The following is a 133,029-nucleotide window of genomic DNA, read 5'->3' as shown; positions in this document are numbered from 1 at the left end:
ATTAAGGCATTTAGGTAGCTTGTTCCAGAGGAAAGTGCTAGTGGTGAAAGCTACTTCTGACACTTTCAGCAGTCTGAGAGCCAAAATGTTCCAAGGAAAGTGACTGGAGGCTGAGTTGCATTTCCTGGAGGAGGTCTTCAGTGACCTTGGAAGGCCACAGCACTATGCAGTCACACCTCAGGAGACCCAGCATGGCCATCCCTCAGGCTGCTGGGAGAGCAGGACTTGACAATAGCTTATATACTTCCCCCTGGACGGAATTAAACTTGCGGGTTTGTAGTATCTGTAAATTTTATGGGAAACTAGCCCAGCTCTTGTAGTTCTGACACATGCTGGATTTTATATGGTTTCAAGAGACGTACATCCACGGTTATTATTTTTATATCTTAAACTACAGTCCCTACCTGAAAGGCTTCTGTATAATGGATGTAATTGTATGTGTATGAAAATGCAGGAACTATAGAGGCTACACAACTTTTTTTTTTTTTTCAAATGTTTCTCAATAATATACAGATGACAACACTTTTTCTGATGTTGATTTTTCACTGCAGACTCCATTGTAATGCTGAATTTTGGAGATTATAAACAGGATGCTCTGTATTTCTAAAACCTTGGAGTACAGAAGCAGGGGATACCCAGAACATGGCTTTTGATCAGTAAGTGTACAGCATCTGAAAGGGAGAGGTGCAAAGAGTGAGCAATGAAGTGTACAATATAGAAGATCTTACTCTCTCCGTACTATCATCTGGCATACGGTAGAGGCATTTAAATGGTGTGGTTAAAGACTAGGTGGGGAAGAATCACAGTGGTGTGCAGACGCCTGCAGCTCCATCTGGTTTATCTGAATGGAGCTCATTCAATTAGCTCAGCAAGTCTCTAATCAGCAAAAATGATTTTAGTTTAACCACTACCTGTGTCACCACTGTAGAAGGGTATCGCTCCCAAACTGAGCTGCCCTCTTATCTGACCATGTGAACACATAGCTATGTGTCAGTCTTTTTGATCTAAATGTTAACACACCTAAATTAAAGGGTGTCAAGTGTCAGATGAGTTGTGTCTGAGAAGCCTTCTAAGCTTAGCCAGACACTGTCTTCTGGATACCTGCCCAGAAATGGTTCTCAGAGTTTACTTAAGCCCAGGTGGCCTCTGCAGCAGCTCTGCGCTGTGCTGTGATCCCCAACCAATGGCGATACGAGACAGAGCTGCAGCAGCAGTGAGACCTTCAAAACTTCCTTTACACATTGCAGGAAGACAGCATTAGGAACAGAGTACTTGGCACACTGTCACACATGCAGCACTTCTCATAGTGGGAGAAATCAGAATCAGGACTCTTGCGATTAAAGCTGTTCTGCCTGTGCCATAGATTTTTGATTTTGCTGTTTTGCATTAGAAACAATGAGAGTATTTTTGCATTTTCATAAATAACATTCTTGGTCAAAATTGGTTTACCAAGAAAGCTCAGCTGAACAGCTTTTTTTATTCTTAATTCTTCTAAATCCACTGCAAAATACATCAGTTCTCTGGAAAACAATTGTTCAGACAAACCACAACATTTTTCCTCCCATCCAGTGCTCTCTCCCTACAGTTACAGCAACCCCGGAGTGCATTTGCCAGTTTTGGAGGTGTTTGCTCTTTGCTGACTAGTGGCAATGGCATCAGGCCCTAGAGCATCTCACTGACAATCACTTATTTCTCCTTTATTTTCCCCATTTTATTTACTTCAACTGCACTGAAATAATTGTCAATGTAAATGTTAATGAATGATAGGCTCATTAAATGGACCTAGGTTGGCCTCCAAGTTTTAGCTGATCTCTCAGCCTTGTGAGGAGTGTACTGCGAAAATGCTTGGAAAGCAAAAGCTTCGATTTCAGAGGGCAGTGGTGGGAAGCTGATTATTATTTTGTAAAGTTCTCAGGGCATGAGTTTTGGAGGCAAAAATGGGGAAAAAAAGAGCAAAATATGTTCCCCACATTTTTGTCAGGATGCTAACAACTACTCATCCTAAACAGAGGGTCTCACCTCACATCTTCAAATATTAGGCTACACACAGTAATGTTAAAATACTTCACATGCACTAGTGTTTAAGGTACTGCTGCAAAAGGTGCAGCTGCATTTATAGAGCAGATTGTCCTCTCTAATGTACATTAAACCTAAAGGTGTGCCATGACACTGACATTATGTATTGCACTGTAAATACAGAGATGTATGTTCAACCATTGCTCAGAGCTCATGTAGGCTTTGCTGTGTTGATTCTAGTTGACTGTGGCCACTGGGGTGAGGAGTCAAAGGTGGCAAGGCATAACAGGAATCACTTTGAATTTTTGATGATGGAGACTGGCTGGTTTTATTCATACTAACACATTGCTCCAGCTTGGCTCAGGTATGTCTCAATTTCAAAATCTTCTCAAGTATAGACTGAAATGTTTGCCATCACTGAACACCACATACTCAGATGTAGATACTCTCCACCCTGCTCCCAACTTTACTTCATTCTCGAAGAGGTGCTTGCAAACACAAACTTTAAAAGGGCAGTTAAAAGGGCAGTCAGGAGCTCTGTGGGACAGGTAAAAATATACAATAAATCTCTTCTCTCAGAACTGCATCTCAGCTCTTGCTGCCTGTGTTTTGAGCCCAGATTTGAATGTCTGAACTTTTCCCCGAGTGGCACATGACAGAGTGAGTTTGTGCCAGGTTCCAAAACCGGCTCCCAGAGACCTCTCCTGACCACAAACAGGAGCCAGTGCAAACAGCATGACCTTACCATGGGGTCACTCTGCACCAGCGTATTAAAAAATAAGTATTTTGCTTTTGGCTTTACACTTCTGTAATTGCATTAGTGGATTCATGTCTGAGTTACTGCAAGCACTACAAAGAGAAAAAAAATACAACACTTATAAAATAAATGTGTGATCACAAAAAACTAGGAAAGGTAGTGCAAATTAAAGCTGTTTATATATTTGTGGAAAATGCGTAAGATCCTGTGGCAAATGCATCATGACTTTTGGTAATATAGTGCTGTATTTTATATCAACTGTAAATTAATCAGAAACATTTGTTAACATAAACCCTGTCTACGGAATACAAATTTACTATGCCTTAATACATTCAAGACATTCAACATATTCATTAATAACAGTGGCAATAATTATGATGCATCAGCTAAAATATTATGCCAACTGTGTTCAAACACGGTAATAATTCAGATCATCCTCTTTCTTAGTTTAAAAATGCTCACTTCCTCGCAGAGCAAGCACTGAAAAACAAGTGGGAAATCATAAAAGAATTGTACACAAAATTTTGCAAATCTTCATTGTTCGGCTTCATTCCCTGCTACTATATACTAGTAATATAAGAATTTGTGTATGAACTGTGTCAAAATAAAGCCATGGCGATGCTTGCCAGAGCATGTAAAATAAAACATTGTATTGTGAATCACAGCTCTTGCCTTGCAAACTACATCATTAAAAATTGTAACAACTACAGTCATTTTAATATTACTACTGTATCACACCCCAGACAAAACCTGAACCTATACACTCAACAGTCTTTACCTCTCAGATTTCTACTGGAGATTTGCATTGAAAGACTAAAGTTAACCGATCACCAGTACATTCTCCATGAGTTATATATTCAAGTCCATGCATACAGTATATGCAGTCTGTAGCTTTCATATTTTTCATATTAAAAATTATTTATTAGCTAACAGCAGTTAAAACTGTATATGTGTTAATTTTTTGATTCTTTGAGATAGATATATGGATGATAACAGTATTGTTGAATTATTGGGGGGATAGCACAAATCTGTCTTTCTCCCCTTTGCACCTCCTGGTAAATTCATAGCTCTTCCTGGTTACGGTTTTTAAGCTAGTGGGTCCTTCATATTAACGGTGTAAAGCGGCAAGTAAAGGACTTCAAAATTCTGAACACGGCTGAAATCGCACTGATAGTTAAAAGAGGCTGGAGCAGTGCCTGCTGCTGTTCACCTCTCTGCACCTGGGCTCGAGCAAGGGCCTGCAATTCTTACATGCTTAGTAATACTCACCCTTCTTCCTTGAGGCTTTAAAATGATCTCATCTCATATTCTGTGCTGCTGAGCCATTAGTGATGAGTCTCTGGGGTACTTCTGTGTGGTCAGAGTTACTGCCCACAGGCACATGTTATGAATAAAGGGACTGAAACCCAAAGATGGAAGCCCAAATTCAGTGTCAAGAACAAGACCTGAGCATCACAGGAAGCTCTGACCTCCTCTGAGAATTAGAAGAAAATTACTTTGATTTCTAAATGCAGATTTACCAGCTTAGACCTGAACACCCTAGAAAGCGGCACTGCTCCAGCAGGGCTGGGATGTGGGACTTCCCAGCTGTCAGTCCAAAACTCAGCCCTTTTTCATACTTCTCTTTCAGGGTTAACATTTTGTGAGACCAAATGCCACACTGAAAACAAACTGTGCAGCTCTCTGAAGACCACACTCCTACATCAGCACCACTGAAATATTTTATCATGGCAGGATCTCAGGTTCTTGCTGTCTTTCTTCAATATCCATGATCTCCATAGTTTTGTTTCCCTGCTTATGGAAAAATGTAATAATTTGTCACAACTGCATTAAATCAAAAGAGAAGGTATTAATGAATAAACACATTTGGTTGGTATAGCTACCAACTGTTACAGTTGTTTTCAGGAATAGAGAATACCAGCAAAAATCAAGGAAATTATGAAGAAGAATCTTCATGGCCCTTCATTTTCAGTGGGTCACAACAATCACAAGATCCAGCCTTTGTGTTTGCACTTTTCATGTGAAATCCTCAAACAAAAAAAAAAAAAAAGAATTGCTAGTAAAAATCACAGCACCGAGCCTCTGTCTGCCTAGGTGAGACTCCAATTAGTACAGAGACGCTACACCTACAAGTGATCAGGTCGTTCCTCTGGCAAAGCTGGCCCTCAGGGAAGCAGCTTGCTTTCAGTCAGGATTGCATGTGGAAACCCGAACGGTGCCTTTTGTGTTCAGCAGCAGCAGAACAGTTCAATGAACCAATGGAGGATTTGCTTTTTTTACTGACTGTATTTCGTATATGAAGCCTGTGATTGTGGACTTTGGATAAAAGCCAAGTCTTTACATAGCACTAGCTGCCAGCGGAGACATCCAAAGCAGTAGATGATAAACTCAGATTAATAGGAAGAAAGAAAAACTGTCCCCATCTCCATGGCATCACTCAAGCGCCTGGCTGGGGCTCGCCCCCTTTGCCTTGCCACAGAGGAGTTTGAAAGCAGAGGCCAATTTCCATCCTGCTCCTCAGGGGCTGACGACGGCTCTGGCAGCACCAGCACACCGTACCCTGCGTGCTCTCGCCGTGCATCTGCAACGCCCACTGTAACCAAAACCAACTCCTCAGCTTCCCGCTCGGATGTTCAGCATAAAACCATTTGTGAATGGTGAGGAAATGCACCAAAAAGACAAGCAGAATAATTTACATACATTTGATATTCAGCAGAGCGCATCCGTTGCACGGTTTCCATATTCATGCTGTTCTCAGTGGAAAATCGTTTGCTTTGTGCTATAAGACCATACGCCCCCGAGCCTCCTCCTTTTCTCCACGTTCACTCGCTCCTGTATATATTAATTATTTAAATGGGATTTCTTCCTGGTTTCCTATCCCCATAGAGTAATCATGATTTGTTCTATCAACCCTCACAGCAGGTGATAAGCACGACTAGCCTCATTCCATGCATGGAGAATCTGAGACAGGAGGGTTATGTACGGACTGCCGTTGCAGAGAAGAGTGGCTGTAAACACTAGTTTTGGCACACAGGAATTTCTTTGTTGCCTCCCAGGTGCGTACTGTACTCCTGCCCGTGCCATGGAAGCTTTTCAAAATTGAAAGACAGCATAACCTTCTAGGAAAAAAAGAACAAACTCAAACCTAACAGGCACTGTGTGCATTGTGGCCACGGTGGTTTTTCATTTACAGAGGAAAAATATGTATACCCAACTTTGGATGTGCATAGATGTCTTTTCTACCCCCCAGCACAATTTGCTTGCTTGCAGATGTGTAAATGTTTGCGGGTTGAGGTGTGCACGTATGTCAGGATGTCCCAGATGGGAAATCTGCTGCCATTTAATGCTTGGTGAGCCACAGGTAGAGGAATATAGGGTTAGACAACATTACAGAGCAACTCAAAACCAAGACAGACGGAGGGGGCCTGCGGCTGCCCAAACGACTGCGGAGGATGGATGGGATTTCTTGGCATGGCTGAAACAAAGCAGCCTGACCCCGCAGCACCTCTGTAATCCTTCGCTTACCCAGGGATATCCAACACTGCCTTGGCTGGGCACTTGGGCACGATCATTAAACAGTAAGGAAGCTGATGGCAGCTAAACCGCCTGACACATGTGAGGGTTTTACTTGCTCTTTCAAATGTCAAAACCAGGTCAGAGCTATGAGACAGCAAAATCAGACCAGGAAAAATCCTCAGGGTGGCAGCTAATGCAATTAGCATAGCTGGGAGCTGGTGAGGCAGAGAGGGCAGCGGTCCTCCCTCACCTCAGCATGGCCCCACAGGGTTATTCCAGGTCAGAGAAACAGCCAGAGATGATTCCCTAACCTCCTCGCCACCTTCTTGCTCCCTCTTCCTTCCTAGAAATGTCCCTCCCTGAGACCACACATGACTGGTAAGTTAATAAAGGGGATTCAAGGAAACAGGAAATTTCTTCCAAACCCTTTATGCCGCAAAACCTACAGATCTATGCAGAGGAAGGTGTGTTGTTAGCCTCATGTGTGACTGCTATGACTGCAGCAGCTGCTCTTTGCAGCTTATTTACGCAGTGGTAGCATTTACAAGGATTCTGGCAGACCATAATTCAGTGGTCTCTGTAGGCTCCACTCCCTACTGTACAAGGAACAGCCATCCTGGATGGGACCAAACGTTCATCTTAATGCAGTCTCCTGCCTCAGACAGTGTCCTACAGCAGACACATAAAGGAAAAAAAAAAAAAAAAATAGAATATGGCAATCATATAGCAACATTTCAGTGCTAAATCCCCTGGCCTCCAGGAGTCCTTGGCTGAAGGGCTTTTCCCTGAGCCAGAAGTGCTTAATAGCCCTTTCTGCATTTTTTCCATGACTCTTTCTAATTGCTTTTGTGATAATCTAAAGTTTTGGCATCCACAACATCCTGGAGCCGTAAGTTCCACAGTATAACTACACCCAGGGTATTAAAAGGAGGCTTCTTTTTGTCTCTTCTGAACCTGTCACCTCATCATTTTCTTGATGTTCCCATAGCTTCTGTATGCTGACGGGCAGTGAATAATTGACCTATTTTACTTTCTCAATGCCAGTGTTAATTTCAAAGACCGCCATCATACCCACTACCCTGGATATCTCTTTTTAAAGCTGGTGTGTTCTATTCCAGTTTATTATTTTGCTCCTTGCCTCTCTTTTCAGTACTGTTACTACTTTTATCGTACCCTTTTGACATAGGGAGGCCAGAACTGCAGATGGCATTTGACATTTGGGCATACAACAGTTATATAAAAAATGTGTATGTATATATAGATATTTAGTCTCTGTGTGTGTGTGTGTACAGACATATATATGGCAGGGATGTTTCTGGTTTTAATCTCTACTTCTTTCTTAAAATTTAGTTAAGTCTTCTGATCAGCACTGAGAACTGCTCTTATGTTTTCACAGAAGTATCTATTATTACTTCGAGCAACTCTGCCCTCAATGGTATTCATTACCTAAACTGCTTTTTGTATGTAAAGCTTCTTGGTAAAAATACACGAGATGGGCTGGTTCCTCCCTTTCTCCTCTCTACCTACAGTATGACGGCCTTGCAGGTAGACTTCTATGTGCCCATTGGCCCAGGGAAGAAACAAACAGTGAGGAACATCGTGGTTCATCCCGTGTGAAAGCACTGACAACTAATACAGTGATTTTTCAGATAAATATGGAAACTGTGCAGCCAGGTGTCCATGTAGAATGAGGCAGGCTGAGCACCATTAGAATCTGAACATCAGACAGACCCCTAAATCTACTTTAATACAGGTTATGATCCATTCTATATATACAACACTCACAGGGGATGGGAGGACACAGCACCCAGCCCCTTTTTCAGTAAATGTTTGTTCTGCAGAGGAAGATGGAAATCTCCATCATCAGGAGATCTGAAAAACAAAGTAGACAAACATGTCCCCAGAGTGGTGCATGTCTAACTAATCCCCCTGATGCAAGAAGATTGGCTAGTTGACCTCTCAAGGTCCTTTCCTATTCCAATCTTAAAGTGCCTAAGACTATCAGCCATCTCACAGATAGATAAACAGATCAGCCCTTATTTTCTCAGAGCACATTTGTGGGGGGCAATTTGCAAAGAGCTTCTTCTACCATCCTTCCGTTAAAATTCTGCATTTCATAATGGCTCCTACAGTACTGCCAGACCTTTCTAAAACAATATAAACCAGACCAGTTCAAAATCATACAGAAGCTCGATGGTATCTCCTAACCCTCTGACACATCCTTTGTCACTCAGGTCCCTTTTTGATTTTCACAGAAAGGGGGAATACAGTAGACACAAAATCCTTATCAGAAAATAATAAATGGCAAACCTGTCTTGGGATCTTTGAAAATAACAGCAGGTTTGTATTTGCAGCTGACAAGTGTTATGAACTCAAGTTACTGGATTGCTGTTTAGAAAGCTGTTTTCCAAACTGCAGTCTTTTAGTCCTGTTGTCTGCTTTCCCCTACAGTATTTTAAAGTGATGCTTTGTACAACTGGGAGACCAAAAGGTTGATCTACCCATTTCCCTACAATGCCACCTTTATTCCTGCCATTTTCCTGGACCATCTGCAGCAAGGTTTGCTTTCTAAATGTAACTGAGTGTGTTCCTTATTTATTACCTGCTGGCAAATCCAGTGCCAGAATTTTAGGAATAAAATTAACACATTGTGTTCTCTGATGATTATTTCTCTGTTGACAAGATCGAGAGCTCACACCGCATAACAATGAACTAAAAAGCACGCAGCGATGGATTAAAATGGCAGAACTTAATTTCAGGCTTCAAAACATTTATGAAGCAAATGCCATTTTGAAAAATGGCAACTGAGTGAGTTTAGCACGGCAGGATTAGTCCCTCTAATGGTTAAAAACTCAGTAGACCCTAGCTCATCACATGGGGATGGTAATTATCTGGAGAGAATGGTATTTGTATGCAGCATCCAACTGGCCAGAAGCCCAGAGAGCTCAGTTACAAGTCCAAGATTGAATTTTTCTTTTGCTGGTCCTGGGGCATTCCAGGTGATATGGGAATGACATCAACACCAGTGGAAAAATCTCTGGCCCCCTGCTAAGGTGAGTAGAGCTCTGCTTGCCACCCACCGGCTCCTGTCCTGCCATCTAGTGGAGTGTCTCCGTATGTCACAGGCACCCGAATGAGCAGAAAGCCTTATATCTGGAGGGTGAACACAGAGATACAGCGAGGGGAAAGTCTTCTTTGAGTCTTCTCTATGGGGATCTCTAAGTTAACTGAGGATACATTTCAGCTCAATGTCTTTGCGGAGAAAAATTAGTCAAAGAGGTTAGTTGGCCTTAGAAAAAAGCTGTTCGACGTTAGAGAGGTGTCTGTGATAGAAGTTGTAACCTTGCCTCAAGTTGCAGTAAAACCAGCCACGGTGTGGGACAGAGCCATGAGCAGCCTTGCTGGGATCCTCTTCCCCCAGGGCTCAGCAGCTGCATTTGTGCTCAGGCCCTTCCCTCACTCCCCGCCTGCGTTAGGCTGCAGCCATGGGTGGGCCTGGCCCCGTATCATAGAATCATAGAATGGTTTGGGTTGGAAGGGACCTCAAAGATCATCTAGCTCCAACCCCCCTGCCATGGACAGGGACACCCTCCACCAGACCAGGTTGCCCAAAGCCCCATCCAACCTGGCCTTGAACACTTCCAAGGAGGGGGAAGCCACAACCTCCCTGGGCAACCTGTTCCAATGTCTTACCACCCTCACAGTAAAGAATTTTTTCCTTATATCTAATCTAAAACTACCCTCCTTCAGCTTAAGGTCATTACCCCTTGTCCTATCACTCCATGCCCTTGTAAACAATCCCTCTCCAGCTTTCCTGTAGGCCCCTTCAGGTACTGGAAGGCTGCTGTAAGGTCTCCCCAGAGCCTTCTCTTCCCCAGGCTGAACAACTCCAACTCTCTCAGCCTGTCCTCATAGGAGAGGTGCTCCAGCCCTCTGATCAGCTTCGTGGCCCTCCTCTGGACTCTCTCCAACAGCTCCATGTCCCTCTTATGTTGGGGGCCTCAGAGCTGGACGCAGTACTCCAGGTGGGGTCTCGCGAGAGCGGAGTAGAATATCTGGTGCATCCCAGCCCCAGCTTGACTTCGGACCTTGGTCCCACTCCCCTGGCCACGCTGGGGCACTGTGGGACTGCACCCTTGCTGGGGAGCACACTGCCCCTGCCTGCCTCCCACCCTCCTGGCTCCTCTTTCCTTATGTAGCAGGCCCTGCTGCTCCATGAGACGTCAGAGTCAGCTCACTTAACAAAGGGATCTAGTGGTGAGCCATGTCTACTGTGGAGCTTAAATAGGATGAATTCCACCCTCATTCTTTGCAAAGCAATTGAACCAGGCAGGCATGCACTGATTTTTTTTATTTTTTTTTACTTCTTTTTTTGTGGATGAATTTATAAATCTTCCACTCTGCTGTAAGAGCAGATCTCTCTGCAGAGAGATCCAGGCTCACTGCCTGCGGATTAAGCACAGTCAGATCATGGCAAGCAGAAGCAGTTAAAATGCTGCTCACCTTTCCCTGAGGTTTGGCATGGGAGGGGCCCTTTCTGCAGTGTATCTAATCTGAATCAAAGGACTGTACCACATTGCATTTAAATAGGAGGGAATTAGGGACTCATACCACGATTAAAGCTCTGGGCACTGCAGAACCTGACTGCTTCTCCCTCTGCGCACATGTGATTTCCATGCAGACCCATCTTGCCATGCAGAACAACAAACACATTCCTCTCTGGCAACATTCCTTTTCCCTCTGACAACATGACTTTTCCAAACCCTCTTGTCCATTCTGAATAGGGATAGGAGCATATTATTTTTATCCCAGTTTGTGTAACCAGTCTAAATTGGTGTAAGTGACAGCACATAGTTCATCTAAGAATCGAGTGACCCAGAACAGGGCTCGAAAGGACCTGAGGCAGTCTGTCCCTCTGTTGTGGGGCAGGATCAGCTATTATCTGTCTCATTCATGGTGAATCTAACCTGCTTTCTCATCTCACTGGAGCAGGTTTCTAGTCCATTCTCAAAAGCCCACAGCGGCAGAGAACTTGGTAGACAGCCTATTCCTTGCTTCCCTATTGACAGTACTGGAAAGCATTTCCAATGCCTAATCTAAAATTCCCTTGCAGCAAAATAAAACAACTCACGTTCCATCTACTCATTCGCACTGCTCTTCTGAACCTTTGCTGATTAGTCCACACCTTTTTCAAAGTGCGTCGCTAAAGCTGGAGCCAGTGCTCCAGAAGGTATTAGCAGCACTGAACAGAGCTCAGCCCTTCACATCTTTAAGACAGCAGAAGTTTCTTACACATAACGTCACCACTTATGTGTTCCAGTATGATGTGGACTTTTCTTAAAACAGGTAAGACATGATTATAGGGAAAATTTCTTCACTAAAAGGGTTGTCAATCATTGGAACAGGCTGCCCAGGGAAGTGGTTGAGTCACCATCCCTGGAGGTATTTAAAAGACTCGTAGATGTGGTGCTTAGGGACATGGTTTAGTGGTAGATTTGGCAGTGCTGGGTTAATGTTTGGACTTGATGATCTTAAAGGTCTTTTCCAGCCTAAACGATCCTGTGACACTATGATTCTGGTTCAGCTTTGGATCTGCCAATTCCCCAGATCTTTTCTGCAGAACTGCTGCCCTGTTCTCTGTCCCTGGTCTGTAGCTGATCATTTCTGCTCTGCACTCAAGAGCATGACATCAGAGCAGCCATACGGCGTGTAGCATCATCTCGGCGTCCCCTGGCATTTGCCAGCAACAGAAGCCCAGGGAAGAGGACCAGGGCCAGTATCAGGCAGCACTTCCCCCATACTCCCTCTCAGCTTCTAGCAGTGTATGGCTCAGAGCTTGCTTGAACCTCATGTTGCATCTTTGCGTGTAAAAGCCTTCGATAGATTTTCCTTTACTAAATTTGTTTGACTGCTCATTGACCCGCTGGCCTTGTCCAAGTGCCTTCTAATGATTGAGGTCATTTGTCCAATGTCTCAAGATCATTTTTTAATGCTAATCTCAATCTCCAATACGCTTGTGGTCCTTCCCAACCTAATGTTGTCTGCACCTTTAACGAATGCACTCTTTATTCCTGCATCGGGCACACCAGTGAAACATTGAATGGTAGCAGACCCAAGACAGGAGCAGGCCTTTCTGCGGTAGTTCTTTTAGTCACATGGATGTTTATAAGGTTACTAAGTGTAAAATGTGGCTGCAGCTGGGTGCAGCACCTTGCTTCAAAGCTCTCATCTTGGCAATTCTGGTTCTGTTTTTCCTGAAAACGCAGGAGTTGCAGTGCAGCCTGACATCCTCACACATCCCCCCCCCCCCTTCCTCCCTCCCCCTGCAGGGTTTTAGGGGAGCTGCACTGGTGCATGTAATGTCACAGATAAAAAGGCTTTTTGTTGCTGTGCAGTGACCTCTCTGTCTCTTTGAAGAAGTGCAGCCAGCCATCAAGCAAAGCAGAGAGCTGGGGGTGTACAGCCAAGGGAGGTGCAGAGGATTTTCAGGGACCCAGCTGCAACAGGAAGAATTGTAAATACTGCAAACATCAGGGTGACAACACCTACATTTCTTCTGAGTGCAGGATGGGTTGTTGCTGAGCTGAAGACCGTTCTTGTATTCTAAAAAGTGATGCCTTTGTCTGGGATATCTTCATGTATCCAATCCAGTCTAACGTATTCTATTATTTGTGAATACGTCAGACCTGATAAGCTACACTGATGACCAAAGCTCAACTGTTTCAAGTGCCAATCTTGGGATCTGGGATTCTGGCTTAGTACACTGCCAACGGAGATCTAAATTACAAATTTTGGCTCGAGATCCAAAAGGCTGTGAGGATTGCCAGGGACTGAAAGGCTGGCTATATTACGTAACCTAAGCACATCTGAAAGAGTCAAACTGATGGATGGCCTGGTTTTCTGCAGTCAATTCCCAAATAATGAGAAGGTTTAGCACCTAGAGATCAAATCTTTATTGCTCTGAAACTCCCACGGGAAAGAACTTGAATAAAACCAGAGCTACAGTTGCCATCTGGGTGGATAGAATGAGGAGCTACAAAGTCGCAGCTCCTGTTTCAGGCCTAAATTCCAGCGCCATTTGTGAAGACACAAGCTGATCTTGCATCACGGGCTTGTCATGCACCCTCTCTCCCAGCGCAAGAGCCTTCGTGCCAGGAGACATGCTGGGGAAGGAGGCACTAGGCACAGACTGCCCTGCCAGGCCTCTCTCCACTGCCTGGTGCTGCTCAGTTGTTTAGTCTTCAATTTTTCACTTTCTCTCTACCAGGTTATATACATATACATATGCCTACATATATATATATATTTAAGACCCTCTCTCCCACATCCAGTAAATGATGTAAAATATCATCACTACTACGTGACTTTCACAGTCTCCTTAAAGGTTAGAACACACTGATCCCATCCCTTACTTCACAGCCCAGCTTCACCTCTGTCCTCCAGCCTCACCTCTCACTTATTTCCATACACTGCACCTGGCACGAGACTTAGCTGCAGGCAGGATCTCCTCTCTTTTCATACAGCTCAACAGGAGTTGCCACAAAGGGCTGAAAACTGTACTGTTTAATTAGAAGAAGAACAGTGAGGAATCAGCTGTCGTCTGCCATTTTAATCCAAGACACAATTAGCTGAGCACAGTCATATCCAGGTGCTAATATTTGATGGAAGTGAGTAACACTGCAATAATTCATGACTGGCTGAGATGTGTCTTCCATGAGAAAGGCTTCTTGGGAGGCTTTGCAGACACCTGCCTGGAAAATCCTCCTCAAATGATATTAAAAGCCTCATCTATAAAAACACAGGACTTCGACCAGTCCTTGGGAATTTATACATCTCCAAAGACGAGGTGCACCATCAGGAAACCTTGTCACATCATTGTAGATGTCAGTCGGCATCTAAAAAGACCCTGCTGTGAAGGGACCACCTTTTTAACCTACCACTCTGGACTGTATTAACCCTGGCTGGATGCGAGAGGTGCTTGAAGGGGCTGCCTGCACAGAAAGCAGGTGAAGAACACAAAAGTTTTCTTCAAACAATGCCTTTTTTTTTTTGGGGGGGGGGAGGGGGCAGGGAACAACCAACCCTAAAAATAGTGCATTTTCTAATCTAGTTCAGCACACGACATAATTATCTGTTTACATGGCATCACAGGAAATTTTCAGCACTGCTACCTCGGTGAAGTGCTTCTCACAAAGCCTACACCAATTAAAATACCACTAACTTAGTCCTGGGATTTCTTCAGTGTTATCTGAGTTTAAATTAGTTTTAAAAGCAACTCAAGTTAAAAGGATGCAAAACCTTGTCATATCAGCACTCCTAGTATCATTTAAAGCTTTTTCAACTTGATATTGATTTAGCTTAACTCCACATCAAACTGGTGTTCACACAGGAGCCTTGACCTATTTAACCAACACATTTTTAAGTAATATCTCCCATTTCACAGCTGCAACTCTGAGTATAGCAAAGCAACCCGAAGGTCCATCTACCTTAGCAGTTGTGCCAAAGGGTTTCTACCCTGACTCCAGTAAACTGAGTCAACTGCTGAATTTGTAAGAGGTTTCAATACTACTACAGAAATACTCATTTTTCTAGAACAATCTCTTAAAAATAAAACCAAATTGAACACCTACTAACTGGATGTTTTTAGCTGCATATTACACTATGGAGAAGGAGCCAAATGTTCCCCTGTCACTCAACCCACTGCTAAAGATGTAAGTTGCTCTTATTCCACTGTGCTTTGTAAAAAGAGGGGCTATCTTTTATCAGGCCAGCTGCCTCTTAGAAAAAAAACAGATAAGCTTTTGGGCAGGCACCCCTTTTTCAGGTCCGAAAGAGCAGCAGCAGACCTGAAAGTGAAAAACAGCAGAAAATTACTTATAAATTAAATTAGATTATGTAAGCAGCTAGACAATCTGGAAAAAAAAAAAAAAAGGGTGCTGATATCTGGAGCAAAGGAAGGGATAGCAGGGGAGGAGGAGATAAAACCCGAGCTCCTCTGGCACACACAAAGAAAGCAATGAGTAATTTACTGCCTGAGGAGGGTGAGGGACAGGGAATTGTGTTCTGCGCCCTGGTGTCTCTGCCAAGTGCGGGATGGTTGGCAGCATTAAGCATTGTAGGTCCCATGATGTCTTTTGAAGGTATTTTGTCGATGTCTTCTAAGAACCAGGGTTCAAGGGAGGTCTACATTTATTTTAACTGTGACAGGCTGCTGCAGAAACATATGTGCAAGGGGGAAAAAAGAGGCCCAGGTATTACTGTCCTTCTGCCTTTCATATCGACCCTGACTGCTGGACTCAATCTCACTGACCTGTGGAAAAAAAAGAAAAATATACCTGCCCAAACCAGTCCTTTTGCAAGCGCAAGAAGTGGTGTCTCTGAACATACCCAACTCGATTTATCTGAGGGAGTAATAACAGGAAGAGTCTAACAGCTGCTTAATTATTTGTTCATTAAAAAAACCATAATTTATTTGGAGAAGGCACAGCACACGTGAATGTGTCACGGCCCTTGCATGGTGTCAGGAGCTCCTCGGCAGCGAGCGAGCGCAGCCCTGGCCGCAGTAGTCATTACAGATGATGGAGACCATAGCGAGACACCCTGCAGATGAGATGGCAGCAGCCGGAGGGGGTCAGGGCGGCAGATACACGCCTTATCAGGCTGTTAACAGAGTGAGCACAGCAAGTGACGCGGTGGCACCCCTGACCGCGGTGGGAGACGGGCAGCAGCGTGTCCTCGAGATGCCCGGGAGCGTTTCTCCTTGAAAACTGAGCTTGTGCCCGGGCTGAAGGGTACGATTAACGCCCAGGCCAGTGAAAGAGTAAGGAAGAGGAAGAAGGCAACAGCCGCTGGGCACACCTGCCAGTCAAAGCACAGCGAAGCCCACCACAGCGACAGACCGCGCTCACCCCCTGCCCTCGGCTGAGGGCAAGGAGGGCCGGCCTTCCACCGCACTTCCTCCGCCTCACCGCAGGCATGCCGCCGCCCCCCCCGCCGGCACGGCTCTCCTGGCGTGTGCGGGGAGGCGGTTTGTGACACCCATCCACCCACCCCCCCAAGGCAGCCCTAACGGCCCCCGCCAACCGCCGCCAACAGACAGACAGTCTGACAGTCTGACTGACTGACTGACCGACCGACGGCCGCGCGGGGGCGCCGGGCGGGGCGCGGGCGGGGGGGAGGAGGAGGAGGAGGGAGGGAGGGAGGAGGGCGCGCGTGCGCGATGACGCGCCGGGACGTGCCCGCTATATGAGCTCCGGCAGGCGCTGACTCGGCCCTTTCCGCCTCGCTCCCGCCCGCTCTCGGGTCGCTGCGCAGAGACCCGCGCCGCCGCCCCCCGCCGCCACCATGATCATCTACCGGGACTGCATCAGCCGTAAGGGTGGTGGCGCCGCACGGGGGAGGGGGCCGGGGCCGGGAGGAACAGGCGGGCGATCGGTTGCTCGGTCGGGGGAAGCGGCTGCCCGCGGCCTGGGCCCGGCCGCTGGGCCTGGCGGTGCTGCGCATGTGCGGGAGGCCGCGGCGGGGGGGGGGGGGGGGGGGCACGGACCGCCTGGGCCGAGGCCGCGGGGCCCGGGCTGGAGCGGCGGGGGGGGTGGGGGGGTGGAGTTGGGCTTGAGGGCAACGGGAAGCTGGAGCGGAGCGCGGCCTGGAAGGGCGGTGAGGAGAAGGTGGCTGCGGGCCGGCCCGGGTGCGGAGAGGCGGAGGGCGGAGGCTGACGCGGCGGCGCCCGTCTGTGTGTGTCTGTCCCCCCGCAGAGGACGAGATGTTCTCCGACATCTACAAAATCCGGGAGGTGGCGAACGGCCTGTGCCTGGAAGTGGAGGGGAAGGTGAGTGGCCCGCCCGCCCCGAGGAAGGGTGGGGGGAGGCAGGCAGGCCTCGCTGCCGTGGCTCAGGGCCCGGCCGCTGCGTGGAGCCGGGCCGGTGGTGGAGGTTTGGGGAGAGGGGGCTGGCTTCCCTGCGAGGGGGGGGAGACCCCCCACGGCCCGGTGCCTGTGGCCGGGGTAGGGCCGGCTGCTGCCACAAGTGGTGCGTGAGAGGGCCCGGGGCAGCCAAGCTGGACTGCAGCGCCGGCGATGTAATGAAGCTTTGGTCAGGCACCAAAGGGGAGAGGAGCCCGGCTTAAGAAATCTGTGATGGGGCTGCAGTCAGGTTCCTTGCACTTAACTGTGGCTCTGAAGTCATGCCCTGCTGTCAGGTCATAGATGTGTAAGAGCAGTAGCATTAAGATTTTTGCAGAGCCGTTAAGTTTTTTGATGTCTCTAAATCTAGATGGTCACCAGGACAGAGGGTCAAATTGATGACTCTCTAATTGGTGGCAATGCCTCTGCTGAAGGTCCTGAGGGAGATGGAACAGAAGCCACGGTCATAACTGGTGTTGATATAGTAATAAACCACCACCTTCAGGAAACCAGCTTTACAAAAGAATCCTACAAGAAGTACATCAAGGACTACATGAAAGCGTGAGTATGGGAAGGCTTTTTCTTTAAATGGGATTGCGAAATTTTTAGGTTGCTGAGATTTTTAAAAGCAATGTTGAACTTTATTCTTAGTAGGTGTTAGTTCTGATACAGGTTCCCATACCGGCTGTGAGCTTCAGTAGTGTCTTAATACTTGGTAAAACTTGGGCTGTAAAGATTTGATACCGGAATATCAAGTTTATCTTGGCTGAGGTAGAAGACCTGATCATGTGCTTTGGATATTATTTGTAACCTTGCTGTTTACTTTTGGATTCCTCTATGCCAAATGTGCATGTGGACGGGGGTGAAGTGGTGAAGAAGAGCTTCAGGAAGCTTTTTTTAACTTGACAGTTTAAATGTCCAAAAATAATATGTGTGAATGGAATGTTTTGCTAATTCAAGGTATAATTTCTGTTGCTCACTGTTCAGTGGGTTAGTATTAAAGGTGACAATGCTTTGTGATACTGATAGATTGTGCTCTTGGTGCTGTGGAAATGGCTTGCTACCATTTTTGTCTACTGCTAGCTTAGAAGTAAAATGAGCTTGATATGAGTGTTGGGCACTGTTCTGCTAATTCACTGCCAAAGTTAAGTTACAATTTGGGGTCTTTGAGAGGGAAAGGCAGCAAAATCAAACAGTCTGACTGCTGTTATGATGTGATGCTGCACAGTGAAGTTTTTAGTCTAGAACATGTTTTCAGAGCTTTTTTCCTCTTCCAGAATCAAAGCCAGACTTGAGGAACACAAGCCAGAGAGAGTAAAGCCTTTCATGACAGGGGCTGCAGAACAAATCAAACACATCCTTGCTAACTTCAAAAACTACCAGGTAATTAAACTTGTATCACTGCAGTACTGCTGTAAGGAGATGTAAGCTGCAATTGGTTCATCTGCTGAACTAGCTTGTGGAGAGTTTTGAGGGCTCTGTTCTGCAGATGTCTGACTTGCCCTTCTCTGAGAGTATTAGGTGCTCAGAGGGAGGAGAGATAGTGAAAGAGTCTTAAGTATTTGGGGATCTCATTTTGGCTTGCAACACTTGTTGTTAACTACACTTGTAGTTACAACCATTTAGGAGCAGTGGAGTTAAAGACTTAAAAGATGGGTCACTTTGGCCTCTGCTGTGTCTTACTCTGCTGTTCATAGGAGTGTCGTAAAGCTATGTGGTACTAAAATGGACACACTGCAGAAAGCAAAATCCCTGCAGCTGGTCGGGAAGACTTCTAAACTGAACTAGGAGATGTTACAACTTTCTTGTCTAAAAAGGCACTTTTTCCTGGTAATAGCTCATTAAATGTCTCAGTGACACATTTCTCTGAAGTTCTTTGTAGGAGAGAACATGAATCCAGATGGTATGGTGGCTCTCCTGGACTTCCGTGAGGATGGTGTGACCCCATATATGATTTTCTTTAAGGACGGCTTGGAGATTGAGAAATGTGTAAGTACTGACCTGAATTGGGTGGATGTGCCTAACTATGTGATTAGCTCTCAGTGCATCACTTGTTCTGTTGTATCCTTGTTAAAGTTGAACAGTAGCTGCCAGCTTAAAAAATTAAAAGTCCATCTAAGTGTAGCCTAATTGCTGCTTGTATTATACAAAGTGGCTGAAAGTTCCCTTGTATACTATTCAATTACACTAAAAGGGGACATCATTTCACGGCAATGATTCATGGTGACTTAATAGCTAAGAAATGCAGAAAGAAGTGTGTAACTGGTAATGGTTTTAAACTATTACAGACAGTGTCCTCTGAAATGGAGTACTTCTACTTTGGATCCCTCTAGGGGGGTTAATTCTGAAGTACATTACATGTTCATGTTCTGTCTTTAACTTAATCTGATGCCCTTATTTTGTTATGCAAGAACTGTCTGTTTAAATATTGCCCTAAATTTGGGAACATGGTGGTACTTGACCAAGTACTTAACCTTATTCTCTCTGAATCTCCAGCTGCCTGAGCTCAGGCAGCTCCTGTGGTCTGCTTTATCTTTACTCTGTGTTGGAATGTGATTGCAGCAAAACAGTCTTTGGATCCCAACACTTGGATGGTTTGGGTTATTTGGAGAGCTAGGGAATTCACTGCAGACTGGTGGTGTGGGATCACCAATTGCTTTGCCCAGTCATTGCAGACTGATGAAGCCTGTTTATAGCCAGCTAAATTTATCTACTAAAGCCTCTTACAGGCTTTCTGGTATGCAACTCATGTAAAGATGATCCAAGTTGTAGTGTGGGGCAGTAGCCCCACTAAAGGAACTCTGGCCCAGACACCACCTCCTGCAGCTTGACTGGAGGAGGCAACGTCTGTCCTGGACCCTGGAACAGGCAGTCACCTGGAAGGTACCTCCTCTAAGCAGAAGCTCCTGTGCACCTCCCCTACTTGGGCAGACCTTCTGGATCTGTCATTCAGATAACCCCATCTACTTCGAGGTGGGGTAAAAGAATAGTAGTGAGGTGTTCCAGTGGGCAAAAAAAAAAACCCAACCCTGTTCTAGCTTCTTGGTACAGCTCTTGTAAGAGACAGCACATACATTGTAAGTTTAGTACTTGTTTAGGATGTGCCTCTGTTTGAGAAGGAAATGTGAAACTTGGTGTGCCAAAACGGCTGTGAGGATCTTGTCTGGCTTGCTCAGCAACTGATGGCAGTTGCTCTGCACGATGGTAGAAATGCTCAGCATCCTCTGATAGACCATGAGCACTTGTCCTGTTGCTCTCTGGTTTGCACTAAGATGCAATAACAACTTCCTTGCGCTTTCTGTCTGCCTGACTGTGGCAGCTCAGATTGAATTAGGGAATACACAAATAAATTACAGAAACTTCTCCTGACTGTCATGACCTTGAACTAACACTTGATACTCTTGTTTCAGTAACAAATCAAACAGTATGGTTTTGGATCACCTGTCTTCATAGCTGGCTGCTGTTTCTTCTTCATCGGCACAACACCAGGAATTGGCAATGTCTAACAACTGGACTGATGTCATCTTGAGCTTTATTCACTTATTTTGACCCTGATTTGGAGTGGAGGCATTGTTTTAAAAAAAGGAAAAAAACAAACATCTGTCATGTAGGTTGTCTAAAATAAAACTCATTTAAATCCATTCTAGGTGATGCCTTTTGGTCTAGTGTGTTTCTTAGGGTGACTTGCAGGAGAGGTTGCAGCAATCCTGTTTGTTGAAGGATTTGGTACTATAAGTAGTATAGCCTGGTCCTAGTGTGCTATGACTTGACTGTCTCCAGACAGACCTCACACGGTTTCTACCTGTGGCACTGGAGTCCAGGAGCAGGCTGAGGGGAATACGGCAAAGGTCAAGAAATGTCATTGTAGCAGAGTTGGACCTTCATCTTTCATGATTGCACAGAGACTTCTATGTCTGGAAGATACCAAAGTTAATTAAAAAACCCCACAGAATGGAATATGTGCTACTCAAGCTGAGTGCTGGCTGAACTGCTTTGTCAGACGAGGAGTCTCCTCAGCTGTAGTGTCACTCCAAGTTGAAGGTAGGAGGATGGAGGGATGGAGCAGTAAACACCAGCACTCTGAGCCCAGGGAGTGAGAACATTGGAGTGGGGGGTGAAATTACTACATTTTCCAACGCAGCCTGGCTGTGGTACTACCTCTGTATTTGACAGCTATTCAGGAGCAGATTAATTAGAACTAAGTTGAAGGATTTCAGGTTTTTCTGTACTTGCCTTCTTGGGGAGAGAAGTGTTGGAATGGGCTGGTTCCATCCTAAAGCAGGTGCATGTCTTGGCTTGAGACTTACCTGAGTATTCTCTTCTGTTCCTGCTGTGTTCCTTGTTAGGGAGTGCATCCGTTTGACAGACCTGGAGCAAACAGCTATTGCTTCTCTGGTTCTTGCTGAGATGCAACAGCAACAGGTTCCTTGCGCTTTCTACCTGTCTGACCTCGTGGCAGTCTGGATTGAATGAAGGAACACAAACACTGTGCGCTGCTGCTGACAACATGGCCGTGTGCCTGACCCAGGGATGTTGCCTTGGACTGAAGTCACTAGTGGCTCTAGGTACAGGAGGTTAAGGTCCCTGGGAGGGGAGGGCATCGCCCACTTGCTAGCTGTTGATCTGTAAAGCCTCAGGCCTCGGCTTCTGCAGAGTTTTGGCATCCTCCCAGTCTTGTGTTGGGGTTTTGCCCCTGGTGCCGGAGGGCTGAGGTGGAGGAAGGCTTCTGCAGGGCTGAGATAGGTGCAGCGGGCTGGGAGGAGTGAGATGCTGTCTGTGGAGGTGGGAGTGGAGTGTGCCCCAGTTATCTTGGAGGCTCTTGTCTGGTTTAAACACCCTATTTTAGTTCTGTGGGAACTTCATGTGCATGTTTTCTTTAGTGTTCCCAAGGAAGTCTTGAGTCAGCTGTGCTTCTGGCTGAGGTACAGCTTTGGTGTAATCTAAGCAATGTAAATTAATGCTCCTCTGCCTTCACCCAACGGCTCAGGGAGGCAGGTTCAAAGCCTAAATAAAATCACTGTGGGGCAGTTCTCACTCTCCTTGAAGTGGATTTGTTTAACGGGCAGGGTGAGGATGTTACCTTGCCCTTCCCCTTGCATCTTTGTTAAACTGGGAGCTGTAAAGGAAGGGGGGAGTAAGCACTTCCTTAGTTTGAGCCTTTTGCTTCTCAGTGGAGTAAGTTCAGCATGGGCAGGGCAGTGCTTGCATGGCCATGCAGCCCCTAATTCCCCCAGCTCCTGCTTCCAGGGAGTCACAAGTGTTTAAAACTGAGTGGAGCTGGGATGTGGGAGTGGAAACAGTTCTTCCCCCTGCCTGGCTGCTCAGCTAATCATGCTGAGGCTGGGAGCCCTGGGCACAAGCCTGGAGCTGCTGTGTGGCAGCTGCTGTGCATGTGACAAGGTGCTGCTTTGAAAAGCAGCATCTTAAAAGCATGGTGAGCACAGCCTGGCTCTTGTGTTGGATGGCTTAAGGAAATTGTGTGCCATCCTGTCTGTACTCCAGGCTAACTGGGATATTTAATTGGTGTGTGCAAACATGCCTCACTAGTTGGTTACATCTTTCTATCAATCTCTTCTGCTTTTCTGCATGGCGGAGCGTCTTGATGAGAAGTCTGCCTTCAGCCTGTTGTAGGAAAGTGTCAGTTCAAAGATGCAGGATTTTGTTCTGTTCGTATCTCCAGCGAGCTCCGAGGGAAGTGGTTTTGTTCCTGGCCATACTGCCAAAAATACATTGCTGCCTTCAGTTTCTCAGGAAAAGGGCAAGTCTTGTAGCTCTGTGATGTCAAGCCTGCAAGGGAGGAGAGGTCAAACTGGCGCGATGGCAGGGAAGGCCATGGCAGTGAGAAGCAGCAGTCGCAGCCGTGCTGCTGTGGTAGCTGCCTGCAGCAGAGGCAGGGCGACGGGAAGTCGGGATCCTGCTCTTTGCTGTGGGAGTTGCTACGTGCTGTTAAGTGGGAGGCCCTTGGCTGGTAAAGGCAGTTGTCAACAGTGTGATGCAATGAAGTGAAGTCATGTATTTCCTTGTAACCCAATTCTTCCTCTTCCGGTCCCTCTTCGTTTCAAGCAGCTGTTTTCTTGGGCTCAAAAGCAAAAGTGATTTGAGAAGGCAAGGCTTCATACTGTTGTAATACTACAGCTTTGGAGTTACTAAATTGATAAAAATGCCTCATCATACATAACAAATTACCCTGGTGCTGCTCAAACACAGCCTGAACTGAAGGACAGCTTTAAAACCTATCCCCATCTTGTTTTAAAATGTGCTTATCAGGCTTGTATCTCCTGTTCCTGGGAAGATGTTTTCTGTGGCTGGGAGGGCTGTGGAGCTGGGAAGGATCCAAATAACTTTTCCCCTGAGCCTCATAGAGTGGGTTAAGTGGCTGGGTAGAAACCAGGGTTGGGTCCCAGCCCCATGTGGGGTGGGAGGCTGCTCCTGCACCCACCACCAGCCAGGTGCTGGCAGTGGGGGGAAGGCTGATTGCTCATAGAGGGTGGGGTAAGAAGTCCTCCCTCTTTAGTTTCGTACTTTTGTGGTTAAGGGAGTGACTACTGTGCTGGGTGCATGTCCCACGCTCCCCTTGGCCTTTTGCCCTCCTGCCCCACTGCTCCCCCTCAATGCCTGCTCTGTCTCACAGTTTTGCTGCCCCAGCTGGGTCTCACCCCATCTACAAATCCACCCCTTTTTGCCCTCTCAAAACATCACCGCAGTGTCTCCAGCCCACAGCCCTGTGCAAGGGTTCAGCCAAGTGCTGGCAAAAAAATAAATATCCCACCTCCTGCGGGGAAGTGAACTATGCTGTTAACATCGGAACGCTGCTGCAGCAGCATGTTGCTCCTTGGCTACCTGGTTTGAAGAGAAAGGGTGCAGGTTTGGGGATGTTCATGCAGTGGAGGGAGCACCTGGTGTGCTGGGGGAGGCACAGGTGGGGCCATGGGGAGCTGCATACCCCCATTGCCCCCTTTTAGGTACCCAGCTGAGCCAGCCTGGCTTGGTCCCTTGGCTTTGCCAGGGGCGGGGCGGGGGGGAGGTGTGTGCCGAAGCCCAGGTGGGCAATGGTCCTGGAGCCTTGTGCAACCCTCTGCTTTGGCATGAGGAGGGAGAGCGTGCAAAGGGAAAACTTTAAATCAATGGATGTAGGGAACAGAGTTGGGTTTGGTTTGATTTGGTTTTGTTTTTTGTTTTTTTTCACTTGGTTTAGCTCAAGGCCAGGAGGGACTTACTATAAGTTTAGGACATGGTTGTTGTCAGAGAAGTAAAATTAGATTATTTTTAAAAAAAAAAGGCAAAAAAAAAAAAAGCTGAAACTTGCTTCCTTCCCTTAGCAAGCGTCTGGCTGTTTAGGCCAGCCCAGTGCAGCCCTAGCAGTGCTTTCAGTGACAGGTGTCTGGGGAGGATGCTTTTATTAAACAGCAATAGTATCTGCATCAAGATACCTCTGCTTTCTCACGTGCTGCTGCTGGCTTGGAGCAGGTGAGATGCCTCCCTCCACTCCCACGGCCCTCCGGCTGCACTTCAGCTCTGCAGCCGCTTCCCTGGGATTGGGCTGCAGTTGTAAACGGGGATGTTTCACCCTGCACCAGCCGGCAAGTCACTCTTCGTGTTGCTGCTAGCCCATAGCAGGACAGCAGCAGCTATACACCGCGTTCATTTAGTCTGGAGGAAAAAAAGCCTGAAATTCTTTGCCATAAACAGCCCAAAATCCATTGCCAGGAGCGCAACTGTGCTGGTTTGTGGTCCCTGTGCCTTGGCTGCCCTTTGGTTGGAGCCGCAGCTGGAAGCTGTTGTGTAAAGATCGCAGCCAAGTGGCTGTGGCCAGGGCTAGGGGCCTGGGGAAGCTTTTTTTTGGGGGCTGACAAATGCTGGTGACCCTTGAAGCATGGCAGGATGTTGTTGAGGATGCGTGTTGCTGGCTGGGTGTTTGCAGCCATCAGAGCTGCATTCATCACCTTCCACTTCTGGCAGAAAGGGGCCAAACACCCTACAAGGTCTTTTTAGACTGTTTTGGTGTGTGATCCCAACCTTGCCAATGAGGCGGCAGCTGAACACGGAGAGAAAAATGATGAGCGGTTGTTTCTCTGCAGCCCTCCTGTTATCCTGGCAGCTGCTGGTGCCTGGTCAAGCTGCCCATGGAAAGGTGTTTCAAGAAGTTGGTGCAGCCCCTTGGCCATTGGCTTTGGCTGCCCCGGCCCAGCAGCCACTGCCTGGCCGCACGTGCCGTCTGCTTCACTCATGGCGATGGAGCTAAGGGTGCTTTGACCCCTCTAAACCCACCTGATTTTTAAGCAGAAAGGGCAAGATGGCAGCTGCCCAGAAGTAGAAGTGTTACGTGTTTATAGCCGCCTTGCTTACTGCAGGCCAGGCAGCTTTGGGAAGGCCACGCAGATGGAAAATCCCGTGGCTGGGGCTGCCTGGGCTGGTGGACCCTGCGTGGATGCGGCTGTCGCTGCCTGCCGTCTCTCCCATTGCTGGGGTATAAATAGCCTCTCCCGGGGCTGGGCTGGGCCAGGCAGTGGAGGGAGGCTCTCCAGGAATCCGTGCTGGGTTTTATGTGAGCCTCTCTGGAAAAAGGCCTTAAATTAGATGTGTGAAGCCCGGGGTGGGTCGGGCTCATCCACCTCCTGCCAGTGCTATTGACCCTCCCGATGCAGGGTGGTGGGGGCAGCTGGACGGGTGCAGGCACAGACCCAGGTGGCTGAGGAAGGGCTCTCCTTTGCTTCCCTCATTGCTTTTAATCAAGGCTTTGCCCTTGCCTGTTCCTCTGGTACTTGGTTGTCCGTCTGGCAGCTGCTGAAAGCCTTCCCTGCCTCTTGGAGGTGCTCAGGTCCACTCTCAAGAACGAGCTCCAGAGGTAAAACTAGTTAACGGAGTAGAGGTGAAAAGAGACAGTTGTTCCCTTCCTTTCAAGATTGAAAGCCAAATACTGCAGCTTCTCCCGTTTATTTGCCTATTGCAAACACACCAGCTGCAGGAGCCTGAACCCCCGTGTGACGCCGTCAGGAGCAGAAATCCCCTCTCAGCTGACTGTACTCCTCCAAGGGACACAGTTTGGGTGAGGTACTTCTATGACCAGTATGACCAGTACCAGGCAGCTCCTTGCTGTGCTGGGAAGGAGAACAGGGTGGCTGTAAGTTCGGCTGCTGGTGCTCAGATCTCGCCTGTCACAAGCCCTAGGTGTGGTTAGCTGAAGCGATGCTCAGTGGCACCTGTGTTCATCGACCCCTCTGGCTTATGGGTGTCCCATGCTCCCCATCCAAAGATATTTACTAATTCCCTATTCCAAAATGCCACAAACTCCAAAATTTTTGCGTTTGACAGCTGAAGGTGGAAGAGTTTGACCTGCTTGAGGCAGACAAGGGATTTGAACCTTAAGATGCCTGCTGTAGCACTGGGTGCTGAGCTCTTCTGGAAGGGACCTTTTTTTATCTTTTACTGTTGGAATTTGTCATTCTTGTGCAAATAATTAAACATTCCCAGAGAAAGGCTGACTCCGCGGCCTAGTAGCCACACAGAGTCTTGGTTAGGAGAGCCAGGAGAGTCCTCCGGTCCTGCCACCAGTATGAGAAATGGGGCAAGTTGTACCCAGCCACAGCTCTTTGAAAAGCTGGAGAAGCGGAGCTATCTTCAGGTGATCCTGGAGCAGCAGCTCAGATCTGATATGCATTAGTGAGAAAAATGATTTTTTAGGAGTCAATAGATACAGTGAGTAATGAAAAATGCCATCCTGGCGACAGGGACGTGTAAATGTGGGTGGGCAAGGCTGACACACGCCAGAGCTACGTTCAGCTAGAGCCAACTCCAAGCAGCTGGTGAAGACAAGATGTAGCTGACTCAAAGCACGGTTGACTTAAGGAGCATCCACTGGAATCGCAGCAGCTAGTGAGCTCTGATCCCGCTCTAAGCTCTGTGTCAAAGATGCGATGTCAGCAGCAGACATCTCGGAGCCATGTAACTTTCTGCTGTCCCATGGCTAATATTCCCACTCCCGTTCCTTGTGTGTCCTTCCTGTCCCACAGCAGCCTCTGGGCTGGCTGCAGGCAGGCAGCAGCGGGGACAGGCAGATGTTTAGAGCTGTGAGCTGGTGGTGAAGGAAGCAGGGCAGCACTGGGACCAGCCTGTCCCATGTTGGGCTCAAATCCACCCCCAGTTCCCCTGTGGCAGTGGCAGGGTCCAGGCTCTCCCAGCCCACTGACACGGGGATGTCTCTGCTGGGGCAGCTGTGTCAGCTCAGGCCTGTGCCTGTACCAGCTGCGCTTGCAGAGTGTAAAATTTCTGATGACTCAAAGAACTGGTCATTTGGGAGAGGTAATGTTAGACAAGAAGTGCTTTTAATTTCATTTAATGGCATTTAGAGCATTGATACTTCTGCCAGTGCCTATGGGACCTGCTCATGGCCTCATGTTTTGACCACCGATAGTCAAGAACATCTGCGTGCGCAGAGACAGCAGCACGTGGGAAGACCAGCAGGGAATCGGTGTTTTATCACTGCCGCGAGTTCAGAGTTTAAGTTAATCCAAACGTGGGGGCTGGGGAATCAGACTTGAACACCTACGGGCCTCCTCCTCTTCTCTTGCGGCAGATGGCAACCCTCCTAACAGCACTTGTGTAAGGTTCCCCTGCAGAACAAGTGGAGCAGAGCTGGAGAGTTTTTGCTGGTTATTACGTGCTGGATCCAAATGAAGTTGCCCCACATGCTCAATCATTATCGCATGAAGTTAGACACAGTCCCGCGGTGCCTTGACTTGCTACAGAGGGGAGAACGTGGGGCCCGTAGCAGCGTGTCTACCCCGCTGCTTCTGTCTTTAGGGTGGGATGTGCTGCAAGACACCGTGGCTTGGCTGCAGGCTGGATGATGACCCACCACCAGCACCTAACACCACCACCTCCATCTTTCCTGTGTGCTCCCATGGGGCAGGAGCCAGCAGAGCCCCGGAATGCACGGCCCAGGTCCCAGCGTTGGCACAGGAGAGCATCCTTCCTCCTCTAGGTCAGCACCTCCGTGGGCCCGCTGTGCCCACCTCTCAAGCCACGCACATTGCGTGGCTGCTCCTGGGGCTAAAATTCCAGTTGCACCCTAAAAAGCTAGAAAGCCTTCAAAATCATGCAGGAAGCAGGTAAGAAAGTGCTTCATGAGCTGCCTGGCTTCTGGACTGCCCATTATTTTCTTAGTTTATCCTGGTGTAGCATTTCCTAGTTCCATTTTTGAAATGGAGTTTCCTCACTCTCCTGTTCCCCATTTTTACCTTGAAAACTGGCGCTACTCCAGAGAAGGCTGCAAGTGAAGCAGGGCACCTTGGCTCTCCTCAACCTTTCTGTTGCTCGTTGGTTGAAAACTCCACTGCATGTTTACTTCTGGCACTCCATGTTTTTAATGATGCCCATAAAGACCTTTTTTTTGGTAAAAAAAACCCATAAAACCCATTAAAAAATGGTGTGGTCGGTATACTTTCCATTACTCCTAAGTAGAGCCTCTTTACCCTGTCCAAAGGCACTCTGCAGATCAATAAAATATCTATCCTCTTTACTTAGATCTTCTGGCATTTCACGCTGGCTCATTATGTCCCTCTCAACCAAAGACAAATTGTGAAGCGGTATACTCACATGAAACCAAAAATAAAAGCAGATCCAAAATACTTCCCTGCTAAGCTAGTCCTGCTGGGGATCCCACCAAAGGTAACCTTTTCCCTCTGAAACACCATGATCATTTCTACCTGTGGCACTGAATTACAAGGCTACTAAATTAGGATTGCACGGCATCCCCCTGCACTGTTTTAGAAGACCACAGGGCAGAAGTTGACCCAGACTTTCTAGGTACGTCAGCTGTTTAAAGAGCACATGAATCCAACAGAGGAGCTCAGCTCACGGAAAAACAAGAGTTCTCGTCCCACGTGGTTGGGAATGGAAGTCTCCGGAGGACTGGAACAGCACGAGGAGGACGGCAATGCATGCAGGCTCTGGCTCGGGCTGGGGAGCACATCGTGTAGTGAAGACAGCAAGGCTGACTTCCTGGGTCCCTCTCAGCATCCTCAGGTATCTCCCACAGCCGTGACCAAGCTGGGTCCTGCTCGTAGAGCCTGAGGAGACAGGAGTCAATGGCAATATTTATGAAAGCACACATGCATTCCTGGAACATAATGTGCTCTTCTAGTCCACCTTGTCTAGTCTACCTCCTAGGAACTGGACACTTCATGCCACAGAAAGCTGAACACCATCAGGAAGCGTATCTGTAGAGAGACACCTGCACAAACAATTCTAGAAAAAAAAAAATGAACTGAGCAAAATTAAAATGTGTGACATATATGCATAAAGGGTCAGAGTTGTTTTACAACCCTCCGAAGGCATTTGACCTCCCTCCAAAACTTCCACTGCTTCCAAGTGGACCAGTAATGGAATGTCTGCTTTTCACACAGACCTATTATTTTATTAGTGTGTGCAGAAGTTATACACACATCTGAAGGACCTGAGGGAATGTGAAAGTTGTGCTATAAAAAAAAAAAATCTCACCTTCTGCTTCATTTCTTCATTTACAGATATACTAACAAGTTTTTTTTGTTTTGTTTTGGTTTTTTCCCCCTCTTTCCACTCTGTTTCGCTTTTTTTAACATAAAAGCTTGGAGAATATAATTAAATAGTCCCATCCCATTGCCCTCCCAAAAAGGATGCTGGGCTGCATCAAAAGCAGCATGACCAGCAGGTTGAGGGAGGTGATCCTGCCCCTCTACTCCGCTCTTGTGAGACCCCACCTGCAGTACTGTGTCCAGCTCTGGGGGCCCCAGTACAGGAGAGACATGGAGCTGTTGGAGCAAGTCCAGAGGAGGGCCACGAAGCTGATCAGAGGGCTGGAGCACCTCTCCTGTGAGGACAGGCTGAGGGAGTTGGGGTTGTTCAGCCTGGAGAAAAGAAGGCTCTGGGGAGATCTAACTGCGGCCTTCCAGTACCCAAAGGGGCCTACAGGAAAGATGGTGAGGGACTCTTTATCACGGCATGTAGTGACAGGACAAGGGGTAATGGGTTTAAGCTGAAGCAGGGTCGATTTAGATTAGATGTTAGAAAGAAATTCTTTATTGTGAGGGTGGTGAGGCACTGGAACAGGTTGCCCAGAGAAGCTGTGGATGCCCCATCCCTGGCAGTGTTCAAGGCCAGGCTGGATGGGGCTTTGGGCAGCCTGGTCTGGTGGAGGGTGTCCCTGCCCATGGCAGGGGGGTTGGAACTAGATGATCTTTGAGGTCCCTTCCAACCCAAACCATTCTATCATCATTCCATGATTCTATGAATAGACAACCCCTTGCAATGTGCATTTCAGAACTGGGGGAAAAGAGACATGGACACATTAAGCAATCATCTTCCCCAAAAGACACAGAATCCTAGTGGCAAAGACAGCAATAAAACCATGGTTTGAGAAAAACCTTCATACTTACGCTAAATCACAACGTGTTTTCAGTCAAGAATGTAGAACACTGCGTGGTACAAATTAAAGTAATGTTTTTATTGATATGCTTAAACATAAAACATAGGTAACATAATAAAAACCAAACAAAAGATAAATCTATTCCTTGATATACCTAACAGACATTTCATTTTTTTTCCTCAGTAACCACCTGGAGGGGGATTGTCTTCTTCCCACTGATCTGTGTATCCAACAGCCTTCGCTTTAGGGGTTCTTAACTGTGTTGATTTGTTCCCATGGAGTCTAAGGACTGTAATGAGCACCGCGGCCGTGCCTGTTTTCCCTAAAGCCTGATCCCAAAAGCAGCATCACGTCCATTCCACCCAAACACTGCACAAAGGGTTGTGCATTTTTGCAGTCTTCCAGACAAAGCCCTGACAGATCCCAGCAGAAGCGAGCATATTAACCCAGTTCTATGGGAATGCAAACCCACAAAGTTACGGGATCCTCTAGGACACGTTTTCCTTCAAAGTCATTGAGGCTTGGAAAAGCCACAAAGCTATCAAGAAAAAGTAAGATTAGAATTCAAAATATTTCCAATAAAGATAAATCTAATACAAGTTTATTCTATAAATATTTTTTTCCTGTCAAAAGACAAAACACTTATAGAAACGTACAAGAAATATTCCTTGGGAAAAAAAAAAAGAAGCTACAGAAAATTACAAAGCATCAGCTGCTTTAATTTAACTTGAATCTTGCAGAATGGCACTGTGCTTCGTCCTGTTTGTAAACCCACTATGGTTCCCTCAGTGCAATCACTCTAATTCTCGCTTCGTAAACACTTTTGTTAATCACTCTTGTCTTCTCCTTGGTAGTGTCTGTATTCTGGCTTCAGCTCCCACGTATTTTTGTGGGTCCCCTTCACGTTGTAGATGCCTATTTCTCTTAAAATTTCTTTCAAGTATATCTGAAAGAAAACAAAAATTCAAATTATACAGGCAGGCAATTGCCACAGTTCCTACATGATGTCACACGATCTGCTCAACCACATCGACTAGGTTCATAAAAACAACCCGGCAGACAGCAAGCTTGGCTGATTGGCACTAACTCGTGCGATAACGACTCTGCGATAGACCTTGACCCCCCAGGCTCCAACAGGTATTTGCACTGCCGGGGTGCAGCACCCGATCCCCAGGGGTGACAGCTCCCGGGCTGGCCTTGCGCAGCCCTCCCGGGCGGCAAAACAACAGATACTGGCTCGAGAGATGCTCCGTGGGCTGCCAAAACAGAGCTCCCAGCGCCTCTGGGAAGGCGATGCGGAGGCAACTGCAAGACCTGCAGCAGCAGCACCCGCCCCCGGGTGGGCTGGCCGAGACGCTCCCCAGCTCCCATCTCAGGATGGTGCGCTTGCAAAATCCAAAGGCTGAGAGATGCCCGACATACCCTCCGTGTTAGATGCACAGCTGGTCTGAAAATCTGTGCACTGTTACGTTTCTCTGGGAACGCGGGCGGGCTTTCTGCCCTGGGAGCTCGCTGCCGCCACAAGCCAGCGAGCCGTGCGGGTGGGCGCTGTGTGCCAGAGGCTCCCGCTGTGCGGGTCTGCACCGCACCGTTACCTCCTGCGTCTTCCTCCTCCTGGGATTTCTCCACCTGAGCTAAAAGCTCTTGGCTTTTTGACTTTGTTGTGGTTTTAACCCATCTGGCAGGTAAAACAACCACACGGTTGTTCGCTCACTCCTGCCCCTCCTTGGTGGGATGGGGGAGAGAATCGAAAAGGAAAAAAAGGTAAAACTCGTGGGTTGAGATAAAGACAGTTTAACAGGACAGAAAAGGAAGATTATCATTATTAATAATAATCAATAATTGTGGTGGGTTGACCCTGGCTGAGGGCCAGGTGCCCACCAGAGCCGCTCTATCACTCCCCTCTTTCATTAGACAGGGGAGAAAAGGTACAATGAAAAAAACTTACGGGTCGAGATAAGGACAGGGAGAGATCATTCTCTAATTATCATCACGAGCAAAACAGACCGAACTTAGAGAGGGAATTCATCTTATTTATTACTAAGCAAAACAGAGTAGAGGAATGAGAAATAAAACCAAATCTTAAAAACACCACCCCCCACCCCTCCCATCTTCCCGGGCTCAACTTCACTCCCGGCTTCAACCTCCGCCCCCCCCAGCGGCACAGGGGGACGGGGAGTGGGGGTTACGGTCAGTTCATCATGCGGTGTTTCTGCCGCTTCGTCTTCCTCAGGGGGAGGACTCCTCTCATCGTTCCCCCGCTCCAGCATGGAGTCCCTCTCACGGGAGACAGTCCTTCACGGCCTTCTCCAACGTGAGTCTCCTCCACGGGGTGCAGACCTTCAGGAGCAAACTGCTCCAGCGTGGGTCCCCCACGGGGTCACAAGTCCTGTCAGCAAACCTGCTCTGGCGTGGGCTCCTCTCTCCACGGGTCCACAGGTCCTGCCAGGAGCTTGCTCCAGCGCGGGCTTCCCACGGGGCCACAGCCTCCTTCGGGTGTCTCCACCTGCTCCGGCGTGGGGTCCTCCACGGGCTGCAGGTGGAATCTCTACACCCCCTCATCCTCCCTCCATGGGCTGCAGGGGAACAGCCTGCTTCACCATGGTCTTCACCACGGGCTGCAGGGGGATCTTGCTCCGGCGCCTGGAGCACCTCCTCCCCCTCCTTCTTCACTGACCTTGGTGTCTGCAGATGTTCTTACATCTTCTCACTCCTCTCTCTGGCTGCAAAAGCGCTCTCTAACTGTTTTTGTCTTTCTTAAATATGTTATCACAGAGGCGCTGATTGGCTTGGCCTTGGCCAGCGGCGGGTCCGTCTTGGAGCCGGCTGGCATTGGCTCTATCAGACACAGGGGTAGCTTCTAGCAGCTTCTCACAGAAGCCACCCCTGTAGCCCCCCCGCTACCAAAACCTTGCCACGCAAAACCAACACATTCCACCCCTCGCCTCTGTGAATCACATATTTAAGAATTACCATTAAAATATACATTCAACACAAAACTTCACAAACACTAATCACATCAACAAAGAAAAAGAAAAAAAAAAAAAAAAAAAGAATTCCCCACACCAACATCAAAACAACACTATCACAACACCAAACAAGAGTGGACAATCTACACACAAAATCTATCTCTAGTCCCTTCACAAATATATCACTCTCAAGTTACGTTCAGTCAATGTTTTGCCCGTTACCTCTTCCAATTACTATCCTTATCTCGAGTCTCTCGTGCCCCACGTTGGGCGCCAAAAAGAACTGTGGTGGGTTGACCCTGGCTGAGGGCCAGGTGCCCACCAGAGCCGCTCTATCACTCCCCTCTTTCATTAGACAGGGGAGAAAAGGTACAATGAAAAAAAACTTACGGGTCGAGATAAGGACAGGGAGAGATCATTCTCTAATTATCATCACGAGCAAAACAGACCGAACTTAGAGAGGGAATTCATCTTATTTATTACTAAGCAAAACAGAGTAGAGGAATGAGAAATAAAACCAAATCTTAAAAACACCACCCCCCACCCCTCCCATCTTCCCGGGCTCAACTTCACTCCCGGCTTCAACCTCCGCCCCCCCCAGCGGCACAGGGGGACGGGGAGTGGGGGTTACGGTCAGTTCATCATGCGGTGTTTCTGCCGCTTCGTCTTCCTCAGGGGGAGGACTCCTCTCATCGTTCCCCCGCTCCAGCATGGAGTCCCTCTCACGGGAGACAGTCCTTCACGGCCTTCTCCAACGTGAGTCTCCTCCACGGGGTGCAGACCTTCAGGAGCAAACTGCTCCAGCGTGGGTCCCCCACGGGGTCACAAGTCCTGTCAGCAAACCTGCTCTGGCGTGGGCTCCTCTCTCCACGGGTCCACAGGTCCTGCCAGGAGCTTGCTCCAGCGCGGGCTTCCCACGGGGCCACAGCCTCCTTCGGGTGTCTCCACCTGCTCCGGCGTGGGGTCCTCCACGGGCTGCAGGTGGAATCTCTACACCCCCTCATCCTCCCTCCATGGGCTGCAGGGGAACAGCCTGCTTCACCATGGTCTTCACCACGGGCTGCAGGGGGATCTTGCTCCGGCGCCTGGAGCACCTCCTCCCCCTCCTTCTTCACTGACCTTGGTGTCTGCAGATGTTCTTACATCTTCTCACTCCTCTCTCTGGCTGCAAAAGCGCTCTCTAACTGTTTTTGTCTTTCTTAAATATGTTATCACAGAGGCGCTGATTGGCTTGGCCTTGGCCAGCGGCGGGTCCGTCTTGGAGCCGGCTGGCATTGGCTCTATCAGACACAGGGGTAGCTTCTAGCAGCTTCTCACAGAAGCCACCCCTGTAGCCCCCCCGCTACCAAAACCTTGCCACGCAAAACCAACACAATAATATACAAAACAAGTGATGCATGGCACAATTGCGTACCACCTGGAACCAATGCTCAGCTAGTTCCCAAGCTGAACCGCCAAGCCAACCCCCCAGTTATGTAAAAAGCATGACGTCATATGGTATGGAATATCCCTTTGGCCAGTTTGGATCAGCTGTCCTGGCTGTGTCGCCTCCAAGCATCCTATGCATCTCCACCCTTCTCACTGGCAGGCCACTAAGAGAAGCTGAAAAGTCCTTGACTTAGTGTAAATGCAACAACTACTTGGCAACAACTAAAACCATTGGTGTGTTATCAATATTATCCTTATCCTAAATCCAAACACAGGACTATACCCGCTACTAGAAAGAAAATTAAGTCTATTCCAGCCAAAACCAGGAGAGGCTTCCTTGGGCTGGGATTATCTTGAAACTCTGCGCCTTATTCAGACCCCATCAAAGCCCCAAGCTGTTGCTTTTCATGCGTTTTTGCAAAGCTTGAACCATTTTATTCTGGCCTCATGTTTAGAGGAGAGCTGAGTAGGTACCAGAGCATTTTCTAATATACATCTTAAAGGAAGAAAAATTAAGGAGAAAGAAAAAAAAAAAAAAGCAAAGCTACGATAACCAGTACTATAATCTTCGACACAAGACAGCTCACTAATATTGCCCTCCTTTACTCTTCAGAGTAAACACCAGTAACTTCTTTCATTTTTTAAAGAACCATTTGCCTACTTGTTTGTTTAAATATTAATCCGGACTGGCTTGAGTGGATTGCCATGGCAACTGCAGATCACAGTTTAAGAATCCCCACATTAAATTCATAATTGCTTTAGTTGGAGCAATTTAGTCCTCTTAGAGTGCATATATTGAACTGGAGTTACTGGAACCCTTGTATTTTCTGTTTCCACAGTTCCACTAAGCAAAAATATCAACATATTCCAACTCATAAAAAAAGCAAATATTTGTTGATGACATAGGAAAAAAAGAAAAGCTGCTTGCCCAGTCTCTTCTTCACACTCTTCCCATTTTTTCCTAAATGGAAAAGTTGGGAAATAAATAAGAAGTATGTTCTCAGTCAGTAAAAAAGTCTCTTTTAGAGAAACCCATTGTTTCTGTCTCTCCAGGCACACATCAAAAATTTAGAAAGCAAAAAAAATCCAGATCCCACGCTAACGATGATACTTCATGTGGACTCAGGCAGTGAAGTAATTCTTAAAAACCTCCCTTGAAGCAACAAGGGCTGTTTAAAAGATCTCTTTGCCCGACAAGTAAGAAAGATGACCATAACAGATTGCATATACAAACCAGTTTCTTAGGGTCTTTGGGGAGCAGGGGGGGGTCCTTTTGCACTGCGGTGACAGCTCTTCAGTCTTCAAGGGTGCCTGATGCAAACCCCAGCAGGTGGCAGCAGGAGATCAACATACATCCCTTCACACACCTTTCACATCTCATCTATTGCAGAGATGCTGGCATTTATTTGAGCCAGGTACCTAAGACCAACGCAATCACTCCAACAGCAATCAGCGCACAAATGTTTTGTATGATGACACTGCTGTTGCGTGATGCATTTTTTTAAAAGGTGATGAAAGCAGGTGAAAAAGTGATTTCTCTGTAAGTATGTGTAGATGTGTCTACCTGCATATCCACTGCTTTGCTTGCAGTCCTTGTGCATGCACGCGAGGGAGCTTTCAGTGGTGTCACTGATAGAGACACTTCAAAAGATGGCAGAGTGGGTGGAAGAAACACTCAGATTCAAGGTTAAATTCTGCTCTAGACCACACAGATTAGTGAGAATTGGAAAAAAAATAGAATTACACCTCATCCCACAAAGTACATCTATATGTAGTTCCTGGGCTGAGAGACCTCATCTGCATCCAGGAAGCCAGGTCACAAGGCATGAGGATGCCACAGGGCTCAGGCAGAAGAAAACCGCTAGAGCTGCACGGTCCATGGCTCCCGGCAGCTCACTGCTGTTTGGTGGCAGTACCTTTGCGTGACATTTTGCACGATGCCTTTCACTACTTGCTCAGACCTCCAAACCACCCACCCAGTTAAATGATTACTTTTCATTTCAACTCGTTTTCAGACCCAATTTCCCAAGCAGTTCGGCTTCTCTCTGGGAAAAAACTTCCAAGAGTTTTGATTTAATGGTGTAACAAAACCAACCCAAACTGAATAGCAAGGTAACATCTGTGCCACAAGTCAGGGCACTTCCAGCTGGGACTGTGAACTGCAGCAACTGAGTTATGGGATGGGAATATTGCAAGGTATTCCCATTTGCCATCTCTGCTGCAGGGGGAAACAAGGAGTTTGACTAGATGAGTTCAGGAGATGTTATGATTTTTCTTGTAGGATCACTTCTCCTTCCAGAAACCAGGACCTTCCACCTGGGTCTGCGCTGTGCAGGTTGGCCTATACATCTTGAAGCATACTACTCAGTCTGATACGACACCATCAAGAGAAACCCCTCACTTCCTCCAGTGGTGCCAAACACCGAATTTTAGAGCCTGGTGAGCACTAATCAGGAGCCAACAATTTCTTCTCAAAAAGGGATTTGGCACTTTCATATACATATTATAACACAGAAGCTAATCCGCGGGTAATCTGTTTATACATTTAAGGCATCCTCTGTTACATCTTCCCCCATGATTTTTTCCATAAAGAGTGAATTATGGGATTAAAAAAATCTGAAAAGCTGAGAGAGGAGTTAACTTCCAAGCTCTGAAAACCCTTCCAAAACTTTGATGGGAGAAAAAACCCCACAGCACTTAGGATAACCATTGCTTAAAGCTGAAATAAAAGAAAAAAATTGCAAAGTATCTACCCCATTTAGAAAAAAACAAACCCAACAGTTCATATTACATCACTGGTTCCATACCGGTTCCATTCTTCACAAATATTTGATTGCTCACATAAAAAGCATACCATGTTCTCAACCGTTAATTCCAAATCTAGAATTACTGCAATATTTCCAGGGAGAACTTGGTATTTACATCTGGGTAGGTGGCAACAGATTTGCCTACTACTGCAAATTGTTATTTTTCATTAAAAAGGAAAACAAATAAACCCAGGTTTCCCTAATATAACGGCAGTTTGCATTCAGAAAAGACTTGCTTTGTGATTAAAGAATAGAGATGGCAGCAACTTCTTGTGTAACATGCAACATATTCTGTGGCAAGGATTTAATTTACTATTTACATTTACCATTATGTAAGAAAAAGACCCTCATTTATTTGTTACTTCACTAAAAAAGATGTTGATTCCCTTAGACAAATATGTTTTAAATATTATTAGCCAGTGATGTAAGCACCTAGAACTTCATTTTAACAGGAGCTGAGGAGACAGCAGCAGCATTTTTTTTCCTCACGTCTGAAAATAACCTCAACGTTTAGAAACTCAGAGGAGAAATTACATACCCAGACAATCTTAGACACTATGACAGAAAATAAAGCAGTGAACACTCAGCAGAGATTAATTAGCAGCCAGCCTCTGTACAGCACAGGGAAAGCATGCCTATTCACCTGTTGGCATTTTACATTTTTTTGGTCGTGTATAGCTGCTCTGCGAACAATGAAGTCACAGTGAGCATTAGGAACAGATACTTTATTTGCAGAAAAAAACTCAAAAGTTGCACACCAGAGGTTGAAGTCTGCAGCACCAGGGATGGCCGCACATGGAGCCAACACCGGCTGAGCAGCGGGAACCAAGGGGTAGTGTTTTTAAATGGAAATGGATGCCATTAGAAGTTTTTAATGCAAACCCAAATAGAAAATTAGGATAGTTTTAGATGAAGGGGTAGATGATGTACTGAAAGATAAGTTTTGAATTTATCACCATACTGGCTACCCAGTGAATGAAGAGAGGCATCAGGAAGAGGGATTCGGTCATTTATTTTCTCAGGATGTCTGGGTGTGAGGAGGCTGGATGGGCACCAACACCTATGGCAAAACCCCAGCCGGGAATGAACACGAAACCCCTAATTCTGATACACAGCTCGAAATGGAGATCGCACAGCCCATGCCGGGGAAGAGGGTTTAACAGTTTGACTCATCTCAGGAGCCCTGAGAGACTTTTAGCCATCGGTAGAGACTCAAATAAGAAACACAGATGCAAAGATGTAGTCCAAATAACATGTGATGTTGGGTCAAATTAGTTCATGATTTCCTTTTAACGTGTCTGTATTACTACAACAGTTAAAAAAACAAAAGGCTATATTTGCTGAGATGAAAGTACACAGCATAGATCCACTGTGCTATGGGCAGAATATATTCAGGAGCATATGATGACAGCAGAGATATATAGACAGGCATAGAAATTTATCATAAATATAATAAAAGTATTAATGTGAGGTATTTTGCAAACACAGAGTACAAAACTACTCTATACATCTAATCCTTAGGGCAGTGACTAAGACAAAAATTGGATTAATCTTGCCCAACTTTTGGTGCTTAATGAAGAAACGTTGTGTCAGAAGCAGGGCTATTCCAGGCTCCTTTGAGCTGATGCAGAGAGACAGGTACATTCAAGAGGCAAATCACATCACAGGAGGAAGAAAACTTTTGTTCTCTGATGGCGTAAGTGGGAGTTGGAGGTGACTATTTCTACCTGAAGTCATGTTAGACAGGATATATCTAGATGTACTTACATTCAAAGTGATCGAGATAGTGACTGTCACATCTATCTCTTACAAAAAAAGAAAAAATCTTAAAATTTTCTTGCCACTCCCACCATATCTTTCTCCCAGTCCTTCCTCCTTCTCAGCTCCCATGATCCACACATCTTCTCTGCCACACAGATAAGGAGTTGACTCATTAGATAAATGAATGGAATAGAAGACATGAATACATTAGCCAGCTAGTTTCTTCCAAGGTACTAGAACACCATGAACCTACATGTATTTGACTTGGGTAACATCTTTGTGCACCTTCTTTAACCGAACAGATTGCACACCTCATATTATACAAATCCTCTGATAAAGATCCACTTAATTCTAAATGTGAAGTGAGCAAAACTGTTAAGCATCTCCATTTTCCCCCTCTTTTACAGACAAATATTTTTTCCACAATCCAGCTGTTCCTTCTTCTGCCTTAGCTCTAACAACTTTTGAAATTGTTGCTCCATTTAGACTCAAACATAATTAAATCCCTTTAAGTTTTCTGAAAAGTGCAGCTGGGTTGAGGATAGATACCAAAGTCAGCAGTGAAAAACATCAAAAGCACCAAAGATACTTCACATGTCATTGTCTCCCCCTGCTCCCGCTTGGTCTGCTCAAGGAAAGCTTGAACAGGGGAAGAAGGGAAAGAACTGGAAAGTTAGGGATCGTAGATGAAAGAGTTGGCAGACACTGCAGGATAACACAACCATCGTGTGAGCACACATCTTTGTGCTTTTCTTGTTTGTGTATCAAAACAGCTTAAAAAAACCTAATCAAAACGAACCCCAAATATCATACCACCAAACTCCTACTCTAAAAATTATTCTATTTGTAAAGGAAATCAAGTGGGTTTGGGGATATTGACATGATGTCTGAGTTCCTAACATGGATAATGTGTGCATTTAATACTAATTCCATGAAACACAATTTTCTAGACCCACAGAGAAAGAGTAACCCCTGTTGCTACGCCACGATAAAGTTCAGAAGCTGAAGTGGGCTGACCACCCACTTACCCAAGCTCTCTACTGCCAACTGCAACAGAACTAGGCTATTACTTCAGCGAGGACAGGAGTAGCATGGGACACATCAGAGCATTATAGAATTTGGTTTCTAGTATTAAAGACAACCTAAATAAGAAAGAGACCATTTAGGCTACTTAAATCACCTCTGCCAAGAAACTACACGGTTCTACGATAGTGAACTTAAAACCTGATGATTTTCACCTGATGATTTTCATTTGTTGTAAAAGACAGTTAGAGAGCTGTTTCAAAGGCATACAGCATATATTAAACTATATTCTGGATATGGAAAATATACACAATAGTAACTACTGAAAATGGTTATATTACAAGACTACTAGTACATACCACTGGCTGTTTGGTTATGTCCACCAGGTCTTTAATGTTGTAATACTGATGTTTCTCAAAGGCTGAAAAAAGCATGTCCAGCACTTGTTGTTTATCAGCTCGAGCCCGTTTTCCATCTTCTTTCTTCTTCTTCTCATATTCAATCTATCAGATACAAAACACATTTTAAAGACACATATGTAATGCTGTGTAATTCTCAGTGCTGAACATTATGAAATAAACCCCCTTCTATTTAATAAAACACTGTTCAATGACTCAGTGCTTTTCATCTGGAAAAATATCTTTTGAGCACTCAAATGTTCTTTTATGAACATAAACTAAGCAGTTTGTCCTCAGCACAATAAGCTTTTCAGATATCTATCTCTGCTTTAACCAGTAAAAACCCCAGAAACAGAGCCTGCATGATATGCCCAAACCTGGAGAGAGAATTCATATTAGTACAGGAATCCAAGCTAAAACGGTACTTTCACTCCACCCCTGTTGATACCAGCTTCTCAAGTATAACGACGGTATCAAACAACCTACAAATTGCAATACTCAGGAGAACCCACGGACCAACATGGCTACATCCACAATCATAACAACCAGCTGCCCAAAGGATGCTCAAATGGCCCTTGGACACTGCCCCATCTGCTCCAGAAACAGCACTCAAGGCAACAACTCCGTCAATATAAAACCAATCTTCACCAAGTGAAGACACACTTTGAGGACGTGGAGGGTATCTCTTCAGGAGAAACCTGAGTAGCACACACAAAGTTATGGTTGTGCAAAGAAAAACTTTCCAAGCAAGTAGAGGCCCCTTGTTGCCACACATCATCCTATTTCAGAATGCCTATTAAAAAGTACTTAAGTATTATAATCTGCACAAGATGACTGTATACTTTTGCACAAACTTTTATCCAGAAATACTTCCTGCATTTCCTCAGATTCATCATCAGAAGCAAGATTTGCACAGACCAGCACATCGCAAAGAAACCGCAATCAGTACAGGAGTCATTCTGGCTCTGATGTCTCAAACCTGATCCTCAAAAGGAAGACCTTCAGAGAAGAAGCCTAGAAATGAAAATTCATAGTTCTACTGGATAGTACAAATCTTATTTTTAAGAAGAGAGATTAGTTTTAAGGCACAATTTATTTTTTCCTATGTTTCCTTGCCAGCTAACTCCCTCCTACTCTCTGGGTGAAAATAGCCTCTCTCTTGGCATCTGTCCCAAAGTGGCTAAAGACTATTACCGCCTTTGCTGTTGCTTACAGGTCTCTGGCGAGCCAACTCTCTTTCAACTCCTGAAACAGATGTACATCATTAAATTGAATGCAGGGCAATTGTTCCCAACCCGCAGCTTGAAGCTTGTTGCTTCTGCTTAAAACCTAAGACGGACTTGGGCATCCAAATACTTGTCTGCTCTTCCAACTGCATGTTAGTGTTATAAAAGATACAACTTCTCCACGCAAACCCATACAATTGATTTTTATCCACTAATACACTTTGGTATAATTATTTAACTCTTTAGCTTCTGCATTTAAAAAAATAATATTAAAACCAGTAATAGCTTTGTAACAATAGCAAACTGAAGCAGCAAGTAAAAGAGCTTCACGCTGCAACATGTTGGTTGCCATGATCTACAGCAAAATTGTGATGCCACAGAAACTAGAGTAGGAACATAGATCTAGGACATTGGCCTTGCTATTAACAATAGTGTGTCAAAATATTTGCTTCTTCTGAAAGTAGAACAGACAATTCATTAGGAGCTTGAATAGGTTTTAATTGTTGAACTTGAAAAGGTTTTAATTGTAAGCTTTGGAAGCCCTGTTGGGGATTCCATTTCTGTTTCTCTACCAGTATGGTCTCACTATATAGGATAAAGCAAGTAGACTGCATCTAGTCATAAATGCATAAAGTAGAACTGCAATGGCATTGAGATAGATAAGAACAAGTCTACTCAGTCGAGACACTTCAAAACCCAAAATACATACGGGATCCATTAATACAATAGAAAATTACTACACAGCTGAAGGGTATAATATGACACCATTCCTGTGGTTGTAAGCTGAACTCTTTACCAAGCAGCATGGCCAGGGTGTGCTCACGGTTATCTGCCTTGCACCTCCACCAACCAAGCAGCTGGCCAGTTCTCCGCTGGGTATATTCACATAGTTTTACAGGCACTGGAAAAACTGGGAAAATCTCATTAATCTAAAAGTCTACTATGACCTACAGCACTACTCATGTTCTGGTAGCTGAGCAAGGGTTTCTGTATGAAGCACCAAAGAAATGATACAAAGAGTGGGAAGTAAAAGATTGGCCCTTTGCTGCATTAAATGTAGGATGAAACAGGAGATGTGCGAGAGTGCTACCTGCAAGATAAGCAATACACTAAATCAACTGTTTGATTGCCAAAAAGGTCTTTGCATCTGATCTTCAACTGATCTGATGCCAGTCAGTTTGCAGCATTAAAAATGCTTTTAATTTACACCTGGCTTAAGTCAGAATTTCTTAACATGTATGATTAGCACTTACATCTTTCCTGCCAGAGAATCCATCTCTCCAGAGCAATAATCTACTACCACTGCCATGTTCTAACTCAGTGCAATGGTGTATGGACTTGCTGTAAGGACACAGGTGCATCGTGAAGACAATGAAATATGCAGGGTTTAAAACAAACATTTAGAATTTTAGTATGAAGCTGTCCCTTTGGTCTTCAAAAATACATGAATTTGTCATATCTCAGCCTACAGTTTAAACTTCACACGAGCATTGAAAAGCATCTGTTATGATCAGAATCCCATTGCACTGTATATTTTGGAAGTCTCATTTCCATCTACAAGAACAATTTTGGTTTCTATTTTCTAGTATCATTTGTATTTGAAAACTGCTTCTTTGCTTTGCAAGCTGGAGAGAGTCAAAGGGAAAACACACTGTCATATACGTAATGAGACTGACAGTACTTCAAATAAACGAATGAGTAAGATCATAATGAAGTATGTCAGTATCATCATTTTATATGGAATAAAACCAAGACAGAGAAAATACCTGGCATGCACAAAGCTGCAGACAGTGCCATGTTACATTGTGTTTTCAGAAGAAAATGCGTAAACAACAGCAACCCAAACATTATCAAAAATAATCTAATCTAAGTACAACAAGTATTTTTGTTCCTTTTTGAAAACTGCTCCAGATTCTTTCCCTTTGGTAGTTCATGGTCGAACACAGGAATTACTGTCCTGTAAGACATACGTACCACATGGGAAGGAAAGCACGAGTACAACTTCAAAAATCAAGACATCATGGAATCATTTAGGTTGGAAAAGACCTTTGAGATCCTTGAGTCCAACTGTTAACCTAGCACTGTCAAGTCCACCATTAAACCAGGTCCCTAAGCACCACATCTACATGTCTTTTAAATACCTCCAGGGATGGTGACTCCACCACTTCCCTAGGCAGCCTGTTCCAATGATTGACAACCCTTTTCAGTGAAGACATTTTTCCTAATATCCAATCTAAACCTCTCCTGGCACAACCTGAGGCCATTTCCTCTTGTCCTATCACTAGTTACTTGGGAGAAGAGACCAACACCCACATCACTACAACCTCCTTTCAGGCAGTTGTAGAGAGCAATAAAGTCTCCCCTCAGCCTCCTCTTCTCCAGGCTAAACAACCCCAGTTCCCTCAGCCACTCCTCATCAGACTTGTGCTCTAGACCCTTCACCAGCTTCATTGCCCTTCTCTGGACACGCTCCAGCACCTCAATGTCCTTCTTGTAGTGAGGGGCCCAAAACTGAACACAGTACTCAAGGTGCGGCCTCACCAGTGCCGAGTACAGGGGGACGATCACTTCCCTAGTCCTGCTGGGCCGCGCTAGTTTGTGATACAAGCCAGGATGCTGTTGGCCTTCTTGGCCACCTGGGCACCCTGCTGGCTCATATTCAGCCGGCTGTCGACCAACACCCCCAGGTCCTTTTCTGCCAGGCAGCTTTCCAGCCACTCTTCCCCAAGCCTCTAGCGTTGCATGGGGTTGTTGTGACCCAAGTACAGGACCTGGCACTGAGCCTTGTTGAACCTCATAGTTGGCCTTGGCCCATTGATCCAGCCTGTCCAGACCCCTCTGTAGAGCCTTCTTGCCCTCCAGCAGATCAACACTCACACCCAACTTGGTGTGGTCTGCAAACATACTGAGGGTGCACTTGATTCCCTCGTGCAGATCATTGATAGAGATATTAGAGAGAACTGGCCCCAGTACTGAGGCCTGGGGAACACCACTTGTGACTGGCCACCAGCTGGAAGTTAACTCCATTCACCACAACTCTTTGGGCCTGGCCATCCAGCCAGTTTTTTACCCAGGTGTTTATACATCGACACAATATATTCCTGGAAGCAGTTTTCTAATTAGCCACTGCAATCATTTGCAGTGGGCTTTCTTGAGCCTGAATTTTCAGCCTTTTTTGACTTAGGGATTCACAGAATTCTCCAGTTTCTCTGTGCAGTTGCTGTTCAGGTCATGGCTGATACTGGTAAACACCACTCTACAGGATTTTCAATAGAGCCCTATTACATTTGAGACACTGGCTTGTGGGACACTAGGACTGGGAACATTAAAAATATTTTGAATATATGCGCATGTTAACATTTTGCAGGAGGAGGAGATGGATTATCCAGCTTTAATATATTGCCAGAAAAGCCTCTGATACTTTAGAGGTCAAGTCCAGAAGATGGTAGGAGAGATGAAGATGTCTCCATTTGCAATGCTTGACTGACTTCTGGATTCCTGGATACATTTGAGGTAACTTTTCAGTGTAAAGACCTATGCATTTGGTTTTGAGGTTAGCAACTTTTCTTTGAAAACTTTTCTTTCTGTGAAAGATAAAGACAGCCAGCTACAGGCAACATGGCTCTGCCACTGCAGCATCTATTATGCCTGTTCTTACCAACCTTTCTGCAATTTTCTACCTCCCCAAACAACAAAAGCAAAATGAACAAGAAGAAAAACAGAAACAAATTGCAACCTCCTCCTTCAGGTCAAGCTGAAGTGATGGAAGAAACCCATCTCCTCCTTTTCTGTTTTTTGTTTTGTTTTTAAGGAGCAAGAACAAGAGCGAAGCACTGAGGTTATTCCTTCTGTACATGGCAGAGCTACAGGAATAACAGGTAAGTAACATGGGCGTAATGGGAAAAGCTACTGGGACTTTCAAGACAATCTCTGAGAACAACAACAAAAAATCCATGGTACTGCTTGTACCTCTTCAAATGACATACAGTGAAAATGTGCTTAGCTAGCAACTAGCTACAACTCTCTCCATGTGGAGAAAAAAAAAATACTTGCTTTAAGATTGATGCTTCCTACAAAAAGGAACAAAGTAACAATAAGGAAATTCTCAACATTATCTTCATTGATGTTAGGTCTCTGACAGGACTATTTCCTGATTTGGTATAAAATCCTAATTATACAAATAACAGTCTCCCGGAAAATAACACCAAGTAGTCTTTTTAACCAAAGCACAATCTTTTTTTTTTTGCTAGTAAATTGTAATGCCCGGCATTCTTCGTTCTCTATTATTTTAGTGCCTCAGTACACTCTCCCCAGTAGAAGCTTCTATTTTACATTCTGAATGAGGTCAAGTTAATCAAGGAAGAGTGTTTGTATTCCCTATACAAATGCAATGTGAATAGTCTAATATTCTTAATTCATTAATGTATAAAAACTACTCGCACAGAAAACTGAATATCACACCCTCCCTTTGTTGCAAAGTTATTTGCAGCTGGCATCCCAGTTGCCCCCATTTTAATAAGCAACACTCCAGCATTTCCCTCCAACTTCAGCAACAGCTCCCACTGTTGTCTGAAAACACCGAGCGCATTGTGAATTGCTATTTAAGAAAAACCAAAACCAACATGGTATCTGTTGCTGTTTTCTTTTTGTCTTGTGAATACGCTGCTCATAGGAAGTTACAATGCAGCCTTTCTTTTTTTTTTCCTTCCTGTTTTCTTTGCAGACAGGATGCTTTATGCACTAGGCTTAAAGGACTTTTTGAGAGTCCCATTACAGAATGCATGTACACTGTAAACTAATTAGATTTCTTTAAAACTGTATGGTTTTTAAATTTACAAAGCATTAAAATACGATTTGATTTCAAGGAAGGACCATATTAGAACAAGCTGTCAAGCGTAGAAGTTGTGAGTTTATCCCTGCAAGACTTCATACGGAAATCAATTTCTCTTTGTTTATCTTCCCAGTATGTTGCTAAGCTTGCTGAAAAGCTGCCAAAATTGCCTTCTTGAAGGTATCATTAATACTGAAGCTGATGTATTTCTCTGCTTCAGCAGCCAGCTAATACAAAGGTGATAGAGAAGTGAGACTAAATCTTCAAGTTTCATCTGAAGATGTTTGAAAGAAGTCTTAAAGGTTTTCCCATCCCCTTGAAGCATGGGTTTCAACCTCTATAGTACAGGAGAGCGGGATGAGAGGAAAGAAACCTCTGAAGGGGTAACCACGACCACTAGAGAATTTCCCTGTTATATTAAAAAAAATAATTAAGTCACAGACAGATTCCAGCTGCAAGAACATTAACACTGCAACCTTGTAAACATGCGTAATATTTACAGATACACAGAAAGTTAAGGTCCCTTTCCCAGAGAAGAAAAGCTGAATTAAAATCATGGCATATATTGTAATGGAATTGCAATTTCTTCTCATAAAAAGGTGGGCTTAATATAATTGGTTTGGAAAAAAAAATCACTAGCACTTTCTCTGTCCTTAATAAAGGCAAAATTGCTATTCAAACAAGCTATTGCTATTTCCAATCCACACGTAATTTCTTTCCCTCCTTTTTCCTCCTGTATTTCATTTAGGGGTTCACAGAGCAGCCATGCTTAAGCCCCATTTAATATTCTATCATCTCTTCCTTCAGGAAATGTTACCCCTTTCTTATTTAGTAGATCCTCATTCTTTCCTCAGAAACTCCCTGGAAGATGACTGAATGCATAAGCATGTACATTCTTTTTCTTCTTTCTTGTGAAAAGCCTTGTCCCCAACAGGGCTGTCATACAATTAAAAGCAATGCAGCAAGTTTTAAGAAAGCAACTGCTGCTTGAAAACAGCAGAAAAAATTAACCAAGAGGTTTAAAAAGTTCATGGACTTGTGCTCCCAGTTGTACATCCTTTCAGCCATCTAACCTGAATCTTAATAAAATACTTAGTGAAAAGAAAGATGTAGAAAGTAGTCGTGCCTGGGCCTTTAGAGTCAAGGCATGGCCAAGAGGGACTCAAGTGTAAGTATGTCCTACTAGATTTTTCCATCAGAACACCTTTAAAGTAGACGTGAAAAGTAAACACACTGCCAAGTGATTGCCATTAGCATGGACAGCTATGTAACCAATAAAAACATTACATTTAGGACACGAGAGCATCATCGCTTTTAAGAAGCCTGGTTACATCCTGGTTATACTCCCTGAATCTCACACAAGGTTTAAATTTCTGCAATGATACCACAACAGCAGTATGCAACTGGAATAAAGGTTCAGAGATTGTCTCTGGGTTGAAGTCACACTGTTGTAATTATGCTCGTGTCAGGGAAATGGCACAGAATCCCACTAAAAAGAGAAGCTGTACATCACAGTAGCATCATAAAACAATATACTCACACAAAACTGCATTTAAAAAGCAGGATATACCAGCGTGACTATTTTGGTAAAATGTCATTCCTTTAGCTCAAGTGGTTATATTGGTATGATTATCTATGTATAGCTCAGACTTTGAACAGTAACTACTACAAAACAGTCCCATGAGAGAGAAACGATTATTTTTGGTTCTGTGGAAATAGACTGCTTTTCAGAATAATGCTTAAATATCATCCAGTATATTGTCATTTGTTTTATGTAAATAAAATCTTAATAAAAAGTGTAAAAGTTTAAATGACTAACACAGTGACTCATTTTCAGTATGACTTAACATTTCTCACATTCAACAGTAGCAGCGATTATATATGCATACACACAAATTACTCAAAGAGGATCTTTACGAAAAAGGACATTATAGTTTGTATGTACATCAACTGATCTGGAACAGCAGTGTGGGTGTAATATTGACAAAGCTAATGATGCAAATAACACGTACTATGAAGGTATGAAACTGTGAAAAATTATCAGCTGTTATTCTTTTCTACTTGTTGTCAGTTCCTGCAAAGGACTGGAAACTAATGATTCTTTTCAAGTCTCTTACCCACCTCCATATGATATTTTATTTGGCTCAAAGGAGTGCTTCTACATCTCATAGCACAAAGCCAGAACTGCCTTTTATCCCCAAACTTCAAAATTACATTTCAAAAAAAGACCAGAGGAAGAATGTAATAAAGACACTAGACAAGGCTTGGGTAAAGGCAGTCTGCCCTCCATCAGGCAATACAAGAGAGTTAGAATTGGCAGACCTTAGCCTCAAGGGTGATATTGGTCTTGAGACAGAAAGAAGATCCCCAGAAGACAAAATCAGGGAGAAACCAGACAACATGGAATGTTTCCAAAGACAGTGGCCAACTGCAAGCGAAAGGGCTGCAGGACAGCAGCAGAGCGATTCTGGAGTCCTGGTCCAGACTCCTCCTGAAGAGGAGAAGAAGGGAAAATACTGAAAGCTACTTACATTATATTGATGATTAGCCACCGGTTTATAGTTCGTGGTTACGGCTTTGTCCAGCTGCTGTGATAGCCTTACAGGTTTAGAAGATTCTTCTATCTGTAATCTGCAAAAGAAAAGAAAAAGAGAATTAATAAAAAGTTCAGATCAGCACACACTCAAAATGAATTCTAAAAATCTGCGAGTGTGAACCAGCCCTTATCAAAGGACAGCTGCAAACAAATCATAAAGCAAAACAGAGGCACTCTTCTGAATTAAGTTTTTCCTACTCTTTTTTTGCTCGAGGATACTGTGAATTATTAGGACACTGTATGCTACAGAAGATACTGAAATACGGAAAACCAAGCAACTGTGAAGGGAATACACTAAAACCCATGTCTGAACAAAAATGTCATTCCAAAAGCCTGACACTCAGGTGGAAGAAAAGCCCTCGCTCTTAAACAAAGATCAAATCCAACCCAAACGAACCCAGAATCTCCCAGCTTACTCAACTGAGGGCTTTTGATCCACCTCTGCTGACTCCCAGAGCACAGCGAAGATCAGACTCCACAACCTTCTATTTTAATGGTTTTAATGTAAAAATATAAATCTCCATGACCTTTCTTTTGGCGTTATAGTACAGTATCAGAGCACAAATAACTGTTTTATGAGCACTTTTAAAAACATGATGACAGAGAAATCCAGCCAGGTTCAAACCAATGTACAATCAAGTCTCAATCATACAGTTAACGAAAGGTGACCTTCAGTACTCTTCGGGAAAGACTCCGAGAAGGTCAGAGGTTGAATGTATATTGTCAAGCTCACCCCTACGTAACTTAAAGCTTATGTATGATGGTGTAAGAGTGCTTCATTTACTTCAGGTTTAGCACTCAAGAATTACTACTTGAAATGAAGATGCATGAAACGAAGCTTTAGATGCTGGATAACATCCCTTCAGAGAAAATAGCTTAATAGATATAATTTATATAATTAAAATAAATTAAGATAAAACTAAATTATCATCAGTGAAGTTATTTTGTTTCCAAAGGTGTATCTTATAATAGGCAGAAGAGTCAATTTTCACTAAACACAATGTAAGACTTTTAGACCAGTAAGTGTACAGGGATGTTTGCTTCTTTCTGAAGAAAAATTAATATGGTGACATTAATGCAAATAATAACTACATGTTTACTAATGTAAAACACAAAAGTGATAAAACAGACAGTACTTTAAAAAACACTGTAAATGTTTGAGATCACAGATTTCTTTTCATAAAACTATAATATACACCCAAAAAGGTAAATTTGAATTCAGCATGTATGCTTCTGATTTAACACCTGAACAACCTAAATAAATTACATTTGAGGTAAGCATTAAATTAAGAAATAAATTCTCTAGTTGTAGCAACTGGAAGTGAAGCCAATCATCCTTCATAGCTAGTATGCTGGACAGTAATTGCTGCCAGTTCTGTCTCATACACGGTTATAAACTTGCTTCCTCTTGAATCTTTGTAGACTTGTCATTTATTCTATATTTTTAATTACCCTTAAGCAACCATTGTCTTGTAGTCTACATTTCTAAATCAGAAGGTACATCAGTGCTGCCTTCTGTCCAAATGCAGCACATTTTTTCTTGGCTTGATGGAAAATCAGTCAGAAGGTAAATGAGCAATGAACACTTTTTACCCCTGTTCTGGCAAATAAAGGTAGAAGTTTTTATCACAAGAGTTAATCTTTTGGTTTCAATCTAATTAAATGATTTTAAAGGTTTTATTGATCTAGTTACCAAAGGTCTTCTAAATTCAACGTTTCACAAAGAGGCACAGGCTAAAACTAAATCAATACCTTTTCTCCAAATCCGTCGTCTTCTCCATTTCTTCATTGCTGCTTTTTATTTTGTCTCAATTACTTTTTTTATTTTTAAATAGTTTGGCTTTATTTTTTAAAAAAATCTTTTCTTCTAGTTCTTTGCCATTTTTCCTATTCTTTTGACCTGAGGAGTTTTTCAGTCCTCCTTCTCTCCCATTGGAGGTATTTTTCATCTCACTTTTCCCCTCTCACATTTTTCCTTTCCATAAAGGAAATTTCCTGTTCAACCTGTTTACTGATATTGCTGCTGTTCATGAGACAGGGGCTCATGGAGATGAAATGGGAATTCTTGTTTCTCCTTTCACCTTCAGGCCACTGCACCACCCCCTTCTTACTATCTTCAGATTTAGATATTTGATTTGCGATGTTATTCTGGCTTCCTTCTCATTACAGTTGCAGCACAGGTAACCGATAGAGAAGGTTCCTAACAATATTAAAATGCATCAGATGGTCTCATGTTTTTGGGGAGTGCTAGGCTTTCAACAGTGCCACTTCTCCATGATTAAACTCTCCTTGCACCGGTCTTTATATCCATTAACAATGTTATATCTTAACAATGTAAATTTACAATATCCTCCATTTCTTCAAGAAAATAGCCAAAGAACATTAGCCCTTCAATGATGAAATGGCAGAACACTGAAAATACAGATTGAACACCTCAGACTGTCCTCAGAAGGAAAAGCTTTAGAATGGTGATGTCAACCACCCTCCAGTTTCTTAATAAATTAGGTATTTAAACATGCAAACAATTGATAGCTCTTTAGCCTAGAGCCTGTCATCAACTTCGGAAACCACTCAGTGTTGAAGGTCTCTGCCTGTTCTGGCATTTTAAAATTACAATACAGGAAATTTCATCACCCACTTCAGTGCAGCTTCCATAAATGAATCCTTCTTTACATAAAAGAACATTAGCAATTTTTCTTAACATTTTTCACTTGCCATGCAGGATATGCATTTCATTTTTTTTATTTTAACCTGCTAATTTCCAAATCAGTAGAAAACTAAATGTGTAGGAGAGCTAATGCACTTCTCAGAGGCCTCCAAAAGTTGATGGCAGCGAAGTTATATTTAACATGTGAAGTTCCCCAGCAAACAATCTTGAAAGCAAAGAAAAACATCTTGCCTGCTTAGGGAACAGGATGAAAGCCTACCAAGTGAAAATGGAAAATCTAAGTTGGTTTGTGAAATGATAGAAGATTTCAGAAAGATCTACATGTACCAACTAACAAATGTATCGGCTACAAATGTCCATGTTTCTGAAGGAAATTTCAGAGATATCCCTGTTGCACTTCAAGGCTTCTTGCCAAAGGTTTCCAAATTATGACACATAGATCTTTGATGGTCTTTAGAAAACTGGTTATCAGTACAGTGCTATCTTTTTTTCCCCACTCCTAGCTGATAAATTTCTGTAGTGAAAACTAAAAATATATTACATCCCTGGTACTACTTTTTAATGTAAGCAATTGCAGAAGCTGCCACATGCCAATATGGAAATCTAAATGGGAAGCACGGTGACTCAGAAGGCAAACCTTTTTATTAATATGCATTTATTCTACACATGCATCTTGCTCTTCTCCCTAATGGCTGCCCCTCTCATTTCTTTTTCTGCAGTTTTCACAATCTCCTGGAGAATGACAGAGTCTCGTGGTGCCCTCCTTCGACCGGGCTTCCATGCGGAATATGGTCACAAATGCAGAACAACAGCTGGTGCACATCTGGAGTTAGCCTCCCCAAAATGCACAAATACAGGTAAAGGGCAAGACAAATGTGCTATAAACCCCAAATTAGCAAATGATTCATTGTGTAGATGAAGCACTAAAATTGGCTTAGTGCATTACAAAGGGTGAAGACAAATAGCCTGTAATAATTTTGTCCAGATGACTTACTGGTGCAGACACTATTTGCAGGGAAAATATGGTGGTTTGTTTTATTTTTTTTTTTTTTCAAAACCATGCCATAATTCTCCTATATTCAGAAAGTAGTATGTCTGGGTGAATATATTTGACTTTCTATATTTGTATAGCTGTTGTTTGAAAAAAAAATTGATGAAATACACATTTATACATTCCAGTAATTATACACTCAAAAATTTATAACAAAAACTATGAATTAGGCATTACATTAGCCTTTTAGACCAATGTTTTAATGTGTTACAGATATTATTACTTCTCAATGTTCATTTCTTAAACAGAATTTAAAAAGCAGTATTAAACCAAAATATTATGATGCAGTTTATACAGGGTTTTCTCGGAGTGGATCTGCTGAATCTTAATTGAAACTGTGGTAGGAATTAAAAAAAAAAATCAATAGATATTCTGAGTCACTGGTGACACTGATTTAAAGGAGCAGTGGCTTTTTACCTATTACTCTTTATTATGATTTGCAGGAGTGTGACAGTTAAAAGCCTTAGTTATGGCGCAGAACTACACACAACTCTGAGGAGTTAAATTTTCCACTTGACTCTCGTTGAAATAGCTAGGGCCATAATTCATGCTAATATCCTGCCTAAAAAAATAAAAAGAGAATGCAGAGATTCTTTTTTCCCAAATCTGCCAATAAATTAGCGATGGAGCAGCCACCAGCCTTCACACTGTGGTTTTGTCTTCCACCCCCAAGATCAAATATAGCTCTTCTGCCTTGAAATACAGCAACTAACCAGCATGGCATTGAATTCGCCACGGTCATTTCCCAGCAAAACACATTTTATACTGCAAGTCTGATTTGTCATTGTGCCTAGAGTTGAGTAAGGGGAAAATGCATTTGAACAGGCTAGAAATAATTATTTAGGACTTATCAACATGCAGCAGGCTCATAAATGGAGACAGATGAAGGAAGTATGTACATTCCTATGAGGAGATGCTCAACGGCTTTGAAATACATGTATCTTCCAGCAATAAAAAATAAACCAAAGACCTTTAAAATAGATTGTTTCCTCTGATTAATCTTCTGCCACAAAACAAATATTTCAAAGATTAGAAGCAGGTATTAATCAGAAACACTGGTAGGGCTCGAATTCTTGACATTTCTAAAGAAATCATTGCAAGGACCCAACTGAAAAGTTTCAATACATTTTTGTGCTTGGCTGTATTTACACAGGGCACCAGTAAGTAAGGAGCCAACCTTACTGTTGCAAAAATGGAAAGATTAGTTTGCTTCTCTATCTGCAATATCACCTGACGGAGATGCACTGAAAAAGAGCTATCCTGCTGCCCAAAGCTTTGGAGGGGAAGAACCACAAACTCTCCAGCTCTGCAGCCCGCTGCATGGATGAATCTACTATTCTCCTTCAGATGCTGAGTGTTACTCCAGCTCACACACTCAGTCAAAGCAAAGTGAGTTCATCCCCATTTATAAAGACTAGACAGGCAGGCAGAGAAAAGGATAAGCTGAATGGAAATGGCATTAGGAAATGCATTTGCCAGTGTTAAATAATGAAATGTTTCAGATTATTAATATAGAATATGATTTATAACTAATTTTAAGTCCTGAAATCCTGGCATTTCAAGAAAAAGTGCTGCAATTATTATATGTTCAGGAAACCTATTAGGCTTTTCTGAAGTTGACATCTTCAACTATGTATGTTGAAGGCTGAGCAATGAATCATATAAGATAATTTCATGTCTAATATTGAGACAGGCACCGCAGTCATAACTGAAGACTCCAATTCTACATATCTTTCTCCAGTATAGAACACAAGATGATATGAATGGCAATTCAATAATAAATAACAATTTCTTATGCATTTTATTTTCTGATTTGATAAAATGGGAATAATTTATTAAAACCACTAAGGTCCAATTTTTCATCTCTGAGTTTAGTATTTCAAATGATTAAAAACCTTCTAGGGCGACATTGTAAGGATAAATAATGTAAAGATAAAATAAGAAAGACTTTAGCATTCTAGGAGTGATATATTTGAGTAACTTTCTCTATTATTTGATGCCCGAGTTTAAAGATTTTAAGTGATGCCCTAATGCAACTACCATGAAGAAAATTATAAGATCTACTTGACATCACAGATATTTTTAATTAAGCTCAGATGTGTCTATGGATACTTCCTCTAGAAGTGTCCTGATGAAGTCAGGCTCTGGTAGTGCCTGGTCCATACTGGGGACACAGTGGAAGAGTGTTATCTGAGACTAAGCTTAAAAAGGAATCACAACTCAGAGATATCTTCTATGCAATGTGACTGCTAAGTGAGGTTATAAGTAGCCCATCCATTAGTGTGGCTGATGAAGTTTGTTGCTTGTCTTTGCCTCCGTTAAGCTTGTCTGTCCAGGTTTGTGTCTCTGTTTGTTGCTTCCTCCCTTTAGCCAACACCCCTTTTTGCACCAAAAGGGGTCCTTGACCAGATACTCTTAAGGGCACAGATGCCCTTTCACCCTTGCAAAGCAGGGCAGCCTCTGCACCCTCCTTGCTCTTCCAGGAGGACTTGGGTCATCCCAGCATCTCCTTCTTGCCAGATGAAAAAGCCCTTCCACCGCTGTCATGCTGCAGATCGATGGAAAGGCTTTGCACAATCAATCACAGAACCATAGAATCATTTAAGTTGGAAAAGACCTTTAAGATCATCAGGTCCAACTGTTAACCTAACACTGCCAAGTCCACCACTAAACCCATGTCCCTAAGTGCCACATCTACGTGTCTTTTAAGTACCTCCAGGGATGGTGACTCAACCATGTCCCTGGGCAGCTTGTTCCAGTGACTGACAACCCTTTTGGTTGAAATTTTTTCTAATATCCAATCTAAACCTCCCCTGGCACAGCTTGAGGCCATTTCCTCTTGTACTCTCACTTATTGCAAAGAAATGAACATTTCCTTATTACAATTCATGTACTCTGGAAGAGCAGAGAAGTCTGCAGCTCTATAGTTGTTGCAAATGTCAGGATTTTGCAGTTCTTTCCATCCTATGGTCATCATATTCAGGCAATTAGTGCCCAGAAGGGAAACAAACCCTCCATTATTGGTTCCTACCGTGCTTTCAACATTTTCTTATTAATTCACACACCATGAACATCTCTGTTCTGCCCAGTTTTCAGCCCAACACAAATCCTGACACAAACTAGAAGGTCAAGTTCACTAACAAACAAAAGCAGAGCTAGAGGGGACAGTCTTCTCCAAGGACTAAGCCAGGGTGCAAGTGCATCCATGCATGCTCCATTACATGTTGTATCTCTATATGTGGCACCTCATCACAGTTTCTAAGTGGATAAAACTACAGGCGACAGTACATTTTTATACCAAGGTACTTATCCATGTGGCTTATTCCAGTGACAGAAAGGTCTAAAACTAGGGTGAAGTAAAATCTGGATGTCCTTTTGTGTTGCCCAGAGCATGTGGGGTACCTCAAGCACAGGCATGAGATGAGGCATAAGACTGGCAGAGTGGCAAGGTATGCTGAGCAGAAGAAATTAGGCAGCATGCCAGAAAAAATGGTAACGCAGGTGAAATTTCACAGAGAGCTCTAAAGAGCCATGCAGGTGTACGTGATGCACATAGGTCCCACGTGAAAAAAGAGGGGGAGGTGACACAGAGACTGGAAGAGAAGCATGACACAATGGGAACGTCCAGATAGGAAGAGGAGTCTGCTGAAATACTCCAGAAAAACAGCAAGTAAGGGGAAAAAGTAGGTTAAAAAGTGTTAAGTTTCCTTTTGGGACATGCACAGAGGATCTACAGACCTCTACCTCTGAGTTAACCATCCAACATTGTCTGTACAACACATGCAGATGTTTGTGTCCTGAATATGGGTAGGAATGAATAACCAGTGAAAGCCGTTCCTTGCTTTGGGGGCAGCACCAGGAATCTCACAAGCCCAGTACTAATACTACAGAAGGCGAAGACTGGAGATCTAGGAAAAGTGACTCATTAGCAATCTAAGCAGGACAGAAAAACTCCAGCCCTTCAATTTTAACATGAGGATTATCTTACTGAATTAAAGCCAGATGTATTCCTTTCAAAAGGATCACATATAATTTCAACTATGCGTGCACACATATTTTAGTCTTTCCTATCAAAAAAGATCCTTTAGGAAATGACTATACAACGTCACTTCTTCCTTTTTTTACGCTATCAGATGGTTTAGAAGGTAAGCTGGAAAAGAAAGTAAAGACTGTATGGTTTTCGGGAGGGGTCAGACTTCTTAAAAATGTACAGATGAGCTTAAATACATGCAAAAAGATACTAAGAAGTGTACTTATTTTATTTTAAAGGCAAAAGTGTAAGGAATAGTTTTATCTCCCCTGTTGCTGGCTCAAGACTTTTTCTTGCTTCACAGCCAGATGTTTGGAAATCTCTTGCCTCTTACTAAAAGGGAATTTTATTCTAAATTGTCAACAAACAAAACCAAAACCAGCTGAGAAATAAAGTATTTGAAATAGCATTGACAAAATTCAGACTGCTAAAAACAACAGCATGGGTGAAAGGGTTAAACCCTGTAAGCGCTGAGCACTTTGAGTTTTGATCTAGGTGACAAATGATGTCTGTGCCCCTGAGATTTTTGAACAGGAACCTGGGATAACACATTTAAAGTCAAGCCCTGTTTCTAGTTCTGCACCCTGTTCTGCCTTGTACACCTTTCTGAATATTATGCAGTTTGGAGTCCTATTCTTATCCCAACTTTGGGGACCTATATTGGTTCTGTATTTTAGGTCCATCTTGACTACCCTGGGTTGCCAACTCTCCCATTACTATGAACAAACAACATGTTTGAAAATGTGTGCGCCTGAACTCGAGAACTTGCAGCTACAAATTGTTTCCTGTTTAAGAAAAACTTCAGCTTGAATATTTTCTTTGCTATCATAAACCAATTACTGCCAATATTATACTTGGATGCCTGAGGAGATAAGAGGGAAGAAAAAAATCTGAGATCCTAATGCAAAAACCAAGACAAAACAGATCTTTAAAAATGAAGTTACCTTCAGGTATTTATGTATTTTAAAGACAGAAATTACCATTATAATCATGAAATGATAATGTAAATTTTTCTCCTGTGTACTACTGACTGAAGAGTATCCAGTAATACCTCAGGCTTATAATTTCAATTTCACTACGCTACAACATTTATAGAAAAACATTCTGTCATGATTCGAAAAAACAGAAATTAATAAGAATCACCATATGTCTATGCCTTTTTACCATGTTTTTAAAGATAAAGTCTCCATTCCCACTTCCAAAGATGCAGTTTCCTCTCCTGCTCCCATTTTCCTCAGTCCCCAAATTTCTCCATAACAAATAGATTTGTTAGATGCTATTTCAATTTAGATTTTAGAAGAGGAATTTTAAATTCTCAATTATTTATTATTTCTAAAAGTAAAATAAATAGACTTGTCTCAAAAGTACATAATGTTCATTTTCCTGCCAAAACTAATCTGCAGTGCTTGTTGTTGCTTTGAAACCAATGGCATAAATAATGGAGAATTGTAAGTCCAGGCAACACAAAGCCAAACACTTCTGTCGGTGTCTGCAGATCCAGAAAGTGTGTAACATTTTGCTAATGGGAACAAGAAAGAAGAATTTTAGGAAGAAGTCTGTTAGACAGAAAAGCTACATCTTTATCACACCCTGAAAGGCCCAAGTCTTGAATTACTGGTAAAAAGGTGGATAATTTACAAGCTCAGTCAATTCACTCTGCAACAAAACCACTCACAGCTAAAGAGAAGCTGGAAAGAAAGAGGCAGACTGTTGGCTACAAGTCCTCAAATGAAAAAAAAAAAACCCCAAAACAACCCTACAGCATCTCAGCTAACTCTCCTCAGTCTGAACCTCTCCTCAGTCTGCCTCTTCTCCCCTTCTCCTGCAAAACGTCTTTAGGGAGTTACAGCTGCCAGCACTCTGCCTCTGACCACGCGCTCCCATCTCTAAAACTCCACTTCCCAGATACCTCACCACTCCCCCGATAGCTCTGCAAACAGCCACAGCATCTGGCTCCGTTGGGGATGTTCCAGTTAAAATTTACTGTAAACAATTTAACAGTTTGTGGCAATCTGGGAAACATTTGGATTGCCTCCCTAGAAAACCTAGCTGGCTCAAATCCTCGAGGTTTTTCTCTGCCTGTTCCTTAGCTTGCAGACCTAAAATACTAGATAGCAGAATGCCTTTTTGAGGACATCCACCTCCTTTCTGTTAAAATAAACTTGGAAACAACCAGCGAGGTACTGCTGCAAAGGGCACTGACACGAAACTGCTGGGAGAATGCATTGCACATGCCTATGTGTTAATGTGTCAATGACTACAGACTGCCATCCATAGCTTAAAAGGTAACCTGGCTACTGTTAAATAGCTTAACCATATGCTTGCACTAAACTGCTGAATTAGCTTACACTGACCTGCTGAATTAACCCACCCAACACTCTTCCCTGCAAGCAAAGAGAACTAAATTGTTGTAAATTGAACTCTGGAAACACTCTTAATAAAAAAAAAAAAAATCAGCATTAAGTTAAAAAGAAAAGCTGAGTAGGCTTAGCAACCCTAGGAACTCTGCGCTATGAACAACAGAGCAAACACAGGAAGGGAAAGAAACCTGTATTTCTCCTTAGTTTATGCGAGAAAGCAGTCTTGCTTATCCTCCAACTGGAAAACTTACCAGTTTCTCCTGCAAGCCACAGAAGAAAAAAAAGGAAATGTACCACAGCAAACCAAAGAGCAGACTCAAACATGTATCAGTTAAAGCAGAAGCTAGATTTTTTTTTTAAAGTTTGATCATAATTCTTTCAGCCAACTGTATTTCCTTTGCCAATCATATAACACTGCTGCTCCGCTGCATTTGTTCAAATACTTTAATTATATTTTACCTCCCCCCTATTTTGCAAAACAAATGCTTCCTCAGCTCCCTCTCCCGATACATTACATACCTGCCCACCTCCACTTGAAAATCCCTGCTACAAAATCCCTCAGCTGTTGTTCGTGCTCCCACAAGCAGAGCAAGGGGGTATGTGGCTGCGGCAAAGCCAGAGGCAGAAACCAGCTGTGCGGAGGGAGCCCAGCGAGCAGGAATAGGGGTGGGAGCTGCTGGGCTGCTCTGTGGCTGGAAGGTGATGGCATCGGGGTGAGCAGAGCCACCGTGGGGCTGCCCGGTGTGAAGGATGGCTTTACACCAGCCCTGCCTCATTCAGCCTGGCTCGAGTCGCTCTCCCTGAGGTCTGCTCTTTGAAATCCTGCTGCAGAGGGCAAACATGAGCGTTATTTTCTTAAAAAGCCTTACTTGGCTCCTGTTAATCATCATTGGGGCATACGGTGCTCATCACAGCCACAGCTGTATCACCATTAGCCCCTGCATAAGAGCTCAGTATTTTGAGAATACCTTCAGGATCAGGAGGCTGTGGCTCAAGACTCAGCTTCAAGCTCTGCTACAACTTTAAACCAACAATTCTTAAAGTTATTTCAAAAAAGTCTTTCCAATACTTTCTTTTAAAAACACACCGATGACCACAAGGCACAGCAAGGACATGGCTAGGTTTTGAGGCAACTGAGCCGAGAAAGCATAAGATTTCATTTTGCATTTAAAAAAAATTAACTTTGCCTTTGTTTGGGGGAAAAAAACCAACAATGTAAGCTTGGTAGCTCAGAACATTGTCTTTTGAACACTCCCTAGAGAGCTTATTTGTTAAGAAATAAACTTAGCTCCATGCACTTCTGAGCTCTGCTCCGTTAGTATTCTCCTCTTAATTAGAGATTTTCAGAAGAGTGTCTGTTATTTGTGAACATGAAGAAACTCACCCAGACTTTGTGAAGCCGTACCTATTCTGTTATTAAATAAAAAAATCCAAAGATTTGATTATAGATTCGTCTGGCATGACAAATTCCAAAACCAGTTAATGGCTGAAGCACAAACGTTGTCTAGCTTCCCTAATAGAAGCTGGATAATTGGATTTGTGCATAAGATCTGTGTGAAAGCAGACTCCATGCATGTGTAATTTGGTTGAGTACATCCTCCACAGGGAAAAAAAAAGACTTGAAAGAAGCTTCAGGACCATTATATTTTAAAGTGCTCTGCATAGTTTTTCTTAATTATACCTAGTGACACTGGGTCTAGCAGAAGGTGCCCCTGCCCATGGCAGGGGGGTTGGAACTAGATGATCTTTAAGGTCCTTCCCAACCCAAACCATTCTGTGAGTCTATGATTCTACCTAAGGCTACAATAAAAAAAATAAATGTATGCAAGAAGAAATGCTCCACACAAGTTTCATTGCTTTGTCATAAACCTGCATGGAACTGAATTTAGCAGTCAGTAAGCCAAACATGAAACATAATATACTGTGAAACTATTATTGAGAAAAGAGTATGGTTTTCCAAAAACTTCTACAATTTTTAATTCAGCATGTGTACCTGTATCAAGCAGCAGTGTAAAACAGCATATCTTGGTGTACTGGGTCTGGCTGGGATGGGGTTAACTTTCCCTGTAGCAGCCCATACAGTGGCCATGGCGGTGTTGGTAAGGCACCCATGTGTTGGCTGCTGCCCAGCAGCACCCGCACAGCACAAGGCTGTCCCTCCAACACCCCCAAGGGCCGGGAGACTGGGGGGGGCACAAGGTTGGGAGGGGACACAGCAGGGACAGCTGACCCCAACTGACCAAAGGGATGTCCCATGCCATATGATATTGTGCTCAGCAATAAGCTTTTTGATCTTATTTTCTCCCCCCCATCCTGCTGAGGAGGGAGGAGGTGAGAAAGCATCTGGGGGGGTGTCTGGTGGCCAGTCAAGGTCAACCCACCCCTTGGAAATGCTAATAAATTTGTTACTTTTTACAAAAAGTTACCTTGGGATTAGAGATTTTGAAAGCTGTAAATTTTTTAAAAAACATTTAACGTTGACGTGGGAAGTACTCTGTACTAAACAATGCACATACCGCTGTCTCCAGAGGATACACAGCAGTAAATATAGGTCAGCCCAGAACAATGTGTACTGCCACGTATCTGCTCTCTCCAGTGGCATACATGGTATATTTTTAGGAATAATCGAAGTATATCACATATACTTACTACTTTACAAAAAGGCAGTTTTTATTTTCACCACTCATATGTCTCCTAATAGGTTCCTTTCTTTTTACACAATCCTATCACCTTAAAGTATGAGTATTAATTTTCCACGCATATTAACTACTGGCTTTGTAAAAAAATAAAGTTAAGACCAGCTCTAGGGGAAGCAGGAAACAAACCATTTTTTGTGAAATTGTGACATTTGACAGCTTTGGAGCTGGACAGTGTTGAAATTGTGTGGGAGATCGATTTTTAAATTCCAGCCCTAAGTCCAAAGGAGCTAAGGACACTAGAGAGAAGAGCTGGGAAACAGAATCACTTAAAAGAAAGAAACAGTTGTAGGAAATATTTAATTCTCAAAATGCAGAGAGTAGTTGAGCAATTACTCAGAAATTTAAGAAGCCTAACAGGTTTCTTCCAAAGGGATAGTTTTGTATCATGTTATTTCTGCAATATTTTTCAGATTACTTGCTCTACTCCCCCACATACTTTAATTTTATTAACTCCCCAAGATTTTGGAGGATTCCCACACTCTTCAGTGCGCAAGGAAATGGAACATAAATTACCTACCACTTTCCCATCTTTACTGCTTGCAGCATCTGTATCTAGAGCTGCAAACCTTTTGTGTTTGTGGTAAGTGGGGAGAAGAAAGCTGTCTCTGCTAGCAGGTTTCTTCAGCTATCCAGAGACTCAAGACTCCTATGGCAATTCATCATTTCAGCCTAAGTAGTTCCTGCTTTAGAGGTTACAGGATTGTCTCAGCTGAAGGAAACAGCTACTATGCACTGTATTCTTTCCGGCATTTGGCTTAGCAGAAACAGAACACAAACAGCTTTTCTGGCCGTGATAATTTTGGAAAATCCTTCATTCTGAAGAAAAGAAGCAACTTCTTTTTCACAATGGGAAAAATGCCAATGTATGCGAAACACTTCTATAATTAATTTGAAATTCCTCTCCACTTCACAAATTAAGAAAATAATTTGCCGTCATTTCTTCTCGAGTGCAAACTCTATTAATGGCTGCATGAAAACTAGGTTTGCAAAAGGGACCAGCAGTACACAGCTTTAAATAGTAACAATAATAATAAAGAGTAATGAAAAATAATAATATATGAAAACACCAAATTACAAAGAACGTGGTTTTAAACACCATGCCTTTACAACAGGTGTTCTGCTATGTGATACCCAGGCTAACACATGAAATAAACACCTTACTGTAATGAAATACAAACAACCCGAAATGGAACTTCTCCCTTTGCACATGTTCCACGACAGACGGTACTGGAGTGGTATTTGCTGCAAACCAGATTAAATCAGTTTTAGAAACCGAATTCCATCAATGAACAGATTGCACCATCTGCTTCTACTAATATACATTAGAGAATGTGTATTTTCCATAGCTGCATATTTACTCTGTAATAGGAAGACTACAAGACAAATAGGTATAGCTTAGCCACAGAACGACTGAAAAGCATCATCATTTGTGGATGTCAAGGGTGTAAACAAAAAAGCAGTTAAGTTATTTGAAGGCTGCGCAATGAAATAATGAAACGAAATTAGGCAAAGGAAAATTTAAGCAGCACACTGGGACACTAACAGTCATTGCAGTGATGAGAGAAATACAAATGCAAAAAGCGTAGATGTAATAAAGTTTCTTACTAATAACTTGTGTAAGGAAACAGAAATAATCTTCCAACCGAAGCCTAAGTAGAGCTGGCTGGAAATCTGGATTTTTATTACATGTTTTTTGTGCTTTCAAGAAAAAAAAATTGAATCAGGAGTTAAGCCAACATTTAAAGTTTTCATGGAAGAGAAAACCTTCAAAATTTTGTTTTGGAAACCCAAACATGATGTTCCCACAACAAAATATGCTTTCCCAGTATCCTCAGCAGCTGCTGACTGAAATTAATGCACTCCCTGTCGTTTCACAACTACCACGGCTTGCTGTGCTGACAAAACTGACAAAAACTACCTTCAACCCCAGCCCAGGGGCTGCCAGGGCATCCGCGGTGCCTTGTCTCTGGCAGTCCAGCCGTGTGAGCTGCTCCGGAATGCCAGAGCCCGGGGTGCTCCCAGACCGGCCAGCTCCCTGTGCCACCCACCCACCATCAGGGCAGCCTGCCAGATGACTTCAGAAATGCTGTCATCTTGTACATAAGACCCCTTCTTATAAGCAGCTGAAAAGCCAGGCTGATACATTGGTTAGATGCTCATCTGATATGCCGGCATCACAGAAATGAACCTGAGCTAAATGCTTGAGAAGCCAGGGTGAGATTTCAGCATTACTATTCTATGCACCCATGTATCCTCAGTAGTGAGGACAATTATTTCCAGGCCAGTAAGATCCTGCAATTAATGAAACAATATTTCATTACATATGGCAGTCTTCTCTTCTTTGTAAGGCCAGTAAAGGAAACAAGAACAAAACACTATCGTGCCCCAATATAAATTCAGAGAGGTATAGAACAAGTTATGTTGTAAGAGAAAACAAAGTACAGTAGGACTCTTCAGGGCTGGAAAAGAGAAAAATGAAACGTGAAGGTACGACTGAGGTCTAAAAAATTATTTGGTCCAGGAAGAGTGTAAATAGGGAACAACTGTATGATTTGAATACCAGAACTAGTAAGCATTACATTCATAAAACAGGGAAATTCAAGGAAAGCAGGTTTTCATGCAACTTGTAAATAAATGATGGAACTTCGTGCTGCAGGATATTATGGATGCTAAAAGCGCGTATAGGTTCAAAAGGATAAATTCCTGAAAGATAACTGTATTGATGGCTGTTAAACACCAGGGCAACTCAACAGTCCTCGAGGTACGAGCTGCTGGAGACTCAAAGACTGTGCAGAGGAACTATCAGCAGGTGCTTGGCTTGTTCTAATAGTCTTCTCTAAGCCACCCATTCCTGGTAACTGTGATATTTGGCGATATGGTTTTGCTCTGACCTGGCAGAGACAGTCTTAAATTCAGGCATAAAACATGTTATATTCATCTGATATAATATTATGTATATCACAGGACAAGCATAACAAGCTGGATTTAACAGGAAAACTGCAGAGTCTCTGTACTCTCCCCTTTCCTTGAGCAGTGTGAGGACGTAAGGTATGTCCTCCAGGGCATATCAAAAGGGAGCAGCCACAGCAGAGTCTCTCCTTTTTAACTACAGTAGGTCTGTAAGAAACAGATGAAGATTTGGATGTGCTAAGTGCTCACTCCAGCTCAGTAAAATTGACAATCCAGAAAGAGAAAACATATCAGACATTGTTGTGATTTCTTCTGACTCACTTGAAATGACAGTCCTGAGAAATGTTAATTACTGGGCCAGTAATCAAATGTCATAAACAGCTACAATAGACGAGAAAGAAAAGAAAAAAAGAATTTTAATGTAATTCCAAATGTGTGGTAGATTTAATTAGCTTCTGCTCAAAGGTACCTCTTAACAGAAGGATGGGATCCAATACAAGGACACCAAGGGACGTACTGTTGCAATCCTGTTGTTGGAAATAAGTCTCAAAGATAGAAGAAAAACTGAAAGGAAGACCTTCTGAGTTGAGTATTATTTCAAAAACAAGGCTTTTGACTTCAGAGTCTTAGAGGGAAGAAGAATCTCATATGACTCATACAGACAAAGGAAAGTAAGATGAACCTGGATTTTGCCTGAAGCTGGGAAGTGACTGTGCCACACAATTTGTGGCAGGACATGCAGAGGAACACCATTGGTTCACTCTCCAAATCTGGACTGGCTGGCTTCTTCATACATTTATTTCCCCACTTGAAAACACGGCATAAAATTGACCATCTAAAATGCAATGCCTTTCATGATCCTGGGATGCAGACATATCACACAGGGTATTAACGACTCCCACGGGGCCATGCCCTGAACATGCACATAGACAGAGGTACCACTTTGGAATAACACGAAGGCTAAAAAGTTAAGCCAAAAAGAGACAGCAGAGGAAAAAAAGTGAAACATTTATTCCTGCTGGCCAATGAAACAGCAGAGAAATTAAATTACTCCCTCAAGATGGACATCCACAACAAAGCTGGGTATTTAGTTCTATCCTATCAGAGTGTAAAACGAAATAAAAAAGAAAGTTTGGGGGTTGCTACATTTAAGTAGGATAAAGTAACATACTCGTGACCTGATGAGGACAGTCTCAAGCAGGGAACCCTATGCATCTGTACAGATATTCATGTAGCTTCAGATAGGCCCATCTCCTAAAGCTAAAGAAAATGAAGAATGCAAATGTTGACAAAAACATGTTACAGAAAAATGAGATTTTTTTTAAATAACCCAGAAGCCACAATTACATAAATAAAAGAGAATTTATTCTAAAAAGGAGTAAAGGCACAAAACAGAGGAAAAAAGATAACCAACAAATAGAAGAGAGAAGCCGACAGCCAGCCATCATAAGATACTAATTTTCTGTACTTCACATAGGAGATTAGGGACATCAGACAGATTTTTCCTCATATACTAGGGGATCTTAGGCAAAACACATTCATTTGTAGGTGGAGATAGTGAAGCTTTAATCTCTATGCAGAATTCAAAAGAGGACATCCTGGAGGCTATTTCAATAAGGAACAGAAACTGTTGATGGAGTCAAGTATTTCTTTCTCATAATCTTATTTAAAAAAAAAGTCTGTAACTTCATTTTCCTTGGAGATGGGCTACTAGCTGCTTGTTTTGAGTCATTTACTTTGACAGAGTTGTTTCCAAAGGGTTCCTACCTACTGCAGCCAGAAGCTATGTCTGAACAAGACGATTCTCTTGTCAGCTGGCTTTTATATAGCTTTAAAACCTCTAAACCTGACTTTTCTCTCCCTTCTTTATTAATATTGCCATGAACTGGAAGTAATTCTGCATCTTGCCAAAACATTCTGAACAAAACCAAAGCAAAACACTATTTTTTAAAGTAAGGAAGATGCCTATACTTTGAATGAAAACCACTGATTTATCTTAATAGAAGGCAAAAAGGAAGTGTGTGCTAATTGCCTGGTCCCTGACAGCTGAGAGCAGATGATCCTTTTTAGTCTCAATTCCTTTCACAGGGGACTTCACATTTCACACTCAAAACTGAAGACAAAGCCAGGTTCGATTTATTTTATTCAGACAGTAACTGAGTCCAGGGAACTTGCTTATGTTCACGGTGATTAATGAAGAGATGCAACTGTCAAGCCAGTGTGAAAAGCCAGGTTATCTGAAGAGCACTTGGGTGACAAAGCAAGCTTAATCATTCTGAAGGCAGCATTCCAGAATGGGAGGCTTCCACCTTGCATTTTGTTTCAGGAAAAAAAACCCCACCTTTATAACAGTATTTTCTTTGCTTACATTGTAGAGACAGATCAGTGAGAAAGGCAAACAAAAAATAATTTAAAAAGCAAACCAAGTATTATATGACCACAAAATATAGCTAAGACAGGATTCTGCACCAGCATTAAAGGGCTGGATTTAATACCTGCTGCACCCAATGGAAGTCTTCTTCCTTGATTTGATAGGATTTACCTCCTAATAACCACTTGGTTTATGTAGCAAGTCATGAATTCAAAACATCGTTTAATTTTTGCCTTTTAAATTTTACCAAATAAATATCTTGTACATCAGACACTTTTTATGTAGACACACAAATACATCAAAAGGCCTATATAAACATCAAAGCTGACCGTCTAACAAGATGTTTCCCTTGCTTCCAAAAAGGACATGGGTCTTTCTGAACTTAGTAAGAGTTCATGTGCTTGCTTTCTAGCAAGTTTTGGGCATTTCTAGCAAGTTTTGGACATCTCTACCAAGTATTACTTCTATTTTGCACTCATCAGGTTTCCTAAATCCCTGACTTGAACTCTATGTTTATTCTTTTATTAAAATAATGGCATATGGGACATTTGGGCAAATATGGTTATAAATCTTCTTCATCATCTCTGGATGATACATAGGACACTTGTGCTTCACTCATTAGTTTCTGAAATTGATCTGCCCGTAATCTATGTAACTCCAAATTACTTCATGCGTAATTAGGCGCTTCCTGATTTTCATTACTCATGTTTATCTCTATAATATTTACACAGCACCAATCATACAGCTGCCCATGTACAGATTGGAACACGTCACTAATTACATATGTTTAATTTGGTTGTATTCCTCTACAAGAGAGGATATTGTTTTCAAGGGCCTTGTTCCAGCCTCATCACCCAGATGTTCAGGGACCAAGAAGTCCCTGAGGTGTATAAACTCATTTGAATTTACTGACCCTTTCAGAGAAATAAAACCACAAGTAAAATCTGTATGCCATTTTAGTTCCTAACCTGTCTATCTACAGCTAAAACATACCAGCTTGGATTCACTAGAGCTGGTAACACTTTACCTGCGATTCCTTACATACTGTTTTACAATACTGTTTTTAAATTGTATTAAAAGAGATGTATATTTTATCTGTTTGAAGCTGGAAATTGTTGTTGGAAAATAATATCAATAGATCAGTTTATGATTCATTTGCTTTTCTCTCATTAATTTTAGATGAACGACTGCACCCTGATTAGGTCAAGCAGTTGCTTTTCAAGCAGCCTTCACAAACCCGACTTTCCTTCATGCAGCTGAAGTCCCAGTATATACACAGAAGATAAAAATACAATCCTATTTATTTCCCCAAAACTTTACCCCATCCTCCATTTTGCCACTTTCTAGACTTCTACTAATGATGTGCTTAGGTAATTAAAGCATGTGAAACCTCTCAGTTGTACTATGCACATTTATAAACACGAAGTGTAAAAGAAAATAACTTCTAGATTATAAAAGCCTATGAAGTAATTAAACCAAATAATTCCCATATTCCAGTCTATGTTCTGACAAATTTGATTACATAGGCACAGGCTATGCAGTAACTAATGTAGTGCATTGAATACACAAAACCGCAGCTCATTTTCCACAAACATTGATTCTTAGGCATGCTCAGGAATAAAAATCAACGTATGTATGCTACAGCTAACATATATCACTTACTAGCCTAGCATTTTACTTACATACAGTTTAATGAAATAAAAAAATAATTCTAAATAAACATCATCTGCAGAATACAAACTAATATCCAAGATACGTTCACAGTTACTTTTATTTAAAAAACCAAACAAAACAGCCAAAGAATATATTAATTGATAATTCTTTCTGTGCCACATCAAGCAACAGTAAGAGTTCAGGAGAGAGAAGGGGAAAAAAAATCTGTGTATGATTGTAATAAAATGGCTTAAATCTGGAAGAACTATTTGCTGGTTTTGCCCTTGCTAAGGTTCTACAAACTGGTACAGCTTGTGGGAAACACCTTCCCCCCAGAGTGGATACTACATTGTATATTTGTCTACTAATATAAAAAAGAGCTAAAAAGAGTTAAAAAAATGAAATAGCAATAAAACCAGTTTTAATAATCTACTGAGATCGGGTGACTTACGTGTCAACTTATAAAACCTACACCATTACTCCTACTCCATTATGCGGCAGCGTAACTATGCCGTAGGTGTTTCTCTCCAAGTTACCCTGAGTATCTCTCCTGGTCGATACTGCTGTAATAAAGTGTATTTCACATTACTTTACATTTGTGGTAGAAAGACAGGGAAAAAAGTTTAGGTGCACACAGTTAGAAATTAAAACAGACAATTTAATTCTGCTACAATTTAATAGGAAATATTTGTATGATTCAGTTTCACAGCATGCGTGAATATTAATCCTCCAGGGATTTAATTAGCTGTATTTTATCATAAATTGCATTCCCACAGACAGATGCTGCAACTGCATCATGCTGATAATAACAAAGACCAACTGACACTTAAGAGCACATCTGAAATGTGTTTTTCTGAAGACATTAGGTACAGTAAGAGAATCACTACACAGTGCTGAATAAAAGTAGCAATGGTTTTCCCAGTTGGTTTACCAATACCCACTTGAAGGGCAGTTTATTTTATACAGTATAAACAAATTAACCTCATGAAGTTATACCTTTCAGCAATCTACAAAACGTATCTTTTGCTTCTCATAGTAAAAAGACTGCGTATGAAAATTCTCAGTTTGCTGTGCCCATAGTTGTGCTTTACAAGAGCCTACAAAAATACGTTTTGAAAAATCATGATTTTGATCAATTAACCTCTTGTCAACTAAAAGGTCATTTCTCCAATACAGCTGTTTCTTAGCACTCCAAGCATTTTGATCATAGTTCCAGACTTTCAGGATGTAGTACTTATTCCCTGCATTTTATTTCTGAGAAAGTCCCCGAAAAGTAGGTACTTTTTGTTGAAAAAAGTCCCTTTTCAACATATGCCACGGATTGCAAAGTAGCTAAATGATCTTGGTTTTTCCAAGTAGTTCCCAAAGGTGAGAACAGGAGCCAATGTTTGAGTTGAAATTATAATTCAAAATAAAGCAATTACTTGAAACCTAATTTGAAAATTATATAAGGTGGTTTTTTTCCATTTTGAAAAGTATTACAGAAATATAGACCTAATGCATACTTCTGTCTCAGGTATTTATCAAGTAACATTTTCAGGTATGCATCCACATATCAGTGTTGATTTCCATGTAGTCTGCTATTTTTATTACACATTTTTATACTCCCTCCTACACACACGTACACTGAAATTTCTCTTTCAAGATGACTTCTCAATTCAAAATATATTCCAGAAAGCTGAGATTTTCTTCCCTTTTTTCACACAAAGAAATCTGGCCATGGGTATTTTTGTGTTCGTGTTTCTCCTGTCTGTTTTCCCGTTAGAAAAATGGAGTGAACTACGATACAGACAATGCTCAGCCTTGTAACAGGTTTTGAATATAGGGCTTTTTTTAACCTCAGAAACAGCTATAGTTAACACTGTTGGAGAACTAGGATTGTGTCTTTTCCTTCTTTCAGATATGACACAGGAACTTTTAAAAACGAGCTTAGCAGCCAGAATGCGTCTCATTGCTTCTAGCCCAGACTAAATGTTTGTGGGTTTTTTTATCAAAATGATTTTGCAAATGATTTTTTTCACCTCCCTCTGCTTTTAAATCTGAAGTGGTTGCATTGTCATGGTCATGATGGTCTAAGGATTAACAAGCGCTCGGGTTCATGAGAAGTTAAGCACTCGTGTTAGTCTATTTTTTAACATTTAGATTCTTCATCTTAAAGCTGTTGTCACATTCCTACCTTATTCTAACCTGAGCTAACACGGTTCAACCAATTCTGTAGGACAGAAGCCCATGTGTCTCCACCGTCTGCAGACTGGAACCACGAAGCCAGAGCCTTCTGTTATTCACAGGAACGAACCCTGTAAAATCCTAAACTTCCCTATGCCTGTTAATGGGAGTGCTGCTCAAAGCTGCAGAATTGAATACAGTCCAAGAGCAGAAGGAGAAGAGAAAAGCTCTTTGGTGAGCTGTTTCTTTTCCTAATTCATTACTATTTCTTCTTCATCTTCCTCCTTGGCAAGGTCTCAGTCAGCACTCAAGCGCATACACACAATCTGAGGGAACAGCAGGACAGTAATTCAAATTTGCATTACAAGTTGCAGGGTACAGTTCCTCCTGATTCTGCCACTACCATTAAAAAAGGGGTTAGCCAGAGATTCCTGAAAAAAAAAGTATTCAAACACCTAACGTAGATACTTCATTGGCATTAATTTTAGGTTTAACTGGTTAGGATCCAGTCTGTTCACACTTCTCTCAGTTACTGTTTCAGTGTGCCCAGGACTTGTGAGATAGTTGGAAGTTTGCTATCTCTGGCATTAGTTATTTGTAAAATCAAATGTAAATTGTCAATAGAATACATTGTATGAGTTGAGCACAGAATTAAATTGCCTTCTACTTTAAAACTGCTGATGAAGATGACCCCTGGATAACCTCATATGCAATTTCATTTGAGTCAGAAAGGGTCACCCTAAGCACCTATCAGCAAATCTTTGACTGTTCTTGGCAACACTAGGAGCATCCGGCATACTTAAAATTTGAGTGAAATAAGTGTGGTGGTTGAGAGAAGGAAAAGTGGGGGATGGAAGAGACACAGCTAGAGAGCGAGCAAGGGGAAAAAAATCAGTCTGTCCTCCAGAACATCCCAACTTCAGTCAGTCAGTCTCCTGCCACAGGTTTCACTACTGCCTGCCTCCACCTTGTATGTGTAAGTTCTGGTCTGTGCGCACAGTGGTTTCTCAATTGTTCCGAGATGGCTCAACTAGGAATAGCTTTAGATAGCTATGTTACAACACCTTAGTAAAGACAATGGATCCCAAAGAGAAAAAAATTAAAGAATTTTGATAGGGCAGGTGACAGATATCAATATATACTCATATGATATACACGGATATCAATAGGATATTAATTCAGTTGTGCAGAATCACTTTTAGTGCAGAACATTATCAGTGTTTAGGTGTGTCAGAAACTTCGGTGAAGATGGGAACACTTGTCTTTTTTTAATTGTTATTTCCATTTGGTGGCTTTGCTATATTAATTACACTCTATGGCAAACTAATTTCAAATACCAGCATATAATCTCTCTCAGTTTCTCTTTATACTATATCTTGCTTCCAAACTTGTGGCTTGCAAGCACCTGAACCACAAGGAGCTGACAACTCTCAGGTGCTGCACCATCCATTTTAACTTTATATTTGGACACTTCAGGCTGTTTTTGTGAGGCGCTGGGAAAGCACAGAGCAGTCTCCAGGAACAGTCACCTCCAAGGCAAAACAGATCCTTACAACTCCTGTGCAACATGGCACAGGCAGGAGTCAGTTCCTCACCTTAGGCATGAAACTGATTGTCCAGTGTTATGTCCACGTATTACTTTCATGGAATCAGAGAATGGTTTGGGTTGGAAGGGACCTTTCAAGATCACCTAGTCCAACTCCCCTGCTGTGGGGAGGGGCATCTTTCACTGGGACAGGTTGCTCAAAGCCCCATCCCTCCTGGCCTTGAACACTTCCAGGGAAGGGGCATCCACAACTTCTCCGGGGACCTTGTGCCAGTGTCTCTCCACTCTCACTGTAACAAATTTCTTCCTTGTGACCAATCTAAACCTACCCTCTTTCAGTTTAAAACCATTTTTGTCCCTTGTCCTGTCACTACAGGCCCTGGGAAAAAGTCTCTCTTCATCCTTCTTATAAGCCTCCTTTATATATTGAAAGGTCGCAATAAGGTCTCCCCAGAGCCTTCTCTTCTCCAGGCTGAACAAGACCAACTCTCTCAGCCTGTCCTCATAAGAGAGGTGCTCCAGCCCTCTGACCAGCTTCATAGCCCTCCTCTGGACTCTCTCCAACAGCTCCATGTCTGTCTTGTGCTGGGTACCCCAGAGCTGGACGCAGTACTCCAGGTGGGGTCTCAACAGCGTGGAATAGAGGGAGAGAATCATCTCCCCTGACCTGCTGGCCATGCTTCTTTTTAGGCAGCCCAGGATATGGTTGGCTTTCTGGGCTGCAGGCGTATATTGTGGCTTATGTCCAATTTTTCATCTACCAATATCCCTGAGTCCTTCTCTGCAGGGCTGCTCTCAATCCATTCATCACCCAGTCTGTACTGATTCTGGAGATTGCCCTGACCCAGGTGCAGGACGTTGCACATTATTTTTTTTATATATATATATATATATATGCATGCTACAGAAAACAACCATATGATACAAGAACAAATTAAAAAAAATGTAATCTAAAGTAAGACTGATCCTAAACCTTAATGATTACAGGTAGCTGGCAGAAAACTGCTCAGTTCCAGCTTTCTTCCATGGGCAGCAGGAAAGGAAGGAACTGAGCGGTGGCGAGTCCCCAGCACACTCATGCTTTGCTGTCAGGGTATATCACAACATTCAGGGTACAAGGGTAGCTCAGAAAAACCTTCTCATTCCAACCTCAGGTATGGATAAAGCGCATCAGCCCTACAACAGCTTCACATGGATGCTGTAGTATTCAACAAACATATTTACAGCTGGATTTGTAATACTCCCTCTACCAGTGCAGATGCATGTGTATTAGGTCCTGCTGATGTTACTGACTTTGTATAGGACGAAATTTTCAACGAAGCATCACGGATACTGAAATTACAATGATTAAATCCCAGCCAAAACCACTAACTGCAAACAAAGGAGACAACAGCTTAGCAGAAACATCATAATAGACCATAATCAGAAACCCCAGGAATTTTATCACTATTGCTTATGAGGTGTCATTAAAAAGCACAAAGCCACTTGCAAATTTCAAATGTAATGTAGACTCAAAAGAAAGTAATACTTTCATGATTTGCACATCACTACCATTGACATTTAAGTCATATTCTGTTGATAAAATACCATTTCAAAGAGAAACCATCTTGTTCTCTCACAGCCGTGTTGGTCTTGCTATGGTAGCAGAATTAAAATAGCAGCATATATTTCATAGAATCATTTAGGTTGGAAAAGACCTTTGAGATCCTTGAGTCCAACTGTTAACCTAGCACTGCCAAGTCCACCATTAAACCAGGTCCCTAAGCACCACATCTACATGTCTTTTAAATACCTCCAGGGATGGTGACTCCACCACTTCCCTGGGCAGCCTGTTCCAATGATTGACAACCCTTTTCAGTGAAGACATTTTTCCTAATATCCAATCTAAACCTCTCCTGGCACAACCTGAGGCCATTTCCTCTTGACCTATCACTAGTTACTTGGGAGAAGAGACCAACACCCACATCACTACAACCTCCTTTCAGGCAGCTGTAGAGAGCAATAAGGTCTCCCCTCAGCCTCCTCTTCTCCAGGCTAAACAACCCCAGTTCCCTCAGCCACTCCTCATCAGACTTGTGCTCCAGACCCTTCACCAGCTTCATTGCCCTTCTCTGGACATGCTCCAGCACCTCAATGTCCTTCTTGTAGTGAGGGACCCAAAACTGAACACAGTACTCAAGGTGCGGCCTCACCAGTGCCGAGTACAGGGGCACGATCACTTCCCTAGTCCTGCTGGGCCACACTCTTGCTGATTTCTCTTAAGGCCATAAGCAGATGTGTCTGTATTTAAATGCAGGCATAGCAAATACAAAGAATTTGAAAACCATCATTTTTATAGTATTGTAAATTTGTACATGCACATGAACGTATGTAAGAAATATTTTAGGCAGTGGTCCTTTGTATTCATTTCTGCTACTTTCAAGCTCTGGAAAGTAACATTCTGTGGAAGAGTTTTATGAAAAATATTACTGAAAATGCTTTGCACTTGATTTGAAAGGTAAATAAAACCCCTAGGATTTTAAAGTTCCTTCACTGTATCTGCAGCTTAAGTATAATTTGTTGGCCTCTGATACTGGCAGTCTCATTTTCTGTATCCAGATGATTCAAGGGGAAAAAAAAGTGAGTTTAAGTATTCTAGATGACTGAAATTCAAAAGATTTTACAGTATATCTCTCTCAAAAAAAACCCAAAACAACTTACTATTCTTTTTCATTTTATGGTGTTCATTTGAATTCAACTCTCAAGCCATTTTAAAAATGTCCCAGACTCGAGTATTGGCAGGTGACTGCACAATATCCTATCTTATGGAAAACATTTCAGGGTTGTGTCTGAGTAAGAACGACGGCTGCAATGCTTCAGTATCTTGTATGAATGTCAGAGGTATTTAGAGAATTAAAGATTCTCCCATAAAATGTAATGCTGTGATTAATTTGTAAAGCTGGGATCTTTTCCACCCATAGAGTCTTTGAGGAGCACAGGAGATACCTCTGTTTGTTTCCCCCATGGTGTAGCTGGCCCTGTGGTACTCTAGAAGTTAAGCTCCTGCTGGAATTTTGCCGTGTCTTGAGGAATTAAATCAAGCAGTGATCTCAGGGAATCCCAGTTTGAGAAGCACTGGAGCCCTACAGACAGACACTCTCACAGAAAAGCAGAAGAAATAGAGGATGGATGGTTTGTCAACTTGTTTGAATTTGGTGACATCCCAAGTAACAAGTGCTATTTGGATCGACACATATGTACCCTGTCACCCCTCAGGCCGCTCTTTTAGTGTCTTGTTGCAGTGTCAAGAATTTCAGAAATATTTTAATAAGCCAAGGAATCAATACGTCACTAACAGTTTGCCACCTGGTGATTCTAATTTTTGATTTTGTGCAAGGGTAATTTCTAGTACTCAGTGATATCATATAATTTTTGGAGCTCCTTGGCAGCAGGGTAACTGTTGGATGATACTAGTCTACTGATCTCTCACAAATTGCAAATATCATCAGTAGTATGTGAACAAAGTTGCTTAAAAATAGAAGATGTGCTGTGGTGCTGACATTCTACATATTGTGTAAATTTGAGCTCGTCAGTCTGGTAGTTGCCAAAGCAGTTTTGCAGAACCCAGAACACCAGCAGTATTCAGCATGACTACAGCATCTGGCATGTGGCTAGAAGAGATCGATGAGCTTCAGTGAGCTCTGCTCTGCAACAGAGAAGATGAAGATTTATATCCTGACTCTGACACCAATGTAGAAATGGCCTTTTTTTATACCAGCTAGCTATCCCACCTTCCCTGACAGGGTCAAGCATGATGGTAAACAAAAGGAACAGAAGGTTAGTTTGTCTAGTAACACAGGATAAGTCATGATCGTTAAAACTGCACTCTCTTTCAGAGATTTTCACCCATTATAGGGTGACTTTCACACTACAGATGGAAAAGAAGATGTAAAGAAGGAATTGGTGCTGCCCTGGGAACAGGAAGGATGTCCCTGACTGGTAACCACAGCAGGTACTGAAGTTTCTCATTGAAATCTGGAAAGCACCTTAGCAGAAGAGACATCCTTGTAATTATTGTAGCCCCAGTAGCAGTACAGTATAAAGGCCTCCAGCACTGTATGACACCAAAAACTTTGGTTTCAAGAGAAGGAATCTGTGCCACTGACATTTATGTTTACTGGAAATACAACTACCTAGAACTTCTGGTGCTGAACACTGGTACTGAATAAAGCTTTTTTCAGCCTGAAGAAGCTGGCTACGACTAAAGCCTGAACATATTCCAGGGTGACTATTTTTAGCCTTGTCCCTTTCAGCGGATAAAAAGGAAATGGATGCTTTTTGGCTAATTACCACAAAGGCAAACTAGATATGTTCTTAAATGCAACGCCTCTGATAGCAGGGGAAAAGGAGCGGTGTAACCAGCAGTAGAGGAATACTGTTTCATGAACTCCATGTTAAAGAAACAGGACAACGAGAACTCTCCAATTACAACTATTAATTTCCTTCCCCAGGGTATAAGGAAAAATCCATACAATATTTGCCATAAACTCTTCTTCATCCCTAAGCACCTCTCTTCTTTCTGAAAATGACCTTCATGCTAGACTCCTCTCAACAACATGCCTTTCCAAAAGGCATTCAGTATGCCACGATTAAGAAGCACGAAAGCATCCTAGCAGCATCTTATCACGATTTCAATTCCAGAGAAATGCAAGGGTGTCTGGATATAGTCTTGGCCAACCAGCTCCAGGTGGCCCTGCTTGAGCAGGAGGGTTGGACCAGATGACCTCTAGAGGTCCCTTCCTACCTCAACCATTCTGTGATTCTGTGCTTGTTCACCTGGAAATGATGATATTTAAAAGACAGAAAGAAGGCAAATTTCATGCCACACTAATCAAAAAAATAAAGAATGGTAAGTCAGCCAGCAAGGAATCCTACTTCTTTTCATCTTCTGTTTCCAGGCATTTGCAAAAGGAGGGATACTGACATCAAACAATCAGATCAATGATTGCTCCCAAAATTTAATAAAGTATCAGTTTTCCATAATTAATACGATTCATATACTAGAAAGTATATTACAAAAAAAAAAAAAAAAAAAAGGAATGTTTCATGCCTCTTTTTTTTTTAAATTCTTTTTTTTTTCCTACCCCTCTAAATTAGTCCAATATACCTGGCCACTAGAAGGTGAAGACAACAATGGGGCAAAAAGGGTAAGGTAACCTTCTGCATCCAGCTGCTGGTTTAAGAGAAACATGATAAAATGTCTGCTGCATTACGAACAATAGGTTCTTCCTTATTTACTAGCATTATTATAATGGCTGGAAGCAGTGACCAAAATTAGGTCTTTTTCATATCACTGAATAAAAAAGCATGGCAATATAAAAGACCTATTAAAATCCAGTCTCAGAACAGCACTTTAAAGAACAGTAAAAGACGACAGACAAAATGGCAAGGACAAGAAACAGAGAAAAGAGTCTAATATCACAAAGAAATACGTAGCAAACCAAGTGGCAAAGCAACTATCCCAACCTCTGAAATGAGGAATAAACACTCGTCCGTGCTGCTGAACTCATCTAACTTTAACCTTATTTTTCTTACTTGCTCCTCTCCATTACTCTATTCAAAAAATGTGGAAAATGGACAAAGAAACTTAAGTACTAGTGTGCCTGCTACTTTGCAGTCCAATTGTTCGCAAGCAGAATGGTATTTGCTTGATTTGTAAAAACTGGTGGGTGTCCAAGAACATAAGGGAAATATAAAATACATCTCTCAACAGTACAGCTTAACCCTTATGAACATGATTATTAGATAATGTGCAATTTGTAGAAAATTATTCTCCAGGAAAAATTAGGATTGGAAATATTTTAGCACATGGAGGAAAAAAAAAAGTATTGTTTCTACTTAATGATGAGTTACTCAAAGCATCCTAGGGAACGTCTTTCTGTATTATGCTGAATTTTACTTCAAGACAAAGAAATTGATCGTCAGTACTTGCAAAAAATCAAGGTTGCATTGACTGACAGGCAGATGCAATCTCAGCTTTGTGTAAAAACGACCTCCCACTTCAAACAAACCAAACAGCATTTGTGCAGCATGTCAGCTTTTGTGGAAAATGCACAAACGTATTCATGCATATTTATTTTGAAAGGAAATTCACAGCCAACTAAGCATATCTCAAGAATATATATAAAGTGGCATGCTGGTCAAATTATTCATTTCCTTTTGCTAGTAGGGGGTATTTGGAGAAAAAAACTAGTATAATGCTCATTTTCAGCAATAAACTGAACTGTCAGTCAGTCAATACTCTCACAGTATTGTAGAGAAGATGAGCAACTCGTCTGCACTAATTAAATTTCACTTGCTTGGCCTAGACCACCAAGTGTCAGGACTTCTAGTGGCCTCTGTAATATGGTTGTAAAAGAAATGTGACTTTTCAAACGTGGAAGCTCATTAATTATTCTAGAACGTTTTGCAACCCATTTCTCCTAAAAACCTATCATGCATGTTTCTTCCAGCAGCTTTTTTTAAGGACTTTCATCACACTCTCTCTAGAAAATTCTTAAAAGAAAAAGTAAGAAGATATGCAAAATTCTTGCAGCCTTTTTACAAGCTGCCATGTTGGCAACTACCATTTTCACTAATGATACTTCAAGATGTATTTTTAAGTTACTTAAAAGAATTACAGGGATTACCAGCCTCACTGCAGTGTTAAATGTCAGCTCTTCTAGGCTTTCTGTAATTCTACGACTCCTTTTTTTTTAATTTGGTGTACCGTTTGGGAGAGTTCAGTAATTCAGTTTATGTATAGTTGAGTCAGAGTCTCCTAAAATCCATTTGCAAGGCAACCGGCATTTCACCACCACATTTGAGAATGAAACAAGGGCTCTGATTTTATCCCAGCTTTTACCTGCCATGCGCTACTGTCGGAGAAGTGCTATCAAACACTGCATTCGTTCAACAACCGCTTGAGATGCATTTTGCACGTGCCTCCAAAACTGCGAGCCCAGTGTCCAGTCAGTGTTGCAAAAAGACCTCAGCAGTCCTGGAGGCTTGACAACGCCAGTTTGAATTGGAGCTTTGCAGAAGAGAGATTAATGTCCCAGAGATTACGTTCTTTCTTCTTAACTCTTGGGCAAAAAGAAATGTAGTTTGAGATGTGTTCAAATTATTTTTGAAAAAATAAATAATAATAAAAAATGTTTTCTGTGAGGAAATGGAGAAAGAGAAGTAAACAGAAATGGGAAAGGAGGACTGAGAAAGAACTGAGGAAGAAGAAGGTTCATTGTGGTCAGAGGAAAGAACAGAAGAGCTGTGAAGACCAGTGCAAGGATAGAAACAGGTAATTTGGCAGAGAGAATATGAGATGGGGTGCATGCCAGTCCCCCATTTTCTCTATTTTGTGCATAGCAAAAGCCTCTTAGGAGTATCAAAATCTTATTCTCATCTCCTTTCAAGTCATCTGGAGCCTGAGGGGATCCTGAATATTTGGGGGATTCCTCTCTCTCTGAGTCCTGTCCTTCCAAGTGCAAACTAACCTCTTGGAGGACCTCTTTCTTTGGGGAGTCATTAACCCCAAGGCAATTAAGCACTGGGACCATGGAACGAAGGTAATAGAAATAAAAAATTCTTAATACTCAGAAAGACAAAATTAAGGGACAGATAATGCCTCTTTATGGTAGAAAGCTGACTACAGTGAGATGAAGAAAATAATCTAGTTTAAGTGGGACCATCTGGGGTGGATGTGGAGCTCACCTATGGCAGCCTGACAGAAGGAAAAGGCCACCTACCTAAGGTGACATGCATGGTGAGGGCACAAGAACGGTGCAAATATACTGTGTGCCATACGATGCACCTTGCATGCAACCCCATCTGTGTTACACAGCCTCTGCTGCAACAGTTAACATGCCACCATCTTCTGATGTCCTACAGCCTTGACGAGGCAAGAAGGAAAGTATCAACCAGAAAGAGTAAAGACCAGAGTAGCGTAGGGACAGTATCTTCTGTGACTACCACACAGTAAAACTGGAAGAGAGTCAGCTCGGTTTTTTTCACCACAGAGTCCAAATATTTTTAAGTGCGACCATGAGATACACTCCCACAAGACAGAAACTAGGACAGGTGCTTGGAAACCACATATTATTTTCCAGCTAGCCGCAACAGCATCACCAGCAGTTACTGCAGATGTATAACTAATCGTTAAGGCCTTACAATGAACAAATACATTGTTAATAAAAAATTTCTAGGAAATCCAATAGCATGAAGCTTTACTAGTGCAGGACAGAAGGTGTTTCATGGTATTTGTTCCCTTTCTGCTCAGGAAAATGGAAAAAAATAAAAAAATCTGTCAACAACAGAACTTCCAAAATGGAAAATACCCAGTGAAGGTCACACATCCTTTGTTTTACCTTTCTGACTAGTTATCCCCAGACACACATTTGTACCTTGTATTCAAAGTGTTCTGAAAACCAGCCATCTACATCCTTCCCATAATCAAATCAAAGGTTGCTCCTTGGGAAAAAAGCCTTCCTTCCATCTGCTACATCTGCCAACGCTTTCACCCATACGTGTCATCAAATTCTGTGCTTTCCTTACCCATCCTTAAATCCACACGTCACACATATCTCCCGCCTAACTGCTGGCAGCCCCATCACAGGACCCTCACTTTGTCCTCTCACTGAAACTCTACGGAGCAGCATGGAAACCAAATGCCACACCACACCATGCACCAGCAGCCCATTTCCTTCAGCCAGATATGGAGTAAAATAGGGGGGATCTGTATCTGCATTTAGTACCGGGGAGGCAGATAATCCCTTTTGGTCACCGCCAGCTCTCAGAAAACAAATTATTACAGTTATTGGAGTGTGCAGCTTAACTTTGTTTTCTAGATCTTCAAAGTTTGAAGCAACTACATTTATCTTTTAATTTTATTTCCTTCCCGACTCAATTTACTATTGTAGCACTTAAAGCCTACACAACAGACTTGCTGTTTTATCAATATTATCAATTCCACCTTTGGCGAGTCTCATGTAAAGCACAATAATAAATAGAAAAGTGAATAAAAATGGTTTAATATACACAGTTTTATAACTTATGTGGTTTATCTTTGATGCTATAACTTTTTTAAAGCACAAATACAGACTGCAGCATGTTGAGGGTGGGAGAGAGTAAAGGGAGTGAAGAGAAAAGTTAGATCCTACTACTCAAATACCAGAGATGATATTTGGACATAAACCAATTTCTTCTGACTGCTAGATCTGCTAAATCTCATGCTGACTCCCACCAGATAAGATTTTTTTTTCCTTACTTTTTGGTAAAAGGCAAAAAATCTTTAACTACATGGAAAGTTAGAAACCGGGCATACACAGCCTGACAATTTTTCTACAGCAAAGAAAAAACAAGAATACTGTCAGTTTTCAGCGGCCAGTGCTTCCAAACACAAAACCTGCCTTCATGTTTGTATCTTTGTTGCTCCTAAAGGAGTTGAACGCAACAAAATCAAAGACCAGGAGGGGCTGCATGCATGCGTGCATGACAAAGTAGAATGCTGAAAAATTCAAAGTTTGGGTAGTATGTCATTACAGCTATCAGTTTTATTTTGGTCTCCTGCTGTGGCCTTACCAGAAGCTTATCTGATTATCTAATAGAAGGCTGCGTACAAAATGTAAAAAAGCACTTACACCAGGCAACCTGTGATTAAAACAATTATGAAGCAAATACATCCCACACACTATATTTGTATATATTTAAAATTGCCAGATTGAAATGAGTCCTTTTCTAGTAACATCATATTTGCTTCATACTCCATTTCACACTGATGACAAAAATCATGATAGCAATCACAGAACACAGTCTGAAATTAAGTAGTTCACTGTACATGAGTAAACTTATGGTACTGATTTGCCAAGGGCTAGAACATAAAGTCTCAAAAATTAATGAACACAATAAGGAAATCCTGGAGCAGTTTAGATGGCAGAGGAGGTTAATAAAACATAAGATACTGTAAATGTAGTATATGATACACAGAAGACAGATCAGGATTTGGGGAAAAACATCACTTTGCCTTTTCTGCAGTTCTTCTGACGATTCTAAAACTAGTCATAGACAATTCTCTTCCAGAAATTTCCTGCTTTGCATTTCTCTACAACAAACTCACAATATAAAAGGGTGATTTAAATAAAATCCCCACGCTTAAAATATATAAGTATGTATTTCATATAAGGCACAATTCAATTCAAAATCTGATTTATTACTAGAGAACGTCATCGAGTTAGTTATCCATATGATATATGAATCACATGGTAAATTCTAGATGTATCAGATTAAATTTTCAAAAGTCACTAAATGATTCTGTTATAAATTTATGTCTTGTGGTTTCCAGGCCACTTCTGACATTTTCAGCCATCACCTTTTCTAGCAAGCACGCCAGCTCAGGGAACTTCTCCCTGAACTCCTTCCTATTCTGGGCATTTTAAATCTCTTTTCAGAGGTGCTCTTTGTCTAGCATAGTACAGCATTAAGTGGAATTAAATTTGGACGATCCACACAGAAACCCATATGCAAGAACCTTGTCCTGACCTTCAAGTAAACCTTCAAGTCCTCAGGAAATTCAGCTTTAATCACATTTGAATATAGCCATACATTCATACGTTCAGGTATGAAGAGGCACAATGTGTGCTCTAGTAAGAGTTTTGCTGATGATGAAACACAGAAGTCTACATCATCCCACCAGACAATTCCAGAGGGAGATACAAGCCCCACATCAGCCTTCATTCCTTCCCTAAATCCACCCCAAAAGCAAGAACAGTTCCGATCCTGTATAAATCCTATGTAAGACCATGAAAATATTGCAGTCATCCATCCTTAGTAAGGCAATAATAAAAGCACCAAAGGCAGGTATCACATAACCATTTGTAACAGAGTACTCCTACCTTTTCAGTTTCATATAACTTTCACTAGCTGCAGGTCTGCATTCAGCACGTTGCACCACTATTCCTTCCAACGAAAGTTTATCTGCAATGAAGAAAACAAAGCAGAAGTGGACATTAAAATAAGATTCACCAACATGGTCAACATTTGAATTACTTTTCACTAATTAAGCATTTAGTAAATACAACGTAATTATAAGTTCTCAAATCAAGTTTTAAAATCTCTGCTATTTAGACATTGAAAAAATAAGCAAAAAACCATGCTTGCACAGCTGGTCTCCCCTAGACTTCCTTATTTTGCCATCAGATGTCTTATGTATTAAGAATGACTCACAAAGACCAAATTTTAAATTAGAGATAGTAAATGTGCGGTCCTCCTTTCTCTAGACTGTTGCATTCAGCTTATCTAGGACTGTTTTCTGGAACTGTGCATTCAATACAGCCACTGACCATGAAAAAAAAAAAAATCTACAGAGAGAACCCAATCATCAAAGTATCCAAAATTAGTGGAAGATAAAATGAGATCTAATTTTATTCCTATCTTCAAAACAATAATAACCTATTTTCATCTTATTACAATTAAAAAACCTCTGTTCACTAAAGGAATGTAATGCAATAAAGCTATAATACTACATATGTGAACACTCGGGGAAAAGAATAGAAACTTGCAGCTAGTAATCTAGGAGATCACATAGTAAGTGTTAGTTAATACCGCTCTCTGTACATTCACCTCTGTAACACAGTCACTTCGTAATCCAACCTGAACATCTCTGCCTGAAGCAACGACTCACAGAGCAGTGCAATAGTACCATACTCCGTAAAGGTAGAAAAGCCTAAAAATTAAAAGCAATTTGATGGAGAAAGGAAGAGAGAAGTGATGGTGGGCAAACATTCACTTCTCTACCTATGATGTGCTAGTGCATTGTGTGTGTGTGTGGCAATTTATCCATGTCTTTTGGGCATAGCCAGTGCAATATGTGTAAAATAAACAACACCTCTGGAACAGCCTTGCATAACAAGAAAGGATCAGCTTTAATGGCTTGATTAGCTCGCTCTATTTAAAATGTCCTTCCAACAGAGAGTCTTGGCTTGCTATTGGTGTAGGGTACTACACCGTCACCTTCAGCTGGCAATGTCACAGAAGATAACAGAAACGCTTCATGTATTGATGCCATCGAATACAAGGCGCTCTGAGACACCTCTAATTTTTCCATTGCCTTATAGACTGAAATATTATCACATCTGGAAATCTAAGTCTGCTCTCCTTGAATAACGCAGAGAGCATTACTTTGACACCATGTATTTTAAAGTGTATTTTAAAATTATGTGGTTTGATTTAAACTAAATCCTTGAAAGGAATAAGAATACCATACTTTTCCAGGTAGTTTTGAACAAAGAAAGAAAATTTGTATTAAAACTCTGGTTTTACAGATTGCTAAGGTTTAACATTAGGAGAGACAACTTGGCAAATTTGCCTGACCTCCTGTGTTATCACAGACAGATAAATTTTATCCTCTGTCTTCTGTACAGAACCTAGTAACTTATTTGTGGCTAAAGTGGTACTAATATTGCTGCTTAATTTCTAATACGAATTTGCCTTCAGCTTCTAGCAGCTGGTTCTTCTTACGACTTTCTATACTATGCTAAAGAGCCTTTTACTACCTGGTGTTTTCTCCCTTTGAAAGTATTTATACATCGTAATCAAGTCACTTCTCAATCATCTTTTCAATAAATGAAGTAATTCAAGCTCATGCATTATTTCACCACAAGGCATTTACACCATGCTTAAATGAGTTTTGGGTCTTTTATGTGCACCTTCTTCAATCTTGCAATGATGTTTTAAGAATACGGAGACCAGAATATAGACGTAATACTACTGTACTGGTCTTACCAAAACCATATGTGGAGGTAAAATAACAGATACAGGAGCTGGAATTTCTCTCACCTCACTTCAGCCATCTCAAGGTTATTCAGCAGAATCTCTGAATTCAGCTGAGAGAGGGAGGAAGGGAGACTTTCAGAAGAAAATTGGTCCCATCTCTTTTAGGATTCAATTATCTGCCCCATGCTGTTGGGTTTTTTGTGGGTTTGTTTGATTGGTGGTTTTGGTCTTTTGTTTTGGTTTTGTGGGGCTGCGTGTGTGTCTGTGTCCCATTACCATGGTTCACGTTTTGATGGCTAAAACTGGGTTAAGATCAATTTGTCTCTAAAAATCAAGCTCTGGGGACTGATGGAGCTGACTGGCTATTATATCACTAATACATCTATTCTGAGTCTTTTCTAAGCCTCACATTTTACCATTGTGCTCTGCATCCCATGTTCTTAAGTGTAAAATTGCCTTTGGCTTGGTTAAAATGCATTGTCTTTAAACAGATTCTGTGAATTAAGTGATCCTGGTCACACTGTGTCAGTCCTGTCATAGTTATTCACTGTCTGACCATCATTTGTGTCAATTGTGACACATTTTATAAGCAGCAATCATCACTTACTACTGTCCTTCCTGCTAATCCTGGAGGAAGCCCTTCAAACTACAACCCGAGTGGCTTCCTATTGATAATTACTTTCTGATAACTGTCAGCCAGTTTTTAATCTTGTTCTGGGCTTGCTATTTATTCCTTTCTTTTTTAGACATAAATCAGAATGTCAAAAGATTCTAAATTATGCTCAATATGAAATGCTAAGCAAGCTGCAAACATGCTGTTACTTTAAACTCACAATCTCCAAAATAAACAAAATTAGGTTTGTTTGACCAGAAAACCTTTACATACAGCCATGTTCGGTAGCATTCATTATATTTCTGATCTTTTCTACCTCTTGAACTCCATGACAATTTTTCCACTGGTTTCTATGGTACAGGTTCAAGGTTAACTAGCCGATACTCATCTGAGTCATCCAGCCCAGCTGTCTGAACACAGACATGCCACTGTCAATCTCACAATTTTCAAATTATTCTTAAGTTTTAAGAATCAGGATCAATGAACCAGATAACTCCCCCCACACCAACTATTTAAGAAATGAACCTGCCAATTAAACCTGCTTAATCTTAGTAATAGCTCATCTTTGATGTATTGGCTAATACCCTCTTTTAATTACCACTGATCCGGATTTGGCTTCTAATGTTCCAGTCACTTCACCGTACAAGGCTGTCTGCAGTCTCCAAGAACATCACCTTGCAGCTGAGCTAGCCTGCTGTCAAAGCTTATCCACTGTCCAAAAGCCAAGGTTTATGTCCCACTTTCCCCGGACCCTCTTGGGGATTTTAACACATCCCAAGAGTCTAGCAGAATAAAGCTGCAGAGATGCGTGCAAACCTCCGGATGCAAGACTACAGTGGGGAACACAGTTTTTACTCCTTTCACAGTCTAATTAACCCTCATTCACCATATTCAAGTTCAGAGACTTGGGTCTGTCTTCACTTGTTGCAGGACCAAAGCTGCAATGAAAAGACATCCAAAATGCTACACGTCTGCCTTGACATTTCCATAGTCACATCAGCCTAGAAGCCAAAGGATGAATAAGACATGAAAGTGGCAATTCCCTGTTAAAAAAACCTATTTGAAAGCAGATAGTACAAGATCATAGAATCATAGAATCTTAAATGTTGGAAAAGACCTCTAAGATCATCAAGTCCACCCATCAACCCAACACCACCATGTCTACTAAATCATGTCCCGAAGTGCCATGTCTACACATTTTTTGAACACCTCCAGGGATGGTGACTCCCTTACTTCCCTGGGCAGCCTGTTCCAATGCCTGACCACTCTTTCGGTGAAGACGTTTTTCCTAATATCCAGTCTAAACCTCTCCTGGCACAACCTGAGGCCATTTCCTCTTGTCCTATCACTAGTTACTTGGGAGAAGAGACCAACACCCACATCACTACAACCTCCTTTCAGGCAGCTGTAGAGAGCAATAAGGTCTCCCCTCAGCCTCCTCTTCTCCAGGCTAAACAACCCCAGTTCCCTCAGCCACTCCTCATCAGACTTGTGCTCTAGACCCTTCACCAGCTTCATTGCCCTTCTCCGGACACGCTCCTCAATGTCCTTCTTGTAGTGAGGGGCCCAAAACTGAACACAGTACTCGAGGTGTGGCCTCACCAGAGCCAAGTAAAGGAGCACAATCACGTCCCCACTCCTGCTGGCCACACTATTCCGGATACAAGCACACAATTCCTGATACAAGATAAATGAATAGGTCTGGAAGACTAGCTAAGATCAGTGATTAGAAGGAAAAACAGACATTTTCCCAACTGTCTTATGCTCTCAGTTGCCGTATGTGGAGTGGTAGGTACAAGTACACTGTGAGTGCAGCTCCAGACAGGCTGGGCTACATAACCCATAGCTTCATCATTAGCTGCCAAATGCACACTGACCCCAACCTCCCTGCCTCAACATCCTGGTGCCAATTCATAAAGGGATTTCAACTGTTGAGTCTTTCAGTGAGACGACAGGATATGCTGGGGAGACGCAGATTCCAGCTTCAAATCCTGCTGACAATCATCACCAAACGAACAGAAGGTGGTTAAAACGCTTAAGGCAATCTTTATAAACAGGCACTAGGGAAATTAACTGGAATTGTGCAGAAGATGGTCTGATATGGGTTGGTTTTGGGTTGTTTGTTTGGTTTTTTTTTTGGAGAGAGATGGACTGGCTTGGAGATTTTAATGCGTTAGTTTTCTAGCCTGACTGCACCCAGCTCCAATTTCCAGGCACTGGGCCTTGTTAGACCATTGACTGCTAAGTTGAAGAGCCTGCTATGAAAGCATTTCTGCCTGTCCAAGCACTTACGTAGTCTCCACCTTTATCAAGCCTAATAAAAATAAATCATGTTTTCTCGAATCTTCCATTAGGCCTGTTTTTCAGCTTCTTAATCATTCTTATTGGCCTGAGAAAGCTCAGTTCATCAATGTCTCTCCGGAGACATTGTCTCTCACAGCCAGACTTGACAGCATGTGGGACAGGATCTGGAGTCTACCAGCTCCTGCTCTTTGTGAGTGGTGCCAGGGAAGGAGGAGATGAAGACCTCGCTGAGGACGCACGAATCCTAGTCAGCAGGAAAAAGTGGAAGTAAGTGCAGTAAGGACAGGCTACGGACATGTATGCCTCCAGCTCCTCAGCACGTAGAAGTTGGGTGTCCAGTGTCCAAGTCAGAAGCCCCAGTAGTTCCTGCTGCCCAGTTATACCACTGTGCAGCTTCCCAGGCTATTGCATGTGATGGCTGGACAAGGAGCAGCCCCCTCCTATACTAGACCTCAGCTCTGCTCTTCCAGACCAGAGGCATTTTGCAGCATCTCTCCTCCAAAGGGCAGCCTCAACAGTGGTGCCCTTCTCAGACCACCCTTCCCTGGTAGCTACACAGCTAGAGAACAGGATCATCCAGGCTTCACTTGGGACCCCCTTAAGCATCCAGAGAGACATACTACCTTTGCTTTACTGACCACTGCACAGAACGCTGCCCTCGTGTTCAGTTGTCAATGATGATGTCAATACATAGGACAGAGCCTCTGCCCTAGCCCTCCCACAAACATATACACTGCAAGACACATCTACAGTGTATTCCTGGGCATATAAACTTCATATTTGGTCATATTAAAATGGTATGCTAACCAACTGTCCAAGTGGTTCTGCCTCAGCAGTGTATCCCCTTATTGATTACATTCTCGGTCTGTATCATCTCCAAACTTCACCACTAACTATCTCCTCCTTGATCACTGACTAAAAATAAATAGGACCAAGAACCAAATCACAGCAACATTTTAGTGGTAACTGTTTGCTTAACATTTGCCAGTTTGAAGCCTGCAGATAATTTTTAAATGAAAGGGAAAGTAATACAGTATATATTCTAATTCAAAATGACAAACGAGACATAATCAAAGATTTAACAGAAAAAAGCATCACCTGCTTTGCTGAACAAATTGTAATCAAAAAAAGGGGAAAAACTTTTGGCACAATCCATTTTCCCTCCACTCACATTCACAGAATCACAGAATAGTAGGGGTTGGAAGGGACCTCTGGAGATCATCTAATCCAACCCCTCTGCTAAAGCAGGATCATCTAGAGAGATCATTTATTAATATCATATTACTCTTCCTTAATTTTTAACTGATTAATTTCCAAGTAAGATCTTTTATTGTTTTTTGTACAGTCCCTTTTTGTTTTTAAATACCTGGGCCATCCAATTCACCTTTCAAATACAGGCACAGCATTTGCTTTTTCAGTCTTGTAGAACTGCAGTGCTCAAGTATTAGTAAAAATATCAACAGCAACTGTTGATAGAGCTTCTTAGACAGCTCTTTTAAAATTCTTGAATGCAAATTGTTCAGACTTGCTGATTTGAAAACCTTCAATTTTAATTAGTGTGTAGAGCTTGTCTTCAATAGCTGTTAATCAACATCCTGGAGTTATTATTGGAATGAAAATGTCTACGCTACCAACATTGTGAGATAGTAGCTATTGAATGGTCTAATTGTCCAACAACCTGGCCAATTTTCTGTGTTATGACATTAAATGACTAGCAAACTGCCTCAATAACCCAAACAGATTTCATTAGCACAGCTTCTTAATACACTTCAAAAATTCTCTACCTCTTATAGCTGAGATTTCTCCTCATATCCTTTTGTACTGTAAAAAATAAAAGTAGCTGTTTTCTCTAACCCAGGTCATTTTCACTGTCGGCAGACTGTCAGTGAAGCTGATGCTGTTCACGCACGTGAGCTGAACCACTGGTAAAGCACCAACTTTCCAGTGGCGTGCTCCAGTCCTGAATCCTCAGCTCAAGCTTCCAGACCAGGAGGTTCTGGAGGAGGATGGAAGTTGAGAAGTGAGGTTATTTTCCAAACAGAAAATATGTAGGACAGAATGAGGGGCAGATGTCTAGCCTTTCCTCCTTGGATTTGTTTTCCTGTGTAGTTGACAGACACCAGCACTGCATTTCCACTGTCTCCAGGACAGCTTGTCTGACCAAGAAGAAACTGGAAAGCTCTATGGATTGCCCTCTAGGTGCAGTCCAAAAGGTAACTTGGTAATGGAGCACTACTACTACAACCACTCTCTTCAGCGTGTGCAAGACTGCTCAGTGTATTTTCTGACTTAATCTGGAACCAAAACAATATCCTTTCAGTTGTTGGATTCCAGCACTATTCCTTACTTGAATAGCCAATCCCAGCATACAGGTGACACTAACAATTTGTGAAACAGCAGTCACTTCAGGATTGCTAGCTACCAACATCGGCAAGTGGGATACTTCAGCTGGATAGGGCAGAAACAGTTCACTCACAGCATGGGAGAGCACACAGCAGCAAGTTGCTCTGTCTCAATCCAAATGGGAAGCAAGAAAATCTGGGATGCACGGGGCACATCTCAGCTATCACACACCTGGTGCATAACACAAAAATTCTCACTGCACGGGAATGGTCAAAGTCTTTAACGTGATTGCAAGAAATACTTGCATACCTTTACCAAAATGAACTTATGGATGATCTTCCAGTGCACAGACAAAAGGACAGAAAAAAAAAAAAATCCAGTTTCCCTAGGCACAGCTACACCTTCAGAAAACTGAGCTATATGAAACTACCTCACTAAAACTACATACGCTGCAATACCATATATATCACTAAGTGCACAGGAACGAGGGTTCTTTGGAAACGTTGTCTTGTAGTATGGCACAGAAAGTGGAAAATTTTCACAAAGATATGCCAGCCTTTAATTCTGTGTTACAGATGACTGTCAGCTACAGCAAAGTTACATGGGTTTGTGGTGATGAAAATTTTACAGCAGCTCTACATTTTTCAAATCTCAAAGGTTTAAATGTAAATATTCATGATCTCCACAGAGTATATTTTCCACATCAAATCGATTTTGAATATTTTATCATACAAACCACTAAAATGATTTTGCATGATCTTTCAAAGAATACTTACTCGTTCACAAAAGTGGAGAATTTCAATTGCAAGTGTTAGAACATTGAGAAGGTGATGAACATGAAAAACTAAGTGAGCAGATACTGTTCTGTAACTGCTGGCTCTTAAAATGTAGACAGTTTAGCTGGCCATGAAAAATTTCATATCTTTTACAAATTCCAGCTCTCCTTGGAAATCCCTACTTACTTGTGCCAGGACATTCCTAGTTCAGCTTCAAAGTATTTCAAGATCACTGTGTAAGATGAAAGCACCACAGAAGTCATTCTCTGCGGGTTTAACAGCCACTAAGATGGTTCGGCACTGTAGCTATGCATGATCTAAGCACATTAACTGAATTTTCCATCTCTTGACAATAAAATAAATTTGAACGGATGTGTCCTGTAATGGCCAAAAAAAAGAAATCATACTTGAAACTGATTGGCTCTTTCATTTTCTCAATTATTCACTCAATAATTGTGAAGGAGTTAATTTTGAAAAAAGTCCAAATGTTTAAAAATTAGAAACTTATTGAAATCTCTTTGACTGAAGTTATGCTAAATCAAATGGCATCAAAGAGTTAAAATTAAAACCATGACTAATTCCTGATAAAGCAAATCTAATAAATAATATCTGCTCAATATATCACATACAGCAGCAGAAAAATTTAGTCTATCAGTGCTAGGGATACACTGGCAAGGAATAGCAAGTAATAAAAAGTGCATTTATTTCTACTAGATTCAGTTATTAATTAATAAGATATTACAGTGATGACTCTACAGTATCGATAAACAGCCTTAAAGACAGAGGGAGCAGTAGGAATAAAATATTTAGAAATAGAGCAAAAGAATTTACAGAAAAATAATCTGACTTTTCACTGCTAATTGGGCAAAGCATCTACCTGTAAAGTGAAAAATACATCTTGAAAAAGATGGGACCTCCTCTCCAGGTCCAGCCCAAGGTAAGTGCTCGCTCCCACTGTGCCGGGGAATGCATGCTTCGGCTCCCGCCCGCTCCCCAAGGAAATGCACACAGTGATGTGTGGAGAGCTTTCCCTTTCCTGCTCCAAGCTGCAAACGTTTAACGGGGAAATCTTTTTCTAAGAGGCAACTGAGAGCAAGCCTCAAAGCACAGACTGACGGAGAGAAGACAGCCATTTGATTCCAGTGCGCTCTGCCGATGTCTCCCACCTCCCCGTGCTCAAGTGTTGCTAAGCTATAATGTTATGTGATGTTCAAAGCTATCTGTAGGCACACTAACCCTTTGTTCCACAGGGCAGCTGAGTTGTTTCTATCAAGAAAGAGCAAACTGATCCTAGATAGCCTTGGTGGCTTAAAAACCATCACCAATATAAACAGTAAATTCCCTCTCTGAAACAGTTTTTATCTATGGCACAGAGAAAGGTAAAAAGTGAAACCTCGTCAGGCTACAGTTCTTGTGTTGGTGACTGCAAATGGAAGCTTTCACCACAAACTTAAAACAGTCAGACCAACAAGTCCTCAGCATCGCTTCCAGACTATCCTCTGTGAAAACATCTTACCACGTGTCTGATAAATGAGGAATATATATGTGCACACACTCCACAGATGACATCCCCCCTGTGCATCCTTGCACAGACAGGGACACCTTTCCTTTCAGTGTGGTTCTGCATCAGGTGCCGTAATTGGTACCAAAAACATGTGAAAAGAGGCTTTGTGAAAACTAAAATCCTTGAAACATAAATGAAGCTATCTGTTTAACCCCATAAGCACTAAACATGATTTGGCTAGCCGATACTACAAATACATCTTAAAGTATTAAAATCAAGGTGTCATTTAGAATAGTAGTATGCATTTCTGTGAATAACCCCCAAAACTATGTAAACTTCTTAGCCTTAAAGGAAAGAAAGAGACAAACAGTTGTTATACCCTTCTTCCCTTATACAGTTAAATGCAAATTCTCCTTTACAGTCATATTCCTGATATCTCCCTGCATACACAGCTGATACGCCACCTACTGCAAACCCGAGCTGACAGTCGGAGCAATGCTAGCAGCATTTCCATTCCAACATCGTGCCGGAGCTGAATAAAGGTGCTTTTTTTAAAAAAATAATAAATCTCTTTGCAAGCTGACAAGAACAAAGCAAGATAGCTGGCTTTTTGTCCTAGCTTCAATAATGGAGAGAAAAATAAACAGAAGAGAAAAGGAATGTGAAGAAAAACACAGCAACTCCGAAGGCTCTGAGCAAGACAAGGACTATAAAACGTCTCTGATTACTCTGAATGTTGGTGGCTATCTGTATATCACACAAAAACAGACACTAACCAAGTATCCAGATTCTTTTCTGGAAGGGATCATAAATGGAAAAATAATGTGCCCATTCGATGCAGACGGTCATTACTTCATAGACAGAGATGGACTCCTTTTCAGACACATTCTCAACTTCCTACGAAATGGAGAACTTCTTCTACCAGAAGGGTTTCGAGAAAATCAACTTTTGGCACAAGAAGCAGATTTTTTCCAGCTTAAGGTACTCTCGGATGCAGTGAAATCAAGGTGGGAGAAGGAACAGCTAGCATCTCGAGAGACTACTTTCCTGGAAATAACTGACAGCCACGACCGTTCACAAGGACTTAGAATCTTTTGCAATGCTCCTGATTTCATTGCAAAAATAAAATCCAGAATTGTACTGGTGTCCAAAAGCAGGCTGGACGGATTTCCGGAGGAGTTTTCGGTATCTTCAAATATTATTCAATTCAAGTACTTCATAAAGTCTGAAAACGGTACACGACTGGTACTGAAGGAGGACAACACCTTTGTCTGCACCCTGGAAACTCTTAAGTTTGAGGCTATCATGATGGCTTTAAAATGTGGATTTAGACTGCTGACCAGTCTGGATTGTTCGAAAGGGTCAATTGTTCACAGCGATGCACTTCATTTTATCAAGTAATCACAAAGGCAAAGGAAATGAGCATGCAGTCAGTAAACCTCCTTGACCTGCAGCCTCCGGCATCACAAATAATGTATCTAACTAGCCCTGTACCACAGAGCTCGGCTGCTAATCAATTGATGTGAGCTAATGGTATGTAAATCTCATAATGATATCCATCTCTGGCTTACTTAAGCTGAATGAAAATTTGATGCCTGAATTTAATAAAAATTATCTGCTAAACATTGTAAACACAGATTGAATGCTTTATGCTATTTGTAATATGTTTTCTCGATGCTGTCTTTCAACCAGAGAGTCTAGCTGAATTTTTGTGTACTTGTATGACTAACGTGCATACACCTAACTGCTCTGCTGAACAGCAGTGAGAGTATTTTCGTATAACAAGCAGGCTTAAAATATGTTTTGCTTATAACAAATTCAGAATGGATTTTAACTGGAATAAATGATTTTGAATGTTCATTAGTGTTTCTGCTAATGTATTGTACTGAAATTGCAAAAAACAAGATTGCAAGAGGGTTTAAAATTAATCAACTTGATTTTAGAGTTAAATGATTTCTCAACTCACTTAAATTTACAGCTGTGTTACTATGTTAATAACAATTGCCAAAAACATGTAAACCAAGAAAATAATGCTGGGGGGGATTAGTTCTATTACAGGAAACGAGTTGAACCTGCACAGAATGTTACATTTTCTAATTATATATACATATCACATGGCTAATAAAAATACCTGACATAAAGTTTCATGTAACAGGTTTCCAGTAATGACATCCGACGACGCCACAGTCACTATTTCCTACTAATCATTTGTGCTTGTAAGGACAGGCTATTAACAGAGCTCTTGCTTTGCACAATGGCTTACTAAAAGCAACTAGTACTATTAGTTTTGAATCGACCACCTGCTGGCATTTAAGATGCATCACTCTAAGTAATAGAATAAATACCTTCCTTCTCCTCATCTCCACTATTCATCAAATCTTTTCATTTATATTTTAAATAAAGTTTTAATAGCTTCTATGGAACAACTGTAACTAATTTAACCACAAGCATTACAAACCAGTCACTCCGCAAAAGCAGACTGAAAAATCATTACAAAAGGCAAAAAGAAGCTGCACTAACTCTAAGTTTAAGCTTTGTCCATCATTGAACCCAACCATCATTCACAGCTCAAGTGAACCCAAAATTCAAGTAAAATGCTATTAAAGAAAAAGGAACCAAGTAGTTTCTCAACTTTCCCAAAACATTGATTTTGTATAGAAAAAAAATAATACTAAGAATGTCAACAAAATGCAGTACAATCCATATTAGAAGTGACAACCGAGGAAAACAGCTAACACACGACAGGCTAAGAACAGTTTTCTTTCAGATTTTAGAGGGAACAAATCCATCCTTGGTAGTACTGGGAATACAAATTAAATGCAAGGGCTACTTATCCTTCATCATGAAATTCTATTTCACTTGGTAACATACAACAGGTGTTGTTAACTGGGTCCCTCGCCAACGATGAATTAAGAGAGGGATTCTGCATCTCCAGACCAGGCAGCAGTGACTGAAACGCATACTAATATGATTTTATCAAATCAGAAATCCAGCCTCTCCAGAATACTCCATCAGAATGAACCCTCTGTGTAGAAACAATGAACTTCTCTATCCAGTCTGTAACATGGCTTATGGATCATAAAAGATGTGGTTGTGAGTGGAACTTTTCAAAACTGAACTGTTTAAAAATCACTCTACATTTCAGGCATACGAGCTGAAGAACTGTTCATGTATCCCAAAACTTCTCCAAGTTTGTCCAAATGCATTAAACATCTACAAACAACAGATATATAGTAAAATACAATTCTTTACTTCTTTTACACTCCTAGGCCATCCCAGCCAGAACTCCATCACTGGGTGTCATCTTCTCTCCCCCTCCGCAAGTTATTTTCAAATTGATATCCTCAAAAAAATCCTCATTAACCACTGATCTTGTACATACAAGAATCGCTAGGACTTCTGTGACAAGTAAACATGAGAGGTCCCCTAAAAAAAAAATCCAAAATCCTGCTGATCTTCTTGGACAAGAACTAGAAACACCATCACACAGAATAATTGCATGAAAAGCCCTTTGTGGACACAATTCTTGACATGAGCAAGAAAAAGTGACAAGATAATCTAAAAAATCTCCATAACTAATCCACAAGTTTTAAAGCATCATGCTCTTGGTGCTGTCAAATACAATGCCTGCATAAGCACAAACTCTGGAGGAGGCTGTTGCTCCTAGGATGTCAAATCATCCGTTTTCGCTTAAACGCTTTTGGTTATAACCTTCACTTGTAATGGAACTTTGATTGAGATTTAAAATGTCATTCCAGTTGAAAAGAAAAAAGAAAAATAGCAAAAATCAATCTTTATTTCAAACAATTAACATACATGTATGGTAATTAAAGTATACTCTGGTTGCTTGCGTTTCAGTTGGGTTCCGAGGATGCCAAACATCAAGGAATTGTTAGCACTTTAGTATCGGAAAGCAGTACCAGTTTTTCATCGTAGCATGACTTCACTCATGAAAAAGCAGTAGGGAATTTGATGGCTCAGCATTTATTATAGAAAATACTTTTGGAATATAAGCTGTTCACAAGCTGGTAATCACAGGTAAAATTCAAACCATCTGAAATATCTTCTAAGAATATTCTATAGCTATTCTTAAAAGATTTACTGGAAAGCTTTTATTTGCCAGGCCTTTAGTTCAGAGTACCTACTTCCCTCTTAAACTTTGGAAAAGAAAGAGCACTTGAAACTCCTTTTTTTTTTTTTTTTTTTAAAGTGAAAAATGTACATCTCTAATCATTAGTAAAAATAAATTCCTGTGTGGTTTTAACTTAAAACTCAATGATTCATTACGTTAAAGACTTTTCACTGAGTATTTTATTTCTGTGTAACACTGGCATCTACGGCTTACATGTAAAGTCATCTGCTGTAAAACTAACTTCTAATCTAACTAATCTTTTCTTCTTTTCCCATTTTCATGAGGACTCATGTATTTCTACAAGTGTCAGGGTTTGAAATTTTTACATGCCATCTCTAATCAAAGGCACCTCACTCAGCTGTTTGATTCACACACCAGAAACAGAAGGAAGATGGGGTAAAAAATTCATTCTCTTCCCTGTTCACATTGAACAAATCCACAACTACATTGAATCACACCATATGAGCGACAATCAGATACCTCAAATTAGTTATAAACTTAAATAATTTTTCAAACGGGGGGGTGGGGGGTATCTTGCTTTGGTATATGAACAAAATGACTACATAAAACCTCCATACTATGAATAATGTTTTCCTTTTACTCCATAAATATACTAAATATAACATATTTTTCTTACATTCAGTCACTCAGGTGGATACTTATGTTCCATTACTGTAGGGTGCACCAGAAAAGGTACCCAGTTATGCATCAGTTACGTTTTCTGTCTTTTCTTTAAGGTTGGAAATTGCATACTTAATACTACTATGACAATGAGAAAGCTGCAAAATCAAGTACTTAAGTCAGAAATACCAACAGTTGTTCTAACAACGTTACTTTGAATATGACGTAGATGCAAAGTGTTTCTAGTCATCTTTCTCTCATTAAGTGTTGGATCACAATGAACTTACTGGAACAGTCTTACAAGTATCAGGAAGGAATGGCAACTTCCCTAATTTCTCTGATAACCTTCAATTGCTTGGGTAGGAGTAAAAAGGAATTTCCCTTCCCTGAGGAGGCACTTAACGTGCTCCCAGGCTCAGTCAGGTCCTCTTGCCTCCCTGCCCATTTTATCGGGTGAGAAAAGGGGCCACCGAGCAGAAAAGATAGAGGGAGTTGAAGGCAGGACTGACCCCTATACACTACAAAAAGAATATCCTTGCCCCTATGAATTCCTTGAATGACTGCTCATGAAAAAATATATATAGGTGCTTGAAGAAGAAACCAAGGGCTCTTTTAATACACTTGGCAGTACACTGGCATAGGTACCAATTATTTGGTTTATTTCTACATAAGGACAAAACCTACGAGGTTTGTCTAGCCCAATGTCCTCTGGTGACTGTGAACTGTTTCCATCCTTTGATCCTCAACATCTCTGGGCAGAATCCCTATTTTTGATCCTTTGACTCTCACATCCTTCCCCTTATCTTGTCTCCTCCCCTATATCATACAACTACTTCTCATTTTCCTTTCACTGTACCCCTCCCTTTCACCAGGAGGGCTGTAGAGCTTTGTTAGGGCTGGGCAGCAGCCTGACTGGAGGAGAAATCAGTAAAGACAGTGGCCAAAAGCAGATGCCTAGGAAAGAATGTAAGAACCAGAAAAAAACTGTACACGATTATGGTCTCTTGAAGTACTCCCTCAGTCTCCAGCCATTTACTGCCCAATGACTTCCAGAGTGAGATGTGGTTTCTTGGAGGTAGCCTTGATGCTGTGGAATACCCGGGCTGTGCAACAAGGTCAAATTACAGCTCCAACTCCATGTCTCCAGTACCTGCTCATCCAGTAACCAGTGTTTCACACCATCATAATTGCACTACTGACATTTTCAAACACTCATGTCTTATTTTTAATTGTGGTTTTGCATTTCTACCTATTACAACTGTCTAAGTGACAATTGGTCACTTCTTTTTTACAGTAGTTAATATTTCTCTAGATCCTAAAGAGGAAAAATTATATCATGATTCGCAGCAATCAATGGCATTGTTAGTTTCACCTCTTGCTTTACATTACAAGGTTTCCATTCAAAAAGATGAAAACAGCTTACAAAAAATGTCTTCCTCCTTCTCTCCCCATTAGTACACAAGCAGAATAAGGGCAGGCAACAAATATTACAATTTAATAATGGCAGTGCCTTATCCATGAATTTATTTGGCTAGATGGGCCATGTTGCCCCAATTCTGTTACTTATGAATCAAGATTGGGGATGAAGAGGATGCGTTAACTTGGGCCTATGACAAAATAAAGATTATTTTCTTAGGCTAGAATTATTTCATCTTTGCTAAATAACTATCATATAATCCTAATTTTGTCTCCTGTCCTGCAACACCGGGCAGAAATCCTTCGACTGACAGGAAAATGATTACTAGTTAAAAACTTGAAGGTATTTTCATATTAACAGATAGGCTTGCATAATTTACTAGGTTGAAACAAAAGCAGTCAATAAGGCATGAGACATTTAAGATCAGAAAATTATCATTACGGTTTTTAATTACTTTTGAAATAGACATTCTGTAAGTCCTGTGTACCAGTATATCACACAGAACATCGTCTCAAAACACTGCCTCTATAAATCGTCATCAGTCACAATAAAATGCCAGAAAATGAGAAGCGTGGCAAGAGCTGGGGAAGGTAGGAGGGCAATGTATGATGACACCTGAGGAATGCGGATGAGCAAGCACTCAGAAAAAGAAAGCACAGTTGCCTTTCTTTCTGAAAGAAATTGCATAATATCCTGTAGAACTAGACAGTTGATTTCTTTTCCTAAAAATGTGTGTAGTAGGAGTACCACACACAGCTAAAGCAAGTCTCCCAAAAAGCTGTTTCTATCTCCGCTGTTAACAGTTTAACATCATTGCCATTATCATTTAACACCACGTTTGTTCATTTTAAGCTTCAGAAAAGAATATTGCTCTACCACTTCAGAAACAAAACCGTTCACAAAGCTGGTACAATAATTATAGCTGTAAACAGCAGCTACTCATTTAAAACACTACTAGGACATGATGACATGCAAGTTCAACATGTTAAGTTTTCAAAACCAAGTAGTTAGAAGATGACTGTTGCAAATTGACCCATTCTGAAGGTTTGTAAACTGATAATGCTGAAAATTACTACAGTATTGCCTTGCTTACTGGTGGTGTGACTTGGGGGGACAGAACCTTGTTTACTGGGAGTTCATAAAATCCACCATCTTTCTGGACATTAAAGGGGGATTCCACTAGTTCCATCCCAACCATTATTTTAGTTACCTGAAAAACTAGATGTCTACGCTTTTCCAGGATACACCTTTTTTTGCCTTTGACACCACTCCACCCCAAGCTTTCAACAGTAGCTCTGTTCCAGGTATGGAAAGCCTGGCCAAAAGGAGGTGGCAGGTTTTCTTGCTCACATCTCCTAAAGGGAGATTTGGTGTCCTGTGTAAGGGGGTGGCACTTCACCAGCTGCAGCAGCACACCAAGGAGAAGAGAATGCAGATTTAAAAACCTAAGACTGCTTTCTAGGGTAATGCCCCAGGATGACGAGGATTGAAGGGGCTTGCTCACGGAAGCTTGCAGTGCCAGACTCCCTGAGCAGCAAGGGTGGGGAGAGCAGTGTGGTGAGAGAGCCTACAATACCTGAGCACTAGGAGATGAAGAGGAAGGCAGAGGGACTCTGTGTTAGTGACCGTCACCCGGGGGCCTTGGGTTTATGGAACAGGCAGATACCCACATAGTGCAACACTGAAGTTGTATAACACACGTAACATCTAATTATCCTGAAATGATTAAATAATAATAATAAAAAAAATCTCTTTCGGCTTTTCATATGTCGGGTTTCAGAAAGGCAATTTTCTTTTTTGCAGCAGAGGTCAAAGGAATTCACTTTTTAAAAAATTTGTTAATAGAAAACCTCAAGCTGCAGATCTACTGCTGCAGCTCCACAGAAAGCTGCTTGTTATCTCAAAGAAGGTTCCTGATTTTGTACCATAGCGAACAGATGAAGAAAAAAAGAACAGGTCAGAGGTGGGTACAGACTCTCTCAATTAGGAAGAAAAAAATTAAGCAAACAAACTAGCAATGAACAGGCTAAGCATCAAAAAACGTAAACAGAAGAAGCAACTGTAACACTAAACCCAATCATTTATTGCCTCTCTACTACTTAAATAAAGCCTTTGGCAAGTATCAGGAGTAAAGCAGTACATCTTCTCAATGCTGAAACTGGTAATCTCAGAGGAGACAAATCAAAGGTCCTGCAAGCCAGGCTGATAAGAATCAGCTAAACAGAATAAAGGTACTCTCAGATTAGGAGTCTTCTCAGTACTAACTTTATCTAAGGCCTGCAGCATTGCCAGGTCTTGTCATATTTCCAACACATTTTCTAAAATGAACAGCAAATCATGTTCTTTCCCAATATGGCAGAAATTTAACATGTAGGCTATTTTATGTCTTCTCATATGATGACAAAAGTCCACCTCTCTACGATGTTTCTGCTGTGCACAGATGATGATTTTATGACTTGCCCACAGAGTACAGTGCAGAAATCCCTAAGACAACCTGCATGAGTAAGACAATATGCTGTAGCACAGCTACATGCTGTTCCTGCTCCTGTATCACCACAGCTGTTGGCAAGATGCTGGGGCTGGAAAAGCCTTATAGCTCAGGAAAAGCACCAAATGAGCTCTGCTAGACTGTTTCCAGACTCAAGCACACAGAAAGCTCGGGTCCTACTGTGCTGCAGCCTCTAGTACTCTCGCAGCTGTGGTTAGCAAAGGCAGAAGTAAATGACTACACGTAACCTTAGAAGAGCTGTTCTTGCCTTTGCCTTCATTGCCTTCCCCCTCAAAAGTTACCTCCATGGTTAAGTAGAAGAAACTTCAACTATCCCTGATACAAGCTATGTAACAATGGTACAGAGTTGGGGGAAAAAAATAGGAAAAAACCCCAACTAACAGAGCCTGAGATTAACAGTACTGGGTGACACTAAAGGTCTGCTTTGCTCAGCATTGTAACTCCATCACAGTGTCCAAAAGTGGGTATCCATGAAGAAGCTTAAGGACAGTACGGTCATGCTTGATTCTCCTACTGGGTATGCATCCCAGCGTCCACCAGACTTCTGTGGCTTGAGGTCCCTTAAATTGGATGTCCTCTCAATCTTAGTACCCTTAGGTGGATGTTCTTTCACATACCTGTTTGGCCTCCTCCAAGGTCATGTAAGCCTTTAGCAAACACCACATCTACATATTTAATAGGAATTTAATACCTCAACTACATTCTCAGTGTAGAAGCACCTCTTCTTATTTACTTTGAAACTGCCTCCTGCTAGCTTTACATCTGCTACATGCTAGTCTTGTGCTGGCCAAGGCAGCAAGCATTTGATCTCTCTCTGCCCCTTTGATCCATCAGTCGAGGCTCTAATTTGCAATACTGCAAAGGTCTGAACCCATCAAATATGATCATGCTGGTAGGTGGGTGAACTGCAATAATCAGCAAAATCCCTCACAGAAGACAAACACAATTTGTGGAGTCACGATCTGCAATGCCAGGCATGGCTGAAATTCCTAAAATTTCTTGAGAGTCAGAAGGGAAGACTAAGAACTCTGAACTGAGCCAAAAGCATGCTTCTGCTTAGCCCAGTACTTCGACAAGCTGGACGCGAACATTGCTGAAGAACAGTACAGGCTCATGGGATTAACTCCCACTGCTTTGTATTGGGTTCTGTTCTCAGAATAGAGACTGCATGACAATAAATACATAAGTACAGCTCAGGCAAACATAAATATTAAAATATTCATACAGTATACTAAAATAAATAGCCAGACTCTAAGGATACTAAGGCCATTTATGCAAGTTCTTAAAAAAATTAACTCCAGTTAACATTGACCTACATTAAATCCATGTACTTTCTGCTGTTCTACCAGTGCACCTTCCCTGATTCTCCACAATATTTATTCTAATCAGTATAACTGACTTTCACTACAAATACCTGATAGCAGGTATAGTTGCTTCTTTGTGTGTTTTAACAGCTACAAATGGGGTCTCGTTAATGATTGTGGCTCCTGGAAAACTACTGGGAAGCTCGTATTTTAAGTTTTTCCAAGACAAAAAACAGTTTCTGTGGCTTGAAAATGGCAGATTCTTTAACTAAGTTACCTTCAGCACTGAGTTTCAAGCAAGTATTTAAATTAAGAATCATTGTTTTATTCCTCCTGATGATCACTTTTTAGTTAGAATTTCACTTTTGAAGTATAATTAATATATGTTAATTGCTTTAAAGCAGATGAAATCAAAGGTGCATTTGGCAGCTTTATGCAGTTCTGTGTCATAATGGAAAAACTCTGTGCCTTTAACAAAAATTACTGATTTTCCTGCATGTAGTTCAGTGAATCAAAGTGCTTACACTGAATTTCAAATATTCTAACACAACTATCATCAACACCTGAATTTTTTTTAGTGCAGTATCAAAAATGAATCAAGTGCGATCTACAGACAATCCAAGTTTTGTATACCATTGCGCCTAGTCAAACATGTACATTACGGCTACTGCCATAAAAGACAATAAAAAAAGGTTTCTATAAATACATTAGCAACAAAACGAGGACTAAGGAGAACCTCCATCCTTTATTGGTTGGGGGGGGAAACTTAGTGATAAAGGATAAGGACAAGGCTGAGGTACTGAACATCGTCTTTGTCTCAGTCTTTAATAGCAACACCAGTTGCTCGCTGGGTACCCGGCCCCCTGAGCTGGAAGACAGGGATGGGGAGCAGAATGAAGCCACCATAATCCAAGGGGAAATGGTTAGTGACCTGCTACACCACTTCGACACACACAAGTCTATGGGGCCAGATGGGATCTGCCCAAGGGTACTGAGGGAGCTGGCACAAGTGCTCACCACGCCACTTTCCATCATTTATCACCAGTCCCAGCTAACCAGGGAGGTCCCAGTTGGCTGGAGGTTAACTAATGTGACATCCATCTACAGGAAGGGCTGGAAGGAGAATCCAGGGAACTAGAGGCCTGTCAGTCTGACCTCGGTGCCAGGGAAGGTTATGGACACATCCTGAGTGCCATCATGCGGCACGTAGAGGACAACCAGGCAATCAGGCTCAGTCAGCATGGGTTTATGAAAGGCAAGTCCTGCCTTCCTACCTCCTTCTACGACAAGGTGATCTGCTTAGTGGATGAGGGAAAGGCTGTGGATGTTGTCTGCTTGGACTTTAATAAAGCCTTTGACACCATTTCCCACAGCATTCTCCTGGAGAAACTGGCTGCTCGTGGCTTGGATGGGCGTACGCTTTGCTGGGTAAAAAACTGGCTGAATGGCCAAGCCCAAAGAGTTGTGGTGAATGGAGTTAACTTCCAGTTGGTGGCCAGTCACAAGTGGTGTTCCCCAGGGCTCAGTACTGGGGCCAGTTCTCTCTAATATCTCTATCAATGATCTGCACAAGGGAATCGAGTGCACCCTCAGTATGTTTGCAGACCACACCAAGTTGGGTGTGAGTGTTGATCTGCTGGAGGGCAAGAAGGCTCTACAGAGGGGTCTGGACAGGCTGGATCAATGGGCCAAGGCCAACTGTATGAGGTTCAACAAGGCTCAGTGCCAGGTCCTGCACTTGGGTCACAACAACCCCATGCAACGCTACAGGCTTGGGGAAGAGTGGCTGGAAAGCTGCCTGGCAGAAAAGGACCTGGGGGTGTTGGTCGACAGCCAGCTGAATATGAGCCAGCAGTGTGCCCAGGTGGCCAAGAAGGCCAACAGCATCCTGGCTTGTTTCAGAAATAGTGCGGCCCAGCAGGACTAGGGAAGTGATCGTGCCCCTGTACTCGGCACTGGTGAGGCCGCACCTTGAGTACTGTGTTCAGTTTTGGGCCCCTCACTACAAGAAGGACATTGAGGTGCTGGAACGTGTCCAGAGAAGGGCAATGAAGCTGGTGAAGGGTCTGGAGCACAAGTCTGATGAGGAGTGGCTGAGGGAACTGGGGTTGTTTAGCCTGGAGAAGAGGAGGCTGAGGGGAGACCTTATTGCTCTCTACAGCTGCCTGAAAGGAGGTTGTAGTGATGTGGGTGTTGGTCTCTTCTCCCAAGTAACTAGTGATAGGACAAGAGGAAATGGCCTCAGGTTGTGCCAGGAGAGGTTTAGACTGGATATTAGGAAAAATGTCTTCAGTGAAAGGGTTGTCAATCATTGGAACAGGCTGCCCAGGGAAGTGGTGGAGTCACTGTCCCTGGAGATGTGTAGATGTGGTGCTTCGCGACATGGTTTAGTGGTGGACTTGGCAGTGTTGGACTCTATGATCTTAAAGGTGTTTTCCAACCTAAATGATTCTATGATTCACAATTGGCAAAATTTTAATACTAGGTTCACACTACATTGTCTGCAGCAGCTCAGTTAATTTATTCCTCTTACCCAATGTCAAATCATAAATGGTCCCAATGGTTCCTCTTCCCTTCACTAGAAGGCATTTGTATTACTCACTAGCAGGGAAAGACATGACTAACACCTTGTCCAAAAGCATGTTAAGTACTGAAAAACTATAAGCTTACATCAAAAGACTTTAAGAGATGAAATTTGGATATAATAGGAGTTCAACTGGCTTGAAATAGGTTCAGGAATTTCAACTAGTAGATTGCACATAACACTCCTCAGTGTACACATTCTTGAAGAAAAAGGTGCATCTGTAGTTTGTGTACAGAGCTGATACTCCTCCGCCCCCAAAAGAAATAATATGCTTTCAAAACTACATTCTCAAAGCTTAGGTAACATTATAATCAATTGCTGCCCATGCAAATTTCATTTAACACACTTCCACAAGGACGGTACATTCTCATGTAAGAGCAAATGTACTTGTGTATTTCTTTACCATATCATTCTCAACAGACAACACAGGCTCAGGGCAGCAGCTTCTGGGTGTTTTTATTTGGGAGAGAGGGGTCAGGTCACACTTCAAGTGGCAGAAAATGTTTGGTTTTCACAGCTTCTACAACCACTGACAGCACTTACACTTAGGTGCAAGCAAAGCCGTAAGCAAACAGGAGATACATATGCATATTTGGGTTAAATCACTTGTTTGGCATCATATAGAAACAAGCAGAGCCAATTCTCATTTCTCTTTTCCTTTAGATAAGCGTGTAATTGCTACACTCACATTTAACATAAACCAGCCTTCAGGCACTAAACATCACTGGCTGAATCACCAAGCACTGTTTATCACATGCAATAATCAAATAGGATTTCTGTACAGAAAAAGTGATCTAGAATTATCAAATTCCGTATGCAAAAGGAGCTCAAATTTAGTTTAGGTAAACTTGTTTCATAGAAGGAAAATCCACGAGGGCCTGTTAAGTAAAATCACAGCCCTGGCTTTGGATCTCTCTGAGCTGTGACTCATCAAAGGCTGGAAGAAGTATTTTGGGGAGGTATCACTATGCTTCTGCATTGTTTTCACACTCTTCTCAAGGCATCTGCTATTGCCCACCACTGTGGACAGGATACCAGCTACATGATCTTTGGTCTGACCCACTATCGTGTTGTCTGTCTCCAAATGGTATTAAGCAGAGTAATAACACTGGTAATACCTTGCTTTTTGGTAAGTGGTTGACAACCAGCCCAACAATAAATGTGATTAAAAATGTCATACATAATACTAATGATTTACGACATAAGAAATTCTGAAGGTTGACAGTACCCTCCAAATGTAAAAAAGTGGGGAAACTTTTTAAGAATATAAATCAATGGATTTCTGAATGTTATTTATCTCATTCGCCTCATTTATCTACTTTCTAACTACAAATAAATCTTAATTATTTTTATTACAGTAACACCTAAAAGCAGTCACTACAGTCTTGTTATGCTAAAATGCTACATAAATACATAAAAGACATTAGCTTTGCCTCAGAAGGACTTATTGTAGGCCAAGATAAAGTAGATCAACAGCAAAATGGAGTGCTCAACCTGAATTATTTGAAAGGTAGTTTGGAAAAGGTCATCTGAGTTCCACAACGATTTTGAGAAAAAAAAGCACATAAGCACAAGTGATGGCTGAGAGTCCTCCTTTAAATGTCCCAGTGTAACCAACCATCATCGCTCAGAAACTGAATCCACAGCCAGCTTGGTTCTAACAAATGACTTTAGTACTTGATCTTGTCAGCGTATTTAAACAGCCCACAGCATACAGTAATTCATTCTTCTGGCCAAAGCAAAAATGCAAACAACTAAACACGTGGCCGTCTTACACAACATTCACAGAACAGGAAGGAGACACCAAGACTGAAGAGCAGACAATTCAAACATTCAAACACAAACTGAAACAGAATAAAAAACCCCAAAGCCAAGCAAAACCAAGGGTGCATCCCCACATCTAAAGAACATTAGAGAAATGCAATGTAAGTATCAAAATTCTGATTCATTTTAGCAGTTAAACTCTTAAGATCTACTTTATGTGCAACATCCCTCAGCAGTGAGTCTCAGTTTTCAAGTGACATAAAATACTAATCTCTAAAAAGTAGCCCTTCATAACCCTAGTCGCACCACAATTAACATATAATCAGAATGAACAGGTTTTAACAAGTAACTGAGAAAAAATGCAAGCTATAAACCACACCTTGGATTCAGTACAAGTCTACAGAATATAACATTTCTAACACTAGTCTTTTGACATGCTTAAGCCAGTGTAATAAAAAGCATCTCAATATTACAAAGACTTCCCTTCTACAAAAACCAAAATCCAAACCTAGCCAGACACAAAGTATACATTTTTGACAATATCTGATGATGAAATGCAATTCAAATAAAATTCAAATATTAGAAAAAATAGACATGTCCATGTTAAAGTATCTGAAAAATTACTTTCAAGGAGACATTTTGAAAACCCACGAGCATTAGTCTTATGTTTAGGAATTGCTTCTTAAGAAAGGCAGGGGTGTAAGGCTCTTTCCAGTCCATCTACTATCTCTGCCATTACCACTGACGAGTGCCAGCCCAGTCCCAGCACTATTTAATCCATGTGCATCAGAAGTAATCCTTCTACTAACAAGACTGAGATTTGTCTATATATTTTGTATTAGCTGTGTCTAGTTTCCCAGGTTCACAAGCTCTTGCTAACATTGGCACTTATTTGCATTAGAACGTTAATGATATTTTTGAAACATCTCTTTAATAAAAGCAGAAAAGGGGATTTTTTTTAAACAGTACTTGACACTAAGATTCTCATGCTGTCATGTACCTTTCTGGGAATTTCAGTAATGTAAGCCCAAAGGATTTAGCAGAAGAGAAGGAAGCAAGCTAGGAACACACAGCCTCAAGAGAGCTCTGCTCAAGCTGCTGGGGAATTGCACTGACACACACCTATGTTAGAATAAGACACTCTGGAACTGTCTCCTTCAGTGGCCGTAAAGGAAGTCTGCACAGCCTAGCTCAGACCTGAAATAAAATTTTTAGATTCCTAAGGCTACCTGATATAAGCATGTTGGGATGACAGGTTAAAGGATCAGGAACACAAGCAGTGTTCTCCTCTATCCTTCCAGTTGCAGGGAATGATGACAGAAGAAACAAGAAGAGACAACAGATCAATCCTTGGCTCCGAGTCTGGTGTCACCAGCAAAATTTTCATTTTTTTGATCATGGGTTGGTCTACACGACACCAGGCCTGCTGGTGACAGACAGGGTACGCCTGCCTCAAAGAGGGAAAAAGATCTTTGCACAGTGGTTAGCAGGGCTCATTGAAAGACTTTTAAACTAGATTTGAAGGGGGAAAGGAATAAAGCCAGGCTTGCTAGAGATAAGCCTGGGGGCAGCATGCCAATGTTTGAGGGACAGTGTGCTACTGAGGTCCTTTGGTCTGCTATCTGATGGAGATCCACATGGCAGCAAAGACATAAGGGTTATCGATATGTTACAAACCATGGAAGTGCCTGAGAATGGTCACATAGGAACAATAAACATGGTGGGATCAGTAGCCCAACTGAAGTGCATCTACATCAACGCACCCAGCATGGGCAACAAACAGGAGGAGCTGAAAGCCATTGTGCAGTGGGACAACTGTGATTTAGCTGCCATCATGGAAACACGGTGAGATGACTTGCACAACTGGAGTGCTGCAATGGATGGCTATAAACTCTTCAGGAGGGACAGGCGAGGAAGGAGAGGCGGTGGGGTAGCCCTGTATGTTAGGGAGTGTTTTGATTGTCTAGAGCTTGACGGAATAAAAAATAACAAAAATTCTTCACCAAAAGGGTTGTCAAGCATTGGAACAGGCTGCCCAGGGAAGCAGTTGAGTCACCATCCCTGGAAGTATTTAGAAGACATGTAGATGCGGAGCTTAGGGACCTGGTTTAGTGGTAGAGTTGGCAGTGCTAGGTTAACAGTTGGACTCAATGTTCTTAAAGGTCTTTTCCAACCTAAATGATTCTGTGATACTACGATTCTATATTTCTCATTTCACAAAATAATAGTAATTGAAGGGCAATAGTTTTATTTACTACTTTGAACTGTGTAAAAACCCCACTTTTACTACAGCAATTGCAGTTTGAGAAGAAGCCTTAAAATTTTTAACTGTACTTAAGACATTGTTGGACTGACTAATAGGTAACTGATAGATAATATCAATGAACTAACCATTTTGGACTCTTTCCAAAGAGTCTATAAATCTGTCACAAGAAAGAAAGATTGAATAAAGTACAATACTAGAACACTATTTTCCTGACTACTTAGTCTATGCAATGAAAAATCAAATAACTAAAGATTTGGAAATTTGTTACAAGCTTTCCAATCAAGAGAAAAGAATTCAAACTAAAAGATATAGACAATGAACCTAAGAAACCAAAAAAAATCTAAAAACATTCTAAAGAACATTACATTTCTAAAGCTCTGCCTCATCATTTTATCCCTTTTCATTTAAATAAAGAATATTAATAATTTAAGCTTTTGGTCACAGCAGACAATCAGCTTATGAAGTCATTTTTCAATTTTATGATGTTCTACCCTAGAAATATAACAAAGAGAGACTCCTTTTTTTAATCTACCAATTTCTTGAAAGGTAAAACTGAAAAGCTGCAGTCATAAGTAATTTCTCAAGTGCTTCAAAGAAAGTGTCCACACTCACCAGTGCTGCTGCTTTCAGATTTTTCTTCTGGTTGGCTTTCTGGAAAAAAAAACAAATGAACAAAAAAGGACACATAATGTTTCTGTGTTGATTATTTGAAATTACATCTAGAAATCGGGTTGCAAAGCAAAGAATGATAAATTATGATAAAAATCACAATCACTGGGTTTGTGTAATGTTTATAAATTTACTTTCTGAAGAATAATTTCCCATGGATGGGTAGCAACAAAAAATATCTCCTTTAGTGCCCAAACTCACAGATGAAATGAGAGAACTCCATTACACCTCTGACAGAGCTCTGTAGGCATGAAGTTACACATTTATATAAAATCAGTAGTAGAATTACACTCTAAGCAATGAATAGTATCCATTTATCTCACTAGTCACTCTAGACAAATGAATATTATTACTGTATATTTAAAAAGAAATCAAGGTTCTGTAAAGAATGCTCTTAATTGGCATTAGGTCAATTTTTTAATTTGATCAACAACTTCTCCAACCTTTCCGCAGATCACACAAAGATTTCTTTCTTCAATCTTTTCCCTTTCTGATCATTGGCCCTCAAATGGTACTGTAGCCCAACAGGGTACAAAAACCACACATAATCAGAAACGTTTCCTGTTCCACAGAGCAGAGAATCAAAGCATGTATGAAGGAAAAACCTAGCCACAAGTGCTGCAAAGTGACTTGCCAAAAAATTATCACTCAAGGGAATGGCAGAGTCAGATTCAGAAACAGCTTTCTGCATGAAATTCCAATCCAGCATTTCAAGAGATGGCAGCCGGCGGATGTATTTTGATAAACTGAGTTCTAACGCTTACCAAGTCCTACGAAATTAAATCCCTACATAAATTTGTTAGCCTGAAATTTGACTGCTCCTCCTATATTTCTCCTTTTTACGCATCTTCTAAGGTAGAGAATAAACAGAGCATTTTCACTTATCTAAAATAAAGTTAAAAATGGTAAAATATACTTGTCCTTAGCTTTCAACTCAGACATGTCACAGCTATCATTACAGGCTATTTACTTAAAGGCAAGAGTGAATTACTGCTCTAACTCCAAGAGTAATTGTTGAGTTCAGTTAGTTTGATCATTTCTGCCATTTACTGGCTGGGTATTAACAGAGCTCAGAACATGAAATATTTTACAAAACCTTTTTCTTGCCACTGATTCTTGCTGGCTTTCATGGCTGATGGCTCTGATTTCTCATTGAGATGGCTGACAGCCTGAGGACTAATGCAAATGGAAAAAGCAATATCTCACAGATCCTACTTTCTTTACCAGTGGCTGTTGTTAATATTAGCAGCTGAAGGCATGTGCTTTCTCACTGAGAAAACATCATTATATGGCCTCTTCCCACCCATGAGCATTCACAAAGTGAGTTAAGATCCCTGCCAACTTTCAGATATACATGCAGGATAGCCTGCTTCCAGAAAAACATGTATTTTCTCATTGACATTATTTTTTGTACGTATTTAGCACATTTACAGTATAAGGCTATTACCCAACCAATATTCTAATTCAGTTATAACTCAATTAAGGAAGCATTCAGTACACACACACAAGAACCAACAAGGACGTAACAAAGAATGTGCAAACATACTAAGATACCAACCCCTGCCTGGACTGAGATGTAAGAAGCAGCTGGATTTAAAACTGTTTCTTTTTAACTCTGTTTCAATGAAAGACTAACTACCTAGCCCAAACTCCTGCATAAGACATCGCACTTAAAAATTGTTAATAGCATCTCTGATTCAAATAACAATAAACATGTATCATGGCGGGGGGCGGGGGGTGGCAGTGTGTGTGTGTTTGCTTATATGTATCAACAGAATCTGCCCTCAACAGCAGAGACAAAAAAACAGACAAAATTCAAGACTTGCAAAAAAAGTGACAGGGTTTTTTTTTTTTTTCCTCATCATTAGACAATTTATTTTTGTTGTGATTAGGTCACAGGTCTCTGCTTTAAAACTTTTCTCAGTACTAATATCATGAAGAAGGTAAAGGAAGTTGTACTACGTTTACTTAGTACATTTTATCAATGCAGACTACAGCTGCTTAGCCTCCTCCACAACATGCAAGATTCACAAATAAATGTCAACAGGTTGGGGCTGTTGGTTGGGGTATTTTTTTGGCAGAGGGAAGGAAGTTTACACATACATCAGTGAGACTCAAAAAAACCCAAGAAATTTAAAGCCACCAAAGTAAGCAGAAAGCCAATTCTATTCCCATCACACTGAGCCCATTCTAACACACCATATATTTTGTGCGTTATATCCTCAATTGTTTAAATTTGTACAGGAATTAAGAGTCTACAGTTTTAATAACAAAAACGAAAAGAAAATGAGGAGCTTACCCCTGCCAGTCAGCTGAATCCATTTTACAGTAATTTGTTAATCCTCACAACACTCATATGAAGTAAGTAAATAAATATAATTTCCATTTTTGAGAGATGGAGAGATGATGTAAGCAGTCACGTTTTCCAAATGGACTGTGTGTCACAATAATACATACGAAATCTTGACCCATCAACATGCTATCTGTAATTAGACTATCTTGAGTCACATACTCTGTTTTTCCGATCATGGGTTGCACTCTCTTTATGATCCTCACATATATTTGGAAATTTGCATAAATGCCAGAGATCTGAAAGGCTGCTGTTGCTTCAATTTCTTTTGATCATGTGGCTCCTGATAGGTTTTCCTCTTCTGCTAAGAGCAGTCCATAAAAGACTGAAGTACATGAAGGAACAAAGAAGCATTAAGTAAGACCCCAAAGCATTTTGGAAACTGGAATATGTGGTTAAGTGACAGCCTGAACAAACAGAGACAATTGGAAAGTACTGTTAAAGTAGACAGGTACACGTCAAAACTCCTCAGCAGGCAGAGCTAAGACAGCAGAACGATGAGGGAGGGCGTTTATTTCCCAAATAACAGTTTGATAAGAAATTTGAGAAGTCAAACATTCGCAAGGCATCAAGATTCTAAGCACTACATATTTTACTGGAAATAATTAAATGTAATTAAAGGAGTAACTGCTTTAATGAAAGAAACATCTTTCCAGGATTTTTATTAGTGTTTCTTCCCTTCATGTTTCTTTAAATGGTCGGATATATCTGATATTTCAAAATACAAACATACAAATTACAGAATACAAATCTCTGAATATTCATTTTCACTGGAATACAATTGCGTATTGTAAGTTATATAGTAGGTGTGATTCATGTACAAACTCAGAAAAGGTCCTTTCATATATAAGAAGCTGTATAAAGGAAAAAAAAAACAAAAACCAAGCAACCAAACAAGAGGAGGATATACAAGGGGCATGGGAATAAAGGAGCTGTTCTAAGGTATATAGGCAGAGTTATGTATATTATTGAAAAGTAATACAAAAAAATTGAATTTCATGAATGGAGATTCTGAAGGAAAAGACTTAGAAAACTGTAGAAGAACGCAATGTTAAGAGCCAGCAATCTTCTGCAAAGCATGAAACAGTGAAACAATTCATGCCTGAATGCTGCTCAGAAACAAAGGTCTGGTAGTCATCCCGTCAATGGAATTCTCTAAACACTTTTTTACTTTCAGTAAGATGGAACGAGCATGAAGGAATTTAAAGTCACTAAAATAGGCATTAAGGCAATCCCACTTATGAAGGGGGGGGTTGTGAAGATATATTCAAAATTTCAATAAAATGAGTCATCTCACTCAACTTTACAGAAATATCTTCTACTTTATTTGTGTCTACAGTGTAAAACCTTCCTCTCCACCCATCAGTCCTTTACAGTTAGGGATGCAATTGCCTGCCAAGGTCTCTGTTTTCCCAAGTCACATTAGTAGCACATTTTTCTAAGAACTAGCTCAGTAAGAAACTTTTATCATTATCTGTAATGTAGCTGCATTTTTACTTATATTTAGAGCTAGTAATCCTCAGCTACCCGCTGGCACAAAAATTAAGCAACAAGCAATTAAAGCAGTAAGGGAATTAATTTATAATCACAATCAGAAAAGTTTGCTATTAAATGTTTAACAAAAGCATGTTCTCATTACTTCAACCAAGAAAGAAACTGTCAAATTATAGCACTTCCTTATGCTAGGGTGTCTACCAGTAGGAAGCTCAGAAAAAAACAATTTTAACCAAACATACCCTGTATCAGGCCTATGAATTGCCCCTAGATAGTTCTTAGCTACACACGCATAAGAAAAATTTGATTTTTTTCAATACAACACATTGAAATATATGCAAAATGCTCTCCTTTCCTCCCGCCCCAAAAATTACAGCTATGATAGCTGATGACAAAGATAAGATAAAATGACTGGAAGCACAAATAGCATTGTTGCATAGCAACTGTTGATGTACATATGGTGATGTTTATGGAACAGAATGTAGTTCATATTCAACGCAGAAATAATACTGAAACCAGCCTAGACAGCAAGACCTAGACAGCAAGAGACAACTGTGCTTTGGATCCCTCTGCAGTCACCACAGAAGCCACGCTTCCCGCCAGCTTTACTAAACTGGTGCTCAAGAACACCACCACAGGTCTCAGTGATGTGCCCAGCAATGAAGACGACGCAATGTCTCACACATGCAAACAGCCTTACAAAGGAAGTAGTGAGGTATTTTGCAACTAGTACTTTCAGAGTGCATTGTACTACTCTGTATTACTCATTAGAGCTATTTCAAAACACAGAAATAGGAAAAGAAAAGAAACAAGAGAAACCCCAGAGTTAGTCTAAACAGAAAGTGCACCATGTGTGAAAGCCAGCACAGACCAGATTTTTAATAGTATCTGGGATGGGACCCAGTTTATCCAGTTTTACATTAGCTCAAATCTAGTACACACACTGCAAAAGACCAAGAAACTGCAATTCATTAGACTTTGGACATAACACCTGGCACCTCAGAAGAGCCTACTGCTGTCCTGTAACTGATATAGGACCACCAGAGATGCAGAGGTTTACAATGTAAGAACTAAAGGATGTCTTCCAACTACAACCAGTATTAGAAGCAAGTTTAAGACAAAACAAAAAAACACAGAAAATCCATTCAGAAGTCTAGAAATTACATCATGCATAAAATATTAAATTACTTGTCAAGTTTGATCTCTTTTGCTTGCTCTAAGTAACCTGATAAGTCAATGTGAAGTGCTGAATTATCTAGAATATGTCAACTCCTTGCAGCATCTTCCAAGGTTACAAAATATTTCAGAGGCAGCTTTGTCATCCCTCATTAATTTTCTGAAAGACCATCAAAAAGATGGTCACTACAACATAAGGATCCTAGGATTAGAGGACAGCACACAGAACAGATCATATGGCTTTAAATGTGCTCCAAAAAATGGGAAAAAACTCCAAACCAACAGACCCACAAACAAAAAACCCCCACCCTTTACAAAAGAAACTCAATTGGTTTATGCCATTTGCTCTATTTTATGTAAACTCAGTCCTTAAGAAGGGTATTGACTGAGATAAACAGTGCATGAAGCATTTTTTATCCATATTTCATTTGCATAATTCCTCAAATGCATCCGTCCAGATGCAACATTAGCAATGCCATCTGCAGTTCCATCACTAGCCTAATCTTTGACCCGCGGTTCAAATCGGTGTATTGATTCTGTTACGTTACACTTTACAAAAGAAAAAGGAACAAGATCACCAATACTTTTCACAAAAATATGCTAATCATAATTTGAAGACAAACATTGCTGTGTGAACATAAGAAAGAATGAATTTCAATGTCCTGTGACCCTCACTGCAGATTGACTGATGTACAAAGATGTGTAAGTTCCTATTGAGTCTTTGTCTATGGTTGATATAATTACAGGGTTTTTTCCCACGTGGACTTTCTGGCATCAAATAGGGTAGCAGCCTTTCTTTCAGTTGGGATATCCACACAGTTTTATTCCACTCTTCAGACACCTGTTCTCATACTAGCCATAATTCACTACAAAATTTGTTGAAATTGGCCATGGAGCTCAAAACATATTGGCGATACACATTTAAACACAAGAGTGTGGCTGCAGGAACATGGTGTCTGGAAGAAATCTGGCTGGAATTTGGAATATCTGTGTAACGTTCATCTTTATAACCAAAAAAAGTCACGCAAGGAAAGCACATTAAAGTTTATTTTTGATTGTACTGCCAATGCCAGCTTTAACACAACAGCAACACATTTTAGCCATTTCGCATTTAAGAGAGTTTTCATGAAAACTGACTGACTGCATGTTATGCTTGCTAATCTCAAGCAAAAACAATTTTGACAGAGTCTACGCTTATTCAGTGCTTCACTCCAAACATTTCTCATTTCACTAACTACCCTTTGCTCCCGATTAATATAATAACTTCTACTGAATAGACCGATGGTCCTTGAATAATATTTTGCAGTTGCTAAGAAATGCCAAATTTTTAGTTGATTAAATAGAAATAGGACAGCTTCTAAGTACCTAAAGGTTTCAAGACACTGGTATTACAGATGGTAAAACAGAAATAAATGGGCATCCTCTAGCTATCACATGCTAATGACTTCCATTCTAACTGATGACAAATACTCCACATTCAAGTTAAGCATCTCCACTCAATGCAGCTTAAGTTACTGTAAGAGGTTTCTGAAGCAATTATTTTGAATAAAAAGGTGTATTGGGAAGCAAAATCCCACAGGATTTGCAGCAAACATGCAAAAATCACTGAATGTATATTCTAAACACATCTTCACATCTGAAATCTCTCTCTTCTGTCAAGCATTCTGAGGATGGCACACAGAGAAACGAAAAAGGATGAGGTACTACTACAATGCTTACAATATTCTTGAAAATTTGCTCCCTATCTCTTCACACACTTGCAATCTATGGATTACAAAAAAAAGTATTTTTAAAGTGTTGCAAGTCACACGCATGAAAGTATAATAGATTTTTTTAAGTGAAAAACCAATAACATGACTACATTCATTTCAGAAAAAGGGGTAATAACTGAACAGTGACCAAGTTGTACTGTAAGAGCTTGTATTTCTAAACACAACCATGACAGTCAATATCTCAATGCTCAGCCATTAAATCTTTAAGTAGATTTTAAGAAGGAGGTGATCAAACTTACTAAGTACTCTCTGTCCTGTGAGTTACGATTCTCCCACCCTCATGTACTCAATAAAGCACCACACTGCCATCAGAGCAATTACTTGCCAGCCTATGAACATCAGAATATCAGAAGCTGGTCACACTGTAGTTTTCTACCCCACAGAAGGCAGAGCTATCAAAAAAATATTATTATTTGTCTTCTGGGGACACCAAAACCTAAGTGCCTGAAACTGAGATACCTTCTGCAGACACCTTCCTTCTCTTTCTAATATCCAGAACACAACCGTGTAATTTCAGTAGAAAACCTTGGAGCGCACAGGAGTTACACAGAAGGCAGTCTGCTGAACTTCTTGTACAGTGTAACACTACCATGTCCCATAAAGTCTAACGTGCAATTTAGGACATATGATCTTGAATATCCTAGTCACGCATACAGCTACTGAGCTGAACTTAAAGCAGGCCAAACAGTTGAAATCCAGTGAGAAAAATTATAACCTTAATACTGCACTTTTTGGTATTATGACCTTATTAAGCTTTAACACACTTAAACCGTATATATGCATATATACTTCAAGAAAATGTGGTGAAGAGATGTGTTTATTGCTAAAATGGATCTGTTCAACTGGACAGAGGAAGAAACAGCATTCTTATAAAACTATATTCACAGCAGAGACCAATTCAAGAAGAAAAAAAAATAATATTAGTTGATCCCAAAAGCACATGGGAACACAAAAACATTTTTTCCAGTGAAAACCCTAAAGGGGAATACACAATGTAATGCACTCCATGCTCTCTCTGTTCTCTTCAGCAGACCTACAGCTCAAATGTACATGATAACCTTATATGGAGAATTTAAATTAGTTGCTAAATCATATGAAGAAAAGAGACACACACAAAAGAAGTACAACAGAGTTATGTATGCAGATAACAACAAAACAGAGCCAAAATCTGACTTCTGAGTCTTCTGGCCTTTACAGTGTTCAGTTTTGAAATCATGTACACTGGAACCGTAACAAATAACTTTAATTCTAACTTACCTACTGAACTTTCTGTGAACACTGTTAAGGTCTGTCCTCCCACACTTTGCAAAAGAAATGGATGTTCCCTTGGTGCACTGACTGAAGCAGGTTTTCCTCCAATATCATTGATGCTTGCAAGCTCTTCATTCAAAGTAAATGACACCTAACAGTCACAATTACCACAGTGTTACTAAACAGACTCAATTACACAGCTTTACAAGTTATGGGGAAACAAAAAGAGAAAAAAAAACACAAGTAGCATAGCACATTTCCATTTCAAAACCATGAAGAGTGGGATAAGAGTCTTACTACATTGATCTCTTGTCGAAATACAAAATTAAAAGCTTTCAAGTACTTAATAAAATTTACTCATCTTTTTAAAGAGTTGTAAATTACTTCCTCCTGAAGTCAGAGAACAATTTGATTTTTACTTATAAAAATATAAGGCATAATAGATTTTCAGATGTTGTTCACTATGAGTGCTTTAAAATGGTTCACACAGCCAGCTGAGTTCCAGAAAAAGTGTTAATGTACCACAACAAGTGTTATCAGCCTGGGAACTCCTGAATTATATGCAGCTCAGGAAGGGTTCAAATACAACTCCTTTGCTATGTGTACATTGTATGCCCAATACCGGAGCTGAGCGATCTGGGTAACCAGAATCCCTAGCCGCAGGACACAGCAAGAAAGCTGACGAGGGACATTTCAGACCAGCACTGTGTGCTTTTCCTGTATGTCCAGCTCAGCCTCACTCTGCCGTGCAGCAACAGGGTCCCTGGGAAGCCACCTGTTCTCATGGCGTTCCTTACCGCTTGGCTCTACACAGACTGCAAAATGCACTTTGTGGCTCTCATCAAATCAAGATTTTGGTGTGGGGCTCACAAAATTAGGGAGGTTGGCTTGTGTTCCAGCCTAGAAGAGTACAATCAAACATCCAAACCTCCAGGAGAACTCTCTCCGCTTATTCTAAAAGGAGTTTGGCCAGGTTATCAAATGGCAAATGCATCTTGCTTCCCTGCCATTTTTTTGTCCACAGTTTCTTCCAGTTCAGTGACAGATATACATGGTATTTGAAGTAATTCTAACTAATGCAATTTTCTTTATCTCCTGTAAAAGATACAGGCAGTTACTATAATTCACTGAGGCTGCTAACAAAAGCACTTACCTTTGCATGCAGAAAAACCTTCAAGTTGCTTTATATTTAGTAAGACCAAATTCCAAACAAGACAGAATACTTTCTGAAATCGATACCCACCACCTCAAACTTTTTTTGCTTTATCATCCTCCTTAGTTCTCAGACAGCTTTTTGCACTAACACATCTCAAAATGTTTAGAGAGAAGGTCACTGCTATGATTGCTACTTACAGATGAGTAAACAAACTTAGGAAACAGAGATCTGATGAAAGTCCCACAGAAAATCTATGGGTAGAGCTACAAACAGAATTCTCTCCTCCTGATTGTGTGGTAAAGTGCTTCATTACAGGTGTAACAAAAAATATGTGACATTAGAATCCAGCATGTTCTAAACAATTGTTAGAATTCAAAATATAACATGTTCACAGCCTTTGTATTTAGTAATTACTTACTTCTGTTCTTCCTTGATTTCTGCAAAAGAAAATATTTAATGTTTTAGTTTCCATAATCTAATTCCACAAGTTTACCTTCCCTGATAAAAAAGCAAGTTCAAATTCTAGTTTTGTTACTCATTTGCACTCCTGAGCTGCTCAATTTTTTTTTGTTATGCTGATGCCCACGAATAAATGGGAAAAGTCAGCAGGTGAGAACAGAAGCAGCAAAATAGCACATTTAAGTTGAAGAAAATTCTCCAGTTAGATGTGCATATTTCTTGGGTTTAAGAAATCAAATCATGTAATTGGATACAGCAACTCTCCAGTATAATTTCATATTCACAACCACTACATAAGCAAGTACAATTCAGGTATCAGAGAAATACGCACAGTGTTTGCAAGAAACAGAGGTGCAATGTAATCTATTTTACTTCAGGTAACTTCTTCTAAGAATTGCAACCAATAAAGTTACAGTAAAGGCTTACTTGGCAATCCTTAGTTTTCCCACTTCACCTCTTCCAGAAGCTTTATTCCACTGCTGTGACAAGTATTTGGGGACCTAAGAAAAGAAGAGAGATTTTTCAAGAAAAGCAGATTTAAAAACTGTATATAAATTGTGAATGTGTACGTATTTTAAATGCTTTTACCCTGACCATTTCAGAATAAAGTGTGAGCTAAATGTAGTAGACAATATAAAATCACAAAATGGTTTGGGTTGGAAGGGACCTTCAAAGATCATCTAGGTCCAATGCCCCTGCCATGGGCAGGGACACCCACCCTCCACTACACCAGGCTGCCCAAAGCCCCATCCAACATGGCTTTGCACACATTTCCAGGGAGGCGGCAGCCACAACTTCTCTGGGCAACCTGTTCCAGTGCCTCATCACCCTCACAGTAAAGAATTTTGAAGAATTTCTTCCTTATATCTAATCTAAATCCACCCTATTTTAGTTTAAAGCCATTACCTCTTGTCCAATCACTACACTCCCTGATAAACAGTCCCTCTCCAGCTTTCCTGTAGGCCCCTTCAGGTACTGAAAGGCCACAATAAGGTCTCCCTGGAGCCTTCTTTTCTCCAGGCTGAACAACCCCAACTCTCTCAGCCTGTCCTCACAGGAGAGGTGCTCCAGCCCTCTGATCAGCTTTGTGGCCCTCCTCTGGACTCTCTCCAACAGCTCCATGTCTTTCTTGTACTGGGGATCCCAGAGCTGGACACAGTACTGCAGGTGGGGTCTCACAAGAGCAGAGCAGAGGGGCAGGATCACCTCCCTCAACCTGCCGGTCATGTTGCTTTTGATGCAGCCCAGGACACGGTTGGCTTTCTGGGCTGGAAGAGCACATTGCCAGGTCATGTACAGCTTCTCTTCTACCAATACCCCCAAGTCCTTCTCCTCTGGGCTGCTCCCATTCATCCCCCAGCCTGTATTGACAGGAGGTGTTGACCTGACCCAGGTGCAGGACCTTGCACTTGGTTTTGTTGAACCTCATGAGGTTCACATGGGCCCACTTCTCAAGCTGTTATATATGTTTTCTGTTAGGGAGAGCAAAGAGAACAATGTAGCACAAAAGTAAGGCCAATGTAAAGTCCTAAATTTCCCAAATGTGGAAAAAATCTTATGCCTTGAATCTCAAATACTAGTATCTACTCATGAAAGGCAAGAAAAGATCAGCATCATTTTCTTAAACTTAGGAGTGCCCATAATTTTATCAGGTAAAACTATACTTTTAAAATTTCATTAGAAATCAGCATCTCTCTGGAAAAAAGAAAACAACCAAACCACACAACCACAACAATGAGAAGTTAGGCAATTACAACTCAGAGACCAAAAAGGTGCTGTGAAAGGAAGGCTTATAGTTTGGGAACCTCAGACGCATTGAGCAGTGAACCACAGCCCTACTCCCACCAGATGTCCACTTCTCCAAGAGCACAAGTACCCTAGGCAGATCTGCCTCCCATCACTCATTCCCACCCCTCCACTGTATTGGGAAAAGCCTTTGTGCAGCTGGTCAGTATGTAGAAAGAGCAGACAGATCTGGCTGGGAGGTGTGGGGGACTTCTATGTGTTTAGCTGTGCTGATTTTATATTTAGCAGGTAGAACAACCAAAGAAGCTCCCCAATCCATTTCCCTTAACAGCTACACAAAGCAGAGGTCAGTGCAGGGACAGGAACAAGCAGGCCTGCTTAACCCGATACATCCAAGGAATAAAAGCTGCTCCAGTGATGTTGACTCACCTACACACGAATTCCTTCAGTTACAAAGGTTTTGGTATCTGCAGCATCAGGTGACTTGGGCTCACGATGGACAGTAAAGGTGCCTACTTAACCAACAAATAAGCTGGAAGCTGGCTTTCCAAGCCGACCCATTTTTCCTCTTTTCCCATGAAAGTAGTGCTAGTTGAAATCACAGCCTGCCTCTCTCCACTTTCTGGCCAAAAAAAGTACCAGCTAACTACAGCCAGGCAAACTAGACCCCAACAGCTGGCTCTTCCATGGCGCACGCCCACACTCCTGACTCCCAGACATGTCCCAGATGTGACAATGCACGCACACCTGCGTGCAGCACCAACAACAGCACTTTTTTCTGGGACAGTAATGCTGGCAGAAGGTGTCCAGTGCTCAGCACTTACCCCAGTTCTCCTTAAAGACCAGGCAAACTTAAAGATTACAAACAACATTTATTCTGTGAAATCAAAAGGTTAAGTGTTTGTTTCAATATACGGTGCTATTGCTGATGAATGCCTATAAATCTGAGCACTTGTACGAGCGCACAGTTCCCCAGGACTTCGAAAGGTGGCCTGGGCTGGTGGTCACCGCCACACTGCCCCAGAGAGGAGCTCAGCCCACCTGTCCATGTGTCCAGCTCTGGTGAGGCACTTCAAGCTTCTCAGTTTAGCCCCAGAGGAATGAGGAACTTCTCTATCTTCTCCGCTCCGCTGCATGGCATCAGTTCTAGCCATGTCTACCTTTCCTTGCAAGAAGCCAGCTCAATCGGTTATCAGCGCAGAGTGCAATGTTTTGCAGATCACATAGATTTGCAGATCACAGGTTTTTCCCCACCACTCAGCAGTTATGACTGTCTTTTCTGTGATGGCTTTTTATAAAGACTGAACATGACACATTAGTACAACAAATGTGAGATTGGAGCAATTTCCCCCCTACACACAAGCTATTAGATGTAGAAGTACTGTGGCACATCAAGAGATGGAATACAAACCTGAGGCAATAAGGACAATCTCACATCTGACTATTTAAAATGAACTATAAGATGTTCAAGTGATATGGAAATCACAGATTTTTTTTCAAAAGAAAATAGCTGAAAGCAGTTGAATAGAAGCTACTACTTCCTATAAACCCCTTTCTTTCTAGTAAGGATGTAGCAGTTGCTGGGAGAACATCATCTTAAAGACCTACAGTAGTCCCAGTGTCTAGCAAAACAGTGACTTGTTAAAGGGAAAATCATTTACTGTTCCAACGCCACATACTAAAGAAGTATTCTGATGCAGGAATTTTGTATCTTTTTTTTCATACACTCAGGACAAGTCTACATTCTTTAATTTTACAGCAGTGTTCTTTACTGGTACAGCAAAGTTTATTCCGGCTCACACAGTCCACAGCTACCGAAAACATCTGTGCCCACGTAGAAAAATGGTGTGAGACATCACCAGTGAGAAAGAGAAACCTACTAAGCTCTGCCTGTGGTATTTTCTGTTTCAGGCAGCAAAGATGCACTTTGTAATCTGATTTTTGCCTGCATAGAATAAAACTAAGCCAAGTTTCACTGCACAGCTGAGGCAGCGAAGTGCCTGTTCCAGGGACTTGCTGACAAACAGCAACCTGCTAACTTCTTAAAGCTCAAATGAATTTAACACTAACCTTGCATTTACCTGTTCTCCAAAAAAAAGCCAGGAAACACCTTGGTACTGGTGTTCAGCACTTTCCTTTAGTCTCATGGCACCCCATGCAGTACTATGGAATAGCTAGAAAATCCAGATGTCCTCTGACTGCTCAGCCAAACTAAATGTCAGTCCAGGTTTCCATAAAGTCCAAACACTGGGTCAAAAATGCAACAATGCATAACAGAAAGCCATGAGTTGGCACAATCTCTTGATATACATTCCTTCTACAGTTTTCAAAGTGGTAATTCTCTACAGCGGACTTCATGCCAGATCAGATATCATTTCCTTTCTAAAGCCAAGATAAATGCTATGACATGTGCCCCACCTGACTCAACAGAAATATTATGTGCTCGCACCTAATCCGTATCTAATTTATACTGCCACGTAATAAGGTAGACACACATTCAATATGAGTGGACAAGGAGTGAAGGACTCTCATGCTGTTAAAATCACTGACTTGCTATATAATATAATCAGACAGGAAATTTATTCAGATTAAGACCTTGCAGATCAATCATACTTCTTTCATCTCCAGGGGAAACAGTCTCAAATAGTGGAATTAATCATCTTTCTGCTGGCCCATCTGCAGTCAAGGGCTATGCAGAGAAAGAAAAAGGGTTATGAAGGACTATGATCAAAGGATGACTTCTAGTTATACAGTTACTTCAGCTAAAACCAGATGGCACTCTCAAAACCATGTGCTAAACTTGGTAGCTCCATGCTAATGGTGTTAACAATCACGGAAAGATTAAATAAAGTCTCACACACTACAGACATCTTAATTTGCCACTTTCTTTTAATTTGATAAAAATTTAACTTACAGAGAACACTTAGTTTTCAAACTCTTAACACTCCTTGAAAGAACATACAGAAAACAAGAGTGACCTGCTTTTACAGAGCAGAAAGAATTTTCAAAGATCCCACAGCGGGATTTTGAAAAATACACACCCACAGAAAGACCAACTTGTGGACAGTTGGTCCTACCATACTGAAAGGGTACTGAACGTTTTCAAGACCAGCAGCGTTTACTCTGAGATTCATAGCTAAGAACACTCTTCACTCAAAAAATCCATACAATTTAATCACGAGAAGAAATCTGTCATACTAAGTAGCATCACTCCAAGACCTCTTTACACTGCTGTCTTCTTCTTGCTATTCACATCACACAAACACCCAGGCACCCTGCAGGTAGTGTACAACATGAGGGCCCTGCTCCACGCTTCAGCTTATTCACAGCTTCCTATCTGCCTTTAGAACAAAACACACAAGCAGCCCCTGTCTGTAATAAACTACTTCCCATTTTCTGTATGAAATTAAATTAGCCCTTTCTCTATGTACATACTGCATACAGATTGCTGTATCAGAAATGCAGTAAGGCTGATGTCAGGTTCTATGTTTCCATCTTCCTTTGAACACACAAAAAAAGAAATTATATAAAGATATCATTGTTCTAAATATAGATCAATGCAGCAGACTAAATGAACAAAACAAACCATCACACAGGGAACAAGAAATTAACAATTCTAATCGCTAACACTAAATGGGCATCACTTTACCACAAGTACATAACCAACAGTTCTTATAATATTTCCCTGTCTTATCTTTCACTGAAAACACAGAAAAAAATATTCCAGTTGCTTTCTGGGTTTGTACTAAAGTGACTCACTTGATTTCTGGTACCTCCTCTTACTGCTCATGCTTCTAAAGTACTCATCACTACATTTTTTTATTGCCTGTTAAGTAGTCTCTCTGGAATACTTCCTGTGGTAGCATACCACATGCTAAAAGGAAATTAAATAAGCCAAGTTTTTTTATTCCAGCAGAACTGATTGCTCTCTCCCTCAAAGGAAGGATAAATTCAGCCTCGTTATCCTAGCTAATGAAGATAAAAAGTTCAGGTGCTACACACTGTCATGCCTCTGAGTGCATTGAAGGTCCTAGTAACATGGATGGTTGTTTCTAAGTTCAGGTCTAAAGGAATTCAAAGGATAGATAGAGTCCTGCACATCCTTTGCTATGGTCTATCTGTGTTAGCAACTTTGTATTTTTTATTATACAAGAAGAGAGACAAATTATAAATTCAGAGCACATGCATGAAGGATTACATTAACACTTACTTGAGGAGCATTCCTTTCAGTCTAGTTGTCTCATTAAACCAGGCAGCACCCTGTGCTCACAGAGTGGCATCAACCAGAAGCACAGACGTGCCTGAAAATTCCTGGCTTGCTTCAAGAACCATCAAACTGTATCAGACTAACGGACAAGCAAGTTCAGTGTCCTGTCTCCAAGTGCCGCCAACAGCAGCACTTACAGAAGAGCAGGAGCACGTAAGAAGAAAAGGTATTTCCCCAGCATGCTATTCCAATTCCTGTGATCTTTGACTCTGCAGCCTTGAGGTATGGGAGTATGTTCATTTCTAATATCTCAATCTGATTTTCTTGCCTGATTTTGTCTAATGGCTTTTTGAGCTTCTGTGAAGATTTGACATTCACAACTTCCTATTGCAACAAGTTCCAAAACTTAACTACATATTGTGCAAAATGGTACCTGCTTTGTTTGCTCTGAGACCCATCAGATGAATTAGTTTGACACACCCTTAATTCTTGTGTTAGAACTGACTCTTCCTTACCCATCTCTTCCCTATCTACCTGCGACATTACTTGTTCCTTTACAGAACTCCGTAAGATTTCCAAATCAATCATCTTGCCAGCCTGATAGGTAGTAACACATTTACGAGTTCCCTCCACAGCCACCACTCCTTGTGCCCCAGATCATCCCTGGTCCCCTTCTCTGTTCTGTTTTGGATCTACTGTATACTTTCCATGATGGAGGATGAGACCAGAACTACACACAGTATTCAGGATACAGGGAATACAATGGCATAATAATATTTTCCCTTTTGTTCTCTGTGCCTTTTGTAATCACGCCCAATGTTGAATCTGCTTTTGACGTGACATTGTCACATTATCCACATCTACTGTGAAACTAAACCTCCTTTCTAACAACAACAACCAGCAGAGACCAAATTGCTGTGTATTGGGATAGTTTTTCTCTATGCACGTGCATTTCATCTGCCATTTTATCATTCTGTCACTTAGTATCAGGATATGCTTCTGCAGCTTTCTACTGTCAGCTTTCACATTCCCTGTCCCGGATAAGCTATTACAATTAGAGCACTATGCAGTGTTCATTATGGTTTCATGAAACCAGATGTTCAGGTGTCAGTACAAAAGAGGAAGCCAGATGCAGCGACTTACCCACCACCAGAAATTCCGCACAGCAAAGTTTGAAATTCCTCACCATTTCAAAGGGCTACAATAAGATGTTTTGACAGTCGAAGTATGATGGTGTGACACCCCCTCACCAACCAAGACCAGTATTTGGGTACTACCCTGTCTCCACAGGTTCTTTAAAGTTGATGGTCTGAGCCTGTTTCCTCCCTCCCCAAAGGGAGAAGAGGCAGCACCTACTGTTTCTTCCAGACAGAACGAACACAAGTCTAGAAAAACAGGGGCACGTCCACAGGGGGCTAGAAAGGAGCCAGGGCTAGGAGTCTCTTTCCTGAGCCAATGCTTGTTGCTGCCAGCAGAAGCAGCCAAGCCATCTTGACAGAAGACAGCTGCGGAAGTGACAGTGGCCCAGTTAGCAGCAGCAGATGTGAGCGTGGACCCCCAGCAGGCAGGTGCTTGGGTTTGATTTGATGAGCTTTATGGCTTTTCATAGTGCCTGGTTACAGCTGTACTACTCTAGCACTAAGGTGAGCTGTAGTGACAAGACACTTCATTTTCCTTAGTGTTTTAGTTTGTTGGTTTTGGTTTTGTTTGGGTTTTTTTAACAGTGATGTGAATCTCAAAGTGCTCAAACTTTCTCGGGCTCTCAGAGTTTTGGGAAAATAAAAGTTACGCTACCACGTTTGTTAGCCCTAGTAACGCCTGAGCCAAGGACAGCTCCAAGGTAACCCAGTTTTCCCGGTTTTCTGCCATTTTCCCAGCAGCTACCCGGGCAGACGCCACGCGTGGCTGCTCTCCCAGCCCCCGCACACACGAGAAGAGAAACGGGGGCAACCGCTGCCCGGGGGCACCGGCCAAGCCTGACGTGGGCTCCCCCCGCGCCCCAGGCACGGCCCCGCTCCCCACCGGCCTCTTCCGCGGGATCCCCCCCCTCCGCCCGCCATCCCGGGCACGGCGGGGCGGGGACGGAAGGGGAGGCCTGGTCGCCACAGTCCGCGTCGGGCCGGGCCCGGGGGAGCGCCGGCGGCTTCTCACCTTCACCAGCCACATGCCCGTGTTCTGCTTGGCCCCGGTGAGGTCCAGCTCGCCCTTCTCGCTCATGGCGGGGCAGGTGGCCGGGCCGAGGCGGAGGACGGGACGGACGGACGGACGGACAGAAGGCGCACGCGAGCGGCTCTTCCTGCTCCCGCAGCCGCTGTACCCGCCCGGACCCGCACAGCAGAGCACCTCCGGCAGACGGTGGCCCGCGGCAGACAAACCTCCTCCGTTCGCGGAGTGCGGTGGGGGAAGGGCGGGACGGGGAGCCCTCGCTGTGGCGGGTGCGCGGGTTCGAGTCCCCTCCCCGGCGCGGCCGCGGGGAACCTGCAACATGGCGGCCGGGCAAATTATTCTCTCCCAGCACGCTGGAGAACGGCAAGAGCATGCAAAATGATCTAGAGAAAATGGAGGAGCGGTCTGGAGAGAGAAGGAGATGCCTCCATGACTCTGCTCTCCCATGTGGGCAGGAAGCAGCAGGCTGGGGAGCAGCTCCGGGGAAAGGGGTCAAAGCATCTCAGTGTGCCCAAATGTCACAAAAGCAAGAAAAAAGAATAGGTGAATCATTTACCGTGGATAAAAAGTGAAGAATTAGGCTTAGCTTTCCACAAAGAGCACTCATGGTGAAGTGTTGGATCAGGATGTCCGACGATGGGATGGTATCTCAGACACTGAAAATGTCTTAACTCAGAAGAGAACGTCTGCCAGTTCTGCTTTGAGACGGGGGTATTGGGTTTAGATAACCTCACGATGTCCCTATTTCATGACTCTGTCCCTATCGCTGGGCAAGTTTTCCTAACATCTAGACTGTTTCCCCTGTTGCAGTTCAAGCTCATTATTTCTCTTCTATGCATTGTGGGCATAGAAAGCATTTCATTACCTTCCTATCTGCAGTTTCACTTTATCCCTTCACTGAGATGTATCCCTTTGGTTTGTCTCCACTTCTAAACAACCTCAGTTTGTTCAATTTTGTCTCATAGGTCACATTTTCTAGACCTCTGGTCGTGCCCGTTGCTGTCTGAATTCTCCCTGGTACGGGTTTACATCTGCCTTGAAGTCCAGCTGCACAAGAGTGAAGGTCATACTCCGTCTGAGACTGCACCAGCAGCAAGCAGAGAATATTTCTGGTACAATATGCAAGACATTGCTCATCTGGCTTGCAGAAAACGATCTCAGTATTAGATCTCCGATGTCTTTCTGTCTTTCTAATTGTAGGCAAGCATCTAGGTAACCAAGGAGGACAATGCTTTTATGCACGTCTGAAGCAACAACAGCTAACATTGTACTATTCTGATTAGGATTAATTACATTTAAAAATTACTTTTGCTTTTGCATTGGAAATGTACGTGTCTGCAGAACTCAGCTGGGAGGGTGGATGAAGCTTACACTGTTAGTCAGCTTCCACTAAACATTCAGATTTCATTAAGGCAACCTTTCACAGACACACCAGGGGCATCTCCTCAAATGCTAACAAAAATGGAAGCAGATGCATCTCAACAGCAGTAAAACCAGCCACCATTCGTGGGAATGTGCAACCTCCAAATATTATAGGTCTAAGACATTTTGTTCACCTAGAAAAAGGGTGGATCTACACAGACAAACACCATCACTTTACAGTTTGCTTTTGGGTCCTACTCCACTCATTCTCTGTGCTGTACATCGGAAAGTTTGTTCCTGGGGTCTCTGAGAACGAGCCAGTGAATTCCCTCTAAGAGAAACCCAGAGGCACAGGTGGGTATCAAACAAGGTATGGATGCAGCCATATCCTGCCTCGCTCTCTGTACCCAGCACGGTCCTCTGGCAACTCCAAGAAACACTACACCCTCGACCGCAGCCAAAAGCTCTCAGGCCATTTTTCAGGATATGTGCTGTTCCACACCCTGCTGTAAAACAACTTGGTGATGAGTCTGGCAAAAATGAGGGGTCAGTGATAAGATTTTCCTAGAATCACAGAATGGTTTTGTTTGGAAGGAACCTTCGAAGATCATCTAGTCCAACCCCCCCACCCCCCCGCTGTGGGGAGGGACATCTTTCACCAGATCAGGTTGCCCAAAGCCCCATCCAACCTGGCCTTGAACACTTCCAGGGAGGGGGCAGCCACAACCTCTCTGGGCAACCTGTGCCAGTGCCTCACCACCTTCATCCTAAAAGAATTTCTTCCTTATATCTAATCTAAATCTACCCTATTTTAGTTTAAAGCCATTACCCCTTGTCCTATCACTCCATGCCCTTGTCAACAGTCCCTCTCCATCTTTCCTGTAGGCCCCTTCAGGTACTGAAAGGCTGCTGTAAGGTCTCCCCGGAGCCTTCTCTTCCCCAGGCTGAACAACCCCAACTCTCTCAGCCTGTTCTCACAGGAGAGGTGCTCCAGCCCTCTGACCATTTTCATGTCCCTCCTCTGGACCTGCTCCAACAGCTCGATGTCTTTCTTGTGCTGGGGACCCCAGGGCTGGACGCAGTACTCCAGGTGGGGTCTCAGATTTTCCCCTAGGATAAACAGTGAATTAATGGCATAGCTGCCAGCTCAGTCTGCATGCTCAGATCACACCTGCCGCCACTTTTAATAAAGAAGAAAGCACTGGAATGGCTGTTTCTAACAAGAATTACATTTTCAGCGAGGCGGCGTCATGGCGGGTTCGGACAAGCCTGCGCTCTGCCAGACGGGTGATGGAAGGAGAGGAGCTCTGCTTGCAAGCAGCTCAGCTGCAGGCAACAGCAGCATGGCTGACCACCGCGGGACTCCTTAGGGAAGGAATCCGTGAGGAGCCATCACTCCTATTCCAGGCGTAAATGACAATAGTGAAAACCTCTGTAAAAGCCTGGCAGTTGGGGTGGCTCAGCTGGCAACCCGGAGGGGAAGGCGCCAGGCAGAGATCTCTCCCGGCTCCCTCCAGGCAGCCTCTCCAGACCCGTTTCCATGGAAACTGAATTTAAAGGGACAACAAGCAGGAAAAGAGTGCATTTTCATTAATGCCTTATTTAAAATCTCAACCTTCTGTTTGCCAGGGACACATTTAGCACCACGGAGGAGGATCCAGGGACCAGCTGCCGAGCAGCGGAGCTGTCTGTTAGTCACCCATTTTCTTCTTGCTTGCATGGAAACAGATGTTGTGTCTGAGGAGATAGGTGGCCAATTTCAGACTTGCACAACCTTTCTTTTTTTTTTTTTTCTTTTCCCCCTCCATCCAACCAGGTGAGACGAAGAGGCTGCAATGTCACCGGCAATCACATACAGTTTCTCTTAGTTGGTTTTAGGAACGGGCTAATCGCTGCAGCCTGATGGTACCGGTTGAAAACCAGCACAGCAGAAGATGCAAAAGGCCTGATGCTGTCCTGTTGAAGCTAACGGGACTTTTGCCATCAGGAACTGACGTGCTTCCCTCAAAGCCCAGCGAGGATGAGGAGAGATGTGCTCCTGGGAGCTGGTAGTGGTCCCACCCAAGATGTCAGTGACAGACACCATCGGTCAAGTTTCACTGAAAACACTTCTCAGGAATCAAATGGAGTTTTTAGGGGGAAAAGACCTACTGGCAAAGTGAATTGCACATGAGAGTGCTCGAACCACTCAGCTGTGGGGAAAACCTGCTTTATTATTGGGTAGCACTAAAGAGTGATGCCTGGGAAGGCTCTTCAGCTCCTGACACGTTGTGCACATCTCCCCAAGGGTGCCCCCAGGGACCACACTCACGCACATGCTGGTCACTGCTTCGTGACTCACTGGTTCCCACCAGAGAGAAGGAGACCTGGACATGCAGGCAGAGAACTGGCCAGCGAACCGGGAGGCCACGTGCTTTCTTTTCCTGAGTGCCTCTAATGGCATCAAACAGAGGAACCCCCACAAGACAGCTCTTGAAGATGTCAGGATTCCTCTGCCCCAGCAACACCTGTTTTAGTTGCAAGGTGATTCAATGTAGTTCTTATTGCCTGCCTGGCAGGAAGAAGTCATGGGATAACATTGTTTTAGAAACATCAGAACTCTTGATGAAAACTGCATTTTTCTTTCTGTTTTTTTTCCTGGTGCAGAGAAACCCCTGGGGAAGTGAGGCAGGCTGTGTAGAAAGGAAATAAAGTAGAGCACATGATAATTAGTGTATTATGAGCTAATACAACACAGAGATCTATATTGCTCTCTGTGCAGATGTCCCCAAACCCTCCACATCAGGTAAAGTAGCAGATGACAAACAGTTTTCATACACTAGATCAAACAAATCAGCCATAACCACACTAAACTGCAAGCACTGAATTATATTAAGCAGGTGGATCTCAACTTGTGTTTCAGTTTATGAACAAGGCAGAGCGCTTGCGTGGAATTTTAACAAGAGGAACAAAATTTCCCTACTCCAGGTGCGTGACAACAGAGAACATCATTGCTTTGAGTGACAGAAAATTGGAGTCATAGCTGTCTCTGGCTCTTTTTCACTGATTTGCCAGCAATGAGTTTGCAGACCCCCTGTCTTTATTACTTTCCATGTGATGGATGTGGAGGAAAAGTGTCTATCTGGCACAAGGTGAGGAGGAGAGGGACTGCAGCTCCTGGCTATGGTCCTGTGAAATCACATTAAGCACATGAAAGCCCCTTCCTACCTGAACTGCT

At 42.0% G+C, this 133,029-nt stretch overlaps 3 protein-coding genes and 2 non-coding genes across 6 annotated transcripts; 4 read left to right on the top strand and 1 right to left on the bottom strand.

The window, feature by feature from the left end:
- Positions 1-16,502: 16,502 nt before the first annotated feature.
- On the top strand, positions 16,503-20,830 carry TPT1 (tumor protein, translationally-controlled 1). Its single transcript, XM_075741817.1, has 6 exons — positions 16,503-16,661; positions 17,044-17,117; positions 17,560-17,750; positions 18,467-18,572; positions 19,062-19,178; positions 20,600-20,830. The coding sequence occupies exons 1-6, from the start codon at positions 16,634-16,636 to the stop codon at positions 20,600-20,602; spliced, it is 519 nt and encodes a 172-aa protein (XP_075597932.1). The 5' UTR covers positions 16,503-16,633; the 3' UTR covers positions 20,603-20,830.
- Positions 20,405-20,534, top strand: LOC142600212 (small nucleolar RNA SNORA31). The gene has a single exon (XR_012833652.1). It is a non-coding gene; the product is annotated as a small nucleolar RNA SNORA31 (small nucleolar RNA).
- Positions 20,831-21,538: 708 nt separating the features above from the next.
- Positions 21,539-21,674, top strand: LOC142600213 (small nucleolar RNA SNORA31). The gene has a single exon (XR_012833653.1). It is a non-coding gene; the product is annotated as a small nucleolar RNA SNORA31 (small nucleolar RNA).
- An 8,971-nt stretch (positions 21,675-30,645) lies between these two features.
- Positions 30,646-128,634, bottom strand: GTF2F2 (general transcription factor IIF subunit 2). Of its 2 annotated transcripts, XM_075741807.1 has the most exons (9): positions 128,436-128,633; positions 120,758-120,831; positions 120,291-120,309; positions 118,723-118,867; positions 110,617-110,655; positions 83,989-84,070; positions 49,566-49,665; positions 40,939-41,082; positions 30,646-31,537 (listed from the first exon to the last, which is right to left on the bottom strand). In XM_075741807.1, exons 1-9 carry the CDS (start codon positions 128,499-128,501, stop codon positions 31,418-31,420), a joined length of 789 nt encoding a protein of 262 aa, XP_075597922.1. In that variant the 5' UTR covers positions 128,502-128,633; the 3' UTR covers positions 30,646-31,417. The 2 variants fall into 2 exon arrangements, with proteins under 2 accessions (XP_075597922.1, XP_075597923.1); XM_075741808.1 differs by lacking the exon at positions 110,617-110,655 and having other exon boundaries at positions 128,436-128,634.
- Positions 93,906-96,678, top strand: KCTD4 (potassium channel tetramerization domain containing 4). The gene has a single exon (XM_010308233.2). It carries the CDS (start codon positions 94,035-94,037, stop codon positions 94,806-94,808), a length of 774 nt encoding a protein of 257 aa, XP_010306535.1. The 5' UTR covers positions 93,906-94,034; the 3' UTR covers positions 94,809-96,678.
- Positions 128,635-133,029: the final 4,395 nt, after the last annotated feature.

Source organism: Balearica regulorum, chromosome 1 (genome assembly GCF_011004875.1).
Source record: "Balearica regulorum gibbericeps isolate bBalReg1 chromosome 1, bBalReg1.pri, whole genome shotgun sequence".
In the NCBI taxonomy this organism is placed as follows: Eukaryota; Metazoa; Chordata; class Aves; order Gruiformes; family Gruidae; genus Balearica; species Balearica regulorum.
Note: the sequence above shows the minus strand (reverse complement) of the source record. Positions and strands in the feature narration are given on the sequence as shown.

Bases quoted from the DNA above. Each gene is read 5' to 3' on its own strand.
- GTF2F2 (XM_075741807.1), bottom strand. From the start codon at position 128,501: ATGAGCGAGAAGGGCGAGCTGGACCTCACCGGGGCCAAGCAGAACACG. The intron at 84,071-110,616 runs GTGAGTGTGGAC...TCTTCATTGCAG, and splicing joins ATCTGAAAGCAGCAGCACTG to ATAAACTTTCGTTGGAAGGA. The intron at 49,666-83,988 runs GTAGGAGTACTC...TTTCTTTTGCAG, and splicing joins AGTTATATGAAACTGAAAAG to ATTACAGATAGAAGAATCTT.
- KCTD4 (XM_010308233.2), top strand. From the start codon at position 94,035: ATGGAGAGAAAAATAAACAGAAGAGAAAAGGAATGTGAAGAAAAACAC.
- TPT1 (XM_075741817.1), top strand. From the start codon at position 16,634: ATGATCATCTACCGGGACTGCATCAGCC. The intron at 16,662-17,043 runs GTAAGGGTGGTG...GTCCCCCCGCAG, and splicing joins CTACCGGGACTGCATCAGCC to AGGACGAGATGTTCTCCGAC. The intron at 18,573-19,061 runs GTAATTAAACTT...ATTTCTCTGAAG, and splicing joins CTAACTTCAAAAACTACCAG to TTCTTTGTAGGAGAGAACAT.